Source organism: Mesoplodon bidens (genome assembly GCF_964165515.1).
Source record: "Mesoplodon bidens genome assembly, chromosome: 19".
Classification (NCBI taxonomy): Eukaryota; Metazoa; Chordata; class Mammalia; order Artiodactyla; family Ziphiidae; genus Mesoplodon; species Mesoplodon bidens.
The window spans coordinates 21,575,349-21,710,927 of NC_138179.1; the positions used below are offsets into that span (position 1 = coordinate 21,575,349).

A 135,579-nucleotide genomic window follows, 5' to 3' on the forward strand; every position below is an offset into this window, starting at 1 on the left:
AGGCCAAGAAGAGTTAGAGAATACTTTATAAAGAGGTGACATGTGAACTGGGTCTTAAAAATGAATAGAAGTTTGCTGGAAAGGCGGGCATGGAAAGAAAAGGAATTTTGAGGAATCTCTTGTGGTTGGAGCATAAATGTTGAGGACGGGGGACCTTGGGTGTCTAACCTATTATCACGTGGGCAGTGAGAACCAGTGTTTGGATGTAGGATTGGGGGCTAAAGTAGTTTGTGTATAATTCAAAGTATAACTTATGGTAGAGGGTTAGTCCAGAACATTCCAGGACAGCCCCTGGTCCAGTCTCAGTGCCCGGAAGCAGAGGGAGTCCTTAGAAGGTGGCCGGCTTGGTGAGCATGGACTTGGAGCAGAGGGAAGTGAAAAGCTTTGAGTGTTGTTCTCCTTAGGCCTCTCTCTAGTGACTCTTCCGGCTGCCACATTCAGGTCTGCTCCTGCTCTTTTGTGTTTCGTTCAAGGTGAGCAAACCCCCTCTTTGTGCTTCTCATCGGACACGATGCAGCTGATGGGGTTCCAGCTTTGTGAATTTAGTCACCACAGGCCTGTCTCCCTGAGATTTCATCAGGTCATCTTGATGAGTGTGGTGGATGTTCAGAACCTCTTAGCCATGCACCTGTAGATCATTTTGGTTTCTACCCTGCAGTGACTAATTAGATCCATTATGAGACGATTATTGGTTTGACTGTAAGGGAACAACCTTCTATCTCTTTTCAAGTTCTTTTTTTTTCTTTTTTTCAAGTTCTTCAAGGGCACTTCCCTGCAGTGGAGGGTCCTAAGGCAGTTTAGTTCAGTTTAACAAACAATTATTGAGAGCCATCGGGTCCAGGGTGATAGAGGAATGCTACCTGCCTGAGAGATGCTTATAATCTATGGGGAAGACAAACCCCAGTGGGTCATTTCATAGCATTATGAGATTTGCAGTGATGGAGGGATTATGGAAGCACAGACTGGGGCTTACCAGTCTGGCTAGTGAGGCTATGGAAAGGCTTCTTGGAAGAAGCAGTGCCTGAGCTGAGTCTTCAGATAGCAGTTTGTCTTGTGGGGAGGGCATCCCAAGGAGAGATACAAAGACCTCATGTACAAAGACCCCATGTACAAAGACCCCAAGTAGTGGAGCACATATGCTGGGTGATAGGGGGGCTGCTGGGGACTCAGCTACTGATGTGGAGGAAGAAAGGAAGATGGAAACGTCATAAAACTCTTTGTAAGCCATCCTGCTGAATTTGGAAATCATTCTGAGAACAAGAGGGTATGAAGATTAGATTTCCAAATTAGAAAGAGCACCCTGATCATAATATGGATGGGTAGGAGAGAAGGGCTGGTGACCCATGGAACGCTTGGATACATACTACAGAGGACAGGCCTGAGCTAGGGCAGTGGGCGTAGGGATGGAGAAGAGGGGCAAGATTCAAGAACTGTTTGTTCAGGAGGTAAAAATAGCCTGTACATGGGCTTCCCTGGCGGCGCAGTGGTTGAGAGTCCGCCTGCCGATGCAGGGGACACGGGTTCGTGCCCCGGTCCGGGAAGATCCCACATGCCACGGAGCGGCTGGACCCATTGGCCATGGCCGCTGAGCCTGCGTGTCCGGAGGCTATGCTCCGCAACGGGAGAGGCCACAACAGGCCCGCGTACTGCAAAAAAATAATAATAATAATAAAATAACCTGTACTTGGTGAGTGATTGGATAATAACAGCTGTCATATATTGAACACCTATTCCACCTATTCCATTAAGCAGGTTAATTAAATCCTTAATGGTTATATAGATGATAAGTGATAGAGCTGGAATTGCAAATTAGAGGTCTCTGACTCCAGGCCATGCTTGTTCCACTGCTTTATGACTGTGGGTAAGGAAGGGTAAGTGTTGGTTTCTGACCTGAGTTCCACTACCTTAGATGGGGACTAAAGGAAAAGGAAAGATTTTTGTGGAGAAGGGAGTTTGCTTTTAGACATGTTGGATTTGATTTATCAGGGAGATATCTACAGGGCGTTCAGTATGTTAATCTGAAGTCCAGAAAAAAGGTGAGGCCTGGAGGGTAGAGATTTGTTGTGAGTAAATAGTGAGAATCATGGCATAACATTTGGGTGTGATGAGAAGTGTGGATGTGCTAAAACCTTGGGGAGTGGCAGTGTTTAAGGAGCAGACCAAGGCACCCCTTCCCCTCTGGAGCCATAAGTTTGTTTTCTCTGTCTGTGAGTCTGTTTCTGTTTTGTAAATAAGTTCATGTGTATCATGTTTTAGATTCTACATGTAAGTGATGTCATATGATACTTGTCTTTGACTTCAATTAGCATCATAATCTCTAGGTTCATCCATGTTGCTGCAAATGGCATTATTTCGCTCTATTTTATAGCTGAGTGGTATTTTGTTGTATAGATGTACCACATCTTCTTTATCCATTCATCTGTCGATGGGCATTTAGGTTGCTTCCATGTCTTGGCTATGGTAAATAGTGCTGCTTCAAATCCTAGAGTTGAAGTAATTGTTTTTGCTGCAGTATAGTAGAATGGGCTGAGCATGTGTTTGGGATCGCAGGGGGCGGGTTTGACGTCTGCAGTCTCCTTGAGATTAAGGCCTTGGGCAGTCACTTTACACAGCCTCAGGTTTCTCACGTCTAAGAGATAGGAATTCACTCCTAGAAGGTTAGTGGTTAGGGTAAGAGAAACAAGGTACATTAGGTACGTTTGGTACTTGGCATGAAGTTGACACTCAGATAGAAGCTTTTATTAAATTCTTCTAAGGTCTTCCCTCTGGAAGTTCAGCGGACCAAAGCTTAACTAATTTTAAAGTTCTTGGTTTTCAGTGTGTGAAAAGATGCCAAAGGTTTCCTTGAACAGCCTTTAGCTCAGAGCAGAAATCTCTTCTCCAAGTTGTACCTGCTTCTGAGCCCGTCCTTCCCTCCCTTTCCTCCACTGAATTGGTCCCACTGAGTCCTGGCTCCACCTTGCCCAGGATTCTGGCCCTTGGCTCTGCCTCCATCTCTTGAGGCTCCAGGGTTCACTTCTGCTCCAGATTAGTTTCAACAACCTCTGCTCTAGCGCCCCCCTCTCCTGTTCTATCCTAAAATACCTGAACATGGAAGGGTTCAGGTTGACCCAGGCCCTTGAGAAGGAGGAGGTGACAAGGATGGGGGCAAAGAGCGCCTAACTTTAGGAGTATGTCTTGGGCAGAACACTTGGGCTGTCATGATGGGGGTGCCTTACAGGGAGGTTCTGGCCTTGATTTCAGCTTTGGGAAAGAAACAAGGCATTGAATTTTTCCCTCTTGAGACAACTTTTATTTCTTTTGCTGTTAAATTCTGTAGATGACAGTGACCTAGAATTCAACCCAGTAGGATATCCAGGGTTCAAGTCCTAGAGGTAGGTGACGTGTACGGAGCCCAGAGTTGACCACACACTAGTCTGAGCGCCCCCTCCCACTCAGTGACTGGAACGAGCTTTTGACTTGCGATACTTGACTTTGGCATTTCCATAGTCAGATATCACACACGCTGACCCCCATTTCCCTTGCTTCAGGCTAAACCTGCTTAGTTCTTTTGTAAGTAGTTTGGGGTTTTTTAAGGCCTTAGTACAGAGCTCCTCAGCCATGAAGTCTGGAAACTAGGAATCCTATTTAGTTGTTATTGGCCTTTCTTTGCTGCAGAAACGAATGTCTGTGACAGAGGGCGGCATCAAATACCCAGAGACCACCGAGGGAGGCCGCCCCAAGCTTGGGGGACTGATGGATCCGAGGCAGGGAGTGATTGAGAGGACTGGCCGCTGCCAAACCTGTGCAGGTGAGCGCTGGGGGCCGGCACAGGACCCTAGAGGGAGGGAGAGGCTTGTCCTTACTGAAAGCCAGGACTGGGGGTGGACACCTGGAGACCTGGTCTCTGAGGTGGGTGCTGGGAGGAAAGTGTTGTATGTGTGTTCCCCCAGGAAACATGACAGAGTGTCCTGGCCACTTTGGCCACATTGAGCTGGCCAAACCTGTGTTCCATGTCGGCTTCCTGGTCAAGACAATGAAAGTTTTGCGCTGCGTCTGCTTCTTCTGCTCCAAATTGCTTGTGGACTCTGTGAGTGGGAGATGGGCTCTGGCCTGGGGAAGGGGTTGCTGGGGGGTGGGCAGGGGAGCAGCCCCAACTGACCCCGCTCTGCTCTGTCCCCAGAACAACCCAAAGATCAAGGACATTTTGGCTAAGTCCAAGGGGCAGCCCAAGAAGCGGCTCACACACGTCTATGACCTCTGCAAGGGCAAAAACATCTGCGAGGGCGGGGAGGAGATGGACAACAAGTTCGGTGTGGAACAGCCTGAGGGCGATGAGGATTTGACCAAAGAAAAGGTACCGGGGCTGCCCAGACTCTTGGGAGGGGGTGAGGGCTGGTCCCAGAGGCCCCGAGGGAAGAAGATGGGGAGGCAGTGGAAGCAGCAGGAGCCCGAAGGTCACAGAAGAGCAGGAGGGGCTGGCCCGGCCAGGTGTTGGGGGAGAAGGCCCAACCTCTGGGCTCTGATGGTCCCACTGTCTCCTTGGAAGGGCCACGGCGGCTGTGGGCGGTACCAGCCCAGGATCCGGCGCTCCGGCCTGGAGCTGTACGCAGAGTGGAAGCACGTCAACGAGGACTCTCAGGAGAAGAAGATCCTGCTGAGTCCTGAGCGGGTGCACGAGATCTTCAAACGCATCTCAGATGAGGAATGCTTCGTCCTGGGCATGGAGCCTCGCTACGCCCGGCCCGAGTGGATGATTGTCACTGTGCTGCCCGTGCCCCCGCTCTCCGTGCGGCCTGCCGTTGTGATGCAGGGCTCCGCCCGCAACCAGGTCAGCGCCTTCAGGGCCCTGCCGCTCAGCTAGGCCAGGTGTCTGCGTGGAGGGAGGCCGGTGGTGGGGGCGAAGGCATGCGAGGGTGACGGACGGGTCACCTGGGCCTGAAGATACCCTGCCACTTGCTGGCTGTGTGAGCCCCTTAAGGAGGTTAGAGCTCACAAAGGTGCTTCTGGATCTGTGAACCGAGAGCCCAGAGCTGCCTCCCAGGGTGGTGTGAAGGGAGGGCGAGAGGCACCGCGTGCTGGCACACGCAGGCTGAGCGCTCAGGCTTGGCTGGATTGTGATGGTTCTGACTTCCTGCCTCAGGATGACCTGACACACAAACTGGCCGACATCGTGAAGATCAACAATCAGCTTCGGCGCAACGAGCAGAACGGCGCGGCCGCCCATGTCATCGCTGAGGACGTGAAGCTCCTCCAATTCCACGTGGCCACCATGGTGGACAACGAGCTGCCTGGCTTGCCTCGTGTGAGTGGACAGGCTCCCTGTGCCCTGCGCCTGGAGGAAGGGGGAGGGGGCCCGGGTGGGGGCCGGTGCTAACTGCTGGGGTGCCCCCCACCCTGCGTTTCCTCACAGGCTATGCAGAAGTCTGGGCGTCCCCTCAAGTCCCTGAAGCAGCGGTTGAAGGGCAAGGAAGGCCGTGTGCGCGGGAACCTGATGGGCAAGCGGGTGGACTTCTCGGCCCGCACTGTCATCACCCCCGACCCCAACCTCTCCATTGACCAGGTTGGCGTGCCTCGCTCCATTGCCGCCAACATGACCTTTGCGGAGATCGTCACCCCCTTCAACATTGACAGGTATGCTCAGTTCAGAAGCCCTGCCTGGAGGGGTTGGGGAGGGTGGGGGTAATGGGCTCGGAGCAAGAAGGAGAGAGTGTTGAAGTTTATTATTATCATTATGGTTTTTTTAACTTTATTTTTTTCTGCGTTGGGTCTTCATTGCTGCGTGCAGGCTTTCTCTAGTTGCGACGAGCAGGGGCTTCTCTTCGTTGCGGCGCACGGGCTTCTCATTGCGGTGGCTTCTCTTGTTGCGGGAACACGGGCTCTGGGTGTGCGGGCTTTCTCTAGTTGCAGCATGCGGGCTCAGTAGTTGCGGCACGCGGGCCCTAGACCACGCGGGCTTCATTAGTTGTGGCGCACGGGCTCTAGGGCACAGGGGCTCAGTAGTTGTGGCGCACGGGCCTAGTTGCTCTGCAGCATGTGGGATCTTCCCAGACCAGGGATCAAACCCGTGTCTCCTGCATTGGCAGGCGGATTCTTAACCACTGTACCACCAGGGAAGTCCCAAGTGTCGAAGTTTAGAAGTTTGGGTTCCCACTTGGGGCTTTGGGGTGAGGGTGGCAACAAGGGCTTTTTGGGAAGCATTTTGTTCATTGCATCCCTTTCCTTCCTAGACTTCAGGAACTAGTGCGCAGGGGGAACAGCCAGTACCCAGGGGCCAAGTACATCATCCGGGACAACGGTGATCGCATTGACCTGCGTTTCCACCCCAAACCCAGTGACCTTCACCTGCAGACTGGCTATAAGGCATGTGTAATAGGCCAGGGCCTCTCTTAGCTGAGCAGGAAGCTTTCTGGACTGGGGGCCAGCTGGAGTGGGCCGTCTGAGGCTGTCCTGTTCGTTAGAATCCAAGCTTAAAAGACTCCTGCTGTCCTAGGCAAGCTTGTAGCTGCCAGCCCCTGGCATTCAAGGTGGGGGTCATGTAAACCCACGGGCAGCAAGAGGGACACAGGGCAGAAAGAGATCCGGGGGGAACAGAGCAGAAGGCTTCATGTTCAGAGAGTCTCACGGTTTTCTTTGCCAGCTGAGTTTCCTGAGGTTTGGGGACTACGTCTTCGTTTTCTCTGATAGCCTGGAATCTAACCCAGGGCCTGGCCCAAAGCTGGTGGTTGATAAGCGTTTCAAGTGAAATAACACCACAGTGTCGTCTTTTTCAGAGCATCTTAGGTCCCCTATCACTTCATTCTTAGCATACCTTGTTCACTGAGGTTTTTCCCACACTTCACCTCCTTAGGTGGAACGGCACATGTGCGATGGGGATATTGTTATCTTCAACCGGCAGCCAACTTTGCACAAAATGTCCATGATGGGACATCGGGTTCGCATCCTGCCCTGGTCTACCTTTCGCTTGAATCTTAGGTCAGTCCGCCGGCTGGGGCTGGGCTAGGCTGCTCCCTGGGTCTCACTGTGGCATCTTTCCAACTCACTTCCCTCTTTGACTACAGTGTGACAACTCCATACAATGCCGATTTTGATGGGGATGAGATGAACTTGCACCTGCCACAGTCCCTGGAGACGCGGGCTGAGATCCAGGAGCTCGCCATGGTGCCACGCATGATTGTCACCCCCCAGAGCAATCGCCCAGTTATGGGCATTGTGCAGGACACGCTGACCGCAGTGCGGAAATTCACCAAGAGGGACGTTTTCCTGGAGCGGGTGTGTGGTCCCTGGCTGGGGGAAACCTGGCCTGGGTGGGCAGGGGCCCAGCACAGCAAGGATGGGGGGAGGAGCAGTGACCTATGCCCTGACTTGCTCTGCGCTGACCTGTATGTGAGACAGCAGAAGGAAAGGGAGTGAGCAAAGATCGAGGCCAAAAATGGTGTGTGGCTTTAGCTCCCCATTTAATTCCTCAAAATGTCATGTAATTTTAGGTACCATCTGGAAAGTAAAGGCAAAGAGTGAAATAAGACTTTGTTGAAGTTCTGTTTATCTATTTCTTTTTTACTTTCTCTTTATTTCCTAATTATTAAAAGTAATTTGTACTTACTGTTTAAAGAAAAAAACAATCCCAAAGTCTCACTATCACAGTTAAGTTTTTAGTAAAAGTTTGGAAAACACTTTTCTTGCCATCCCTTTGCCTTCAAAGTCTGGCTTTCCCCTTTGGGCAGTGAGGCCTCCCCTGGCATTCCCAAGAGGTGAGACCTCCAGTTCTGACTTCCTATCTTTCTTGCTCTTTTTCTCCAGGGGGAGGTGATGAACCTCCTGATGTTCCTGTCCACGTGGGACGGCAAGGTCCCACAGCCGGCCATCCTGAAGCCCCGGCCCCTGTGGACAGGGAAGCAGATCTTCTCCCTCATCATACCCGGCCACATCAACTGTATCCGCACCCACAGCACCCATCCCGACGATGAGGACAGTGGCCCTTACAAGCACATCTCTCCTGGGGACACCAAGGTAGGGCCTGGCTTCAGGTTGTGCGGGGAAGGGCTTTGGACATGGAAGCCACAGCAGGGGCTGTGAATGGTGCTCTTTGCAGGTGGTGGTGGAGAACGGGGAGCTGATCATGGGCATCCTTTGTAAGAAGTCTTTGGGCACGTCAGCTGGCTCCCTGGTCCACATCTCTTACCTAGAGATGGGTCATGACGTCACCCGCCTCTTCTACTCCAACATTCAGACTGTCATTAACAACTGGCTCCTCATTGAGGGTAAGCCTAGGGGCTCTACCAGGTCCTCTGTAAATCCTGTCCATCTCACTTCTTACTGCTCTTCTTCCATCCCTTTCTCTTCCCCCCCTTGGATTTGGTGTCCCTCCATCTATTCTCTTGGCTGTGATTCCATCCCGTGTTTCTTGGGAGTCCAAAGAAGGTGTTGCTGATGCTTCTCTTTTATTTCTAGGTCATACCATTGGCATTGGGGACTCCATTGCTGATTCTAAGACTTACCAAGACATTCAGAACACTATTAAGAAGGCCAAGCAGGATGTAATAGAGGTGAGAGGGAAGGCTGGGCAAAGACTGAATAAGAGGCTCTCAGTGGCTTTGAACTGAGGAGTGAAGGGGACATGGGGATTGCAGAGATGGGGACCAGAAGAGATCGACGTCTCCCTGAGAACGCAGCCTGCTTCTGTGCACCCAGGTCATCGAGAAGGCGCATAACAACGAGCTGGAGCCCACCCCGGGGAACACTCTGCGGCAGACCTTTGAGAACCAGGTGAACCGCATTCTCAACGACGCCCGAGACAAGACTGGCTCCTCTGCTCAGAAATCCCTGTCTGAATACAACAACTTTAAGTCAATGGTTGTGTCCGGGGCTAAAGGTTCCAAGATCAACATCTCCCAGGTGGGGAGCCTTGTCTTTCCAGAACTGGGGCCACACTGAAGGTGGGGAGGAGGAGGGAAGGGGTGTGCTGCTGGGGGAGTTGGGGGAAAAGTATGGGGAACTCTTATTCTCAAGGCAGAGGGAGTTGGATGCACCCCACCTTTCCTGTTCCCAGGTCATTGCTGTCGTCGGGCAGCAGAACGTGGAGGGCAAGCGGATCCCATTTGGGTTCAAGCACCGGACTCTGCCTCACTTCATCAAAGATGACTATGGGCCTGAGAGCCGTGGCTTTGTGGAGAACTCCTACCTGGCCGGCCTCACGCCCACCGAGTTCTTCTTCCATGCCATGGGGGGTCGTGAGGGGCTCATCGACACAGCGGTCAAGACTGCTGAGACTGGTGAGGACTTTGGATCCAGGGCCCTTCCACGGGCTGGTCCGCAGAGAGGACCGCAGGCAGAGAAGCCCCTGGAGAGTTTGAGCGGGGTTCTCAGGCTAAAGTCTTCTATCCCCAGAGAAGTAATTTTGACCTTTGTGGAAAGAATAGAGACTAAAGGTCAAGAGTTAGGCAAACACTCTTGTTCTGGTTGCCGTGCAGCATTCCATGACGCAGGGCTAGAGCCTCATGGTTTCTGCTCCTGACCTGTCACATGGACGGTGTTTCCTAGGGGTCTCTACTGGACCCTGGGTCCATCTGGTGGTGGGCATGGCTTTCATTGAGAGGCCTTGGGGATGAGAGGCTACTAGCTGGCTCTCCTGAGGACCAGAGTGGCCAGCAGGTCTTGTCCTGAGACAGGGAGGTTCCTCTTCTTGCTCTGGGTCCCTCAGTTGATTCCCTCCCCCTCAGGATACATCCAGCGGCGGCTGATCAAATCCATGGAGTCGGTGATGGTGAAGTATGATGCCACCGTGCGGAACTCCATCAATCAGGTGGTACAGCTGCGCTATGGCGAAGATGGCCTGGCGGGCGAGAGCGTTGAGTTCCAGAACCTGGCTACCCTCAAGCCTTCCAACAAGGCTTTCGAGAAGAAGTGAGAACCACCGGCAGGCGGGTGGTTCTTGCCCCTGGGCTCAGGGCCAGAGTTGTAGGGGTTCTCCTCCCCCCACATGGTGAGATCACCTGGACCGTGTCTTGCAGTGGACCTTATACCACCCCTTACCCACCCATCTGGCAGCAGCTGCAAGATGGGAGAGGACGGATGGAGACCAGAGTTGAGACCCACCCCCACTTTGTACAGAGGGGTGAGCGTAAGCTCAAGAGCCATTGCACATCCTTGGGTCTGGATCTTATGTTTCCCCACCCAGGATTCTTCACAGCCCTGTTCCTGTGGGCTGCAGACCTCAGGAGCCTCACACTGTTCCTTGATCAGGGCCCTCCTGCCCCTTGACTCCACCCCTGTCACCTGCAGGTTCCGCTTTGATTATACCAATGAGAGGGCCCTGCGGCGCACCCTGCAGGAGGACGTGGTGAAGGACGTGCTGAGCAACGCACACATTCAGAATGAGCTGGAGCGAGAATTTGAGCGGATGCGTGAGGACCGGGAGGTGCTCAGGGTCATCTTCCCAACTGGTGACAGCAAGGTGCGTGTGGGCAGGAAGGGCTGGGCTGGAGAAGTGCTGGCCCTGCATGGCTGGCCCTGACTTGGGGTCCTGCCTCCTTCCCTCCCACCTCAGGTTGTCCTCCCCTGTAACCTGCTGCGCATGATCTGGAACGCTCAGAAGATCTTCCACATCAACCCTCGCCTTCCCTCTGACCTGCACCCCATCAAGGTGGTAGATGGTGAGTACCTGCTTCAGGACCGCCAGGCCAGGCAGGCTCTGCTAGCAGCGTCCTGGTCTACAACCTCTTCATCCCTCGTTCGGCCCTTAGGTGTCAAGGAGCTGAGCAAGAAGCTGGTGATTGTGAATGGGGACGACCCACTGAGCCGGCAGGCCCAGGAGAATGCCACCCTGCTCTTCAACATCCACCTGCGGTCTACGCTGTGCTCCCGCCGCATGGCCGAGGAGTTTCGGCTCAGCGGAGAGGCCTTCGACTGGCTGCTCGGGGAGATCGAGTCCAAGTTCAACCAAGCCATTGTGAGTGTTGTACTCCTCACCCCAGCCTTGGTTCTCTCCTCTGATCTATTGATTTCTCTGGGCTCTGAGAACAGCCCACCTCTGCCCATAACTGCGTAATAATAGATCTCATTCATTGAGACACTGCTGTGAACCAAGTCCTGTGTTGGAGGCTTTATACCTTTATTCCTTTAGCAGTCCTAAGAAGACCCTAGTAAGGGAGGGGCTGTTAGTCCCATGTTGCAGAGACAAAAAGTGAACCTTGAAGAGGCAAACACATGAAAAGATGCTCAATATCAGTAGCCGTCAGGGGAATGTAGTTCAAAACCACGATGAGATACCACTTCATGCTCCCTAGGATGACTAGGAAAAAACAAGTGTTGGCGAGGATATAGAGAAATTGGAGCTCTCACACACTGCTGGTGGGAATGTTGCAACTGCTTTGGAAAACAGTCTGGCAGTTTCTCAAAAGTTTAAACATAGAGTTACCATATGACCCAGCAATTTCACTCCTAGGAATATGCCCAAGAGAATTGGAAGCTCACGTCCACACAAAAACCCATACACAGATGTTCAGAGCAGTATTCATAACAGCCAAGCAGTGGAAACAACCTAAATGTTCATCTGTTGATGAAGGATGAACAAGATAAGGGAATATTATGCTGTGGTAAAAAGTAATGAGCTGTCAAGCCATAAAAAGACAGTGATCAACTTTAAATAGTATTACTAAGTAAAGAAGCCAGTCTGAAAAGGCTACATACTGTATGATTCCAATTAAAAGATTAAATTTTAGGGACTTCCATGGCGGTCCAGTGGTTAAGACTTCGCACTTCCACTGCAGGGGGTGTGGGTTCGATCCCAGGTCAGGAGCTAAGATCCTACATGCCTTGTGGCCAAAAAACCAAAATGTAAAACAAAAGCAATATTGTAACAAATGCAATAAAGACTTTAAAAATGGTCCATGCCAAAAAAAAATCTTTAAAAAAAAATAGATTAAATTTTATGGTATGTGATTATATCTCAATTAAAATAATGCATGCGGGGGGACTTCACTGGTGGCTCAGTTGTTAAGAATCCGGCTGCCAACGCAGGGGTCACGGGTGCGAGCTCTGGTCCAGGAAGATCCCACATGGCACGGAGCAACTAAGCCCGTGCGCCACAACTACTGAAACCCGCGCACCTTGAGCCCGTGCTCCGCAACGAGAGAAGCCACCACAGTGAGAAGCCCGCGCACCGCAACGAAGAGTTGCCCCCGCTCGCTGCAACTAGAGAAAGCCCACGTGCAGCAACGAAGACCCAACACAGCCAAAAATAAATTAATTAATTAAAAAAAATTTATTTAAAAAAAAAGAATGCATTGGGGAGCTTCCCACTTAGAAGACTATTATCAAATGAATATTTACCCTGTGACTTTAGCACACAGCACTTTTAGAAATGTGGGGTTTAGATGACATAGTCCCTATTCCTGGGTGTGCAGCACATCGGGGGCTGAATGGCGGGTGTAAATTGAAATGCCATCTGAGGAAGGGGATGATCAAATAAGACTCTGATTTATTTAAGTCTCTTCCTTTTCCAAACGCCTCTGCCCAGCCCTGACATGTCTCACTCTCACTCACCAGTGGGGAGGGATTTGCTCTTCTGAGGCCAGCTCTTTTTACTCCCCAGGCCCATCCTGGGGAAATGGTGGGAGCTCTGGCTGCACAGTCCCTTGGAGAACCTGCCACCCAGATGACCCTGAACACCTTCCACTATGCTGGTGTGTCCGCCAAGAATGTGACACTGGGTGTGCCCCGACTTAAGGAGCTCATCAACATTTCCAAGAAGCCAAAGACCCCCTCACTTACTGTCTTCCTGCTGGGCCAGTCTGCTCGAGATGCTGAGAGAGCCAAGGTGCGGCTTAGGGTAACGGGCTTCCTGGCAGGAGGAGGAGGGGACTCCTTCCCTTAAGTAAAGGGTTTGGCAGTCCCTCTGCAGGTGGCTTGGAAGAGGCCTTTGGAGCCACCCAAATGCCTGTCATGAATCCCTCTTTTTCCTCAGGATATTCTGTGCCGCCTGGAACATACAACGTTGAGGAAGGTGACTGCCAACACGGCCATCTACTATGACCCCAACCCCCAGAGCACGGTGGTGGCAGAGGATCAGGAGTGGGTGAATGTCTACTATGAGATGCCCGACTTTGATGTGGCCCGAATCTCCCCCTGGCTTTTGCGGGTGGAGCTGGACCGGAAGCACATGACTGATCGGAAGCTGACCATGGAGCAGATTGCCGAGAAGATCAATGCTGGTGAGGCTGGGGGTCCTGCCTAGGCCCCTGCCCGCCCTGTCCTGTCCCTGTGCTCATCCCAGACAAGGCACCCACACCCACCACCTTCCACTCACTGGTTCTGCTCCTCCAGGGCACCCCTTCTCCAGGTCCCGTCTGCGCAGCTTTTTCCTTCTCATTGTTTCCCCTCCCTCTTTCTAGAAGGGTTCTGTGGGAAGGAGGGGAAAGCCGAAAGAGCCCATATGGGGAGAGCTGCGGACAAGCTGTGAGCAGAAGCAGTCCTGCAGCTGCAGCTGTTCTCATTTTCCCAGGTTTCGGTGATGACTTGAACTGCATCTTTAACGATGATAATGCAGAGAAGCTGGTGCTCCGTATCCGCATCATGAACAGTGATGAAAACAAGATGCAAGAGGTAAATGGGACCCAAGCAGAAATTTATACGTCAGACATAGAAAACCGTTAAATCTGGTTCCTGACCAAAGACATTAAAATGAAAGCAGCATTGAGTGCCAGTCACACCACCTAAAGTAGAGATGGGGGGAGGGCGGGTAGCAATGATCTGCAAAACTTTTGGCAGCAAAAGGTCTTTGAAATGTGAAGCAGCAGCCATATAGATAAAACAGGCGGTGTTGGGGAATTCTCTGGCCATCCACTGGTTAGGACTCCGCGCTTTCACTGCCTAGGGTGTAGGTTCAATCCCTGGTTGTGGAACTAAGATCCAGCAAGCTGTGGGGTGCAGCCAAAAAAAAAAGCACCAAAACAGGCGGTGTTGATTTGGGGGTGTCCCCATAGCCCGGTCACTTGGCTCTCCTCCCTGCGGCTCCTGTGTGAGGGCAGGTCGGACAGTAGGAATTGCTGTGTCCTAGGGAAAGTGGTGTGACAGCGGGTGAAACAAGACCCAGGAAAATGTTTGACCAGTGACTTCACTCCTGGGCATGGCTCCTAAAAAATTGTTCAGCAGATGTGGATACCTTAATAATAAAAACTCAGAACTTACTATTGAACTGGAGGAGAGTAGGTAAGATTGTGTGGATACACGTCCATTAGAGATCACACGTCAAGGCGTTAGTGGGCGGGCGAATGCTCGGTGAGTGCCAGGACGAGAGCAGAGGTGCTGTGCGCTTTGTTACAGCCCTTGAAGCACGCACACAGAGTGGGAATCATGTTAAGGTGGTGGAGTGTGGCTGCCTTTTCTGAGGTTTTTTTTTAAAATACCATCGTAAAAACACAATAGAAAGTAACCTCACTGGAACTGAAGAGGGCAGGTCTGGGCCACACCTGGCTCTCCAGGTCAGGCTGTGGTTTGGGGTGAGGGCGGGGAGAGACCGGAGGATCCTAGGAGGGCTGACTCGCTCTTGTTGCAGGAAGAAGAGGTGGTGGACAAGATGGATGACGACGTCTTCCTGCGCTGCATCGAGTCCAACATGCTGACAGATATGACCCTGCAGGGCATCGAGCAGATCAGCAAGGTCAGCCGTTCCCTCCCTGCAGCCCGTCCACCCCCGCTTCCCTCCCTCCCCACCCCCACCCGCCCAGCCTGAGCTCGCTCTGTCCCCCTGCAGGTGTACATGCACTTGCCGCAGACGGACAACAAGAAGAAGATCATCATCACAGAGGACGGGGAGTTCAAGGCCTTGCAGGAGTGGATCCTGGAGACGGATGGCGTGAGCCTCATGCGGGTGCTGAGCGAGAAGGACGTGGACCCTGTGCGCACCACGTCCAACGACATCGTGGAGATCTTCACGGTGAGCCCCTCAGAGCCTTCTTCCCAGAGCTCAGCCTTCTTCCTGGGTCCCTCTGGCTCAAGGCCCCCTCCCTAGGTCTCGGGCAGTGGTTGTGGTCATGCTCTCCCCTCAGGAGAGGGGTTGGTCGGGTGGTTTTATGCCTGAATCCACTTTTGCATCTGGGCTTCACTGACTCCTGACTGTCCCTCTGTGGATCTGGGTGGTGGTGGTGGCCGCAGGAGGAGAGCAGTTACTTGGTCTTGACCCTTCCCCACCCCCACCCCCGCAATCCCCATGCCAGGTGCTGGGCATAGAAGCCGTGCGGAAGGCCCTGGAGCGGGAGCTGTATCACGTCATCTCCTTCGATGGTTCCTACGTCAATTACCGGCACTTGGCTCTCCTGTGTGATACCATGACCTGTCGTGGCCACTTGATGGCCATCACCCGACACGGAGTCAACCGCCAGGATACCGGACCTCTCATGAAGTGCTCCTTTGAGGAAACGGTAATGGCAGAAGTTCTGAGCGGGTGGAAGGAGAGAGAGCAGGGAGGAGGGATTACTGTGGGAAGAGGGCATCCTCCGCTGTGTGTGATGGGCCTCGGTGCGGTTCCATGGTTGGGTGGGTGGCTGTAACAGTGGTGGGACATGGGGGGGCGGGGCCTGATGGCACGCCCCCTCTTCCGAGGTTTAGGTGGATGTGCTTATGGAAGCAGCCGCACATGGAGAGAGCGACCCCATGAAGGGGGTGTCTGAGAACATCATGCTGGGCCAGCTGGCTCCAGCCGGCACTGGCTGTTTTGACCTCCTGCTCGATGCAGAGAAGTGCAAGTATGGCATGGAGATCCCCACTAACATCCCCGGCTTGGGGGCTGCCGGACGTGAGTACAAGGGGCTACGAGGAGGAGGTGGGGCGGTGGGGAGGCTGCACGTGGGCGCGGCGGCCAGTCCCGGGGCTCTTCGTTGTGGGTCACCGTGTGCCTCTCTGCAGCCACTGGCATGTTCTTCGGCTCGGCCCCCAGTCCCATGGGAGGAATTTCTCCAGCCATGACACCCTGGAACCAGGGCGCAACCCCAGCCTACGGCGCCTGGTCCCCCAGTGTTGGTGAGTAGACAGCCCTCTGGGTGGTTCAGAGGGCGGGTGGGCTGGGCTCATGAGGGGTCCCCATGTGGAGACACTGGGGGCTCTGGGAGTGTGTTGGGCTCCAGCTCTGGTTTTAACTAACGTTTCTCTCATTTCGCAGGGAGCGGGATGACCCCGGGGGCAGCAGGCTTCTCTCCCAGTGCTGCTTCAGATGCCAGTGGCTTCAGCCCTGGTTACTCCCCAGCCTGGTCTCCCACGCCGGGTTCCCCGGGCTCCCCTGGCCCCTCAAGCCCGTATATCCCCTCACCAGGTGAGTTGTCCTTGTCTGTGAAGGCCAAGTTCATTTCCTCCTTGATCTTCCTTCTGGGTGAGTCTCTCCATCACTTAATGCCTTTCTGCTTCTCTCCCACAGGGGGTGCCATGTCTCCCAGCTACTCCCCGACGTCGCCTGCCTACGAGCCCCGCTCCCCTGGGGGCTACACGCCCCAGAGTCCCTCTTACTCCCCCACTTCACCCTCCTACTCCCCTACGTCTCCATCCTACTCTCCAACCAGCCCCAACTACAGCCCCACGTCACCCAGCTACTCCCCGACCTCGCCCAGCTACTCCCCGACCTCGCCCAGCTACTCCCCGACCTCACCCAGCTACTCCCCGACCTCGCCCAGCTACTCCCCGACCTCACCCAGCTACTCCCCGACCTCGCCCAGCTACTCCCCAACCTCACCCAGCTACTCGCCCACTTCCCCAAGCTACTCGCCCACATCACCCAGCTACTCGCCAACTTCACCCAGCTACTCGCCCACCTCACCCAGCTACTCGCCGACATCTCCAAGCTATTCGCCGACATCACCAAGCTACTCACCAACTTCCCCAAGTTACTCGCCCACCAGCCCTAACTATTCTCCAACCAGTCCCAATTACACCCCGACGTCACCCAGCTATAGCCCAACATCCCCCAGCTACTCACCTACTAGTCCCAACTACACACCAACGAGCCCCAACTACAGCCCAACCTCTCCAAGCTACTCTCCGACTTCACCTAGCTACTCCCCGACCTCACCAAGCTACTCGCCTTCAAGCCCACGATACACACCACAGTCTCCCACCTATACCCCGAGCTCACCCAGCTACAGCCCCAGCTCACCCAGCTACAGCCCGACTTCGCCGAAGTACACCCCAACCAGTCCTTCCTACAGCCCCAGCTCACCGGAGTACACCCCGACCTCTCCCAAGTACTCACCTACCAGCCCGAAATATTCGCCCACCTCCCCCAAGTACTCTCCGACCAGCCCCACCTACTCGCCCACCACTCCAAAATACTCGCCGACGTCTCCTACTTACTCACCAACCTCTCCGGTCTACACCCCAACCTCCCCCAAGTACTCACCCACCAGCCCCACCTACTCGCCCACATCCCCCAAGTACTCGCCCACCAGCCCCACCTACTCGCCCACCTCCCCCAAAGGCTCGACCTACTCGCCCACCTCCCCTGGCTACTCGCCCACCAGTCCCACCTATAGCCTCACCAGCCCAGCCATCAGTCCCGATGACAGTGATGAGGAGAACTGAGTGTGCGCAGTGCGCAGTGGCAGCCGGCTAGGCGAAGGGCGGCTTCGGGGTGTTGTGCAGTCCTCCCCTTCCCTGAGGGGCGCAGGCCCCGGTCCACCTCCCTTGTACATAGCTCCTTGTGACAAAGTTCCCTGTTGAGGTTCTGGTCCCATTTCTGCCGGGGCTTTTGTCTTGTTCTCCACTTGTGCCGTCTCAGAACCCACTCACCTGCAGTGGTGTTCTCCTTCTCGCTCTACCTACCCGAGGCCTGTCCCCAAATCCAGGATCCTCCTTGCCTATGGCTTGATTCGGGGGGTAAAGGGTATTTTAACTTTTTGGGGGTAGTTCCTGCTCTGGGTTAAATCTGATCCTCCAGAAGAACAAAGTGAAAGCTGCCTTTTGTTTGTTACTTTTTGAAGTTGAAATAAAGTTTACTAATTTTGACCAGAAGTGTGGCTGTTGAGTGCTTTATTAGGAGGCAGGAATACCCAGGCCCCTACTCCCTGCCTGGGCTGCTGTCCATTTGTCGTGTTTTAGCTGATCCCCGCTAATGGGGCAGGGGCAGGAAAACGAGCACAGACAGTTCATTCACCGAACAAACAGCTACTTTGTGCCAGGCTTTGCTCTGTCCCGGCTTTGTGGTTGAACAGATAGATACAGGCCTTGTCCTGCATTAAAGCAATATTGACATAACATCTTTTTTAACCGATTTTACTGATTATCATAATAAGTAATTTAGAAAAGTACAGAAAGGTGCAGTACAGAAGCAGAAAAATTATTGCCCTTAACACCACCACCAGGAGGCATGTTTTCTTTGGGTATTTTTCCTACCTGTTTCTCAAGTCACTTCTAATCAGTCTTTGTTTTGGCCTCAAACCAACAATGAGAAGATTATGGTTACTAGGATATGTTTTAAAGCTGAAGTTAAAGAACTTGGTGATAATTTGCTATTTTCAGTTGGCCATTTCATATTTTGTTCTATTCCTTTTTTTTTTTTTTTTTCATTTTGGCCATTTGGCTTGCAGGATCTCAGTTCCCTGACCAAGGATTGAACCCAGGCCCACGGCAATGAAAGCCCAGAATCCTAACCACTAGGCCACCAGGGAACTCCCTGAAATATTTCAAAGGATAGTTTAGAAAGTAACATGGGGACTTCCCTGGTCTTCCAGTGGGTAAGACTCTGTGCTCCCAATGCAGCGGGCCCAGGTTCAATCCCTGGTCAGGGAACTAGATCCTACAAGCATGCTGTGCAACTAAGAGTTTGCATGCTGCAACTAAGAAGCCTGCACGCCACAACTAAGAAGTCCGCATGCTGCAACTAAAAGATCCCGCATGCCACGTGCTGCAACTAAGACCCAGCATGGCCAAAATAAATAAATAAAAATAAATATGAAAAAAAAAGAAGAAACATGGCCAAGATCTATTAATTTATCACTAAGATTATAGGTGGTAGATACCATTTTGCAGTATTTAATCCAGATCTTAAATTGTTTTGAAAAAGATGACTTGTTTTTATAAAAGGGTGTTATAAAAGATCCAAACACGGTAGAAAAAAGAATAACATCTTCCCAATCCCCTGAATTACTGTTGGCAATTGGTGAACATAATTCCAGACAGCTCTTTCACCGTATAGAATGATAGAAGGTTAGATAGAAAGAAATGGCTTTTTTCTTTGTGATGAGAACTCAGGATTTACTCTTTTTGTTTTAAGGGCTTTTTTGGTTTTTTTTTTTAGTATTTATTCAGTTGCATTGGGTCTTAGTTGTGGCAGGCGGGCTCCTTAGTTGTGGTATGTGAACTCTTAGTTGCGGCATGCACGAGGGATCTAGTTCCCCGACCAGGGATCGAACTCGGGGTCCCCTGCATAAGGAGTGCTGAGTCTTAACCACTGTGCCACCAGGGAAGTCCCAGGATTTGCTTTTTCAACAACTTCCCAATATACTGTACAGCAGTGTTAACTATAGTCATCATGTTGTACATGACATCCCCAGTACTTATATTTATCTAACAACTGGAAGTTTGTACCTTTTGACAACCTTCATCTAATTCCTCCACCCCATGCCCCACCCCCATAACCACAAATCTGATTTCCTTTTGTATGAGTTTAGTTTGTGTTCTATTTGTTTTAGATTCCACATGTGAGATTATATAGTATTATTATTATAATTTTTTTGTCTGCACCATGCAGCATGAGGGATCCTAGTTCCCTGACCAGGGGGTCGAACCTGAGCCCCCCACAGTGGAAGCGTGGAGTCCCAGCAATTGGACCCCCAGGGAAGTCCCTGTATAATATTTCTTTTTTCTGTGTTTGACTTATTTCATTTAGCATAATGCCCTCAAGGTCCATCCATCTTGTCACAAATGGCAATTAGGGAAGTGAAATCTGCCAGGGTGAGGCAAGCACAGTGCTCTCTGCAAGCGCAAAATTTAAGGGGCAACAAAAAAAACACATAATCAAGATAAATAATATTATAATGCAATATTTTAAAACTCAAAATTAATGTAAAAGTCCATGATGAATGAAATAATAACAGTTTAAATTTAAAAAGGATCCAGATGAATGATTTTCCCCCGTTTGCCTCTGGCCCCGATGTGACTTGGCATGGCCCTGATCTTTGCAGGTGTAGTTCTGTGGTCTCACATCTCTTTCGAGGACTCACAAAGCCTTGTTTGCTTGTGTGTTTTACAACTTTAGATTGTGAGCTGCCCTTTTTCCTTGGAACTCTATCTGTGGGAGAACTTTGAGTCCTTGATCGAAGTGGCATACCTATAGAGAGAACGTGTATTTGCTTTCTCCTGGCGTGCGGCTGCACTAGCAACCTGGGAACCCTTTGCATTTTTAAAAAATTAATTAATTAATCTGGCTGCGTTGGGCCTTTGTTGCTGTGTGCGGGCTTTCTCTAGTTGCGGCGAGCGGGAGCTACTCTTTGTTGCAGTGCGCAGGCTTCTTTCTCATCGTGGTGGCTTCTCTTGTTGCAGAGCACAGGCTCTAGGCATGCGGGCTTCCGTAGTTGCAGCATGTAGGCTCTAGAGTGCAGGCTCAGTAGTTGTGGCACACGGACTTAGTTGCTCCGTGGCATGTGGGATCTTCCTCGACCAGGGCTCGAACCCGTGTTCCCTGAATTGGCAGGTGGATTCTTAACCACTGGGCAACCAGGGAAGTCCCCAGTTATGTACTCTTATCAATGTATTTAAATGGCTCATCTGTAGTCTTCTTACCACTGCTTCTCTGCTGTCATCTTTTTTATTCATCTGTCTGGAATGTTTTTCAGAAAAGGCTCATAATTACCTCATTATAGTCCCTTAATCTTTTATTTTGAGACTATCTTCCTGTAGCCTTCAAAATTGAAGCACACCTTGGCTGGATATTTCTTTCCCTCACAATTTTGTGGACATTGCTTGATTTTTGTATTGGTTAGGTTCTCCAGAGGAACAGAACCAGTAGAATGAATAAATATATACAAATAAATTTATATATATATATAAATTCATAAACAGGTAAATTCATATATATATATATATATATATTTATGTATATATACTATGAGGAATTGACTCAAGGCTCAAGAATTATGGAAGCTGAGAATTCCCATGATCTGCCATCTACAAGCTGGAGACCCAAGAAAACCAGTGGTGTAATTCAGTTTGAAGGCCTGAAAAGATTAGATGAGATGTCACAGCTCAATCAAGTGAGGCTGGAAAGAAAAGGGGTGAATTTCTCCTTCCTCCATCTTTTGTTCTATTCAGACCTTTGATGGATTGGATGATGCCATCGGCTTTACTGAGTCTACCAATTCAAATGCTAATCTCATCAAGGACACCTTTACAGACACACTCAGAAATAATATTTAATCTGGGCACCCTGTGACCTGTCAAGTTGACACATAAGTTTAACCATGACCAGTCCACCCCCTTTCAATTTGTACCCATATGCACCTCTTTAAACCGTACTTAATCTCCAAATAAAGACAATAACAAGATCATAATTCCATGATACAACTGTCATGTGTACAACTGAAAATACACTAACCCCTTCCCCAGAAGAAGAGGTGAAGTCCTTGAGTAGTGTTTAGTCTTCTTGATATGCCATAACTTAAATACTATGATGTAAAATTAACAATACTTAAATACTATGATATAAAGTCAATACATCTTATGTTACATGATAAGGGAATAAGAGAGGAAAGAAAACAAAGAGAGATACACATACACAAACATATTCATAAAACAGTGAGGAAATATTCATAACAGTTATAGTCCTCATTTCTGTAACTAGCCATGTGGTCATAGCTGGTATTTATAACTACATTCTTCTACTACCCATTCTGTATTCCCTTTGCCTTCAGCAAGCACCTCATCTGGTCATGGTTCTTCACTTGGTGGGGTGACCCAAACCTTCATTCTTGAAGGGGCTAGACCGTTACTAATTCTTCCTCTATTGGATTGTTGTCATTTTCCATCGACTTTAATTACAGGACATTGTAATACTAAGAGGTGCCCACACATATTCTTCCTTACCTCCATTGTGGATAGTAGTCCAATTTCTGCTTGGCAGTCAGGATCAATCACCCCAGCTAGCCAACACCATAACTCCATTCTTTGCCTGTTGAGTGAGAGGCATAAGATGCCCAAAGTGGCTGGGTGGCAGTCTTAACTTCCAGTTCAATGAAATCATTGTTGAGTCTCCTGGTGGAAGCATCCTTCCCTCTGGAACTAAGACCTCTAGGTCAGCAGAGCATAAAGTCATAGGAACAGGAAGCAAAAATGTTGCTGGTGAGTCGTTAGGGGTAATAGTGAGTGCTGCCACTCCCTTGATTCCTGGACCCATGAATCCTGGCTATCAGAGAATCAGCACCATATATCAAATGCTGATTCAGAGCAAGACAGCCTCCCAAAGAACCTTGCCCCAGCCCTGCAAGGTATTGCCACCTAGCTAGCACTGTAACTGAGTCTTCAGAAGGCCATTACATAGATCTTTCAAGCCAGTTGCTTCAGGGTGGTGTGGAATATGGCGAGACCAGTGAATTCCATGAGCATGGTCCTGTAGCCACACTTCTTTTGCTGTGAAGTGAGTTCTTTGATCAGAAGCAATGTGGTATGGACTACCATGACATGTGGATAAGTCCAGGGATGGTAGTTTTGGCAGAAGCATTGCATGCAGCATTGCATTTTGCCAAACATATCCAGAGGGTCTATTCCAGTAAGAGTAAAACACTGCCCCGCCCACTGTGGAAGCCATCCAGTGTCATCAACCTGACAGCATCTCTCTGTCACGGACACTTCAGGCACCATTGGATCTGCTGGATCCTGTGACCTGAAGGGCAGAGCAGCCTGCACAGCAGCCTGGACCTATTACACAGCCTTCTCTTGTTCTGGACCCCACTGAAAACTGCTTTTTGGGTCACTCAGTAAATGGGCCAAAGTAACGTATCCAAATGAGGACTATATTGCCTCTAGAAGCCAAAGAAGCCCTCTAGGCATTGTGCCTCTTTCTTTGGATGTGGGAGGGACCAGATACAATGACTTATTCTTCACCTTAGAAGGGATATCTCAACATACTCCACACCCCCTGGACCCCCAGAAGGCCCCTGAATTTTAGTTGGATTTATTCCCCACCCTACAACACACAAATGTCTTACCAATAAGTCTAGAGGAGCTGCTGCTTCTCACTCACTAGGTCCATAATGTCACTAGATCATAATGTCATCACTGGTATAGACCAGGGTGATAGCTTGTGGAAGGGAAAGGTGATCAAGATTCCTGCAAACTAAATTATGACATTGGGCTGGAGAGTTGATATATCCCGGAGGTAGGATAGTGAAGGTGTATTGCTGAACTGAAAGCAAACTGCCTCTGGTGAGTCTTATGGACAGAGATCGAGAGAAAGGCGTTTGCTAGGTCAATAGCTTCATACCAGGTACCAGTGGATGTGTTAATTTACTTAAGCAATGAAATTGCATCTGGTCCAGCAGCTGCAATAGGCATCATCACCTGATGGTGGAATAGAATAGAGAGCCCAGATACTGACCCATGCATATGTGGAATTATGATGTATTACAGCAATGGAATGGCAGATCAGTGGGGAGAGGAGGAACTATTCAATTAATGAGGGGAAAAAAAAGACTGACCAAATGTGCAAAAAAGATAAAAGTGGATTCCTATCTCATTCTCAGAAACCAATCCCTGATGAATTAAATGTTGAAAGAAAAAATTTAAACAGGTAGTGAAAATAGAGTAACATTTTTTCTGAGGTTGGACTAATGAAATTTTTGTTAAATAAGAACCCCCCCCCAAAAAAGTACTAATGCTAAAAAAATTGATACATTTGAAAAAATTAAAATTACAAACAGCTATTCATCAAAAGACATCATGAATTGGATGAAGGCAGTCAAAAGGTACAAACTTCCAGTTATAAGATAAACAAGGGGAATTCCCTGGCTGTCCAGTGGTTGGGACTCAGGGCTTTCACTTCCGTGGGCCAGGTTCAATCCCTGGTTGGGGAACTAGCATCCTGAAAGCCTCACGGTGAGGCAAAAAACACACAAACAAACAAACAAAACATGTTCATAGAAGCAGTGCTTATAATAGCAAAAACATGGAAACAACTCAAGTGTCTGAGTTCTCATCACGAGGACAAATAAGTTTTTTTCTGTTTCTTTAATTTTGTATCTATATGAGATGATGAATGTTCACCAGACTTTTTTGATAATCATTTCATGATGCATGTAAGTCAAATCATTTTGTTGTACACCTTAAACTTACACAGTGCTGGATGTCAATTATATCTCAATAAAACTGGACGAAAAAAAGACACATCATGAATAAAGTAAAAAGAAGTAAGTTGCAAAACTGGGAAAAGAGGTTTGTAACACATACGACTGACAGAGAATATATATTTTAAAAAATCTTCTAAAGATAAATAAGGAAAGAATAAACCACCAATATAAAAATGGGCAAAATACATGAACAGGGATTTGGGAGTCAAACAACAAACAATGAAGAGATGTTCAACTTTCTTTGTAACTAGGGAAATTCAAATCAAAATGATAGTTAACTACTACTTTATACTCAATTGACGGGCAGAAATTTAAAAGTCTGATAATACCAAGTGTTGAGAGGATATGGATCCATAGTATCCACATGGCTCAAGGGAGGGATTATACATTTGTGCAAATTGTTTGGAAAACAGTTCGATGTTATTTTGCAAAGTTGGACATGACGTTCCCCAGGACCTGCATTCCAATCCTAGCTCTGTGCTCAGAGAAACTTTCCCTCGGGCCCCAGGAGGCACGTAGAATCAGGTTCATAGAAGCAGTGTTTCTAATAGCAAAAACATGGAAACAACTCAAATGTCTAGAGGCAGGAGAATGAATATATCAATTGTGACACACAAAAGAGAAGTAGTTTGAACGCTAACATCATAGATGAATCTTAGCAATCTAATGTTAAATGAAGAATGTAATCTCAAAAGGTTACATGATTTTTTTTTATTGGCTTTTTAAAAAAAATTTATTTTTGGCTGCACTGGGTCTTCGTTGCTGCGCGCAGGCTTTCTCTAGTTGCAGCAAGCGGGGGCTACTCTTCGTTGCGGAGCGCGGGCTTCTCATTGAGGTGGTACTTCTCTTGTTGCGGAGCATGGGCTTCTCATTGAGGTGGTACTTCTCTTGTTGCGGAGCATGGGCTCTAGGCGTGCGGGCTTCAGTAGTCGTGACATGCAGGCTCAGTAGTTGTGGCTCGTGGGCTCTAGAACTCAGGCTCAGTAGTTGTGGTGCACGGGTTTACTTGCTCCACGGCATGTGAGATCTTCCCTGACCAGGGCTCGAACCCATGTCCCCTGCATTGGCAGGTGGATTCTTAACCACTGTGCCGCCAGGGAAGTCCCAATATCTTTTTTTTTTTTTTTTTTTTTGCGGTACGCAGGCCTCTCACTGTTGTGGCTTCTCCCATTGTGGAGCACAGGCTCCGGATTTGCAGGCTCAGCGGCCATGGCTCACGGGCCGAGCCACTCCACGGCACGTGGGATCTTCCCAGACCGGGGCACAAACCCGCGTCCCCTGCATCGGCAGGAGGACTCTCAACCACTGCGCCACCAGGGAAGCCCCCACTATCATTTTTATAATGTTAAAATTTAACTAAAATTAAGCAATATTTTAGCGCTACACTTATATGTGATTAAATCAGCATTAAAAAGTGAGGGACCAGGGCTCCCCTGGTGGCGCAGTGGTTGAGAGTCCGCCTGCCGATGCAGGGGACGTGAGTTCGTGCCCCGGTCCGGGAAGATCCCACGTGCTGCGGAGTGGCTGGGCCCGTGAGCCATGGCCGCTGAGCCTGTGCGTCCGGAGCCTGTGCTCCGCAACGGGAGAGGCCACAACAGTGAAAGGCCCGCATACAGCAAATAATAATAATAATAATAATAAATGGTGAACCACATGAAACACCATTGGAACTTGAGAAGCAGAGGGATGACTAATGGGAAAGCCATGCCCCTGCCAGCTTGGCCCCTGACAGGTTGCCACACCTGCCACCTCACACTGACAATTTCCACGTCACTCACAGACCCTCCAAGGTTTGTCAATTCTGAATTACTAACATAAACTGACCAGGCTCTATTACCACACAGGATAATCATAAACCCAGTGAAATGCCCTACATTTCCTATTACATTCGAGAACATGCTGTGAAGCCACCAAAAATTTAATTTTGTTTATTTTGTCTCAAAATTTCCAAAATTGCAACACCATACATGAATCCTAGTTGGAAGCAGAAAAAGAGAGTCTTTCAGGGTTCCAAGTGCCGGCTACAGTTTTAAATTTTCATCCCTGCCATATCTGAGTCTGGTTTCGATGCTTGCTTTGTCTCTTCAAACTGTTTTGAATTTTAGTATACCTTGTAAATTGTTGTTGAAAGCCAGAGAAGATGCACTGGGTAAAAGGAACTGTTATAAGTAGGCCTTCAGTGATGCGGCCTTGAGGTTTGCGGGAAGGGAAGCATTCTACAAGCCCTATGAGGAGGTCTCAATATTTTAGTGAGCCTGTGCACCTGGGCTGCAAACTTCACAGGTGTTTCTTAGCTTTTTCTTCCGTTGAAGTGGGAGGAGATCGTTAGAGGGGGCTGGGGTTGGGTATTTCCCTCCTCCCAGGTGGGTTAGGCTGTGGTAAAGTAGTTTCTCTTGAGAGCAGACCTTGTTAAGAGGAACAGAATGCTCTGGGTGAATTTCAAAATGGCTACTTTTCCCCTCCTCCTGCCAGAAGCAGAAGAAGATTTTCCTCTGATCTTCACTGTAAGGACCTGGTGGAACTCCTGGAGGTAAAACTCACAAAGAACAGACTACTCCCCCTAAGACTGAGCCCCCTGGAGTTTTTAACTCTCAGGTTTGTCCACACTGAGCCTCCAGCAATTCAAATGCTCGTTTGATTTTCCTACCCTGAGAGGGTTCTAGTGCAGGATTCTGTTCATGTGTTTCTGCTCTAGTAAGTTGTAATTCTTTGTATGTGCCTGCCTCTCCAATTTTGAGGGGAGGGGGGAAGCAGCGGTTTACCCTGTGACCCCAATTCTCTAATGGATCTAAGAAAAATTGTTGATTCAGTTTGGTCAGCTTTCTCCATCCTCCTTAGGATGGAGTGAAAACTTCCAAGCTCCTTACATGCCAGACAGGAAACTGAAAGTGTCTCTCTCTCTCTTTTTAAATAACAGCTTTATTGAGATATAATTAGTATACCACAAAATTCACTCTTTTAGATTGTAAAATTCAGTGGTTTATAGGATATTCACAAAGTTGTGCAATGCTCACCACTAATTTCAGAACATTTTCATCACTCCAAAAAGAAACCCCATTAGCAATTGCTCCCCATTCCTTCCTCTGCCCACCCCTAGACAACCACTACTTTCTGTCTCTATAGATTTGCCTATTCTTGGTATTTCATATAAATTGAATCAAAATATGTGGTGATTGGCTTCTTCTCTGTAGCATAATGTTTTCAAGTTTCATCCATATTGTAACACATATTAGTATTTCATTCATTTTTATGGTAGAATAATACTCCATTGTATGGCTATACCACATTTTATGTATCAGTTCATCAGTCAATGGACATTTTAGTTGTTTTCACTTTGGGGCTATAATGAATAATGCCAGATTTTTGTGTACAGATTTTTGTATGAACATGTTTTTGATTTTCTGGGATATATACCTGGGAGTGGAATTGTGGGGTCACGTGGAATTCTGTCTAACATTTTGAGGAACTATGCTTAGTGGTCATTTGTATATCTTCTTTAGAGAAATGTCTATTCAAATCCTTTGCCCATTTTTAAACTCGGTTGTCTTTTTATGGCTGGGTTGTAAGGATTCTTTATATATTCTGGATACAGTCTCATCAGATACATGATTTGCAAATCATGGGTTGTCTTTTCACTTTCTTGGTGGTATCCTTTGAAGGAAAAAAGTGTTTACTTTTGATGAAGTCCAATTTATCTAGTTTTTCTTTGACTTTTGTACTTTTGGTGTCATATCTCAGAAATCATTGCCTAATCCAAGGTCACAAAGATCTAGGCCTATGTTTTCTTTTTTGTTTGTTGATTGATTGATTGATTGATTGCGGTACGCGGGCCTCTCACTGTTGTGTCCTCTCCCGCTGCAGAGCACAGGCTCCGGAGGCGCAGGCTCAGTGGCCATGGCTCACGCACGGGCCCAGCCTCTCCGTGGCATGTGGGATCTTCCCGGACCAGGGCACAAACCCGTGTATGTGGGATCTTCCCGGACCAGGGCACAAACCCGTGTCCCCTGCATCGGCAGGCGGACTCTCAACCACTGCGCCACCAAGGAAGCCCTATTTATTTATTTTTTATTGTTAAGATGTTTTGGCTGCGTTGGGTCTTCGTTGCTGTGCACGGGCTTTTTCTAGTTGCGGCGAGCGGGGGCTACTCTTAGTTGTGGTGCACAGGCTTCTCATTGCGGTGGCTTCTCTTTTTGCAGAGCACGGACTCTAGGTGCAGGGTCTTCAGTAGTTGTGGCACACGGGCTTCAGTGGTTGTGACTCGCGGGCTCTAGAGTTCAGGCTCAGTCGTTGTGGAGCACGGGCTTAGTTCCTCCGCGGCATGTGGGATCTTCCTGGACCAGGGCTCGAACCAGCATCCCCTGCCTTGGCAGGCGGATTCTTAACCACTGTGCCACCAGGGAAGTCTTGTTTCTTCTACAAGTTTTATAGTTTCAGCTCATACATTTAGATATATGATCTATTTGGGGCTAACTTTTGTTACATGTGGCACTTCAGTTGTCTTAGCACCGTTTATTGAAAACAAATTTAATTGACTTGGCACCCTTATTAAAAATTGGTTGGCCATAAATGTAAGGTTTTACACCTTGCTAATTCTCACTCATTCTTAACATGTCAAATCACACTTACCTTCCTCAGTGGTGCCTTCCCTGACCATCTCCCCACTCTCTGTACCCAATTAGATAGGGCTTTTTTTTTTTTTGCTGTACGCGGGCCTCTCACTGTTGTGGCCTCTCCCGTTGCGGAGCACAGGCTCCGGACGTGCAGGCTCAGCGGCCATGGCTCACGGGCCTAGCTGCTCCGTGGCACGTGGGATCTTCGCGGACCGGGGCACGAACCTGTGTCCCCTGCATCGGTAGGCGGACTCTCAACCACTGCGCCACCAGGGAAGCCCTAGATAGGGCTTTTGTAATGTGATCCCCAAACCCCCATTCACAACCCTCTATATCTAATTATTTACCTACTTACTTGCTCCATGTCTGTCTCTGCAGATCCAAAATCCCTGAAGCCACTGTAGCATTTGAGCACCCTGTACCTGGTCCCTACAGGACTCCCTGCAGCCCCCTGTTTTTTTTTCTTTTTCTTTTTCTTTTTTTTGCAGGATCTTAGCTCCCCAATCAGGGATCGAACCCACGCCCTTGGCAGTGAAAGCTTGGAGTCCTAACCACTGGACTGCCAGGGAATTCCCCGCTGCAGCTCTTTTCAAGGAAGGTTTTCTCTGTGGTGTTGGTGTTGCCTGAAGAAATCCCTTTCTAGGGTGACCAGGTCATCTCTATTTGTCTGACACTGAAATTCTGAAGTCCTATGAAACACCTCAATCCCAGACAATCTGGATGGTTTGTCACCCGACTGTTAGTGCTCCAGGACAGGCTTGGGGTAGGGGTCGGGGCGCTTCTTCCCAGGCCTGAGTCCTGGTCACACTCCTCGACTCTCCCCAGAGTCGGTGAGCCTGACTCCTCCTTCATGTCTGTAGGAAGCAGAGTCTGTGCTCCACCAACCAGGGGGGTTTCCTGGTGCCCCTGCTGCCACTTCACTGCCACTTGTCAGGCTCCAAGCTCTGCAGGAGAAACGGGGTCAGGGAGGTAGAACTCCTTGCTCAGCGCCTCTGACAACTCTTGCTCTCTTGCGACAGCCTGGGCCAAGCCCAGAAGCAGAGGGTCGGCCAGGGGTCAGAGCTTATCACCGACCTCCGGGCTGATTCTACCAGAGTGTGCTGCCAGGTGATGCCGCAGCCCGCATGCAAGGAGGGTCTTTTCGAGAACTGCCCATGACTCTTGTTCTCAAACCTTTGTGAGGAGGTCAATTCTTTTTTTTATTTCTATTTTTTAATTAAAAAAAATTTTTTATTGAAGTATAGCTGATTTACCATGTATTAATTACTGCTGTACAGCAAAGTGATTCAGTTATATATGTATATGTACATATATATGTGTGTATATTCTTTTTTTATATTATCTTCCATTATGGTTTATCATAGGATATTGAATATAGTTCTCTGTGCTACACAGTAGGACTTTGTTGTTTATCTGTTCTATGTATAATACTTTGCATCTGCTAATCCCAACCTCCCACTTCATCCCTCCCCCAACCTCCTCCTCTTTGGCAACCACCAGTCTGCTCTCTATGTCCATGATTCTGTTTCTGTGTGTTTGTTTCACAGATGGGTTCATTTGCGTCATGTTTTAATTAATTTTTTATTTATTTATTTATTTTTGGCTGCGTTGGGTTTTCTTTGCTGTGCGCGGGCTTTCTCTGGTTGTGGCGAGCAGGTGCTACTCTTCATTGTGGTGTGTGGGCTTCTCACTGTGGTGGCTTCTCTTGTTGCAGAGCGTGGGCTCTATGGTGCACGGGATTCAGTAGTTGCAGCACATGGGCTCAGTAGTTGTGGCTCGCGGGCTCTAGAGAGCAGGCTCAGTAGTTGTGACGCACGGGCTTAGTTGCTCCACGGCATGTGGGATCTTCCTGGACCAGGGCTCGAACCTGTGTCCCCTGCATTAGCAGGCAGATTCTTAACCACTGTGCCACCAGGGAAGCCCCTGCATCATGTTTTAGGTTCCTCGTATAAGTGATATCATATGGTATTTGTCTTTCTCCCTCTGATTTATTATGATAATCTCTAGTTGCATCCATGTTGCTGCAAATGGCATTATTTCACTCTTTTTTATGGCTGAGTAATATTCCATTGTGTATATGTACCACATCTTCTTTATCCATTCATCTGTCGATGGACATTTAAGTTGTTTCCATGTCTTGGCTATTGTAAATAGTGCTGCTGTGAACATAAGGGTGCGTGTATATTTTTGAATTATAGTTTTCTCTGGATATATGCCCAGAAGTGGGACTGTTGGATCATACGGTAATTGTTTTTAGTTTTCTGAGGAAAATCCATACTGTTTTCCACAGCAGCAGCACCAACTTACATTCCCACCAGCAGTGTAAGAGGGTCCCTTTTCTCCACACCCTCTCCAGCAGGGGTACCCCCCCCCGCGCCCCGCCCCCCATTAGGAACCGGGCTGCACAGCAGGAGGTGAGCGGCAGGCGAATGAGCAAGCGAAGCTCCATCTGCCGCTTCCGCTTCCGATTGCTCTCATTACCGCCTGGCCCCGCCTCACCCCCCCCACCCCCGCCGCCCCCACCAACCACCGTCCATGGAGAATTGTCTTCCACGAAACCAGTCCCTGGTGCCAAAAATGTTGGCGATAGCTGCTCTCCAGCATTTGTTATTTGAAGGCTTTTTAATGATGGCCGTTCTGAGGTATGGCCATCATTAAAAAGGCATTCTGGTGTGAGGTGATACCTCATTGTAGTTTTGATTTGCATTTCTCTAATAATTAGCGATGCTGAGCATCTTTTCATATGCCTGTTGGCCTTCTGTATGTCTTCTTGGAGAAATGTCTATTTAGGTCTTCTACCCATTTTTGGATAGGGTTGTTCCTTTTTGTTGTTGTTGAGTTGTATGAGCTGTTTGTATATTTTGGAAATTAAGCCCTTGTGGGTCACATCATTTGCAAATATTTTCTCCCATTCGGTAGGTCATTTTTTCATTTTGTTTATGGTTTCCTTTGCTATGCAAAAACTTGTAAGTTTGATTAGGTCCTATTTGTTTATTTTTGTTTTTATTTCTATTGCTTTGGGAGACTGACCAGGAGGCCAATTCTTTACCCACCCTGCTAGGAGGATCTCAGGAGAAATTCCTCCAGGACTGATTTTTTTTTTTTTTTTTTTTTTTTGCGGTACACGGGCCTCTCACTGTTGTGGCCTCTCCCGTTGCAGAGCACAGGCTCCGGACGCGCAGGCTCAGCGGCCATGGCTCACGGGCCCAGCCGCTCCGCGGCATGTGGGATCTTCCCGGACCAGGGCACAAACCCGCGTCCCCTGCATCGGCAGGCGGACTCTCAACCACTGCGCCACCAGGGAAGCCCCAGGACTGATATTAATATCAAGAGCAGGAGGAGTTTTCCTGAGCAACTGGTTGGTTGTTAATCTCAGAGACTCCTAGAATCATGTTATTGACTAAGTCACCCTTCCTACATCAGCTGCTGGGATATTTAAAGCAGATTTGTGGTCCTCTCCCCCAACACAAAGCAATTGGGGCATTGTGGTACCCATTTTATACTTGTTCCTGGCGTGTGATGGCCCCACCTTGCTTCTTCATTCCTCTTTCGCCTTCTTTGCTTCATTGAGGTAAAATTACATCCAGTGAAATGCACACATCTTATGCAGACAACTGGATGAGTTTTGACAACTCAAATGTTGACACCCATGTACCAACACCCAAAGCAAGAGAAAGAGCATTTCAGTCACCCAGGAAGTCCCCTTGTATTCCTTTACTGTCAACTCCTCACCTTGAAACTGTCCTTTCCCCGCCTTTAGTGTAGTCTCTTATTGTTTTTCAAGTAGTCTTTTAAATATCTTAAATTCTCTCTTGGAATGAGAAAGGGGATGAATAATGAGGACATTAAAGTGGTGGAGAGGTCCCGGACCTGGCTCATTCCCTTACAAAGCTCACCTCCCACCTGGGAGAACGACACCCAAAGAGGAAGCTCACATCCCACCATCTGAGGCCTTCTGACCACGTGCCGGGTTCCTGGCCAGGCCCTCCTTCCCTCTGCATAACTGGAAGCCCCTTCTGTATCTCACTACCCAGCCTGGGGGTGCTTCCCAGGACACTTCCTCATGGGTGACTCTTGCCTTTGTTCATTGTCCCTTTCCATCTCTGATCATCATGGATCCTCCCCTTCCTTCAACCCAGCCCCAAACTTAGTCATCACAGTTTATCCTACAAACCATTTTTTCTACGTGCCCATCACTGCACCGGGTGAGGGGGACACAAAGACAGAGCCTAGATGGTTCTGGCCCTCTGGTAAGTAAGGGGCTTGCTTACCCACATGTGGAAAAGTCACCTTACAGTACAAGGCAGTATGTGACCTCAGAAAAGGAGAATCACCGTGAATTTACACGCATCAACCTCAGCGAGGCCCTCCATAGCAATCTAAGGTCCTCGAGTTTATTAAGCCATTCAAAAATATTTATTTTGGACTTCCCTGGTGGCGCAGTGGTTGAGAGTCCGCCTGCCGAGGCAGGGGACGCGGGTTTGTGCCCCGGTCCGGGAGGATCCCACATGCCACGGAGCGGCTGGGCCCGTGAGCCATGGCCGCTGAGCCTGTGCGTCCGGAGCCTGTGCTCCGCAACAGGAGAGGCCACAGCAGGGGGAGGCCCGCGTACCGCAAAAAAAAAAAAAAAAAAAAAAAAAAAATTTTATGTTTGCTGTATGCCAGGCACAGTTCTACACACTTGGGGCACATCAGTAATTAAAACTGTTGAGGCCCCCTGCCCTTGGGGAGCTTGCATTGCAATGGGAGAAAACACATAATAAATGTAAGAAATAAGTAAATCAAGTAGGATGTGAGAAAGTAATCACTGCTATGGCAAAAAGGAAAAGGGTAAGATGAGGGACCAGGAATTTGGGACCAGGGCCAGATGCAGGAATAAATGAGGTGGTCAGGGTGGGCCTCATTGAGCAGAAGAGATTTGAGCAAAGACATGAAAAGGGGAGGGAGGAGATCTAGTGGGTATCTAGGGAAACCTCTTCTAGGCCAGTGGTTCTCAGGCCAGTGGTGTTTCCTCCCTCTTACCCAGAGGACTTTTGCCAACATGTGGAGACATTTTTGTCGTCACAACTCTGTGTATGTGGAGGTGCTACTGGCATCTAGAAGGGAGAAGCTGTAAACAGCCTACAATGCACAGGACAGCTCCCACGACCAAAACTTAGCCAAAGAGTCCATAGTGCCAAGGCCAAGAAGCTGGTCCAGTAGTGGGAACAGCTGGTGCAAAGGACCTGTGGCAGAAGCATGCCTGGTGCTCATGGAACTCTGGGAACCTCTGTGGCTGGAGGGAGGAGACAGGAGCCAAGGTTGGAGGGGGCAGGGCCAGCTGATGCAGGGCAGGGAGGCGAGTGATGACGATGTGAGCAGTCACTGCAGGGTTTGAAATGGAGGAGTTCTGTCATCTCGCTGAAGGTTTCAGAGGCTCCGGCAGGCTGCTCTGCTGAGAACAGGCTGTGAGACCGAGAGCCAGAGACCAGCACAGTGGCCCTGAGAGCCAAGTTGGACTTTCTCCTCTTTCCTCCCCGTCCCCCATCCCTCCCCCTTTCACTCCCAGCTGAAGACCTCAGCCCTCAGAGAAAAAGCAGCAGCTGTGGATGAGACTCCCGCCCCTGCACCCCCTGCTCACCCTCCTTTCCCGGCACAGGGTACAGGCCAAGCCCCAGGCATGGGCCCAGGATTCCCCTCCGGTCCATTCCTTCAATGCGCAGGTGCACTCCGGTATCTCCCACGTGAGAAACCAACCAACCAGCCCCAGAGGCAGAACTGTCCTGCAAGGCAGGAGACTCTGGAAGGGGGTCACCATCGAGTGCCAGCCTTCTGAACCGTTGAGTCCCTTTGTTATGAAAGATCCTAGGGGTTCCCACCACCTCACAGTGTGAATTCTTCTTGCCATGAGCAGGCATTCCTTTTCCAGATAAAACGGAAGGGGAGAATTTAAAACATTAACAAAAATGATCACATCTATAAACACCCCCTCCCACTGGTCCTGGAGCCCTCGTTCAGCTACCATCCCCCACCCCATCCCTCTGCGGCCAAACCACATCTTCACCCACTGCAGTCTGGTTTCCGCCTCCCCAGCTCCACCAAAACTGCTCTAACCTCCATGTTGTTAAATCAACACAGCCGACCCCTCCCTGCTCCCTGACACTCCATCCTCCCCTCCTGCCCCTTTGGGGCTCCTCTTGCAGTCTTCTGGAGTTCTTCAGGGTTCAGCCAGCCTCGACTTCTCCTCTCCCCCTCCCCTTTCTCCCTGGGTGATCCCCTCCCACAGATTTCAATAGCATTTATTTAAAATATCATTTATACCCTCAGCCTGCCTCCAACCCGAAATACCCAAGCACTAGGCAGACTTCTCTGCTTGGACATTTCATGGGTACTTCAAACCTAACACGATCAGAATGGAATTCTTTGTCGCAGACCCGTTCCTCTCTGGAGGTCCCCATCTTGATGTATGGCACCCACATGCAGCCAGGTGCTTGAGCCATCCGAGCTGCCCTTGGGTCCTCCTCTCCTTCGGGACCATTTCCAAGTCACGTTGCTGTTCTCTTTTATGAGTATGTCTCAAGGCCATGCGCGTCTCTCCCTTTCCATGCCTCCTCCTCAGCGCTAACTGCCATCCTCTTTCTCCTGGAGTCCCCAGCCAGCTCCCTGCCTCTTGTCCCTCCCTCCAATCTTTGCCACGTGATCTTTCTAAAGCAAAATCTCCTCCCTCCATGGCCTGAACCTGGTATAATGGCTTCCCTCTGCCCTTCAGATCAACTCCCAAATGAGTCCAGCCTCCCAGCCGGCTGCTGCCCCTCCCACACCATGTTCCGCCAGGTCTTCCCCACTCCTGGGCCTTCATCTGCCTTCTAGGGATGCTCTTCCCCTCCCAGGAGATATATTATTTATGTTAAAATATATTTTATAGGTTTAAAAAAAATTTTAGGTGTTGTAAAATACACGTAACATATAATTCACTGTCTTAACCATTTTTAAGCATACAGTTCAGTAGTGTCAAGGACACTCACATTGTTGTACAACCATCACTGCCATCCATCTCCAGAACTCTATCCATCTTGCAAAACTGAAATTCTGTACTCCTTAAACAATAACTCCCCATTCCCCCTTCCTCCCAGCCCTCGGCAACCACCATGCTACTTTCTGTCTCTATGATTTTCACCATGCTAGGTATCTCATATAAGTAGAATGATATAGTACTTGTCTTTTTGTGACTGGTTTATTTCATTTAGTGTAATGTCTTCAAGGTGCATCCGTGTTGTAGCATGTGTTAGAATGTCTTTCCTTTTAAAGGCCAAGTAATATTGTATGGATATAGCACATTTTGTTTATATATTCTTCTATCCATGGACGTTTGGGTTGCTTCCGCCTTTTGGCTATTATGATTAATGCTGCTGTGAACATCAGTGTCGAAATATCACTTCAAGATTCTGCTTTCAATTCTTTTGGGTATATACCCAGAAGTGGAATTGCCAGATCATATGATAATTTTATTTTTATTATTTGAGGAATGGCTATGCTATTTTTGATAGTGACCGTACCATTGTACATTCCCACCAACAGCCGCACACAGAGTTCCAATTTCTCCACACTCTTCCCAACACCTGTTATTTTGTGGGCTTTTTAAATTTAATATTAGCCATCCTAACTGTTGTGGGGTGATATTTCATTGTGGTTTTGATTTGCATTTCCCTAATGACTAGAGGTGTTGAGCATCTTTTTATGTGCTGATTGGCCATTTTTAAAATCTTCTTTAGAGAAACGTCTATTCAAGTCCTTTGTCCATTTTTTAATCAAGTTTTTCTTTTGGAGGAGGTTGAAGGAGTTCTTTATAATGTATAACCCCTTATCAAATATGTGATTTGCAAATATTTCCTCCCACTCTGTGGGGTTGCCTCTTCACTCTGTTGATGTATCTTTTGATGCACAGAAGTTGAATTTTTGCTATAGTCCAGTTTACTTATTTTTAGTCTTGTTGCCTGCGCTTTTGGTATCATATCCAAGAAATCATTGCCAAATCCAAAGTCATGAAGCTTTTCCCCTACGTTTTCTTCTAAGAGTTTTAGAGTTGTAGTTGGAAATACTCATAAACTTCTCTCTCCCTGGTTAACTCCAACTCAAATTTGCCTGCGTAAATGACCCTTCCCCAGGAGGCCTTATCTAATCCCAGCTGCCTTCCTGCTGCCCTGTGACATCCTCTCATGGCCCACATAGTACAACTTCCCCTTCGTGGCCCTTTCCCCAGTGTAGCGAGATTTTTACTTGGTGGACATTCATCATCTTAAAGGCAGGAGCCTCTTGTTCTCACTTCAGGTCTAACACCCACCACAGCACTTGGTACCTAGTGGGCCTCCGTACATTTTTGTTGAATGAATGAATGAATGGCCAATGTTAAGTGAATGGGACAGAGGGTGAGCACGCAGGGAAGTTAAAGCTGGATGGCCAGAAAGAGGAGAGGTCTGATCCAGGAAGGCCAGGAAAAGATTGGAGAGGAGAGAAGTTCGGGAAGGCCTTCTAGCTGGAGGGAACAGCATATACTCAGAGGTGAGACTGAGCAAGGCCGCCAGACACGAGCAGGTGGCCAGACTGCCTGGAGCAGGGCCGTGTAGGCAGCTGTGGCCAAGGGGGCTGGGTGGGCCCGGCCTATACTGGGTACATGAGTCTGACCAGGAGAATGAGGGGAACCAGTGAGGAGATGGAACCACCCTGTGACATAATAAAATACTGTCTCTAGAAGATTCTTTGGCAACAGGGTGAACGATGGGTGTGAGGGGAGGGGATGCTGGAGATACAAAGGCCAGTATGGAAAATTCTACTGGTTGAGAACCACACTGTCTGAGACCCAAGATCATTGCTTAAGTGCTATGGTCTTTCCATCTTTTACTAAACTCTTTGCTAAGAATATCCTGGGCAGAAATAACTGGTTGCTGCTCAGCCTCCCGGTGTGATCCTGTTTCCCGCACGAGTCATGCACGTGAGTTTGGCCATATACACACCTCATCTTTGTGCTTGTCATCTGCCATGCCTGCACTGCACAGCCGGACACACAGCAGCCCCTGAGCTGACAGGTCAGGCGAATGAATGCTTCAATCAGGCATTTTCTTTGCTCCCTGAAAAATGGGGCCTGCCCCTCCATTTCAGTTTAGGGGAGAAGACCAATATGTTTTCTCAAAATAATGCCTGGTCAGACAGACTACAGAATATGTTCCTTGTATCCAACTACAATGTCCTCTTTGTATAATGAAAATTGCTTTGCACTCCTTGCATACAAGTGAGGGCTCAACAGCTATTTGATAGCAGTGAACAGAGAGCGGTACCTCAATAATTGTTAACTGATGAGCCCAAACATGACTTAAGTACATGCAAACAAACAAGCCTTAACCTCCACCAAAAGCCTAAGGACAAAGCTGCCACCAGCATGGGCATTTGGTGTCATTTGGCGGCCCGGGATCTGATCCTCCTGTCTGGGCAATTTCCTACCGTATGCACATTGCTAGGAGGTGGAGCCATCCACCCTCGTTAGAGACCCTAAAGCCAGAGGTTCACTTTCCCAGCATCCCTTGCATCTGATGGGCGTCACATGACCCAGGCTGAGCCAGGTAGACCACTGCCCCTTCAGACTCTGGTTTGAGGGCTAGAGAAACAAAGCAACAAGAAGCACATCCATCCCAGGGCCAGCAGCAGCCTCCAGCGTCCAGGGCCAGTGGTGCTGGAGGTCCTGGCTGTGCATGTGTCCTGCAGGGCCTGTGGCTGGCATACCCTCACCAGGCCAGATCTGCAGGGAGCTTTGGTCTGTGTCCACGCTGCGGCTCCCTTGACCTGGCTATCCAGGCTTCCTGGTGATTCTGGGAGCCTATGGCCTTCTGATAAACTGCTTTTCTGCTTATAAACACCAGGGATGGTTTTTATTGCTGAAAACACTAACAGCTCAGCCACAGACAAGAACTTGCTCGTCTGAGAGCCACGCATCAGCTCCAGGCCCAGGCTCTGCCCCAGGGACCCCTCCAGCAGAGCCTGAGCAGGACTCTGAAGCAGTGGGGTCAGAGGCTGTCCTAGCTCGAGGTGCCAGACCAGCAGCAGAAGCATAACTTTAAATGCAAATCCTCCTTCCCAGACCTACAGAATCAGAAATGCTGCTGGAGGATCTCCCTGGTGGTGCAGTGGTTAAGAATCCACCTGCCAATGCAGGGGACACACGTTCGAGCCCTGGTCCGGGAAGATCGATCCCACATGCCGCAGAGCAACTAAGCCCGTGCGCCACAACTACTGAGCCTGTACTCTAGAGCCCGCGCGCCACAACTACTGAAGCCCATGCACCTAGAGCCCGTGCTCCGCAACAAGAGAAGCCACCGCAATGAGAAGCCCACGCACCGAAACGAAAAGTAGCCCCTGCTCACCGCAGCTAGAGAAAGCCCACGCGCAGCAACGAAGACCCAACGCAGCCAAAAATAAATAAATTAATTTAAAAAAAAAAAGAAATGCTGCTGGAGGGGCCCAGCAAACCCTCTAGGTGGAGACACAGATGCACCCTAAAGTTTGCCGTAGAGCTTAAGGGAGGAGCCATGTGCAGCAGAAAAAGCAACAGACAGAAAGCAGAGACCAGGTTCTAGCCCTTGACAAGCTGGCTTTGTACTCATTTGCCTTACCTTTCTGAGTCTAGTTTTCTTTCATTGTTTCATCCATAAATTGGGGATCATGATATCACCACAGAGGTTTTTTGTGAGGATTAAATTAAGTAACACTGTACACATACAGTGCCAAGCATGGTGACGGTCCCACAGGAAATGGCAGCCATCACTGTTCAGACTGGTTGCAAGTAGTCCTCTTAGTGGACAGCTGTGCAAATTTGGGCTGGGCCCCTAGTGTCTCAGCCTCATTTTTTCCTCTGTAACATGCAGATAACAACCCTCACCTCCCATGCTTGTCTGGAGAATCAAGGAAGATAAACTATGAAAGCAATGTTTTGTCCAAACTAAAACATGAGACTATGAAAACACAAAGTAAAACACAAACGTTCAAGAATATTCCACCTAGATACCAACACTAGGTGAGGTAGGGCTCACTTGTGGGCTTCTCATCAGGCCTGGGCTCTGACTGTGGGCGGGGGCTGCATTAGGCAGAGGGGACCCAGCAGTGAGCTGGCAAATATGGTCTCTGCCCTCGAAACTGCCCATAATTGAACTTCCAACTCATTCAGACCAGAGTAGACTGCTGCTCATATTTCTACACTGAAACATTTATGTCAAGTTGTGTGTGTGTGTGTATATATATATATATATATACACACACACACACACACATATGTATATTTATACATATTCATACATGTATATAACTACAAAATTATCTCTCTTCTTATATTTATATCATATAAAACTTTATGTGTGTGTTAAATATGTGTGTGTATATGTAATCATATAGATTTGAATTAGATTTAAACTGAGGTAAGTTTTGAAAATGTGCATTTTAAAAATATGTTGATAGGGCTTCCCTGGTGGCGCAGTGGTTGAGAGTCCGCTTGCCGATGCAGGGGACACGGGTTCATGCCCCAGTCCAGGAAGATCCCACATGCCACGGAGCGACTGGGCCCACGAGCCATGGCCGCTGGGCCTGCGCATCCGGAGCCGGTGCTCCGCAACGGGAGAGGCCGCAACAGTGAGAGGCCCATGTACTGCAAAAAAAAAAAAAGAGTTGATAATTCCCTCCTCATTGTATTCATTTATTTAGACTAGATGAGACATGCAAATGGGAATAAGAGTATATGACACAAATTCTCTCTCACTGCAGACTCGCACATACCCAGTTCCCCTTCTGCAGGGGAAACCCTGGTACCAGTTTTGTGTGTCTCCTTCCAGAAACATAGGCTGTGCATATGCAAGTTATATGTGCATCTGTGTGTGTGTGTCTGTGTACATGTGTGTTTTACATCTTTGCTCTTTTAACTTAACAATATATAATAGAGCTTGTTCCTTAAATGGCTGCCTGTGTACATTAGGTTTTGTTCACGATTTTTTGGCCACAAGCAATCATACAATGACAAAATACACTGCTTTAAAGATGCCATGATATGGCCCCAACTCTCCACTCTAGCGGCATTCCCCACACCCAGGCCTGATTTCTTTTCAGCCCATTCTCCCACTTGAGACTCAAAGACTTGGGTGGTTCATCCAAGGCCTTACCAAAGGCCCTAAGCCAGTGGAGCCCAGAATCCAGGTTTCCCATTTCCCAACCCATCTCCAGCCAAGGGGTTAATGGCTGTTGGCAGACATGACGAGTGTATTTTTTTGATTGATTTGTGCATTTACATTTGCCTTCCCAAAAAGGTCTGAGGCGGCTGCCATTGAGGTATCGGACTTCTGTTTGTTGTTACTATTCTTGCCTGCTTGGAGAGAGGCCAGATGGTCTGAACCATCGCAGCCAAGCTAGAACTGAGTCAAGCTGCAGCACAGGGCCAAGGCTGAGGCAGGTGCCAAGGGCCAGGGGCCAAACTAGATTGATCACATTACCTGTCAGGTCAAGCACCAAGCACCATGCTGCCAACACAGCCAAGTCTGAGCTTCAGGCCACAGAGCCAGGCCAGGTAGGGGGGTCCAGTGCACACACCATCTGGGAGCCTGGCCCCCTCCCTGACATTCAGTACCATCTGGGTGGGGTCTTACTTTGAGGCAGATATGAAATGGATGGAGAGCTGAGGATAAAAGTAAAAACCTTGTAACCAGGAAACTCTGAAATAAAGAAGGTACAAAGTCAAAGCAGTAGATGACTGTCAGGCTAATGACTGCCCACCTAACCTTGGAAAGCTGATCCCTCTTCTCTACTCACCAAATCCTACCTGGTCTTCAAGGCCAGGTCCTCTTTCCTCTCCTCTGGGGAGTGAGTGATGGATCACGTGGGGAAAGAGGAGGTCACTGTGGAGACCCAAGTTTGAATTCTGGTACCTCCACTTCCTGGCAAAATCACTTATTCTTTCATTCAACAAATATTTATGGAGCGCCTACTATGTGTGAGGCATTAGCCGGGTTTGGGGAACAAAGACAAATAAATCACAGCCCGTGCACCCATGAAGCTGACAATAGAGGGTCACAGGAGCCAACATGATATCATGGTGGGAGGGTGTTGTGATCAGGTGAGCACAGGCAGCTGGAACACAGAGCGAGGCCCTAACCAGGCAGAGGATGTGCAGGGACCTGAAAAGTGCAGGCAGAATCCTTTGGGGCATTCCCTGGGTCCAACCAAGGAAAAGTAGCCATTTACTCAACAAATATATAAAGTGTCTACTGTGTGCCCGGCACCAAGCAAGGCACTGGAGATGCAATGATCCACAGCACAGACTCATGGAACTTCACACTCCAGTGAGGGGATAGACAGTAAATATAAATTGTGCTCAGTGCAATGATGGCAACACACAGCGTTGTGATCAAGAATAACATTGGGGTTGGGGAGGGGATACAAATGTGGGAGGGAGGATGAGGAAGAAACTTGCTGTGTTGGACCACACTTAAAGGTGTCATATGAATTTACTATATAATATTTATATGTCCTATCTGTGTCTGATAAAGGGTCTAGAAGCAGTGATACTTCTAGAAGTACTGAGTTTACCCTGTGTTTAGATCTTGGTTTCTAACAGACCTCTCTGTGACGGGAAACAGAACTCCTTGAAGAGCTCCCAGGGTTGGTACAGAGGAAGTACAAAGGGTGCCTGGAAGAGAGAGGGAAGAGAGAGGTGGGGAGGAGAAGAAGAAAGAGAAAGAGGAGGAGAAGGGGAAGAGGAAAAGGAGGAGGAAAACAAGAAGGAAGAGCTCAAAAACTGAAGAGGACACAGGAATCAAATGGAAAAATCTCCCACTGGATGAATCTGGAACAATATACATATTAAAATGGATAATGACTTAATAGATTATAATACATTATATAATGCATGATCAATGAACACATGGCTATCCTAAAAATAAAAACAAATAATAAGTGGAGAAGAAGGGAAATTACATTAGACTGTAATTAATAAATACAGAGGAAGAATTAGGCAATTCATGTCTTGAACCCAACATAGTAATAATTGATTCAGGCAAGAAACATTAAAGGATGTTAAAATCTTTAGGTAGACTTTTGTTGGAGAACAGGGTACTTACAGGGTCTCAAACGTCTTTCCACAGACTTTTTTTTTTTTTTTTGGCCATATGGCTTGCAGGATCTTAGTTCCCTGATCAGAGATCAAACCTGTGGTCCCTGCAGTATAAATGTGGAGTCCTAACCACTGGACTGCCAGGGAATTCCCTCCACAGACTACTTATTCATCACGAAGATGATAAAGGTAACTTTAGAGTGGAGAAGCCTAGCACAAGTGACCTTAACCAAGGGATCAAAGTTAACATCACCAGTAATGGGATGAATTATGTCCTGTGCCTCCTGATACGAGGCACCAAGAAGGACACACAGCATTTCTAGGCTTTCCTGTCAAAAATTTGCAACCTGATTTATTCATAAAACAAGAGCAACAACAAATAACCTAGGGGACATTATGTGATATTGTGATTTATGATAAGAAATATATATTTCATCTTTGTCCCCATTTCTGGCACAGAGCTCCTAAAACCCTTGGAATTTCCCAATTGATAAGAGCAATGGGAGTATCTTTTCTTTTAGTATTTGGTCTTTTGTCCTTGGTTTCTGAAATAATGCCAGGGCCATAAAAGTGAAAGGAATGTCTTGTGTCATAACAAGTGTCATAACAAATCCCCTTCAATCACACCTGAGTTTATGTTAATGGGGTGACTTTTGGAAAGCCCCTAAGGATGGGGGCTGGTTGTCAGGGGAGCCAACCATGTGATTAGAGGGTTGGAATCTTCAATCCCAAACTTCCAGGGAGGGGAGAAGGACTAGAGATTGAGTTCAATCACCAATGGCCAATGATTTAATCAATCGTGTCCATGTAACAAAGTCTCCATAAAACCCCAAAAGGACCACGTTTACAGAGTTTCTGGGTTGATGAACATGTGGAGGTGCTGGGAGGGTGGCACGCCCCTTCCCACATAGCTTGCCCTGTGCGTCTCTTCCATCTGGCTGTTCCTGAGTTGTATCCTTTTGTAATAAACTGGTAATCTAGTAAGTAAACTGTTTCTTTTATTTTTGGCTGCTGTGTGTGGCATGTGGGATCTTAGTTCCCTGACCATGGATCGAACCTGCGTCCCCTGCATTGGAAGCACAGAGTCTTAACCACTGGACCACCAGGGAAGTCCAGTAAACTGTTTTCTTGAGTTCTGTGAGCCTCTCTAGCAAATTAATCAAACCTAAGGAAGAAGTGGTGGGAACGACTGATTCATAGCTGGTTGGTTAGAAACACAGTTATCAACCTGGACTTTCCCTTGGTGTCTTGTATGCGGGGAAGGGACAGTCTTATAGGACTGAGGCCTTAACCTGCAGGATCTGACACTATTTCCAGGTAGATGGCCTGGAATTGAGTTAAATTGTAGGACACTCAGCTGGTGTCGCAGAAATGCTTGATGTGTGGAAAAACCACACATCTGGCATCAGAAGTGATATGGTATTGTAGAAGTATTGAGAATAGAGGAGACACACAACAGGAAGTGAGTTTTTCCTTTATACCTTCTCTAAAACAACTGGCCCAGACACAAAAATATCAATGTCTTGAAAGACAAAGAAAGGCCGAGAAACTGTTCGCAATTACAAGAAGTCCCCTACATATGAACAAGTTCCATTCCGAGAGTGCGTTCGTAAGTCCAATTTTTTGGTAAGTCCAACAAAGTTAACCTAGGTATACAACTAACACAATCAGCTATATAGTACTGTACTGTAATAGGTTTATAATACTTTTCACACAAATAATACATAAAAAACGAACACAAAAAATAAAGGAAACATTTTTAATCTTACAGTGCAGTACCTTGAAAAGTACAGTAGTACAGTATGACAGCTAACATACAGGGGCTGGCATCAGGTGAACAGGCAAGAAGAGTTACTGACTGGAGGAGGGAGAGGAGGTGGGAGATGGTAGAGCTGAAGGGTCGTCAGCAATAGGAGACGGAGGGCAAGCTGCAGTTTCACTCATGCCTGACGTTGAAGGCACAGCGTCTGGTTCCTTGCTGAAACCAGATGCATGTTCACACCTTTGAAAGTTCACAACTTGAAGATTCGTATGTAAGGGACTTACTGTAAAGGAGCCTACAAAGGCATAAGAGTGTGACCTGTGATCCTGGATTGGAAGACACAATTGCTATAATGGACATTATTGGGATAATTGGGGAAATTTAAATATAGATTGTATACTAGATAATGGTGTTGTATAGATATTAAGTATCTAGATTTGATATTTATATTATAGTTAGATAAGAGAAAAATCCTGTTCTTAGGAAATCCATGCTGAAGTATGTAGGGTAAAAGGTCATGATGTCTGCCACTTACTCTCACATATTTCAATAGTAATAATAATAAGAAGGAGAAAGTATATTCGTGTATATATATGTAAAATATATGTGAAGGGCTTCCCTGGTGGCGCAGTGGTTGAAAGTCCGCCTGCCGATGCAGGGGACGCGGGTTTGTGCCCCGGTCCGGGAAGATCCCACATGCTGCAGGGCGGCTGGGCCCGTGAGCCATGGCCGCTGAGCCTGTGCATCCGGAGCCTGTGCTCCACAACGGGAGAGGCCACAACAGTGAGAGGCCCACATACCGCAAAAAAAAAAATGTGTGTGTGTATATATATATATATATATATATATATATATATATATATATATATATGTGAAAAGAAAGACAAAGCAAATGTGGAAAAAAGTTGACTATTGGTGAATACAGGGGGAAGGTCTAAGGGTGTTCACTGTATTATACTTCAACTTTTCTGTAGGTTTAAAATTGTTCAAAATAAAATTTAAAATAAAAAGCTAAAAACATTTCCAGTTGAAAATACTTTGGGACTTCCCTGGTGGTGCAGTGGTTAAGAATCAGTCTGCCAATGCAGGGGACATGGGTTCGATCCCAGGTCCGGGAAGATCCCATGGGCCTTGGAGCAACTAAGCCTGTGTGCCACAACTACTGAGTCCACGTGCCACAACTACTGAAGCCCATGTGCCTAGAGCCCGTGATCCTCAACAAGAGAAGCCACTGCAATGAGAAGCCTGTACACCACAACGAAGGGTACCCCCCACATGCCACAACTAGAGAAAGCCTGTGTGCAGCAATGAAGACCTAACGCAGCCAAAAATAAATTAAAAATAAATAAATTTTAAAAAATAATAAAGAATAAAAAGCTAAAAACATTCCCAATTTAAAATACTTTGGACTGTATTCAGTGATCAAGTGTGAAATTTCTGTATCAACTCCATTTGTGATACCAAGTTTGGTAAAATAATGAATGAACCAATTTAAAGATAGTGCATTTATCTTCCTTAAAATGACTAATGAAGGAAATGAGAAGCCAGAGGGGTAGAGGCCAGGGAAAAAGGGTTTCAAAATGAGACTGAAAAACAATCAAAGATGTTGCAAAGAAGTAAGATGTGCGCTACGGTGTATCTGCTGGGTTGAGTAAAGGGGACTTTGGTGGAGCATCTGGTCGGCCGGGGAGTGGGAGGGAGGGCCAGGGAGTCATCAGTGAAGGGATGGTTGTGAAAGCCTGGGGAAGGATGGGGATGTGGAGTACGAGTAGAGGATTTCAGTTGTTTTATTAATCGATTGAGGGAATTCCCTGGCAGTCCAGTGGTTAGGACTCCACACTTCCACTGCAGGGACCACAGGTTCAGTCCTTGGATGGGGAACTAAGATCCTGCAAGCCTCAAGACGTTGACAAAAACAGGCAAAAAAAAAGTTGATTGAAGTTTTGAGCTTCCGAATTTTGACAAAAAGTGTGTGTGGTGGTGACTTTGGGAGGGTGGTGATAAACAGCTAGTCCTCTTCTAGGCTTGCTACCGACTCCAGTTGCCTGGGATTGTCCCAGGTTTAGCACTGAAAGTCCCTCATCCTGGGAACCTTCCCAGTTGGGATGGTTACTGTCCACTCCCAGGTTGCTCCCACCGACATTAACTGGTCACTGCCAGCCTGGGAGGTTACATTATATTTATTCATTCAACAAGCTTTTGCTAGTGGTGGAAATATGATGGCCAGCAAAGTAGACACAGCCCCGACCCTTATAGACCACGGGAAATTCCTTCTTTGCATTGAAGTGGTATTAATCAAACTGGGCCTCTTTTAAAAAAAATCTTATTTTCCCTCATTATAATGGTAGAAAAATTGAGAAGAAAAGTGTACAAAGGCAGAGAAAAAAAATCACACTGGCAGATTTCCTTTCAGTATTTTTCCTACACATTTCCCCAGTCACTTCCTATCAGTGTCCAAAAAAATGCAAGTTCATTTTAATTTTGGCCGCAAACCAAGAACAAAAAGGTTAAGTGCATTGAATTAATTTTTCAAGCCAAAGTTAAAGGCTCTGAGGATGATCTGCTGTCTCCAAGGGTCCAATCCCTGTTTTTTTCCACTAGCAGGTGTGATCACAGGCCTGGCAGAGGCGGGTAATGACTTTCCCTCCTCAGCAAGGCTTCCTGCTTTGCAATTTTTTTTCTTTTTACAAATTGAAATGCTGCATTCATTTGATAACGAATCAAGTAGAATAGAGGAGATTATGGTGAAAAACAACAGTGCCTCACCCCTTCCCATCCTGTTCCACCCAACAACCTCCTGTGACCTAGAGGCAACCCCATTTTTTTTTTATTGACATAAATGAAACAGCCAATTTTATTCAAATTCTCCAAAATTTATGCTCAATATGTTAATTGTTTCTAAAATGTTTCACCTTTGTATAATGGTTTTATTATTTCATCTTTCTTTTATAGTTTTTTCATTTTTTCTGTACAGTTCTTCAGTAGAAGCCAGAGTCCTGAGTTGCCCAGTTAGGAGCCTCTGACCTACTATTCTGATTAAGTTTCTTCTCAATATTCATGGCCAACATCTGGCTTCTAAATGAAAGGCTTTTGGTCTTTTCAATCACTTGCTGATAGGGTGAGACTACACTGTTACCCATAACCACATGACCTAATTTAGAATCAATCTTGGCATCCAGTCTTGAATTTCTAATCAAATTTACAATCCACCTTTCAGCTTCTTCTGGAGTCATGTTCAGTTTATCTGCCAACATGTTTATGCTGCTACATTGATGGATGCGACAAAATGTCCAAATACGAAGAGACAGGCATTTTCAATGAAATCCTCAAGACAAGCAACCAAGAAGAAATCATTCACTAGCACTGATTCACATTCCCTTAGCTTTTTCTGAGCCCCATCAAAGTCAAAGTTAACATATAAACATTCAACAGACTCTGTAATTGGGTTTTTATATGTGTAAGACTCCTGTTGAATAACTTTGACCAGATCTTTTAGCACCTGCCGGCGTTTTCAGACATCTTTGTTTGTTATGACTGCTGTGGTCAAATAGCGGAGAATATGTGGACACATTGTCTGAATTGTGTTAAGATACGGTGGCTGGTAAAGGAAGAGATCAATAATGTTATCACACCCTTTAGGGTGATTGCAGAAAACAGAGACCAATGAATGAGCCACATTCGCTGCTGAAGAGATTGAAGTGGAGAACTCACAGAATTATTATCTATGGTCTCTTTTAGTGGTGTATGGTCTTCCATGGCTGCATCCCAATTCTGCATTAAGATTTCAGAGGCCAGTTTTCCCCAGAGTGAACTCAAAGCATTTCTATCCGTTGCTGGAACCAACACTTAAAGAATTAAAGATGTTCTGCTACTCCAGAGTAATTTCCACATTCATACTGGAATTTTGCATATCTGTAGAGTGTATCTAAATATTTCTGCCTAAAACCATGCTTGTCTGCCAGGTAGTCAAACAGCATCTGACCATCCCTGGTTGACTGCATTTGAGGCAACCCCTTTTAATGGTTTCTGTTTTTATTTCTTTTGGAAGTTGTTTCCAAAAATCCTAGCTCAAATGCCAGTACTTTATTTCTTTATATATCAATTTTAGTGAATGTTGAGTTTCCAATATAAAACATGAGGCGTTTAACTCATTTACCCTCCCTCTCCCTCTCTTCTTCCCAATAATGACTATTTATATTATTTTTTTGGTTTTTATATTAATTATTTTGGTTCCATCTACTTTCCTCAGCGTCTCTAGCAAGAGATGCCAGCTTGTAACTCCTCTTTCTCTCCTCACTTCCACATGCAAACTTCTCTCAGTTTCACATTTATTGTACAAAGTCAAGATTTGGGGCATGTACAATTGTTCCTGCAGCCACAACAAGTCTTCTTGATTTTTCTATGTTGACTCCAAAGGTTAAGATCCAATGAACAGTATTGACATTATGAGGGCCTTGTGAATACTGGTCACACTCAAACAGTAGGCTGGAACCCCGTGCCCCCTGCAGTAGAAGCACGGGGTCTTAACCATTGGACCACCAGGGAAGTCCCAGGATTACACTTTCTATTCATTGCACTCAATCCCACAACCCAGGATAATGTTTCAAGCTTTAAGGTCATTGATTAATACTATGTCAATTAAATACCATCATGTCATATTATAACTTGCCTATCATTTAAACTATTATTTATTTTGGCTGTGCCGGGTCTTAGTTGCAGCACGCGGGATCTTCCTTGCGGCATGTGGATCTTTTATTTTACTTGTGCCATGCGGACTTCTCAGTTGGCCCACAGACTTCTTAGCTGGGGCATACGGACTCTTCGTTGCAGCATGCATGTGGGATCTAGTTCCCCAACCAGGGATCGAACCTGGGCCCCCTGCATTGGGAGTGTGAAGTCTTACCCACTGCACCACAAGGGAAGTCCCTTGCCTATTATTTAAATCAAGAATTTCTTCTTCAGTTTTGGAATTTTCCTAGAGATTCTGATGGCTTTTCTTTCTTCTTGTACTCCTTACCTATAGCATGTCTTTTTTTCCCCGAGTTATTGTTCATACCATTTATACAACTCAAGCCACATTTTTGCTTCCTCCTCCAGTTAGAACCCATTACTCCCTAAGTCATCATCCTTCATTCCCTGATCTTTGGGCTTAGATCCACTGTTTCCTGTATATTATTTTGTCTTCTTTCTGGTTTGCTACCACATTTTCTGGAATACATCCTCAATTTTCTACAAAAGTGTGTGTGGAAGCCAACTTTGTGTGTCAGAACAAGTCTTTATCTGTTTGACCAGATATAGAATTCTAGGTAGAAATTCTTTTCTCTCAAAATTGTGCAGGCATGTCTCCATTCAGTCTTCTAGGATTCAGTGGTATTGACGCAAAGTCTGTAGCCATTTTGATTCTTGTTCCTTTGGAGAGGAATAGTTTTTCTCTTTAGAAACTTTTAACATCTTCCCTTTATTCCTGACGTTCTGAAATTTCATGAGGAAGTATCTAGATATGGATAATTTTTCATTCGTCATCTTGAGCATACAATAAACCCTTTCAGAATGAAGACATGACTTTTTCTGGAAATTATCTCTTATTTTTTTCTAAGAGAGTTTCCTTCCCTCCAATTTATTCATTATTATTTTCTGGGGTTCCTAATAACTGTATGATCCTTCTGGATTGGTCCTCTGTGTTTGCTATCTTTTCTCCCTGATTCCATTTTTCCTCATTTTTAAAATAAATTTATTTATTTATATTTTTGGCTGCGTTGGGTCTTTGTTGCTATGTGCGGGCTTTCTCTAGTTGCGGCGAGCAGAGGCTACTCTTCATTGCGGTGCGTGGGCTTCTCATTGCAATGGCTTCTCTTAGTTGCAGAGCACGGGCTCTAGGTGCATGGGCTTCAGTAGTTGTGGCACACGGCATCAGTAGTTGTGGCTTACAGGCTCAGTAGTTGTGGTACACGGGCTTAGGTGCTCCAAGACACGCGGGATCTTCCCAGACCAGGGCTCAAACCCATGTCTCCTGCATTGGCAGGTGGATTCTCAACCACTGCGCCACCAGGGAAGTCCTCCATTTTTCCTCTTTTTATTCTATATTTTTAGAGATTTTTTTTCTTAACTCTATGTTGTAATCCTTCTATTCAACATTTATTTTTGCAACCACATTTTTAGTCTCTGCAAAATAATTTTTGTTCTCTGATTGTTCCTCTCTCACACAACATCCTGTTCTTGCTTTATGGATGTTTTGTCTTCTTGAATCTCCAAGTATATTAGATAGTTCTCTTTGTACTATGAATTATCTCTGTTTTCTCCAGTGTCAGTTTTTTTGTTTGTTTATTTTGGTCTTTCTTTGCATGCTACTGGTTCTCCCATATGCATGTAGATCCTTGGTAATATTTAATAAAGAACTACCTAGGTATCCTGGATTTCCTCTGCTGGTATATAAATTATACTCTTTCTCCTCTAGGTTTTTCCCTGGTGGAACTTTGGCCTAGAAATTCTTTGTGCATCAAGATAGGACATATCAACTGAAAGCCTTCAACTGGGGTAGGGAAGGTTGATGGTCAACTGTCAGGCAGTGGGCCACCCCAAATGCTAGAATGAGAAACACTTATTCTGAACCTCCAACATTCATACCAGAAGCATTAACTTCCCTCAGACAATTGATTTCATTTCTTTGGAGACAAGATGTCTGACATTTTGTCTGAGGGAAAATGCCTTCTGGTGAGGAAGGGAAGTAGAGTTATAACTGATGCTGGTGGCCTGTCTTCCAGGCCTTCAATCAATTCTGGGTTTTCAGTCCCCCTTCTCCCACTTTCCTTTGCCTGTTGGCCAAGAACGTGGCTTCTCCTTGGCAGCCTAAGCAGCCAGCCTTGGCTGGACACCCCCTCCATCTTGGCTCTCTTTCCTTTTGATAACTGTCTACTTTGATTTCAGTGGGATCTGAGGGGAGATTGGTGATGAGGAGTATGCCTGACCTGGGATCAGAAATCCTGTTTTATTTCCTAATTGTTCCACACGTCCAATACCCAGACTGACAGAGGCCCATGGTAATGGCTCACTCATCAAGCTCAGTGAAAATCAAAGAACTATTTAATGAATATCAGGGTCATCTCTAAACACAAGGCTCGCATGTTCATCTCAGGGCTCTGACCTCAGAGCTGAGGAGAGAGTGGGTAAACTGAGGAAGGAAACCGAATTACTTCAAGAAAACACAAGCATTGCCTTTATGTGGGTCAGGCTTTTCCAGCTGGAGGTCTCTCTGGTCACCTGAAGGAAGGGGGCTTGTGCAGGAACAGATCCCCGTGGCTGACAAAACCAAGACCTTCCTCAGCTCGAGGCCTGGTGGGAAGAGCCAGCCACCCTCAGGAGTGCACACAAATTCCTCAGATTTTCTTCAGTTCCTCACCTTGGCTCAGACAATGGTGTCTGGTACCAATTTGCATCTTGCTATTCTTTCCTTGACTTTTTCCAACTCTTGCCCAATAACCTCAGATAATCCCTTTTCACTCTGTCATCCCTTTCTTCATCTCATTTGTATGCACCCAGAAAACCCTAATCACACCTATTAAGCACAGAATAATGACAGAGAAAACCTTGCTTCAAGGGAAAAAGGAAAGTCACAAGTTTGAAGTAAAATTAAATTTAAATCAGTGTCATTAAGTGATATAAATCCTGAAAATGACCAGAATTCCTTCTGGGCTTTCCACCAAAGCCTCCTGGGCTTCTTCCTTCTCCCTGTATTAAATGTGAACCACTAGAATCCCCAATAAAGATCTGTCCATTCCTTCATTCATTAAATATTTATTGAGTGCTCCCTGTTTGCCTGATTCTTCGCTAGTCACCAAGTATAAACAGAGAAGAAGACATATGTCGTCCCTGTCCCCTTGGGGCTTTCAGTTCAATCAACCAACAAATGTTTATTAAGCATCTATTATGTAGGTTGAGAACTGAAACCAGGGATACTCATTCAGCTTAACATTGATTAAAAAAAATTTTTTTTTGTATTATTTATTTTTGGCTGCGTTGCGTCTTTGTTGCTGCACGCAGGCTTTCTCTAGTTGTGGCGAGCGGGCTTCTCATTGCGATGGCTTCTCTTTGTTGCAGAGCATGGGCTCCAGGCACACGGGCTTCAGTAGCTGTAGCACATGGGCTTAGTAGTTGTGTCTCGCGGGCTCTAGAGCGCAGGCTCAGTAGTTGTGGTGCACGGGCTTAGTTGCTCCGTGGCATGTGGGATCTTCCCAGACTAGGGCTCGAACCCGTGTCCCCTGCATTGTCAGGCAGATTCTTAACCACTGCGCCACCAGGAAAGTCCCAACACTGATTTTTTTTTTTTTTGGCTGCGTTGGGTCTTCGTTGCTGCGCATGGGCTTTCTCTAGTTGCAGCGAGCGGGGGCTATTCTTCGTTGTGGTGCTCGGGCTTCTCATTGAGATCACTTCTCTTGTTGCGGAGCACGGGTTCTAGGTGTGCAGGCTTCAGTAGTTGTGGCTCACGGGCTCTAGAGCACAGGCTTAGTAGTTGTGGTGCACGGGCTTAGTTGCTCCGTGGCATGTGGGATCTCCCTGGGCCAGGACTCGAACCCATGTCCCCTGCATTGGCAGGTGGATTCTTAACCAGTGCGCTACCAGGGAAGTCCCTTAACATTGATATTAACATGACTATTCCACTGCCTTCATTGGCATAACATTTTTCCAAGAGACTTGCCCGGAAAGATGAATGTTGCAAATTAACTTTATTGCTTATTTATTGCTGACAGTTTGCACCCTAAGACTGTTTGAACCCCTCACCTCAAAATCCTCATTATTCTGTGTTCATTCTAAACTATCACGCCATGACCCTTCCCCAACCCTAATCAACCCCCGCTCCTACCCCATCATGGAAAGACTCTCTCCCTTTAAATGAGATTTCAGAGTCTCAATAAATGTCATGGCCTTACTCATCTCCCTGTGAAGTGTTGTCAGACTGTCAAGGGGTAAGCAATAAACCTGGCTTTATCTTGTCAATAAAGAGATATCTTTATCTTGTCAAAAAGATATCATCAGGGCTTCCCTGGTGGTGCAGTGGTTGAGAGTCCTCCTGCCTATGCAGGGGACATGGGTTTGGGAAGATCCCACGTGCCGCGGAGCGGCTGGGCCCGTGAGCCATGGCTGCTGAGCCTGCACGTCCGGAGCCTGTGCTCTGCAATGGGAGAGGCCACAACAGTGAGAGGCCCGCGTACCACGCAAAAAAAAAATAGATATCACGAGGTTGCTCTCGTGATATCTGGGGAGCCAGCATTTGACAAGGTGCTGGGAGCACAGTAGTGACTGATGTCCTCATAGAGTTTACATTCTAGAGATAGACGATAAGCAGATAAACCAGGAAATATGTAATTTGTATTTTACAATGTAGTTGGAGAGATAAGTAGCCAAACAGATCATTACAAATTACAAACAGATCATTACAAAATAACTAAGAAGGAAATAAAGAATAGAGAACGGGGGAAGTTGGGAACCTAATTTTAAAAAATGATCTAGAAAACTCTCTTTGAAGTGACTTGAACCAGGGGTGAGGGTGGTCTGAGCGTTCCAAGTAAGGGGAATAACTGGTGTTGAGACCCTGAAGCAGGAAGGTGGTTCAGAAAGGTTCCATAACGGAAAAGAAACCAAGTCAGGAGGGCAGCGGGGGAGTGGGCAGGACTGGGCAGAGGGGGAAGGAAGAAGGGTCTCCACATCCTTACCTTGTTCAGAACCACTGCTTTACCTTGTTGTTTAACTATGACTTTTGCAACAGAATTTTTTTCTAATACAGTACTTTTCTTTGCAAATATGCAGAGGTGAACACTGCATAGTTTAAATGAACTTTGGAGGGTCTTACCGTTTACAAAAGTGTATTCATGACAAAAAGGGTCCAGCTTTTATGAAATTCAACTGAGTAAATTTGAAGGTCTAGTTGGCTTTATTCAACATTCACGAATCGGGCAGCATCTCATTTAACATGCAGAAAGGCCTCTGAGGAGTTGAACCAAATGGATCTTTTATAGGGACAAGGCATTTATTAGCAAAAGAAAAGAAAGGATTGTTTCAGGCAAGGTCCCCTTGCCTTTGGGGCCAGGAAGTCTTTTGGAGACTACCTCACTAGAGTGGATCAGGAAATTCCAGACTGATTGGTTGAAAACTCAACTCCTGGGAGAGGCTGTAACTGCAATTAGGTTAGGTATTACGTTTTGGTTTTGCAACGTGGCTTAGCGCCACGTTAAATTTAAAGAGTTCTTGTAGCTCCAGTTGAGCTCAGGTTAGCCCTATTATTTGTTTAAGTGGCTTCTGTGTTTCTAGAGAAGTGCATTTGGGGAACACACTTGGCGGGGTTGGGGGGGCGATGTTTCTGGCACACAGGTCTAGAAGCTTGCTCTCCCCAGCTGCTTGACCCCAGGCTTTAAATCAACTACCAATTGATTTGCTAAAAGAAGTGAAAACCCAACCCGCGCTAATGGATGCCCTCAGGCTCTTTCCGTCCCTTGCAGGAAAGAATTGTCTTTCGTGCCGCTGCTAAAATCCAAATGCGCCGTGGCCTCTGACCGTGTTGACTGAGGGATTGCCTAGTTACCTTGGTCTGGCGGCCTAAATTAGCAGTCTCGCTTGGGCAGGACTAGACCTGCAGGAGCTGCAGTGCTGTCGCCCTGGCCACCCGTACACAGCCCGAGTGGAGTTTCTGCTCCTTTCAGTCCTCGCTCCCTCTCTCCCGCCGGCTGGCCGCGTGGAGGGCGCTCAGCCGCACACCCCATCTCGCCCACTGCACACTCACACAAACACTGCCCCGCTTTTCCACGCCCGGGCGGTGCGTGCCCCCCGGCAGGGACTCGCTCTGTGGTCTGCACGCGGAGCGGCGCGCGCCCCGCTCCGTGCACTGCTCTCGGCCGGGCTCGGAGTTTAATCTCACACACACACAGTGTCCGGCTTCCTGTCCTCATCACCCCCCCCCCACCTCCCGCCCCGTTTCCCTGGCCCCTCCCTCTCTCCAGCCCGATCCGCCCGCCGGCTCCCCCTCCCCCGATCCCTCGGGTCCCGGGATGGGGGGGCGGTGAGGCAGGCACAGCCCCCCGCCCCCATGGCCGCCCGTCGGAGCCAGAGGCGGAGGGGGCGCCGGGGGGAGCCGGGCACCGCCCTGCTGGTCCCGCTCGTGCTGGGCCTGGGCCTGGCGCTGGCCTGCCTTGGCCTCCTGCTGGCCGTGGTCAGCCTGGGGAGCCGGGCATCGCTGTCTGCCCAGGTGAGGCCCGCCTGCACACCCCTCCCTGGGCAGATCAGGAGCGGACTCTGCTGAGCAGCTGATGGGGCCGGGTGGGCCGAGGGCAGGGGGCCAGGAAGATGGGTGGAGGGTGAGATGTCAGGTGGAGAAGGACAGGGTGACGCTGCCTCCTTCCCAGCAGGAGCCTTCCCAGGGGGAGCTGGTGGCAGAGGAGGACCCCGACCCGCTGGTGAGTGGGGGTGGGTGCTGGCCTCGGGCTGCTGGGCATGGGAAGTGTGTGCCGGGTGAGGATGCAGGATGTGCCCTGGTTGTGCCAGCCGTGTGCGGGGGGGTGTGCACCAGCCGCGCCGTGGGGCATGGGTACGTGAGAGAGAGGGTGACAACTGTGTGTGAGAGGTTTGTGCTGCGCTTGTGTCAGCCGAGTATGAAGTGTTTAGTGGCCGTGGTGGAAGTGGGAGCGTGTGGGAGTCTGCGTGGGAGAGGGATGCTGGCTGTGTGTGTGGTGCGTGTACCCACTGTGCATGCTGACTGGGTGTGGGCGTGTGTGCAATGTACCAATGGCTGGTTGGGCGGAGCAGAATAGGGGGATGTGGCTGGTTGTGGGAAGAGGGGCGAGGGCTGCGGCCTGACCCTGGAACTTGCCTCCTCATGGCCCTGGCCACTCTTGGCTGAGAGGCTTGATCCCTCCCTAAGACTTCTGTGCCTCTTGCTGGCTGGGGCCTCTCGTGACGGCCCCCGTCGGTCTCAGTTTATGTCTCTGGGAGTCCCTGGCAAGATCCTGGTTTAGCCCTGCCCTTAATGTCCCTAGGACCTGAATCCCCAGACAGAGGAGCGCCAGGATACCCTGCCTTTCCTGAAACTGGTTCGGCCTCGCAGGAGTGGTGAGCAGCCCTTTATCCCAACCTCAGGAATAATAATAGCGGCTGGTCTGTGGTGGCTTCTGGACTCGTTATTGCTTTTGTTCATCATAACAGCCCCGTGAAGCAGGCAGAGCAAAACCCATTATCCTCATTTACGGATAGAGAAACTGAGGCCCTGCGAGTAGAGGGAGGGGGTTCAGAGTCATGGAAACTCGAACCTAGAATTCTGACACTCCCTCTGAAGCTCCTTCCATGGCATAGACCTGCTTCTCACTTCAGACCCTACCCCAGACGTGAAAGCGGGATGGCCAGGAATTAGGAGAACCCCTGGGGTCCTGCTGAAGATGAGGTGGGGGAGTCAGAGGCCTGAACCCCAAGAAGCAAAGAGACTGATGACTGGGGTGACCGTGCGACCACGTATCCAGGTTTGCGGGGCGCTGTCCTGGCTTACACCTGTTGGCTCAGAGCGATGATTAATTACACCCCTATTGCTCTCAGAAGCATCCCAGTTTGGATGATAAATTAGCAGCGGCTCTACCTATGGAGGAAGATAAGGCCTGAGGTTCTGAGGCCAGGAGTCTAGACGAGAATAAGGATGCCAGAGTTTTGAGGGGGATGGGGCTGAGAGAGCAGCTCCTGGCCCCTCTAGACGAGGGGACTGCTTTGCCCATCTGTCTTTCTTTGATTCTCAGCACCTAAAGGCCGGAAACCACGGGCGCGCAGAGCGATTGCAGCCCACTATGAAGGTGGGTGACCTTGAGCCACCATGCCCAGGGAGAAGGGGTGGCAGAGGGGCAGGGCAGGGCTCACCAACCCTTTCCTGTGTCTTACAGTTCACCCACAACCGGGACAGGACGGAGCGCAGGCGGGTGAGACCCCATCCCCACCTCTGAGCTCTTCCCTGACCTCCATAGCACTGACCTTCTAGACAAGGGCCCCCCCAAAACCTTGACTTCCCACCCTCATCCCCGCCTTCAGCCTCAGAACCCCAGAAGCCAGTTCAGGAAAGTGCTTAGGGCTCGCTTCTCTAGGCTCCCGAACCTGAACTTTCTCCGTGACTCAGACATAGGACCCTGGGGGAGGCCCCTTCCCCTCCCAGAGCACAGGCAGATTCCCCCGACCAAACCACCAGCCCAGCTTCTCCTTTAGCCCTCGCTTGTCTCCAAGAAACATCTTTGATTTTTTTTTTCCTCTTCTTTGCCCTCCATATTCCAAGAGTCTTCTTGCTCTGATCAGTTTTCTCCAAATGTTTCCAGTCTCTGCTCTTCTTTTCCATCCCTACCCCACTCCCCACCTCAGCGCCATGACCTCGGAACCTCAAACTCATTCTCCAGTCCCTTCCCTATTCTAGACTTTCCCCGCGCCTACTCTGTCCCACCTGTGTTGCTAAGCTAAGCCCCCCCTGAAGCCCGCCTTCCATTATCCTGTTGCTTTTCTGCTTGGATTGCAGCCTCTCCCTGGTCTGCTCTCAACCTCTTTTCCTGGCACACCTTTATGCCTTCTCCACACTTGCTGGGCTGACACCCCCTCCCCATCAGCGTGCCTCGTCTGGACTTTGCACATCCTGTTCTCTCACCTGGAATGCTCTTCCATGTGAGAGGTCAGGAGGCAAGACATGAGAGTGGCTTAGTCTAGGTGTCTGGCAGCAGAGATGGAGAGACGTAGATGGATTCAGTGTGTGGCTTGAAGATAGGGTTTGCTGTGGGGATGAGAAGGATAAGGGAGAGGGGGGAATCAGAAATGACTTCTAGATTTTTAACTTGGGCATCTTTGAGAATAATGGTGCCATTTATTAAAATGGGGGTTAACCAGGGAGGAAATAGGTTGCGAGGTGTGTAAATTAATAATCGAATTTGAGATCTAATAATAACTAAGTGGCTACATAATAATAAACAAGTGAGTTTCACAAATAGATGGCTGCACACGGTAGAGTACACATCCTGGGCAGGATGTGTAGGGTCAGGAGTCATCACCAGATGGGGGTATTTAAAGCTATAGGTCTGGATGAGATACCCAGGGGAAAGACGGGCTCCATAAGCGAAGCCCTGAGGTTCTTGGACCTTTACAAGTGAAGCAGAGGAGGAGAACCCAGCAGAGACTGAGAAGCAGCCAGAGGGAGGGGAAGAAACCCAGGGAGGGTGGTGTCCTGGAGTCTCGGAGGGGACACAGTTTTAAGAAGGAGGATGTGGCTGTGTTGAATGCAGATGACCAGTCACATGAGATGAGAACAGACAAATGACCGCTGGGTTTGGTAACATTAAAAGTCAACTGGTGACCTTGACAAGGGCGGTGTCAGTGGTGTGGTTAGGATGGAAGCCAGCACGGATTAGGTTAAGAGAAAATGGGAACTAGGAATCGGAGACAGTGACAACCCTTTCCAGAAGTTTCTCTGTGACAGGAGCAGAGAAATGGGCCAGGAGGTAGAGGAGGATGTGAATCAAGGAAAAGTTTGGTCCTTTTAGTGATAAACAATACTGCATGAGTCTTAGCTAATACTTATTCAGTGTTTAATCTCATCTAATCCTCCAAACAGTCCTGAAAGGAAGATAATCCAATCATCTCCATTTTACAGATAGAGGTGATGTAACTTGTCCGGGTCATGATGATTCTAAGAGGTGGAGCCAGGATTTGAACCCAGCTAGTGTGTGCTTGTGTTCCAGACATTGTATGAAAGGCAACTGCTGGTGCGTGGGTGGGGGAACCTGCAGGGCAACATCAAGAAGGTGGGAGGGGGTGGGTTCCAGAAGGAAGAGAGGGACACATCATGCCATCACCATAAGAGGCTCAATGGCAACCATTAGAACAGGTTGGTTTGTGGTTTCGGTGGCAGGACGTGGGGGAGCCCTTACCTGATGACTTCTAGGTCCTCTGGAGAACGAGGGAGACAGGGGCAGGAGAGATGGTGCTAAAGCAAGTGTAGTGGGGGAAAGAAAGACGACTGCCATGCAGTAAGGAATGAGTTGTGACTGTGAAACTGAGTGACACCACGGTCCCAGACACACCATGCCCTTAGCCACAACCAGCTCAAACTGGTTCCCTAGCCAGGAATGCCCTCTCTCCTTCTCTCCCCCTACTCTTCCTGCCCCAGGCCGACGACCTTCCTCCCTTCTATGGACCATTTATTTCAGCGGTTACCCAGACATTCATTCATTCGTTGACTCAACACACACGCCCTGAGATCCCACTGTTTGTAAGGACCCGGCTAGGTGCCCACAGTGAATAATACCCAGACCTATTTACAAGGAATTGCTGTCCAGGAGAAGAGACAAGCATATAAATTTGTAAATTACAATGTGATACGACAAGAACAGTAAAGAAAGTAGCCAGAGGCTCATGGTGGCACAGAGGAAGACCACTTTACAATGGAGTACGGGACTCCTTCCCCAGGAAGGTGTGGGCCTTGAAGTGTGAGTGTGAGATGCACAGGGGGCAGGGGCCACTTGTGCAAAAGCCCCAAGTCTGCCAAGAGTATGATGAGCCTGGGGGACCGGAGCAGCTCGATGTGGCTGAGGAGACAGAACTAGAAGAGCAACATGGGGTGAGGCCAGAGAAGAATATGGAGCCAGGTCACAAATGGAATCTGGAAGTTATCCTGAGGTCAAAACAAGAGAGACAGGCTCGCATCTGCATTTTAGAAACGTCACTCTGTGGCTCTGTGTCGCGTAGCGAGTAAACTGGACCAGGCAAGACTGGAAACAGGGAGTCCAAAGAGGAAGCAGGCTGGGAAGAGTCCCAGTGAGAAGTGGCAGGGGCCAGACCAGGGAGGGAGACAGCGCTATTTAGGTGCAGAATTGCTGGAAACTGGTGATCAGTGAATGAAACTGGTAAAGGAAAGAGTGGCTTGGGTGCCTGGTTAAGAGGTAGAACCAGGAACCCAGTGTGGAATGCAGACAGTCAAGCAAGTTTGGGATGGGGGAGGACCAGGCTCAGTTTTCATCTAGGTGAGTTTGAGGTGCCAGGGGCTATTCTGATGGCAGGCAGGTAGCAGTGTCAGGAGGGGCAGGAAAGGGCAGGGCTGGAGACTCAGGTTGGAGTCTGCAAAATAAAGGCCAAGGGAACCCCTAGGTGGGGATGAAAATGCCCTGCGAGCATTATGTTCTCCTTGAGAAAGCAACAAGGACAGCGCTCTGGGGCAGGCAGAGGGTGGGGCTGCTGGGGAAGGAAGCTGGCCAGGCTACTGAGATGAAGCCAGTGAAGCCCTGGAGAGTGGCCCATGGACCCAAATGAGAGAGCTGTTGCCATGGCCGCCTCCTTCCCTCTATCTTCCCATCAGCGTGTGCTTGGTGCCCACTCAGGGCAGGCCCAGCTCCAGGGTCTGGGGTGCAGTAACAAGACCAATACCTCTGCCCCCTGGGGGAGTCAGACCCCAAACTATCACAGAAGGAAATAAAATGATTTCCCTCCTTGGTGACTGCTGTGAGAGAAACGGGGTGGGTGGAGGAGAGATTATCGGAGACGAGCAATTTCAGGCTGGGAGGACTGGGGAGGTCTCTCAGAGAGACCAGTCTGACAGAAGGGGCCAGGCAGGGGAGGAATCCTGTGGGGAGGGAAGAGCAGTAAAAGCCCTGTGGAAACAATGAGCTTGGTGCGCAGCAGGAACAGAAAGTGGGCTGGAGTGGCTAGAGTCTTGTGACTTGGAGGAATGTGTGAGATTAGATGCGAGAGGTAAACAGGGGCAGCCCATAGAGGACCTGGGAAGCCACTTGAGACGCTGCTCTGTCATTTGATTATTTATCTTCTTTACAATTTGCAATTACCCTCACTCTAGACTTTTTTTTGTTTTTGGTAACAGCTTTATTGAGATATAATTCACATTCTATATAATTCGTCTGTTTAAAGTGTACAATTAAGTTTTTAGTATATTCACAGAGTTGTGAGATCATCACTACGGTAATTTTAGAGAGTTTTCATTACCTCGAAAAGAAACCCTATACCCTTTACCCACCACCCTATTTTCGTGATCCCCCCAGCTCTAAGCAACCACGAATCTACTTTCTATCTCTATATATTTGCTTACTTGGACATTTCATAGAAATCATATAATACGTGATCCTTTCTGACTGGCTTCTTTCACTTAGCAGAATGTTTTCAAGGTTCCTTCATATTGTAGTGTGTATTAGTATTCCATTTCTTTTTTCCGCCCCCCCCCCTTGGCCCCAGCACGTGGCTTGTGGGATCTTAGTTCCCCAGCCAAGGATCGAACCCACAACCCCTGAAGTGGAAGTGCAGAGTCTTAACCACTGGACTGCCAGGGAAGTCCCATTACTGCATTTCTTTTTATGGCTGAATCATATCTCACCGTATGGACTTAACACAATTTTCCTTATCCATTCGTCAATGGATGGACATTTGGGTACCATTTTATTATTTTTAATTTTTTTTTCTTTTTTCCCCTCTTTTTAGCTTTTTTTTTCATATTTTCCTTTTCTCTTATTTTTAATTTTAATAATCCAAGTAACGTATGATTCAAGTAATGCATCGATACATTCTCCAACTAGAAGAGCAAACAATACAGACACAAACTATAAAAGCCCCCACGCTTCTTCAATCCTCCTCTTCTCCCCAGAAGTGGCTGGTGACAACTTGCCCTGTTTGCTTCTGGTCATATATGTTGGGTTTCTTCACCGAACTTCCTATTACACTCCCAGCTCCCTAGGCCCTGGAGCCTCCCTTGCCCTGGGCCCTCTAGATATCTTCTGGGTAAGGTAGGCCCAAAGGTTTATAAACTCAGTGGCTGGGGAGTGTGAGAAAGTTCTATAAAGGGATTTCCCCCTGTCTCTGAACATCCACATTCAGGTGTGGACGGGACGGTGAGTGGCTGGGAAGAGGCCAAAATCAACAGCTCCAACCCACTGCGCTATGACCGCCAGAGCGGGCAATTTATGGTCACCCGGGCTGGGCTGTACTACCTGTACTGTCAGGTAAGCCCCACCTGGCTCCACGGGTAGAGCAGGAACTGAGGGAGAAGGACTGGGCTTAAGGGGCGGGGGCAAGTTAAAGGTGGGGAGGAGGAGCTTGGGGTCTGGGCTGGACAGGAGCCCAGGGCAAGCAGAGGCCTGGACTCCGCCCCCCGCCCCCCTCCCCCACCCCCCAGGTGCACTTTGATGAGGGGAAGGCTGTCTACCTGAAGCTGGACCTGCTGGTGGATGACACGCTGGCCCTGCGCTGCCTGGAGGAGTTCTCGGCCACAGCGGCCAGTTCCCTCGGGCCCCAGCTCCGTCTCTGCCAGGTGTCCGGGCTGTTGCCCCTGCGGCCAGGGTCCTCCCTGCGGATCCGCACCCTCCCCTGGGCCCATCTCAAGGCTGCCCCCTTCCTCACCTACTTTGGACTCTTCCAAGTTCACTGAGGGGGCCCTGGTCTCCCGATGGTTTGCCAAGGCCGCTGGCTCCCCACGGCAGCTCTCTGAGCACCCCAGTCCCCTCTGCCCACCCTGAGCGGCCCCTCCCCCAGATCTGCCTCTCCCTCTGTAGGCTGCCAGGGCACGCTCAAGAGATGTCCATGCCACAGAAATAGTCCCCTCATCTCTGACAGCTCCCCCGCACCTCCAGCTCCACCTCACGAGCTCCCAAACCCCCATTTATCTCCTGACTCCCTACCCTGGCCGCAGCCCCCCAGGACACAGTGTTTACTGTACTCTGGGTGACGATGGGTCCTGAATACCCCTCCTCAGGCACTGAGAGGGGCTGGATGCCAGAGAGACTGGGACTAGGCCAGGAGTTCCCGAATGTGAGGGGTAAGAGACCAAGACATGATAATTCCTCCCCTGATAATTCCCTGTGGATTTTTAAAACAGATATTATTTTTATTATTATTGTGACAAAATGTTGATAAGTGGATATTAAAGAGAATAAGTCATGGTCGCTCTCTTTATTGGGCCTTAGGGGACATCCTCGGGGTAGCTGAGGGCCATGCGAAGGGGGTCTGGGAATTGGGGGGTGGGGGGCAGGACGCCCGGGATTCCAGGGCGATGTCCAGGCTTGGGAGTGGGGACCTACATGCCTCTAACCCCCAAGCATGAGCAGAGAGTCGAAAGGCAAACTGCCAGGAAAAAAAATCAATCCTCTGCCCAAGGTCCAGCAGAAGCAGCCTCATTTACCTATAGGAGGCGGGCTTCCTCCTGCGGGGAATCCCTGGGCTGGGAGGAACAGCAGCCCTTCCTCCTGGCAGCCTCGGAGACTTCAGCAGGTGCTGGCACAAGCCCTGGCTGGGACGCGGGGTGGGAGCAGGCCCAGCATGGGGGCTCAGGGGCAGGAAGCGGGACGCCAGGGCCCGGGAACACGGTCACCTGCGTCCTTGGGGCCAGGGAGGAATCCTACAGTGGCAGGGTGCATGGGCTGTCTCTTTCTCTCTTTGTCCAGAGCCTTATGTAAGAGCTTTTCTTGGGAAACAGGAAGTCCTGCCTGCCAAGTTCAGCACACAGGGAGTAGTGCAGGCCTTATTCCAACACACCCGGCCTGGCCTTAACCCCAGAACTCAGCCAGTTTCTTGCTTCCGCGACCCTGGTTCTCCTCCCTGCTGACGCCCTCCCCTTCTTTCCCACCTTTGGTCTCTCTCAGCAAACTGCCCCAGAGATCTCGCCTGTGCCCGGGCCAGAGGGTCTTCCACTCTCACCCCTTGACCCTCAATGCTGCCCAGCTCGTCCCTCCATCCCAGCTCCTGGCACCATGCCCCATAGCCAGCCAACCTTCCCTCCCCCACTTCTGGGGCCGCCCTGGGGTTCCTGCGCTCTGGCCGCTCCTCCTGGGTGTCACTGGCAGCCCTGTCCTTCTTAGAGAGACTGACACCAAATTCTCCTGAGGCTGGAGGAGGGTGAGGGGTCTCAGGACAACACTGGCCCCGCAGCGGGGTGCCAGGAGCACCAACAGTGCCCCGAGCTTGCTTTCTGCCTCCCTCCTTTTTATTCTCAAGTTCCTTTTTATTTCTCCCTTGCGTAACGCCCTTCTTCCCTTCTGCACCACTGCCTGCACCCCGACCCTCCCCGTCACCTCCTTGCTACCCCACTCCTGAGGCTACAGCTGTTGGCAGGGTCCCCAGCTCATGCCGACCTCATCTCCTTCTTTACTAGCCCCCAAAGGGCCCCCGGGAGACATGGGGGGCCCAGTCCGAGAGCCGGCACTCTCAGTTGCCCTCTGGTTGAGTTGGGGGGCGGCTCTGGGGGCTGTGGCTTGTGCCATGGTTCTGCTGACCCAACAAACAGAGCTGCAGACCTTAAGGAGAGAGGTGAGCCGGCTGCAGAGGACCGGAGGGCCCTCCGAGAAGGGGGAAGGGTATCTGTGGCTGAGCCCCCGGGAGCAGGTGAGTGAGGGGAGAAGGGTGTCTGGGAGAGAAGGATGGGTGGCAGGGTGGTCTCCAGGCCTCTTGGTTCCAGCCGCCTGGTCTGCAAAGTTTTCAGTGGGTGCAAGAGAGGGTCCCAGGTTTGGAGGTCAAGGGAGCAACCATTCCAGGAAAGGAAATTGTTAAAGATTAATGCTTCTCGTACCTAACAGATCCTGGAGGACAGCCAGCACCAAGACTCAGGTTGCTGGGGAAAGGTGCAGGAGAGATGTGAGGCATTCGCGGGGCGGGGGAGGCCTGGGGGAAAGGCTTCCTGGGACCCTTGCATCTTAGCCTAACCCTGACCCTCTTTCCATGGGCAGAGCTCTGATGGCGTGGAAGCCGGGGAGAATGGGGAGAGATCCCGGAGGAGGAGAGCAGTGCTCACCAAAAAACAGAAGAGTGAGGCCCCCGGGGTGCAGCAGGGGTGGGAGGTGATCAAGCAGCACGGGGATTTGGAGACTGAGACCCTGAGCCAGGGGTGAGGGTGGAGGGCTGACAACAGGGCAACGGGGGCAGGTGGGCGCCGCTGAGATTTCCTCCTTCTCTCCCCAGAGAAGCGCTCAGTCCTTCATCTTGTTCCCGTTAACATCACCTCCAAGGGTGAGCACTATTTTCAATAATGGCTTTTGAGGAGAGGCAGAGTCTAGGCACTGTGGGGCTGGCACGTGGGCCCAAGAGAACGTTAGAGGACGAAGTGTCTGAGTGTGCACAGACATCCTGACTGCCACACTCCTGGCCTCCAGAGGACTCTGATGTGACAGAGGTGATGTGGCAGCCAGCTCTCTGGCGTGGGAGAGGCCTGGAGGCCCAAGGATACGCCATTCGAGTCTGGGATGCGGGAATTTATCTGCTGTACAGCCAGGTAACCCCAAACACCCCCTGAGCCTCACCGGAGGGCCTGGAGGCCTGTTCTCCCAAAGCCTTATGCCCCAGCACTGAGGGTTCCCAACTCCGATGCATACCCAACTTAGAGGGCCCTTCTTCATTCCTCGGCTCCCTTGTCAGGGCTCCTGAGGCCGCCCAGACCTGAGCCACACTATCCCGTTTTCTTCATCTCCTCCCTTCCCTGCCAGGTCTTGTTTCATGATGTGACTTTCACCATGGGTCAGGTGGTATCCCGCGAGGGCCAGGGAAGGCAGGAGACTCTATTCCGATGTATACGAAGCATGCCCTCCAACCCCGACTGGGCCTACAATAGCTGTTACAGCGCAGGTGAGAGCCTGAGAGGTGGCTGAGCAGTGGAGGGTGGATGCGAGGAGAGCAGGGGATCTCTGACCTGGGGCACTGGTGGTGGGGGGCTACAGCAGGGGGTTGGAAGAAGCGTGGGTGTAGAGGCAGAGCTGAGGAGTGAAGGACAGAATACCTTGGTCCTTACAGGAGGCAGAAACAAGGTTGAGCTGGAGGAGGGTGAAACGTCAGAGTATCTTTATGGCCGTGCTTCACTGAGCATCTCTTTTCTCCTTTTTCTCAGGTGTCTTCCATTTACACCAGGGGGATACCCTGAGTGTCATAATCCCCCGGGCAAGGGCGAAACTTAGCCTCTCTCCACATGGAACCTTCCTGGGGCTTGTGAAACTGTGATTGTGTTGTAAAAGGTGGTTCTGAGCTTGGAAGACCAGGGTGGGTTCATTTTGGAGACAGCCAAGAGCTGACTAGACAAAGGACAGGGAACAGTCAGGAACAGAGGCCTCTTCTGGGTTTGACTGGAATCCCAGGTTTGACAGCTCATGACTCTCCCTTCCTCCCTTCTCTCCCCACCCCCACCCCCACCCCCAGGACTTTGAATTCATGGATATTAAAGAGGTAGTAGAATATCTTGCTCTTAGTCTCCATCCAGCCCCAAATTCTTGAGGGAGTTGGGTGGGGGTGGGAAATGCCCGGCATTGTCTAGACTTGTTCTGGGTCCCACTGGAATGCTTCCAGAACAGCACCACCATCTAGCGGCAATCTGAGACAATGATCCTGCCTATTGGCAGATGGCCCTGAATCCTTCTGCCACTCAGGAAAACTCCTGGTTCTTTACACCACACCTCTCTCTAGGTATCCTCTGCCTCTCCACTCCACAAGAAGCCTCATCTTCACTCTCCTTTCTCCATCTATTGGGGCCCAGTTTCCATCACTGTCTCCAGAGGTGTAATTATTATGCGCCCGTCTGCAGAAGGTGCCCAACGATGACGGTGCCCTTGCAGCCACATCATTACTCTTCGGGTGCCAACTTTTGCCTTTCACGCTCTCCACTGCCCTGTCGCGGCAGGCCACTCTAAGCCTCTCTGGACTGGGAGGGGAGCCGGGGAGCCTCGGATAAATCGTACGCCCTAGTCCTGATCCTGTCTCACTCCTCTGATCTCTCCTTTCTGCGCAAGCCCTGCCTAAAGTTAAAAAATAAAAGTGAATAAATGGAACCTCGGATCCATTTCCCCTGCTGCTGTGCCTCAGCTCCGTCCCCGTACCAGGATCTCCCGGCCCTCCCGGCCCTCCACCGAAGCGCCTCACTGGACCGAGGCGTCTCACTGGACCGAGGAGTCAGGGTCCCCAGCGCAAGCCCGGCGGCGCGTGGAACGCAGGGCTACGCAGCGCGGGGGCGGAGGGCGGGAGAGCGTCACGGAAAACGCAGGCGCAAAAGAGCAAGTGGAGGCGCCGCCCCGCACGGCTCGGGTTAAGCGGGTCTGCGCAGGCGTGGGGATCATGGGCGGGACGGTCCCGTGGCGTCTGCGCTCTCGCGCAGGCGGGACTAGGCGCGTGGTGGCCGCGGCGGCGCTGTTCGCCGGCTGTGACGTAATAATTGTGCGCCACCACCGCCGGTGGGCCTGGGGCTCGCGGGAGGGGAAGGAGGAGGACGAGGAGGAGGGGGAGGTGGTGGAGGTGGAGGCTGAAGCAGAGCGAGAGGCGGTTGCGGCGGGGCGGCTCGGCGGGGCGGCGCGCGGCCCAGAAGCACTGGAATCCTGAATTGAGACGGCTACGCCTGAAGACAGCAGGAGTGGCGGGGCAGCCGCCGTCGCCGGAGAGATGAGCCGGGAAGCCTGAGGCCGGAGACGCCCGCCCTCGGGCCTGTCCGCCCGGCTTCCCCGCTCCCGGTGAGGACGCCCCCTCCCCTCCCCCCAGCTCTGCCACGGCCTCTCCCATTCCTGGACCCCATTCCTACCTAACCGGGGCCCAGGAGGCCCTCGAAGGGGCTTTTTAAGGCCCTTGCACGCCGAGCCGCCCGAGCCTGTAGGATCCTACCGGTGCTGGGACGCATTCTGGTCCCCGGGACGGAGCAGGAGAGGGGGCTGGGCCAACCTAGCTCGGCTCAGTTCAGTCCCAGCGCGCCTTGATTCGGCTGCCTAAGCGCCGCTTCGGTTCTGTTTCAGTTTCCTTTAAAATCATTCCCTTTCCATTAGATTTTACCACCTGAACCATATTCCTGGTATCCCCATTCCTTCCTGAGACTACCTGAGCATGCCTACACACCCCACTCATTCCACGGTGATGGAGAACTCTCTTCCCACTCTAGATCACGGTTTTCCTGCGGAAATTGTGTTCTCCTCAGGTGTCTTTGTACCATGTCAGGATTCCCGTACTGAGTCTTCTCCGTTATTAGGCTCTCAGCTAGGACATCCCTGGCGGTATTAAAATAGAGAAGTGGAGCCTGAAAATACTAGGTTTGATCTGGGGATCTGAGAAATAAGAGCCTCGAGGCCTGCCGCTTGGCCCTTCTTCCTTGCCTCTGTCTGGGCAAGAGAGAGATGATGGCACAGACTCTGAAGGGCACCTTGTGGACCATATTAACTAGGAAGATATGAAGTTAGGAGTTCTGAAGCTTTTTCTCTTTTCCTTAGTTTATTTGCATTTGATTGCAGAAGAGGCGTGCTGAGGAAGAGAGGCAGAATCCGGGGTGTAGGATGTTTGGATTCTGATGCTCTAACCTTTGTTTTACAGGTTACTGGAAGATGAAAGAGACTATACAAGGGACCGGGTCTTGGGGGCCTGAGCCTCCTGGACCCGGCATAGCCCCAGCTTATTCAAGTCCCAGGCGGGAGCGTCTTCGTTGGCCCCCACCCCCCAAACCCCGACTCAAATCAGGTGGAGGGTTTGGGCCAGATCCTGGGTCAGGGACCACAGTGCCAACCAGACGCCTTCCTGTCCCTCGGCCCTCTTTTGATGCCTCAGCTAGTGAAGAGGAGGAAGAAGAAGAGGACGACGAGGATGAAGATGAGGAAGAGGAAGTGGCAGCTTGGAGGCTGCCCCCCAGGTGGGGTCAGCTGGGAGCCTCCCAGCGGCCTCGCCCTCCCCGCCCTGCTCATCGGAAAACGTGTTCACAGCGCCGTCGCAGAGCTATGAGAGCCTTCCGGATGCTGCTCTACTCAAAAAGCACCTCGCTGACATTCCACTGGAAGCTTTGGGGGCGCCACCGGGGCCGGCGGCGGAGCCTTGCACACCCCAAGAACCATCTTTCACCCCAGGAAGGGGGTGTGACACCACAGGTGCCATCCCCCTGCTGTCGTTTTGACTCCCCCCGGGGACCACCTCCCCCCCGGCTGGGTCTGCTAGGTGCTCTCATGGCTGAAGATGGGGTGAGAGGGTCTCCACCAGTGCCCTCTGGGCCCCCCCTGGAGGAAGATGGATTAAGGTGGACTCCAAAGTCTCCTCTGGACCCTGACTCGGGTAAGGTGGGAATGGGGCAGAGGAGGGCATGGGGAGAGCTAAGATCCTGGGAGACCGGGAGCCTCTTGCTGTGGTGAGAACTGCGTCTAAGGAAAGTAGGAAGGCAGAGAGCGGGAGGGTCCAGAACAGCAGTGAAATGTCTTCAGCCCCACTTTGAGCAGGAACTAAGTCTGGGAAGAGAGTCAAGGCCGGGATACAGGATCCATAAGTAGGTGTCCTGTGCATAGATGAGAAAGGGAGTCTTGGTTTAGAAAAGTTAGTCATGTCCGCTTGAAGTCCCTCTTCGTGTGGCCTCTCAGGATAAGTGCCCCTGCGTGTACATTTCTAGAGAGTGCCGTTCTTATAGTGGTGGGATGGGATCTCTCTGAGTAGTGGAGTACATCACCTGGACAGTTGTGTGTGACATTCTCACTCAGAGTATTTCTCTTTCGGAGAACCCCACTAAACAACTTCAGGCTTTCTTTTTATTTATGTATTTATTTATCTATGTTTTAAAAATGTTTGTTTATTTATTTTGGTTGTGCCGGGTCTGAGTTGCGGCAGGTTTTTTATTTCTTTATTAATTATTTGAGTATTTATCGAGCCTTTGCTGTATGCCAGGTACTATGCTAGGTGCTAGGCATATAGTGGTGAGAAATATTTCTGAAATTTACATCTCTCTGAATTCCTAGTATTTCTTGCTTTCCTCCTGTTCATGAGTACAGGCATACCTCATTTTATTGCGCTTTGCTTTATTGCAATGCAAAGACATTGCATTTTTTACAAATTGAAGGTTTGTGGCAACACCGAGTAGAGCAAGTCTGTCAGCGCCATTTTTCCAACAGTATTTGCTCAATTCATGCTTGTATCACGTTTTGATAATTCTTGCAATATTTCAAAGTCTCCACCCACGAAAAGATTACAACTCACTGAAGGCTCAGATGATAGTTAGCATTTTTTAGCAGTAAAGTTTTTTTTTAATATTTTTATTTTATTGGCATATAATTGATTTACAGTATATTAGTTTCAGGGGTACAGCAAAGTGATTCAGTTATACATATACATATATTCATTCTTTTTTTAGATTCTTTTCTCATATAGGTTATCACAGAATATTGAGTAGAGTTTCCTGTGCTCTATAGTATATCCATGTTGATTATCTCTATTATGTATAATAGTGTGTGTATGTTCATCCCAAGCTCCTGATATATCCGTCCCCCCACACCGTTTCCCCTTTGGTAACCATAAAGTTTGTTTTTGATATCTGTAAGTCTGTTTCTGTTTTGTAAGTAAGTTCATTTTACCTTTTTTTTAAAATTACGTTCCACATATGAGTGATATCGATATTTGTCTTTGTCTGACTTACTTCACTTCGTATGATAATCTTTAGGTCCATCCTTGTTGCTGCAAATGGCATTATTTCATTCTTTTTTATGGCTGAGTAATATTCCATTGTGTATATATACCACATCTTCTTTACCCATTCCTCTGTTGATGGACGTTTAGGTCGCTTCAATGTCTTGGCTATTGTAAATAGTGCTGCCGTGAACATTGGGGTGCATGTATCTTTTCGGATTATGGTTTTCTCTGGTTATATGCCCAGGAGTGGGATTGCTGGGTCATATGGTAGTTCTGGTTTTAGTTAAGGAACCTCCATACTGTTCTTCATAGTGGTTGTACCAATTTCCATTCCCACCAGCAGTGTAGGAGGGTTCCCTTTTCTCCATCTCCAGCATTTATTGTTTGTAGACTTTTTGATGGTGCACATTCTGACTGATGTGAGGTGATACCTCATTGTCGTTTTGATTTTCATTTCTCTGATAGTGATGTTGAGCATCTTTTCATGTGTAACAAAGTATTTTTAAATTAAGGTACGTACATTTTTTTTTAGACATAATGCTGTTGCACACTTAATAGATTATAGTAAACATAAGTTTTACATGCACCGGGAAACCGAAAAGTTTGTGTGACTCGCTTTATTACGTTATTCGCTTTATTGTAGTGGTCTGGAAGTGAATCCGCAATATCTCTGCGGTATGCCTGTAGTTAACTTGTCCTCTCTGTCTTTTATAATCTCTTGGACATAATTATCTCATGCTTTAGGGTTTTCATCCTTTAGAGTTTATATTGGTAGATTTCCTTCCAATTCATCCTTTTTGTGGTCTTATAATTTGTGTGCATCATTTAATCTTCCCATTGGCCTTTGATCTGAGCCAGTTTCTTGCCTCCGTTCTGTTTCCCCTGCCCTGCAGGCCTCCTCTCTTGTACTCTGCCCAACGGCTTTGGGGGACCACCTGGGCCAGAAGGGGAGCGAAGTCTGGCACCCCCTGATGCCAGCATCCTCATCAGCAATGTGTGCAGCATCGGGGACCATGTGGCCCAGGAGCTTTTTCAGGGCTCAGATTTGGGCACTGCAGAAGAGGCTGAGCGGCCTGGGGAGAAAGCTGGCCAGCACAGCCCCCTGCGGGAGGAGCATGTCACCTGTGTGCAGAGTAAGGAACCCTAGAGGATCTAGTCTTTTCCCCACAGCTGACTCCTAGATCAGAGTCTGGAGGCCTTACCTCACTTCTCTCTCTCTCCTCCACTCAGGCATCTTGGATGAATTCCTTCAAACTTACGGCAGCCTCATCCCCCTCAGCACTGATGAGGTAGTGGAGAAACTGGAGGACATTTTCCAGCAGGAGTTCTCTACACCTTCCAGGTGAGGCAGGAAAGAGATGCTCTTTGGAAGAGGGCTGGGACTGGGGAGATGGGGTGAGAATGCTGCTGCCTTTTCTCCCATAGGGATGTAGTCGGGGAGGAGGAGGGAGCTAGAACTGAGGGGAGGAATCTGCAGGCAAGGTGCCAGGCCCCTGTGAGCCAACCAGGAGGGGCTTTACGTGGGACCCTGAAATACCACGTGTACCTAAGTATTCATGTGCCTCTTACTGGGGAGTAAGCCTTTAGCAAGTCCTCAAAAGGACCCATGACCGAAAAAAAGAAAAAAAAAAAAAGGTTAGTTTTAGATTCTTATTCTAGGCAGTAGAAGGTACTTCTGTGTGCCCTAGCCCCCTCGTCTCTTGTGTGACTCCACCCTTGGCCTACCCAGGAAGGGCCTGGTGCTGCAGCTGATCCAGTCATACCAGCGGATGCCAGGCAATGCCATGGTGAGGGGCTTCCGAGTTGCCTATAAGCGGCATGTGCTGACCATGGACGACCTGGGGACCTTATATGGACAGAACTGGCTCAATGACCAGGTAAGGAGGCGTGCAAAAACAGGCCCAAGAGGGGATTCAGGGAGCAGGGTGTCTGGGGCCCTCTGCATGGGGGAGCCCTGTACGTATGCCACACCCTCCATGGCAAGTGGCCTCCCATCTTCTCCCCAGGTGATGAACATGTATGGAGACCTCGTCATGGACACGGTCCCTGAAAAGGTAGGCCTAACCAGATACTTCAGTCCCTGGAAGAACTTCCACAGTTTTAAGCAGCTTTTTCAGTCCCTTTCATCTCTTCCATTTTACGTAAAGAGGGTCTTTCTCCCTGGGGAGAGGCAGTAGAAGGTAATTTGTTCAATTCAAATTTGTAATCTTGGTCCTGAACTTAACAATTCTAGTCCTTTCCTCCAGTCTGTAGTGTTTTTCCCTGATGGCTAACCCCACAGATTGGGGTGGGAAGCTATAAGATGAGGTTAAAAATAGTTTGTGTTTTTACCCTCAGTGAGTTGGACTAGAGTTTGTTGAAACCAGTCCTCAGAGCCATAATGAAATGGAGTGGGCTGGGGAGAGGACACGTAGCAGGAGGGCCTGAGGTCTTTTAATTCCATCCAGCTCTTTTGTATCATTGGCACAGGTGCATTTCTTCAACAGTTTCTTCTATGATAAACTCCGTACCAAGGGTTATGATGGGGTGAAAAGGTGGACCAAAAATGTGAGTTACGAATTCACATCTACTTGTGTAACACCTTGCTTGCCTCTAATGAAGAGTTCTGTTTCCTGTGAGCCCTTTCCTCAACCCTGTTCGTTCAAACTTTCAAGTATTTATTAAATGTCTTCTGTGTGCCAGGTGCTGTTCTGGGCACTAAGGATACAGTATTAAATAAAGAAAACTTCTCGCCTTTATGGGGTGAGAGTAAATATGCAAGCTGAATTTCAGCTAGTGATAAGTGCTGTGAACAAATTAAAACAGTAATGCGGTAGCATGGGGGTGGGTACTTTAGATTGGGTGGTCTGGGAAGGCCTCTGTTAGCTGAGACTTGAATGACAAGGAGCTAACCCTGTGCAGATCTGGGGCAAGGGTGTTCTAAGCAAGGGGGACAGCAAGTACATGGGACACAAAGTGAGAAAGAACGTTTGAGGGTCAGAGGGCCTGTGTGGTTGGAGCAGAGTGAGCAAAGGGAAAACGATAGAAAATTTGGTCAGAGAGTAGATAATGTGAGGCATGGAGGGTAGATTTTTTTTTTTTAATAAATAAATTTATTTATTTTTGGCTGCGTTGGGTCTTCGTTGCTGTGTGCGGGCTTTCTCTAGTTGTGGCGAGCGGGGGCTGCTCTTCATTGCAGTGCACGGGCTTCTCATTGCGGTGGCTTCTCTTGTTGCGGAACACGGGCTCTAGGTGCGCGGGCTTCAGTAGTTGTGGCGCACGGGCTTAGTTGCTCCGCAGCATGTGGGATCTTTCCGGACCAGGGATCAAACCCGCGTCTCCTGCATTGGCAGGTGGATTCTTAACCACTGCGCCACCAGGGAAGTCCCGAAGGAGGGTAGATCTTATTCTTTGTGTTCTGAGAAGCCATTGAAGAGTTTTAAGCAGGGTGGGAAGTGCCTCACGTTTTAAACTCCTGTTTCAATGATAGATTGAAAGAGGGAAGAGTGGAAGCAGGCAGGCTAAATGGAGTAGCCGAGAAGTCCAGATGAGAAACTTGGACCAGAGTGGTAAAGGTAGAAATAGAAGTAGTTTTATCTAGGATAACTTTTGCCAGTAGAACCAATAGGACTTTCTGATGGATTGGACATGAGAAATGAAGAAAAGATAAGATTCAAGGGATGATGCTTAGGTTTTTGGCCTAAGTTCCTGGGTAAAATAATGAAGGGGAAGGGGAGCCGGCTTGGCGTTGGTGGGGAGTTCTTTTCCCCTGTCCAGGTAGTTTACCTGCCCTCTGATTCAAAGGCCATGAAATTTCTATAGTGAGGTAGGGCCGTTGACTCCAGCATTTCTTAATTCCTGTCTCCAGGTTCAAGAGCTTTACACCCGCAGGGACCTGGCAGGCCCTCTTCTGGTAGAGGCAGGGTGACCTGCAGTGGAAAGAACTTGGCTTTCTATATGCCGGTGTTTAAATCCCACCTCTGCCATTTCTTACTTCTGTGACCTTGAGCAAGTGACTTTACTTTTCCAAGCCACAGTTTCCTGATGCGAACTTTCTCAGAGGATTGTTGTGAGCGTTAACTGATTGAGCATCTGTTAGGTGCCATGCATTGTTCTTAGCGTATCATGGATATTAATTAGTTTAATCTGTATAACAAACAGGTGAGGGTAGGTACTGTTATTTTCACCCTCTTACAGAAAAGGGAACTGAGGTACAGAGAGTTATTAAGTAGCTTGCCTGTGGTCATATGCTAGTAAATGGAAGAGCTGGGTTTGAACCCTGAAAGTCTGGCTCCAGGATCCTGAGCCTGGGTTCTTAGCTACTAAGCACTTGTACCTTTAATGTGTGAAAAGTACCTGTCCCTGTCCTGGGCTCTCGAGTGTTTGTTCTGCACCACCTCCTCTGTCCTGCCTTCTTCCTTAAGCCCAAGAATCCAGACATCCAGATGCTGAGCCTTGCCTCACAGTCCAGGGGCTGAGTATTGAGTTCTCCCACTTGGCTCCTTGCCTGCTCCTCCTTTAGAATCCTCCTGGCAATAGGCAAGATTCCTGTGCTGTCTTTCCTGACCTCCAGCACTGCTTCCTTAGGTGGACATCTTCAATAAAGAGCTATTGCTAATCCCCATCCACCTGGAGGTGCATTGGTCCCTCATCTCTGTTGACGTGAGGCGGCGCACCATCACCTATTTTGATTCGCAGCGCACCCTGAACCGCCGCTGCCCTAAGGTTTGAGAGGGAACGGGAAAGATGGGCAGGAGGATGTGGGGAGGAGATCCAGTGGCAAGGCATTTCAGGCAGAAGGGTGGGTTTGGAGGCTCTGAGGAGCAACCTGGGCTTGGTGCCTGTGACCACCACAACTTGGATTCAGTTGGGAAATGTAGGGACATCACTTCCTCCTTTTCTCCATCTACATAGCATATTGCCAAGTACCTACAGGCAGAGGCAGTGAAGAAAGACCGGCTGGATTTCCACCAGGGCTGGAAAGGTTACTTCAAAATGGTCAGTTTCTAGAGGAGGGTTTATGGGGGGTGGGTTTTGGGGGCATGGTAGGAGGCAGAAGTTGAAGCCATACGTGTAGGGTCTCCCCCAGGAGAAGGGCTTACCTTCTTTTTATTCTCTAGAATGTGGCCAGGCAGAATAATGACAGTGACTGCGGCGCCTTTGTGTTGCAGGTAAGCAGATACCAGTTGGGTTCAAGAGTTGGGAGGGAGGCGGGAAGCTGTTCTGCCTTTCTCATTTGGCTCACAGCCACTTAGGGAGCGAGAGTAAGCTTCTGTGTTAGAATGCAGAGACCCTGATTTCATTGTCCTCTCTTGGTTTCTCCATACCGCATTGGGACTGGGTGTGTGGTCCTTGGTCTCTGGCCCTGATATAGCTGCCTCCTGATCCCCTAACGCAAAGTATTTTCTCTGTTAACACTAGGTATTTTATGTACCAAATAGGAACACTGGCTTTAGAGTCAGACTTCTTTTGAGCCCCAGTCTATAGGACCTTGGCTTCCTTTGTGAAATGGGAATGTTCTCGGAAAGATCCAGTGAGATGTGTATCATACAAAATATGTAGCACAGGCCCTGATTTGGGGGGGATGCTCAGTAGATGGTTCTCATGGCCTGCTTTGTTAACACCAGTATTGCAAGCACCTGGCCCTGTCTCAGCCATTCAGCTTCACTCAGCAGGACATGCCCAAACTTCGTCGGCAGATCTACAAGGAGCTGTGTCACTGCAAACTCACTGTGTGAGCCTCGTATTCCAGGCCTCAAGCCCATTCATTAATGGGCAGGGGGACATGGGAGACCCTTCCTTCCCAAGAAACTCCAGTTCCCTTTGTCTCTCTAGCCTCTTCCCACCCAATTCCCTTTGGATTTTCATATTTAAATGTTTTAATTGATTTCTGTATTTTTTTTTCTTTGAGAGAATATTTGTTGATTTCTGATGTTCAGGGGTTGGCCATGGAAAATCCCCTTTTTCCTTCTGTCTACAGGGGAGTATGGCCTTGTGGCCTAGGTGGGGCAGTCATCTCCCTTCCATGTGCAGGGCGGGGGGGGCAGCAAAATCTGTGCTGGGGTGGTGGGCGGGCAACGGGATTACTGCCTGCCAGATCTTCAAACTTTTTTTTATATATATATATATAAATACCATGGTCCTTCTCTGGTCAATAAAGGATCCTTTGGAGATACATAGTGGTGGTCTTCCTTAAGGGGCCTCAAACTAGTGGATATGCTCTCCGGTTTTCCTCCAGTCAATGCTGTTAGCTACCCTTTCACGGGTCTTGAGACTTACGTGGGGGCCAGCTTTCCATCTCAAGACCATGTCTTCAACCAAAAGAATCCCCCAGCAGGGGGAGCCAGGGCTGGAAGGAGGGAGAGTAGGTAAGCCTCAAAAATATGGGAGCTTGAGAGGTGCTGAAGTTGGGAAAACAGCATACTTAAAGGAGCCCACCAAGATTCATGACAGCAACCCCAAATGCTCTTAAGCTCGTTACGTCAGTTCCTTCATCCTTTCTCCCTCCAGCCCGGGGGTATGGCCCTTGATTCCATGATCCCTGTACATTCGGAGTTGGTGTCCGATTTATCTTTGCTGCAGGAGAGAACGAAATTAAATGTGGGTCCAGTGGAGACCTGGAGCAGAGGTAGAAGGAAGTGCTGGTCCCGGGAGCCCGGAAGTCCCTGGAGGCTGAAACCTCGCCCCCCCTTGCGTGATAGGGTTTGCTAGGCCACATGACCAGGGCACTCTCGCCTCCGCACGTGTAGGGGTGCAGGGCACCAAGATGGCTTCCAGGCCTCGAGGCCTGAGTCCTGTATGTCACTTCCGTACCGGCAAGAAAGGCGGGCCCTTTAGCCAATGAGGCCGCGGGGCGGGCCTTCACCTTGGTAGGCACTCAAGCTATCCAATGGTGGCTGCGTGCCAGAGCGCCGACGAATGAACGTCACGCCGGGTTGCTGAGCGCCGGCAGGCGGAGCCGAGGAGGCCAAGCCAATGCGATGGCTGGGGCGGGGCTGGGCTCTCTATAAGTTGTCGATAGGCGGGCACTCCGCCCTAGTATCTAAGGATCATGTCTGCGAGTCAGGATTCCCGGTAAGAAAGACATTTGCAAGAGATTGTGGCTACTTACGTTGCTGTCCCTTACGAGGACCCCACCGGAGGAAGCTGAGGTCCATCGCCCTAGGCCCTCCCCCCCCCAGGGTTGTGGGCGACCAAGCCGGGAGCACCCTTGGGGGGGGGTGAGGGGCGGGTCCACGGCCGACGTTGCCTCCAGGGCCTAGGTAGAGGCCGAGGACGGCCCAGGTTTCGGGGCGAGGTGCGCGAGGTGCGCTACGAGGGCTCGACCGACGAGGTGCGCGAAGCCCCGGCGTTGAGTCGGGCGGCGAGGTCGCAACCTGGCGTGGGAAAGAGAGGTAGAGGCGACCGTGCGTGGCCCGGAGCCGCCGGTCCGGTTGCCTCACTGCCGGAGGGAGGGCTCGCGCGATCGGGATTCCGGAGGATTCTGACGGTACCACTCGCCGAAGGCGGGGGTGCCTGCGTCCTCAAATCCAGTCGCTGAGTCGCGTGGAGCTATGGGTCGGGGGAGAAGAAGCCGGCCGTTCTGTGTGCTGGTTTTCTTGACGGCCAGGACCGACCCTAACCCCGAGGAGCGGCCGCGTGAGGCACGAGGAGCCCACCCGGCGCCGGGCGGGCGGGTCCATTTTGCCGCACAAGCCGGGCAATGGGCAAACTGCGGATGGTCAGGTCCACTTTCCTTCGGGGGTGAGCGGCCTGAGGTATGGGAGGGCGACGCCATTTCGCGACGGGGCGGGCGGGATGTGGTTTGTTCCGGGGTGGGGTGGGGACGCCGCCGAGTGGTCGAGGGAGCAAGCACATGGCGTCCCGAGGTGTTCCCCTCCCCCAGTCCGCTTCGCTTCTAAGTGTTGTGCAATCTCCCCCTTTGCTAGCTCGGCTGGGGCTCATTGTGCGCGAGGCCGCCACCGCCCGCGGCCTCCCACATCCGGGCACTGCGAGGGGGGGAGATGGGCTCGAGGGAGTGGGGGAGGGCGCGGGCTGTATGACGTGGGGGGGAAGGGGATGTCCTACCCTGGCATCTGGGGAGGGGAGGGCGGGACTTCCGGCGCGCAGGGGCCACGGTGGGAGGTGCACGCGTTTGGGCTTGGAGCGTCAGGCTCAGGACACGTGCGCCCGGAGGCAGGCACCACCTCCGCGCCCCTTCAGCGGAGGTCGGTTCCTTCCAGCCTCTGGGTCTTCTAGGAACGTTACTCTATCATGTCGGGGTCGGCTTGACTTGAGCCGCTCCCGAGATGGGGCCTGACTCAGTTGTAAAATAACTATTCTGTTTTTTGGGAACACGTGGGGCTTGGATTAGGGAGTGAAGGCTGATGGCATCATGCAAAGTTGGTTTGCTGGTAGGAAGAGGCTGGCTGTCAGGATTTCTACATACTGTATTTTTAAACCGACAGATCTAGAGACAATGGCCCCGATGGGATGGAGCCCGAAGGCGTCATCGAGGTGAGGTTGGACCCCTCCCACCATTATCCTTTAACTCTGGGAAAGGCAGTGCCACTAGCATTGTTCTTTGGCTTTTGAAGTGGTGGTTTAGTGAATACACCAGTGATTGAAACCCAGGATTCAACTGTACTACGTAACATAAAACTCCCAGGTAGTTAGACGTGACACCTTAACTCCCTTGCAGAAATTTGTTTAAAGTTTTTAAAGTGTGTTTAAAACATGTCACTCAGATTCTGTTCTCCTTTCTACAACATCTGGGTTCACTGTTTACAAGTGGGCTGGCCCCTTGGGGGGGGTTTCCCAGGTCATGTAGAACCATCAACCATCTGGCTTCCATGGGGAGAAGAGAGGTTGTGGGCTCTGAAGCTGTGGTGCAGGCACAAGGTCCTGTTCACTCCAATGCTAGAGCACAGCCCTATTTCTCCTACTTTAATTTCTTTGTTTTCTACAGAGTAACTGGAATGAGATTGTTGACAGCTTTGATGACATGAACCTTTCGGAGTCACTCCTCCGTGGCATCTACGCCTATGGTTTTGAGAAGCCCTCTGCCATCCAGCAGCGAGCCATTCTTCCTTGTATCAAGGGTAAGACCCTTCTGCCCCAGAACAAGTTCTGGACTGTCCCTGGCCTGGGTAGAGTGGCGCCTGGTTGGTGGTGCCTGTCTCATATCAGCCAGGGACAAAGTAACTCCTTGTTTATCCCAGCTTGGCTTTTGGTTTGTGTCCATGTCTGGTTCATGCCCTGGAAACATGGATTGCTGGTTTAATTTCAACAAGGTAGTGTTTTAACCAGATCATGCTGGCTTTTTACAGCTGTATTTTTAGCCCAATTTTGTGCAGTACTAAATGACTGAAACCTGGCCTGATTTTCCTGATCTGTTCTTGTTTGGATACTATGTTGTCATGTAGAGTTTGAAGCACTTATTGCTGGGCACATATCTCTATTGGTTGCTTACTGGTCTCATTCAGCAGGGCTGTTGAATGTCCCGTGAGTCCAAAGAATGCTTTCTACCATATCAAATTTCTCTCCTAATTTGTGTTTAGGTTATGATGTGATCGCTCAAGCCCAATCTGGGACTGGGAAAACGGCCACTTTTGCCATATCAATTTTGCAGCAGATTGAATTGGATCTAAAGGCCACCCAGGCCTTGGTCCTGGCACCCACTAGAGAGTTGGCTCAGCAGGTGAGTTTACCTTTCTTCCCCTGAAGGACTTACTTAGAAGTGATTAACATAAACCAGAAATCAGAAGTTATGTGCCCCAACTCCTACCACTTTTGGAAGAACTGAAGTATGGGGAAAAGAGATGATATAAAGTCAGTTGATGACTTTTATGTCTCAAGACTTAGTAGCTTAATTGTAAGCCTTTTCCTCACCAAACACGGTAAGCATCCCTTACTCCACCCATTTCCTGAGTCAGACGAGGAAGGCTGCTGGGTGGAGCCTGGCTGGCTGGGCAAGTTTGGCTGTTTTATGAACAAAACCCCCTGGCAATGGGCAAAGAGACACCTGATTGGTGGTGGTGCTCTTGTATCAGTCAGGGGCAAAGCAGATGTCTAGTCCTTTCTTCATCGTAGCTTGATGCCTGGGTTGGTGGCCAGAGCTGTTTCATGGCTGGGGCACATAAAATGTTGGGCTATTTTCCTGGGTCTTGGAGGGGGAAAAGATCAGAAACACTTGTCTCATAAGTTGATTACTGAGTTTAGGGGAATGTATTCTTACAGTGTTCTACGGAGGTATCGTGGTCATTCTGTGCCTAACTTCTGAACAAAGGCAGTGAGTGTAAGCAAGTTACAGTAGGAGGGCCCTTAACGTTTAGAACATGCTTTAAGAGTGAACATGCTATCCAACGTAGGCAGGAGTACAACAGTACATAGATGTCATTCCACACATAAAACTAATTGCTGTGACCCATCAAATAAATGGGTCACACAGCTGACTTCCAGAAAGCTGTGAGGTCTAATTGGTTAAGAAGCCATGTTGAAGTTATTTCAGGGGGCCATTATTGTGAATCAGTGTGTACATTCAGGAGCCAGACTGGGTTCAAATTCTGAGACTGCCACTTAGCAGTCTAATCTTAGATTTTTTAACCTACCTGTTTCTTGCTTAAGAAGTGAGTTTAGGGGGTTTCCCTGGTGGCGCAGTGGTTGAGAGTCTGCCTGCCGATGCAGGGGACACGGGTTTGTGCCCCCGTCCGGGAAGATCCCACATGCTGCGGAGCGGCTGGGCCCGTGAGCCATGGCCGCTGAGCCTGCGCGTCCGGAGCCTGTGCTCCACAACAGGCGAGGCCACGACAGTGAGAGGCTCGTGTACCGCAAAAAAAAAAAAAAAAAAAAAAAGGAGCCTAATAGTGTTTGTCTCAGAGCTGGAAAGAATAAAATACATAGCACTTAAAATGGTGCCTGGCAGTTGTAGCTAATATACAAGCACTTATGTTTTTCTGGTTCAGATACAGAAGGTAGTTATGGCCTTAGGAGATTACATGGGTGCCTCGTGCCACGCCTGCATTGGGGGTACCAATGTGCGTGCTGAGGTGCAGAAGCTGCAGATGGAAGCTCCCCATATCATCGTGGGTACCCCAGGCCGTGTGTTCGACATGCTTAACCGGAGATACTTGTGTGAGTGTACAATTTTCTAGCCCTCTGGGTCACTTCCTTATACATGCCTTTCCAGTTTCTTAACGTGGCCACGATTTGATTCCCAATGATATCCTCTGAGAGTTGCTCTGTGATGAACCCCATGCGTGTCATCTGAGCCTGGCTTCCCTGTCATCGCAGCCCATGTAGTGTTCTACTTCCCAGGGCTATTGTCTGGCCTGGCAAGGGGGTCCCAGGCAGAGGATCAGTCTTTGTCTTCTGAGAGCAGACCGCCTGTCCCTGTTTTTTTTATCGGGAAAGTTAGGTGTAGTTCACACTTCCCTAGTAACTACCTGTTGGCGTTTTTCTTTCTGCAGCTCCCAAATACATCAAGATGTTTGTACTGGATGAAGCTGATGAAATGTTAAGCCGTGGGTTCAAGGACCAGATCTATGACATATTCCAAAAGCTCAATAGCAACACCCAGGTGAGGAGGACATTGGGGTCTTGCTTGCATGGGTGACAGTTGCTTTGTATAGGTTGTGGTGTGCTTGGGGTGATGATGGAGCATTATCAAGTGCCAAAAGAGGGACTTCCCTGGCAGTCCAGTGGTTAAGACCCGGCACTTCCAAGGCAGGGGGTATGGATTCGACCCCTGCTCAGGGAACTAAGATCCTACATGCCACGTGTTGTGGCCAAAAAGTTAAAAAAAAAAAAAAAAATCTGGGATGATCTCCAGATACCTAAAAAAACCCAAAAGTGCCAGGGGAACCATGGAGTTCTGGAGTTTCCCCTACCCTGAGACTACTCTTTTTTTCCATTAGGTGGTTTTGCTGTCAGCTACAATGCCTTCCGATGTGCTTGAGGTGACCAAGAAGTTCATGAGGGACCCAATTAGAATTCTTGTCAAGAAAGAAGAGTTGACGCTGGAGGGTATCCGCCAATTCTACATCAATGTGGAACGAGAGGTGGGGCCCAGTGCAGGAGGCGGGCCTGGTGGTAAGTTGTTGGGTATAGCCCCTGACTGATCTCCTCCCCCCACCCCACCAGGAGTGGAAGCTGGACACACTGTGTGACTTGTATGAAACCCTGACCATCACACAGGCAGTCATCTTCATCAACACCCGAAGGAAGGTGGACTGGCTCACTGAGAAGATGCATGCCCGAGACTTCACCGTCTCTGCCATGGTGAGGTTTCTCCACCTTGTTTACCAGCAGAGTCACATGTCAGGGTCCTACTCACAGTTCTCAGAACCAACGCACCTACTTGTTACACCGTTCTGTTTCCTGTTCTAGCACGGAGATATGGACCAAAAAGAACGAGACGTTATCATGAGGGAGTTCCGCTCTGGCTCTAGCAGAGTATTGATCACCACTGACCTGCTGGTAAGTAGAAGGGCATCTGGACAAGAGGGGAAGGAAGATGGGAGAATCCAAGGTGATTCCCTCTTCCAAGGGGCCTTCTAGTGCCCCTCTTCAGGAAAGTAGCAACTTGGAAGAAAATCTGGCACGCCTCAGGTTTCTGGGGAGAGGGGATGTTTGTTTCCCTGCCTGCCTTTGGCTGCCTACATGTATGCTTAAGTCTCTTCTGGATAGACTTACGGTGTCCTCTCATTCACACACTGAAGCTGCCTTCTTTCTGGACATAGGCCAGAGGCATCGATGTGCAGCAGGTTTCCTTAGTCATCAACTATGACCTCCCCACCAACAGGGAAAACTACATCCACAGGTAAATGCAGATCTGGACTGTTAACCAGCCCGACCCCCTCCTGCCCAGTCCTCCCTGCACGGAAGCGTCTGATTTTTTCCATTTCCCTTATCCTCACTTATTCTAAGGTGTCCTTGTTTTCCAGAATCGGTCGAGGTGGCCGTTTCGGCCGTAAGGGTGTGGCTATTAACATGGTGACAGAAGAAGACAAGAGGACCCTTCGAGACATTGAGACCTTCTACAACACCTCCATTGAGGAGATGCCCCTCAATGTTGCTGACCTCATCTGAGGGGCTGTTCTGCTACCTAGCCCCCCAGCCAGGGCTCAGTCCTTGGGGGGCGCTGAGGAGCAGCAGGAGGGGGGAGGGAAGGGAGTCAAGGGATGGACATCTTGTCATTTTTTTCTTTTTTTTTTTCTTTGAATAAATGTCACTTTTTGAGGCAAAAGAAGGAACCGTGAACATTTTAGACACCCTTTTCTTTGGGGTAGGCGCCGTCTCTTCTCCCCAAAACACTAATCCATTTCCCTAACCTAGTCACCTCCAAACCCCAGAGGCTCTCCCCACCCCACCTGAATTCCTCTGAAAATGATTCAGTCCACCTCATTTGCTGGACCAAATCTGGAGGGAGAACCCCCCGTGTTAGGTGGCCCAGGGGGTTGTCCCCAGGTCGGGGGAGTAGGGGAGAGAAAATGGTAGCCATTTTTACATTGTTTTGTATAGTATTTATTGATTCAGGAAACAAAGACAAAATTCTGAATAAAATGACTTGGAAACTGCCTGCCTTGGCTCGTCATTTCTTCCCTCCCCTTCCCTCCCATCTGCTATTGGGTACAGACAGCCCTACTCCCTTCTGTTGAGCTTTTTTGTTGACTGGAAAATGGTCGTGTTAACTGGATACTATGACCTTTCTGGAAGGGGCTGGGCAAAGACCATCATAAGTACCTCACGTGTCTCAACAAAGCGGAAGCAACAGCGCTTCCCTGGTGGTGCAGTGGTTGAGAGTCCGCCTGCCGATGCAGGGGGCACGGGTTCGTGCCCCGGTCCAGGAAGATCCCACGTGCCGCGGAGCAGCTGGGCCTGCATGTCCGGAGCCTGTGCTCCGCAACGGGAGAGGCCACAGCAGTGAGGCCCGCGTACCAAAAAAACAAAAAAAAGAAGCAACAGAGGCAAGGGAGTGGAAATGTTTCAAGTTTTACATCCTATTGAACTCTGACAGGGAGGGGCTGCTGGCTCCATAATCACTTGTCACAACCACTAAGCATGTTTTGCTCAGGCAGACAAATGAATCCCCAAGGATCCACTTACCCAAAACTCCATCTCACTATCCACATGACACATGTTGCTGACAGCCCCTACCTACTTCGGTGACACCAGGGCCAATCATCTAACTCAATGACAAAATTTTAATGACTAAGAGATTGGTGGCTGGGGCTGAGGTGCCTGAGTCAGGCGGGGGGGGGGGGGGGGGGTTGGGTTACCTCAGTTACAGGAAGTCAAAGATTTATTTCCTCTTTTCCCAAATGAACGAAGGCAGAGGGTATAGGGTTGATTGAGCAGGCAGCTGGTACCGACACAGAACCAAGCTGGGCTCTGGGTGGAGGCTGTTCTGTCATGAGGTTGGCTGTGCTCTTCTCTGGGGCCTTGCTGGGTCTACTAGCAGGTAAGGAGAAAGGGGACCGAAGGGGAGGGGGCCCCTGGGAAGGAGCCTGCCCCTGGGGTGCTAACCAGTCTTTCCTCTGAAAGCCCAGGGGACAGGGAATGACTGTCCTCATAAAAAATCGGCCACTCTGCTGCCATCCTTCACGGTGACACCTACAGCTACAGAAAGCACAACAAGCCCTGGAACAACCAGCCACAGAACGACCACGAGCCACAGAACGACCACGAGCCACAAAACGACCACGAGCCACAAAACGACCACTTACACAGCTACCACCACTCATAAAACTACCACCACAGGCACCACCAGCCACGAGTCTTCAACAGCCACTCACCATCCTGCTACCACCACCAGTCACGGAAATGCCACCGTTCATCCAACAAGCAACAGCACTGCCACCAGCCCAGGACCCTCCACCAGATCCCCCCGCCCAGGACCACCTCCACCCTCTCCAAGTCCTAGCCCAGGCTCCAAGGAGGCGATAGGAGACTACACTTGGACTAACGGTTCCCAGCCCTGCATCCGGCTCCAAGCCCAGATTCAGATTCGAGTTCTGTACCCAACCCAGGGTGGAGGAGAGGTAAAGCTAAAAAACAGTAGAGGACATAAGGGGAAGGGGATGAGGCCTTCTGCTACGGTTCAGAGGGGAAGGAGGAAGAGTAAAGAAGTAGACGAATACAGGGTGAAGACAAAGGGAACAGGAACCTTGGATGGCACAGCTGTGTAGTCTTGTGACCCTCTCTCGTCTTTTAACTTCTGCAGGCCTGGGGAATCTCTGTTCTGAACCCCAACAAAACCAAGGCCCAAGGGGGCTGTGAGGGTGCTCATCCCCACTTGCTCCTCTCATTTCCCTATGGACAGCTCAGCTTTGGATTCAAGCAGGTACTTAACCCTCCTCCCTCACTCTCACCCTCCAAGCGCCCTACCCCTACCAACTTCTTGCCGCACTCCTTACTCTGTGTACCTGGATGCCACTCTCCCCTGCTGCTCTGAGTCTTCCTGGTCACCTCCCCAGGAGCCACTGCAGAGAACCGTCTACCTGAACCATATGACTGTGGAGTACAACGTATCCTTTCCCCAGGCAGCGCGTGAGTAACCTTCCCTTTCTCATCACTTGCACTAGATGTCTGGGCTCCTGAAGGGACCTAGGCTGGGGGCATGGTGGGGATGTCGCTATGGAGCTGACCCTTCCTCGTTCTTTCAGAGTGGACATTCTCTGTTCAGAATTCATCCCTTCGAGATCTCCAAACCCCTCTGGGCCAGAGCTTCAGTTGCAGAAACGCAAGCGTCATTCTTTCACCAGCTTTCCACATTGACCTGCTCTCCCTGAAGCTACAAGCTGCTCAGCTGCCCCCCACAGGCGCCTTTGGACCAAGTAAGACCTATTCCTTCCCTCCTAGAATTTCCCCACTGCACTGAAAGCCCTCCCCCCCAGGCCTATAATCTCCCTTCCTGCACCCCCAAATTTCCTCCCCCTCTCAAGTTTGTCAGAGCTAGGGTAACTGTCCTCCCCTCCTCTAGAAGACTCTGCCCAGGCTCCCCTTTTTGGTGCTCTGAGTCCTCTAGGTGAGCCCGCCCCTCACCAATCTACTTCCCAACATCACACATTCCCTCCTTCCACCTTTAGCCCAACCACCACCGTTGTGATGCCTACTTGCCCTATCTTTCCGCCAGGTTTCTCTTGCCCCAGTGACCGATCCAACTTGCTGCCTCTCATCATTGGCCTGATCTTACTCGGCCTCCTCATCCTGGTGCTTGTTACCTTCTGCGTCGTCCGGAGACGCCCACCCACTTACCAGCCCCTTTGAGCATTTGTCCCAAGAGCCAGGGCACCAGGAGGTGCCCTCATTTCTCACCACTCAACTGACTCAGAGACAAAGTTATCTTCCTTCCCTGTCTTGATGAACAAAAGTAGAGATAATGCAATCGGGAGGGATGAGGAGAGAGATGTTTATTAAATATGACTGATTCCCCCTCCCCCATATCCAGTGGGAGCATAGTAAAACTTGATCAAATCTCTATCCTTGGTTTTCCTTGTCCTTCCTGCCAGGATTAAAAGCCACGAGTTTCTTGTCACACACCTTTCTGTACCTTCCATGGTTGAGTCCTGGGGAGCCAGGAACAGCTGGTGAGGAGGGATGAAAATGTCACTGTGTGGCCCAATGCCCTCACGGGTTCATCCTTCGAAGCCTGACACGGCTGGTGTCGAATCGGCCTCACCTCCCTTCCTCCTCTTCTTCTGGGGCCCCTGGCTGCTCCAGTTCCCTCTCTCCTCCAATCCAGGGGAGCCACCCATCCCAGCAGCCTTCTTCCCAACCTTCATATTACAGTTACAGGCGAAGCAGGCAGCAAGAGCCGTGAGTGTGGGTGGGAAGGTCACAGCCCCGCCCTGCCCTGTTTCAAATGCCCTGCCCTACCCACTGTGCCCAGGCCTAGCGAACAGCCTGGATTAAACTCTCCCCGCACCTGGGATGCTCCTATCTCACCTGCAAAGGGTTTTCATCAACCACGGGAGCAATGCGTACTCTGAACTCCACATACGATCACCCTCTATGCTCCTGGGAACAACATGCCTCCAGCCTGGGCGACCCGCGGAGCCAACCCTGAAGTCCCTGGTGGTGGCGCACCTAGTGGTGGTGGATGGCACCCCCCGAGGCAGCCTGAATCCAGATTCTTCAAAGGACCTCCCCGACCAAGAAGTGCCAGACCCTTTACAGTCAGCTATGAGCATCCCCGGGGCCAGAATGGGACCCTTCCAGTTGTAGGAGCCGTGTAAGGCTACAGAAAGCAGCCGCCAGGACCTGCAGACCCAGCCCTTTGAGGGCAGCACGTGGCAGGGACCCAACAACCACACCACCGCCTCGCCGACACCCCGTTATGACCTCGCTGACTGTGGTGCGGCAGTCCCCGAAGGGTGTGGTACTCCCAACAGGCGCCCAGCCACCAGAGCGTGATGGCCAGGCCCATCTCCACCGAGATGGCCGAGAGCTGGTGTCCCGGAGCTGGGGGGCAGAGGGCATCGCTCCCGCCGCCTAATCCAAGATGCCCTTTCCCAAGGCTAGCTACTGGGCACCCTCCGCCTGGCCCAAGCCCTGGCTCAGCACGCGGTCGCAGGAGGCCGAGGAGAGGGCCTTGGCCTAGAGGTGGCGCCCTCGGGCCAGTGGGGTGAGAGGGAACCCCAGGGCCCTCGTTTCACAGGGGCGGCCAGGGCTGGGCCCGCAAGGGGGTTAAGGGCGTTGCCGTCCTCCGAAACTGGGCTCACCTTCCCCACCTCCCCCTCCTCTGCTTCACTGTCCCGGCCCAGCAGTTGCTGGCGCACCCATCTGCGAAGGCCTGGGCGAACCTGAGGAGGAAGAAGCATGGGCTCGGCGCCTAAGGAGGGATGCCTGGCTCAGACTATCCGCCTCCCGTCGGTGCCGTGTCCTCTGGAGACGCCGAGAGCACAGGAGAGAGAACGCTACAGAGCCCCCGCCCAACGCCATTTTGCAGACTCACGCTCCTTCTCTCTCAACTTCGTACAATGTAAAGTCAGCTGGAAGAAAACAAGATGGCGCCGAGCCGGAGGAGCGGAGAAAGGCTGGAGGATAAATCTTGTTGCCGAAGCGGAAGCGTAAACAAAGGCGCGAATGATGGAACTGCGCAGGCGTACAGCTTTGGCACGCTTTAAAATTCGAGCAGCAGGGTGGGCGCGTCCAAAAACGTGGTCTCCGGGCGAGACCTATTTTACGCGAACGAAGGTGGGATGGAGTAAGGCCGGAGCAGCCCTGCTTAATCGCGAGAAGACGGGAGGCGGAGTGCCCGGAGCGCGCGTGCGCAACGTAAGTCAATGGCGGTTTGAGGGGCTGGCGGAAGCTAGCTTTTCAATATGGCGACCGAGGTAGACGGGCTGCTCAAACGAGTGCTGGTGCCGATTCTTTTACCTGAGAAATGCTACGACCAAATTTTCATCCAGTGGGACCTGCTTCACGGTGAGTTTTATTCGGTATCCGGTCAAAGTTGTGCTTCAGAGCCCTCCGGCCGTAAGTGGGGCGTGAGTGCGGGCTAAGTGACAGCTGCCACGGCGCGCGGGGCGGAAGTCGCTTCTGAGAAGGGCGGATATGTCTTGGGCTCCGTAGAGGGAGGACTCCATATTTGAGCGAGAGGGGGGAGTCGCCAGGTGGCAGTAGTTCTTTGCTTTAGCGACGATGAAAGACGAAAAGACTCAAATTTTACAAAACAAAGTTTAAAATCTGATTAGATCGTTCCGACCTTTAATAGATCTCTATACCTTCAGAAGCAAGGTTACACTTGATTCAAAGCTTCTCATGAATCCAGGCCTTCTGCGGCGCCCCCAAGAATCCTGCCATCCCAATGGCTTTCCTTCCAGCCTCCACGTTTGCTCATGGTCGAATTTTGGAATTAACTTGTCTGCCTTCCTCCTTCTATCTACGAGGCGACGCCAGAGCAAAACCTGCTTCTGACATCAGACCTTTAGGGAAGCTTTCGCGGTCTGCCCCCGTCAGTTCTTGGTACCCCAGCTGTGCTCCCGGGACAATGTTTTAGCCGCGTTCATGACCCACGAGAATCTGACTACTACTGGGCCAGGCACCTTGGGGATAGGGCTTCAAGGCTAGAGACGATGTCGGTGGCTAGAGCATAAAAGCAAGCCCTGGAAGGGTCAAGTCCCTGAGTAGGGGCCAGAGACAGTGTTCAGGAATGAGTGATACAGAGGAAACCTATCCTTGGAGAAAGAAGACATGTGAAGTGGATTGCCTAGTGGCTCAGAGGCGGGGAATAAAGGATCAGAGGACTCTTGGGCATTGCTCAGCTCTACACAGGGAAGCAAGGGAGAGGTTTGTAAGTCAGATCAAGGAGTTTAGATGTGATGGCAGGGAGTGGAAGGTTGGGTCAGAGGAAAGGAATGGTAAAAGCCGTTTTGGAAAGTCACCTTGTCTGAACGTGATATGATTTGGAGTAGGAAGAACTAGGCCTTTTTCACATGCCTCCAGACCACCCAAGGCTTCCGTTGTGTGGGTATGTCAAGGTCTTAAGGAGCACTTCAAGCCTTTAGGCCTGAGCTGCCTCCTGGAACCCCTGGCTTGGGTTCCGTGTCATCTCTGCTTACCTCTTTTTCTCTTCTTAGTTCCCTGCCTCAAGATTCTCCTCAGCAAAGGCCTGGGGCTGGGCATTGTGGCTGGCTCACTTCTGGGTATGTTTCTTATCTTCCCTTCCTGTTGTTGAGAGGTGGGTGGAGTGCTAAGATGCCATGAACTGGATGGGTCCCTTAACCAGAAGCGGGGATAACATGCCTCCCAGTCTGCTCTGTAGCTGTCATGCTGCGCTCCCAAGGGATGTCAGCCCCTCAGCCCTGCCCTTTTCATCCTCTTTCTCCAGTAAAACTACCCCAAGTGTTTAAAATCCTGGGAGCCAAGAGCGCGGAAGGGTTGAGTTTCCAGTCAGTAATGCTAGAGCTAATGGCGTTGACTGGGACCATGGTCTACAGCATCACCAACAACTTCCCCTTCAGGTGAGGGGCCCCGCCCTTTATCTCCAAGGGTAAGTGCTCACAACTCCAGTAAGGATTAGGGTGAGGGAGGTAGAAGGGCAGGAAAGCTTAAGCCCTTCTGGAACTCTAGCCATCATCTATGGTGATGAGAGGAGGTGAGAATCCCAAGAATGCCCAGTTTCCTATCCTGGGTCAAGCGGGTGGGGGCTGCCGGGAGGCAGGAGGTAAGGAACCAGCAGGGCTGTGGAGGACAGGGAATAATCAGAATTGGGTCCCCAAGATGGATGGGCTATGGAGGCTTTCCCTGCCTCTTTCCAGGCCCACGTTTCTTCCCCCCAACTCTTGACTCTGCAGCTCTTGGGGTGAAGCTCTGTTCCTGATGCTCCAGACAGTCACCGTTGCCTTCCTGATCCTGCACTACAGAGGACAGACTGTGAAAGGTGCTGAGGATTGAGCCGGGAGCTGGCTGCAGCTGTTGGGAGCCCTGCTGGGAACGCAGGCTTGGGAAAACGGAAAGACTCGGAGGTTGATGAGGACTCCTTATCTCCCTGTCTCCCAGGTGTTGCCTTCCTAGTGTGCTCCGCCCTGGTCCTGCTGGTGCTGCTTTCACCACTGACGCCCCAGGCTGTAGTCACCCTGCTCCAGGCCTCCAACATGCCTGCTGTGGTGGTGGGAAGGGTGGGTGCTGGGAACAAGGGAGAGGATGTTGGGAAGGGGGACTGGGTGAGGAGCAGAGGGGAAACCCAAAGTTTGGGGGTGTTGGACTGAGGGGAGTGCAGAAATGTTATGGGAACATTGGACAAGTTCAGATGACAAAGGGTCTCAACTCCTCCCCAGCTGCTCCAGGCAGCCACCAACTACCGCAATGGGCACACAGGCCAGCTCTCAGCCATCACAGTCTTTCTGCTCTTTGGGGGCTCCCTGGCCCGAATCTTCACCTCCATTCAGGTGAGTGCACCTCCTCCCTTCTAGAGGGCACCATAACCTCACCTTACTTCTCTCTCTCCCCGTGGACTTGAAGCTGCTCCCTCTCTGGAGCCCTTTTTGGCTATGCTGAAGAGTAACCCTAGCTGTGTCTCTCACCCAGGAAACTGGAGACCCCCTCATGGCTGGAACCTTTGTAGTCTCTTCCCTCTGCAATGGCCTCATCGCTGCCCAGCTCCTCTTCTACTGGAATGCAAAGGCTCCCCACAAGAAGAAGAAGGAGCAGTAGGGTTGAGCTGGCTCCTGGAGTACATTCCATGTTTCTATTCATCCACCCAACCTTGGGATCCTTACCATCTGAACCAGTCTGCTGGTGTGACTTTTAATCATTCCCTGTTCTTCTGCAATTGCAGCTTTAGTGGAAATGCTTGGTTGACCCAGATCCTTAGAAACCGATAGGGGAAGAGATTTACAGGCTGACATTTAATCATTTAGCTGAGATTCTTTCTTTAGCAGAAGTTTCCAGCTACTTACCTATTCTGGGCAGAACTCTTATCCTGTCCCCCCCATTTCCCCACTTCCCTCTGACCCTAGAGGACAGAGGCTGGACAGTGGAAGGGAATAGGTGCTTGCGGATTCCTCCCTCCCGCGCCCTGGCTCAGACTGTCTCCTGGACCCCAGTGCTTGGTGGGGGAAGGGGGAAGGGGGACAGAAGAATGACTGACTCAGGCAGGGCCCCGGGGTGGGGTGTGGAGGTTCCTGCCCTGGCAGGTCCAGGCGGAAGGGAGTGGAGACTGCTGGTTCCTGCTGCAGTAAAGGCGAACAGAGATGGTACAATAAAGACTCAGAGACATGGTGTAATCGTACAAAACTGTGTTCAGCCTACAAAAAAAAAAAAAAAACGGTCTTGTTTTGTTCCCACTGGCTTTCAGGGCTTTGGGGGGTACTGCCCACCTCCTCTGAACTGTGGTCCAACACAGTTCTAGAACAGGGTTTGCAGCCTGGGAATGGTGGTGGTGGTGGTGGTGGTGGTAGTGGGGTGTTTCTGGGTAGAAAAGGAGGATGGAAACCTCTCTGGGAGGTCCATGTCCATGAGGGTTAGAGGTGGGTTAGGGGCATGGGGGCCCCTGGGAGGGGAGGGTTGTACAGAGTGGGAGAGCCTGGGGGTGGGTAAGGGCTGTAAGGGGGGAACAGCTCCCCCTGGAGCCTTGGGTTACTCTGAGGGAGAGAGCACGGCGAGGGGGCTTCCGGTTTACAGTGGGAAGAGCTGCAAAGAGAAACACCGGGGTTAGAAGGCACTTGGTCCCCTGGGTTGGAGGTGCCGAGCAGGGTCCCCAGCTCGCATGTGGGGGTGGTTCTGAGCAGCTCTGCGCAGACATGTATAACTTGTCACCCACCTACCCATCCCTGGCTCCCTGGGTCCTGCCGGTAGGGAACCGGACCCCAGGACGGCTTAGAGCAGCGCCGCCGCAGCCGTGTTGGGGCACGCTCAAGAGCGAGCTTGCGTGCTGCGCGCCTGTTTTCCTCTTTTGGGGCGGCAGGCCAGGAAGGGGTAGAGCTGGGCTTGGCCTGTCCTTGCCCCGGGGGCTGGGAGAGGAAGCTGGGTCACACGAGGGCCAGAATCGGGGGTGGGAAACGGGAAATTCTGGTAACTTAGAACACGGTCATATCCAGGGCGCTGTGGTCTGCTCCTGCGGTGCCACCACCAACAGACTGTGATGGAAACGTCCTCTAGGAAGACCCTGGCTCCCCGGAACTCTCCCACCCTTCACGGGGCGCCCCCCAAACTTCTCCGGGTGTGTCCCCTTGGGTGGGCTCGGGGCCCCTGCCAGCCAGGCCCTCTGGTATCCGCCCCCACCCAGGCTGCAGGAGGGGGGCACGTCCTCACCCCGCTCCCCGGGCACTCACCCGTAACCGCCAGGCAGGTAGGCTGTCGAGTAGTTGGGGGGCTGGTACCCAAAGCCTCTGCTCCCCTGGGTGGTCGTGTACCCGGGCCCCCAGACCGGCCCGCCGCCAGCCACGCCGCCGCTTCCCTGGCCGAAGTGGGGCGACCCGACGCCCGCGCTCTTGGTCTTGCGCCGGGGCCGGTACTTGTAGTCGGGGTAGTCGCGCAGGTGCCGGGCCCGGAGCCGCTTAGCCTCTTCCACGAAGGGCCGCTTCTCGTCCTCGCCCAGCAGCTTCCACTGCGCGCCCAGGCGCTTGGAGATCTCAGAGTTGTGCATCTTCGGGTTCTGCTGCGCCATCTGGCGGCGCTGGGCGGAGCTCCACACCATGAACGCGTTCATGGGCCGTTTCACCTTCTCCAAGGGAAGCCCCCCGGAGACCACTGGGCTCCCGGCGCCCTCCCGCTCCTGGGAGCCCGAGGACGAGGAGCTAGGGGCCGTGGGAGTGGGAGGTTCCAGGCTCCAGGCCTGTGAGGAGCCGGGTAGCGCCATCAGGGGTGAAGGGAAGCCTTAAGAGGGCGTCCTACACGCCCTCCCCTCCAAAGTGAAACGTTGATCCCCAAACTCGGTATCCTTAAAATGGAAGTGGCTTCCTAGTCCGGAGTCGTTACAGAGAGACTCGTGTTCTTAAAAGGTATATATATCGTCCCCAAGTTCAGAGTCCTTATAATGGAGCCCCTGCCACCAACCAATCCGGCACGTTTGGGGAGTCGAGCGCAAAATCCGCTGTCCGGTACCCAGTCCTGGATAGGCTGTGCTCTTTCCTTGTGGCCGCGAGGTCCCCGACCCAGCCTCGCTCCCCCTACTACCTGCCGGCCACCGGCCCGGGCCTCGGTGAAGGCGGTAAACCTTCGCGCTCTAGGGTCCCACAGCTGCCAGGAGACACAGCCCGGATGCCACAGCCCTCTCTCACCTGGCCTCAGCGTCTGTGGCTGCCGGGTGCGCCAGGCCCGGGAACTGCTTTTAACGACTGACTCCTCCCTACTCCCTCCCAGCCGACCGCGCCTCCTGAAGGGCGCCAACCTCCCCCTCCCTTAGGCCAACCAGGTGTCCTGTTCTTCCCAGCCCCCAACACTCGCCCCCCAGGGGACCACGCCCCCTCCCCACCCAAGACCCAAGTCAGGCCTCCCAGCCCCAGTGGCTCTTAACAGCTACCCCTCCCTTCTTAAGTACTGGCAGTTTAAAGTCAATGCCTTTGCACAACAGGGATCAGGCCATCTGGTGATCAAAAGCCCTCAGGCTCACAGTTGTGCTGGGAGGGAGGTGAGGACACCCAACCCCCCAATCCAAACCCAAACCCTTTTCTGGTGCCTCCTGCTCTTCAAACCCCTGACCTGGCCCGGGGCAAAAAAGTCTGGCAGTCAGCAGGTAGGCAGGCCATTTTTGTTTCCTGAGGTGCTTGGGCGGTGATTCAACCCCTTTCCAGGTGAGAAAATTTAAACCCTCCCCACTATAGCCCTCAAACCTAGGTTTCTCCACTGCATGTTTTATTTCTAATCCTCAGAGTTGGGAGGCAGGGAGCAAGGAAGCCCAGGACGACCCCTAAGGCTGAGAGGTCAGTGATGTGGATGCTGGAGAAAAAGCCTGGATCCAGGGCAGAGAACCAGCAAGACTGAGGGCTGGACACCTAGGTCCCAGAGGCTGTCTTGAGGGAACCCTGCTCCCCACTCTGCCCAAGGCCCAGCCCAAGCCCCAGGCCTCAGGTAATAGGATTAAGCAGCCTGCCTTGGCTCTCAGCTCTTAGCAGGAACAGCTCCAGCTTTGCGCAGCCCTACCTAGCCCACTGTGACTCAGGGTACAGGAGTGGCCCAGCTCCCTCTACCAGCAAACCTGGGGGAAGGGAGAGGCAGCAAGGCACAAGCCACTCTCCTCTGGACCAGGAGGGTACCTGGGCCTGGAGAATTTAGGAATGTCAGAAATTCCCAGAAGTAGACCATCTTTGGAATGCCAGAGAAGCTAGGTGTGGAGATACAGGAAACAAGGGTCAAGGCAGGTCAGTCCTACACAAACAGATGGACCAAACTGGGCATAAGGAAGGTGCAGGAACCAGAGGGCCATTTGGATTTTTTTATTCTCTTTTTAAATACTGTACAGTGAAAAATAAATACGCCTTCTCATCCACCAGACAAGGTTGGTCCCCCCTCCCCTGGGGGACCTTGTCACCCCCCTTCATACACACCCCTGGTTCTACTCCAAAACCTTCCCCATGCCTCCCACCCACTTATACCCTTACTATCCCCGTCTTCCACAGTGATGAGGCCCCAGAAATGGGGGGTACAGGACGGGAGGAGGGATAGCAGGGGAGCCCCCCTGAACTGTCCAATCTGGGTGGGTCAAGGAGCACCCCGCACCAACAGGCGGAGAATGGGGGTGTTCAGAGAGAGATTGGGGCATTAGAGGATAAAGGCACATCCAGTCTGATGGGGAAGGAGAGAGGCTCCCCTCACCCTGGGGGTAGGGTGGACAAGAGGGAGGGGGGTATGACCCTGTTACACACCCCTCCACTAGCTCCTGGAGGCTGGGGGGGGGACCCAAGCTGCTGTGCCACCCCCCGCCCCCCTAGATAAGAGCAGCTCCAGCGCAGGTCAGTTGGGCCTGTGAGGGCCATGGTGTTGGGCAGCAAGCGAGATGGAGAAGGGAGGGGTGCGGGCTGGAGGGTTTATGAAACCCCATTCACCAAACTACCCAACTCCAGGGGGGCAGAGAGCTCCCCATTCTCTGAGGGGCCCTTAGGAAGCTTGCTGACAGAGTCACCCTGAGGGGGGAGTGGGAAAGAAAATGGAGAGGAAGGAAAGAAAAAGGTCAGTAGAAATTCAGGTAATGCCATTCCCTACCATCTAAATGCTCCAGGCATCTCCAGGGTGGTCCCCTGTAGTCACTTTTACTGGGATCCAGAAAATATGAACCAAATTCTCTTCTATTCAAACTTTTCACTATTCTAAATGCAGTCTAAACTCCATCAGACATGCCTTCTCTGCAATTTAATGAGAGATTTCTTTGGGAGTTTTCTTGTGCCCCCTACCCCAGAACAACAAAAAAGGAGGTGGGGTAAACTATATCTTGCTTGCCTACCTTCTGTCCTGAAAGAGAATCCTCTGAAGGTTTAGTGCGTTCCAGGGGTGGCCGCTGGCGGCTCTGAGACTTTGCTCGGGAGATATAGTCAGCCACAGTCACTGGGGAAGGCAGAGGACCAAAAGTTTCAGAAGGAACCCAGGTACCCAGCCCCTAGACACCCACTGAACCCCAACCCCTAGCTTTCACAGGATAAGAGGCATCCTGTTCTCTGAGGAAGTCTGCTTATATCCTGTGTGAGCTGACCTGGCTGACGGTCCCCACTGATCGACCCATCAGTCCGGTTACCACGGTTACGGCGGCGGCGGCTCCGGTTACGACGCTGGGGTCTTGACTCATCTTCTGTGGGGCAGGGGAAAATGAGAGTTGTGCATCAATCTCCCATCCCTCAATTCTTGCCCAGTTCTGATTTTTCAGATCCAGGTATACCCCTTACCCAGGCCATTCTCTGTCATGCTGGGCCCGTCAGATTCCAGGCCTCCATCCATGACAGTCCTGTCTTCATCAGTGCGACGGCGGCGGGAGCGGCGGCGCCTGGCACTTGCTGGGGGGGGTTCCCCAGGCTCTGAATCAACTGGGGGCTCTGGTTCGGATGTGTCCAGTAGGCTATAGGGATTACTGTCTGGGTCCTTCAGCACTGGTTAGAGGAAAAAGAGGAGTTGGGAGTGAGGTGTCCATCATCTTTCCTTTTGGCCCACATTCGTGAACCTAGCTGTCTGCTTCCGGTACCTGAGCTAATTGACGAAGAGTTGTATCTTGAGGTGGGCCGGGGGGCAGGTGGGGGTCCCCTACCCCGGCCCCCAGTCGGCCGCCTCCGACTTTCTTCCCCCCGGGTCGGGGGATCCCGGTCACCAGGCCCAGCTCGGTTGGGCTCTTCCCTCTTCTCTGACTCGGTCTCAGAAGCTGTGGATAGGTCTGAGATGGGGCCTGAAGAACACAGTAGGGTTCAAACAGGGTCACTCACCCTACCCCAAGATCCATCCCAGCCCCCAGGCTGGAAGACTCTCCCTCTCACTCCTAAGTCCCCCAGCCAACCACTTCTTCATCTTCTCCATCACCCTTTCCTCAAACTTCCACCCAGACTTCTGCCTCCCACACACCACACCACTGCTCGCCTCCCTCTCACCACAGGCAGGACCGCCTGGCCTCCGGCCCCGGCCCCGGCCCCCATAGCTGCCCCCATAGGTTCGTGTGGTGTGGAGGGAGGAGGAGGAGCTCTCATCGGTGGTGTAGCCGGCCTTGTCACTGCCACCGCTGCCCCGCCCACTCCCAGGAGGGCGAAAGCCCAGCCCAATCTGCCGAAGCTGTTCATCAATTTGCAACCTCTCCAAGCGAAGCTGCTCCACCTCCTGGTTGGGGAGAAGATGGAGAAAAACAAGGAAGGAGGAATAAGTATAAGATCAATGAACAGTCTCTTTTTCCTGCTTCTCTGCCCTAACTGTCCCTATGGATCTGAACTCTCAGAAATGCAAGAAGGCTTAAAACAGGGAAAATTCTGGTTTCCAACTCCACAGCCCCAATTTTCCACCTAATGGTTTCTATTCTACTCAGAGACACAAACTGGGAACCACCACTTTTAACTTTATCCACCAGTATCCTTAGTCCCCTTGTACACGTGGATCTCTCCCCTCCCAGGCTTCTGGCTTGGATACCTGCAGGTAGGAGAGGTGATATTCCAGCAGAGCCTGAGCATTGCTGATATTCTCTCGGGTGCCAACAAATATGAAGGGAACCATTCCCTGGAGAGCAGAGGAAAGGACAGATGGATTAGAAAGAGACTCAAATGAAGTATTAAGTCCACCCTGTCTCCTACAGAAGCCCACCCAAATGGGATCTTTCTGGGCTCTACATCTACTAGGAAAACCCAAAGTTCCCATGCCCCAACCCCCAGAAATCCCATCTCTCAAGGGAATGGCATGGAGAATAATCCCATCTACTTCTGGCAACCAATCTCTAGGTGTCAGCTGCCCCATACCTCCTCCCTGGGGTTCTTCTTGTCATTATCACCTTCTACTCGAACCCTCACCACACCAGATTTATCCACAATCTCCTGGATCACTTTCCCGTTCTTTCCAATCACTTTGCCTAAATGGGTAAAGGAGGAATTAGGCCTTTTTTTTTTTTTTCCAAAGGAAAGAAAAAAAAAAAAAAAGGAAAGAAAGAAGAGGAAAAACAGACAAGATAAACAGTCTTCCAGCTGCTATATAAAGATTCTGTTTAATGATTCTCTTGCTTCTAAGCTTCTGGTGTGTTTTCACAGGACAAAATATCACAATCCTTAGAAATCTGTTCTCCCATTTTTGTCACTCCTACTGCAGACTGTTTGCTCTGTCCTTGTGAAACTGTAAGTTCACAGGGAGGTGCCAAGCCAGAATCACTTTAGAGCATCTCACATCTGGTCCCCAACTGTATTCTCTTATACACATACACATCCCCAACTCACCAACCAGGTTCCTGGGCACTTGCACGGAGTCCTCAGAAAACTCAAGGTAGCTCCGGGCCTGTCGGCACGCCTCGGGAGTCTAAGAGAAGAGGAGTGGGGAGTCATTAATAAAACAGAACACCTGGATCTCAAACAGTGATCTTCCTGCCACTCTCTGTCTTTGGGAAAATGTGCTGCCACCGAAGTCAGGGAGGGAGGTCAACACGACAGGTTTCCTTTCTATTTCACACTCTCTTCTCTCTATCCCCTAAGGGACCTACACAACAGGTATCTTTTGCTGACCTCCCCATAGATGCGGAAAGTGCAGGTCTCTTCACCCAATTCGATGGCAGTCACCCCAGGTACTTTTCGGGCCTGCTGGATGTTGGCACCATGAGTCCCAATTGCTAGTCCCATCAGGTCCTCCCGCACTGTGAACTCCTCTTGGAAAGCTGCCGCCAGCTGCTTACTTGTCTGAGAAAAAAAAAAAAAAGGCACTGGACCACTGGACTATAGGAATCATGGAGAAATCTCAGAACACCTGTCCCAGATACCTGATGCTTTGCATAACTTAAGTGAGAAAAGACTGTATGAAAGAAAGCCAGAACTACCTGGGAGTCCACTGACCACCAGGACCTGTGAAGAATTCAGGAACGTTTCATTCCTCTCCTACCTGCCCAATACCAATGGCTTGGTGGGGAGGGGAGGTAATGATGGCGGAATCTGGGCTGAGATCCATCAAAGATCCGGATTTGGCTCTAACACTATCTGGTTCTGTGATCCCAAACAAAACATACTCTCTGGGCCTCTGTTCTGTCGTCTGCTAAATGATTACACCTGACCTACCCAACTCCCAGACTCACAAGAGGATTAAATAAAGTTGGTATGAAAGAAAGGACTTTTCACAAGGTAAATGCAAGTGTAAGGAACTATTTACCTTAACCAAACCAATATCAACTCCCAAAATAAAACATGAGAAGTTGAACAGAAAAGCAACAGGTTGAGAAAAGCATAAAAAGAGGCTACGGTACACCGTGCTACCACTTCACTTCTCAGCCAGTCCTTGGAGGGGTACCTGAGTACAGGGGCAGGAAAAGGGAAAGGTTCTGGCAGTGCCCTGAGGAGCACCCCTGGAGAAGTAAAGACTACCACGGTCCAGAATTTGCACAGGCTCCCGAAAAGATCAGTTCGCTTGATAAAAAGGAAACAGATGTTCAAATACACACATACACGTGCGTACAAGCACGTGTATATATACCATCCTCATTTAGGATGGTATAATTCCTAAGGGAATCTGAGCATCATACGATGTCAGAACACAAACAGACCTTGTCGAAACACGCACATTCAACTACCTCATTGTCACAGCTAAAGAAGAAGCAGCTCATTGAAATCAAATTATTTGACAAAGCAAGACTTAGGATAGATTCCAAGTCCAGTGGTCTTTCCAGTGTACAAATGGTTCCCAAACATATCCCACAAAGCAGTCTGGTTCTCAGAGGTAATTTGGGGGCGGCCAGTGGAGGTAAGAGCCACGCCCTCTTGCACTTTTAGACAGACCTGTTCTGATTGAACTGTTTTATGCATTGTGCTTTCAAGTAAAATTTCACGTGATCAAAGGGTCCCATAGCTTAAAAAAAAAAAGAAAAAAAGCTTGTACTAAAACATGATGGAGCTCTGCCATCTGGAGGAGTCTGAGGTAAAATAGCAGACCCAGGTTTAATGGCCCAGAAAGACCGTAATGTCTGTTCACAAGAGCATGGGTGGAGGATGGGGTGGGAGGGGAGAAGGACAATACCAATCAGCAGTATAAAGTGAAGCCAAAACTTACCTCGAGGTGCTTGGTAGCTTCTTCATTGCGGGACATGAGTAGCAGTTTGGTGCGCAGGCTTCGGAAATGCATATCACCCAGCAGGGATGCTCGCTTCACAGGGGCTTCTGTGGTTGACTGCAAAGAAACCAATGGAAAAGTCATTAAAACTGACTGACTACATTTTAGAGGAGATCCAGGAACTGGGAATCAGGATGCCTGAGTCTCTGGAAAAGGGTGGGAGTTAAGAAACAAAGTTGAGGAACAGGAAAAATCATTGTCAGTCTCACAAGGGCCTACTAACTGGGTGCTTAAGGGAAGTGATTTTAAGTAGCAAGTGCAGGTGAGAATCATACTGTCTGTTTTTGAGAGTCCAAATATGCAAGGAAGGGTACCCAGCCCAGACTGAAATATGATGGTCAGGTTGAAAAAAAAAATTAAGGTCATACATGAGAAAGACTAAGGAAAGGTAAGGCTAACCTGGGTCCACAGAGGTCAGGAGCAATAAAGTCCTCTCTGACAAATAAATATAAGCACATTTTAGCTCTTCTCTTCTTGCAAAGGAGTTAAAAGGGGAAAAGGGCTTAGGTGAAATTCAGGCAGAATAAACTCACCAGAATGAAGAGCTCACTATCTGTGATGTTGAGAAAGATGCAGTTTGCTCCCAATGCTTTCTTGAACTCTTTATGGACGTTTTCATTGGAGCAGCTGCAGAGAAAGAGACCAGTGCTCAGGGGGCAGAGTGTAGAGTACAGTTGAAGGGGAGAGAGAGAGGGACTGAGAAGAATAAGGACTGCAGTAAAAGAACAGGGATGAGGAAACAGAGGAACTGGGAGCAAAAGGGACTCTAGAGGGCCTAGGGAACACAGAACACTGAAACTGGGAGCGGGGCCTGGAACAAACAAGGGCAGAGATGAGGACCATAAAGAGGGCCCCCGACTCCCGACATCCCAAACACTCACGCCTCTCTCAGATCCTCAGGCACAGCCATGGTAACCTTGAAGAAGCTGCCTTTGGTTGCAAGGGGATTGGGATTAACTGGCCGAAGCCGTTCCAGGGTGACAATCTCATTGTAAGTGGCATCACAGGCAGCATATTCAATGACATAGAACTGGCAGAAGGAAAGAAAGGAGAAGCTGTGGATGACCTGAGTTTCTATCTCCCACCTTTCTCTAACTAAAATATGTGTTTCAGCAGTTCTCCAAAGGCCTTGACAATCACTCACATCTCCCTTCATCATCCGCACCCGGGCCAGCCACCAGCCACAAGGTTCTTGCTCATTGGCTCGAGAATAAACCTGAAGAGAAGTTGAAAATAAAAGAGATATTGAGGACCATCCAAAAACATCAAGAATGGAATGAGCATTAAGACACTTGGGAGGCATCCTAAATTAAGATAAAGGAATCTAGAGGAAGGAGCTGCTAATTAAAATCAGAGTACACTGGATTTTAGATGCTGTTATCATAAATCGAAGAAAAGTGAATCCCCTGAAAACAGGAAGCTCCCTGAGAGCTTGACTGATCACAGCAATGATGGACAGAAAACTGCTGCATTTCACTCTTCCACAGGCTGCCTAGCTAGATGGAGGAAGGAGCGTGAACCAACCAGTGAGGAGCCTAGGGTACTGGTATCAGGGTAAGGGAGATACAGAATCCTGGGAAAAGGGACATTTAGAAAAGGTGGACTCCAAGGCCCTTACCTCCACTTCATCCCCTTCTGTGATCTCCTTATTATAGTCAGCTGGAGGTGGTAGCCGGACATCCCCAAAAGGAATTTGTCTCTCACTCTGCCAGCTGCAAGGGAAAACAGTGATATGAAAGCTATTCAGGCTGGTGTGGTTGCCCGTTTCTTCAGGAAGAGGTTACTTCCTCCACTGGGCATTTTCTACCTTCCCTGGTGATTAGAAGCTAAACTCCAGGCCCTGCTCCATAGTGGTGCTTTCCATCTCTTGCTAGAATCTAAATATGGAGTCAAATGACCCCCACTCTCACCATTTCCTCTCCTGGGATCCATATAAGTTGCCCACCCAAACCCTTGGCTCTCCCCAACCTATTATATATGCCACATGGGACTCAGCCGCCCCCTCTTCTCCACTCTCCTGCTAGGACCTAGTATGCTGGATTCTCTATTCCCAAGGTCTTACTTGTTTTCAAAGAAGATGGTGACAGAGTCTTCATGGACATCCTTCACAAAGCCCTAGAATGGATTTTAGAACAAAGTAAAAAAAAAAAAAAAAAAAAGACAATCAACCACCACCTCAGCCATCAAGGGAACAGACAGTTTTAGAGGGCCTTAAACTAGTTTTTTTGTTTGCTTTGCTTTTTTTTTTTTTGCCCACGCCTTGTGGCTTGCGGGATCTCAGTTCCCCAACCAAGGACTGAACCCGGGGCCACAGCAGTGAAAGGCAAGAGGCCTAACCACTGGGCCACCAAAAAACTCCTTTTTTTTTTTTTTTCTTTTTTTAAACTAGAGTTTTAGATGGGGACACAAGCAATCTAAAAACAGGGCTAGAAAAAGCTGTATTGGTGAAGGAATACGAATGTTGAGGCAGCAAGAAAGGAAACAACACTGGCAGGGAAAGAAATGTTGCAAAATCCAGAAATAAGATGAGACAGAAATTAAGTAGAAGGGAGAAACATCACCTGCATCAGAACAGCTGGGAAACTAGTGGTCTCCTATGGCTCCCACAGAGGCCTCCCTATCTGTCTGCCTCATGCAGTGCTGAGCAGCTTGCCAGAGTTCAATTAAAATACCAACAACATTCAGCAAAGCTAAGAATATCCCATGAGACAGTGTGAGGTTGTCCTGGAACACCTAGAGGACATCAGGATCTGCCAAGAGAGAAAGGGTCTAGCTCCTACACAGCAAGAGGCCTGAGCGAACTTGGTGCCTTGATGCCTGGGTCGTAAGAAAATAATCAGAACACTGGAGAAATTCGAAACAAACACAATTTACAGAAGGAAAAATTAGGATTTAAAAGATGTAAGGGAGCTTCCCTGGTGGCGCAGTAGTTGAGAGTCCGCCTGCCGATGCAGGGGACACGGGTTCGTGCCCTGGTCCGGGAACATCCCACATGCCGCGGAAAGGCTGGGCCCGTGAGCCATGGCCGCTGAGCCTGCGCATCCGGAGCCTGTGCTCCGCAACGGGAGAGGCCGCAACAGTGAGAGGCCCGCGTACCGCAAAAATAAATAAATAAATAAATAAATAAAATAAAAGATGTGAGGGAATTCCCTGATGGCCCAGTGGTTAGGACTTTCACTGCCGTGGGCCAGGGTTCAACCCCTGGTCAGGAACTACGATCCTGCAATCCTGCAAGCTGAGCGGTGTGGCCCAATAAATAAATAAAAGATGTGAGATTTCTAAATGCTAGACTAGGACACTGCTAAGAATTTGAAAAGAGTAATAAAATTTGTATAAGACCCCAAACTTGAGATGAAGACAAGGGAGAGGAACAGGGATGACTGAATAGCTGGAATCGCTGGTCTACCTCATATTTTCTGTCTTTTTTTGGCCAAGGCAGTGGAAGCTCTGAGCCCTAACCACTGGACAGCCAGGGAATTCCCCACCTCCTATTTTCTATGTCTTTCCTGAGGAAGCCAAAGCTATGCGTTCAATCCTGTGCTCCCAATTTTCCTACCTTCTCTCCTGTTTTTCACATACTCAAAATTAGGGATTGCTAATTTTGATAAAGTCCAATTCTTCAACTTGTTCTGTAGCTGAGCTTTTGGTTTTATATCTAAGAAATCTTTACCTAATGTCCTTGTCTAGAGTTTTATAGTTTTTATTTTACATTTAGGTCAATGATCCATTTTGAGTTAAATTCTGTATATGGTGCCAGATACAATCAAACTTCACTTTTTTTTTTTTTTTTTTGCCGTACGCGGGCCTCTCACTGCTGTGGCCTCTCCCGTTGCGGAGCACAGGCTCCGGACGCGCAGGCTCAGCGGCCATGGCTCACGGGCCCAGCCTCTCCGCAGCATGTGGGATCTTCCCGGACCGGGGCACGAATCCGTGTCCCCTGCATCGGCAGGCGGACTCTCAACCACTGCGCCACCAGGGAAGCCCCAAACTTCATTTTTAACCTATGAATGTGCAGTTCTTTGAGCACAATGTGTTGAAAGACTATCCTTTCTCTACTGAATTGCCTTTTCGCTTCTGTCAAAAATCAGAAAATGCAAACTAATGCATAATGACAAAAGGCATTGGTGGTTGGTGGAAGACTTTTGGGATTGATAGAAATTGTGGCGATGGTTTGTTTTATATATATGTCAAAACTTAACAAATTGTATGCTTTAAATAGGTGTACTTCATTGTATGTCAATTATGCCTCATTAGATTTTTTTTTTAAATTAGGGGTTTCCAAAAGCTAATATATGAAGAACTATTCCTGAGCTTTGCAGGTAGGAACAAAATATGAGCTTAGGAGAGAAAACACCAAAAATGTACACTTGTGTCACTCCCACCTCAGAAAACTGATCAATCATAAACACTTAATACACTGTTTTTTCCTTAAATCTAAACCTAAAATTTCTCTCTTGATACCAGCCATCTTTCTCTTCTTTCGGGAAAGGATCTTGTTATGGAGTCTTACTACTCAGAGCCTTACTTCTGCTCAAGGCGTTAGTCCTCCTGGTACTGCCTAGCCTCTGACTTACCCATGCTTTAGCCTTCTCTGCCACTCCCTTCTTCAGTAATATTTTTTCCACTCTTCATTCAGCTCCATCAATACCCGTTCCTACTCTTCTCCACTCACATCTTCTATTTGCCCAAATCCCTCTCTTCCCTTTTGGGTTCTTCCCTTAGCTCTTTTCTTGTTTTCTTTTTCTTCTTTTTTCCTTAGCTCCTTTTTAAGTGTCCTCCTCTTTTCTTCCTTTATAAGGATTTCTCTAAACATTTCATCTAGCCTCTTCAGCTGACTTTATCCAATTATTTATCCAAAATGTCTACCTCTAAGCTTTAGAAACAGTTTATCAAGAGAGAGTTAGCTATTTTCAAAACACTTCAGGGATGAGATAAAACATAGTGGAAGAGAATCACTTGCCTGCCTCTTTTGTGAAGAGTTCCCCACTCCTAGATACACTCATTCACAAAGGATATGTCTAAAGCTCTAATCCAATTCTCCTCCAACATGTCAGGGTTGGCCCTCAGGCAGAGGTAGCAACATTATCCTGGTTTTTCCAGCTACCATGATCCCAAGGCAGAAATGCAAAGCTCAGAATGGAGTTTTCCCTCACATAACTCAGCAGTTCAACTAAACGTCACTCATTCTTATACTTCTAGGGTCTTTTTCCTTCAAAGATTCTCCAAAACAAGCTTTCTCCTCAACTTCATATTCCAAGTCAGTCTCTGCTCCTTAATTCCACCCACGTTACCCCAGTTTTTTTTCCTCCAAAAATACCAGTGGTATAAAGTGAGCTCCTAGCTCTGCTCAGTCCATGCTCATTGAGAAGATAAGCAGAGGAGGGCAAGAGCAGTTGAGTGAATCTCTAGAAGGCTACCTAGATCCAAAGGATAACTCAATTCAATTCAATGGCCAGGGCATATGGAGCTTTGGCTTATAGAGCCTAGGACTGGACAGAGGAAGTGAGAGCCCTAGGTTCCTAAGTACTTCACTTCCCTCAAATTATAAGATACAAAATTAGGTCCCACCTTCAACCTATCTTCTAGTCCTGGGTTCTCAAAATAAAGGAGGGAGTACTAGAAGAAAATCAGGAAGGGTCTGGATAAAAATCACGTGTTGAAGGTGAGGATGCCATATTCCTTAACAAAGGAATTGGAATTGGGATATCCAGGTAAGGTCTGGAAAGTTGGATGACTGTGCCCTGGAAGGTGAACAGATATTTCATTTGGGAGAGCACCGCTTAAAGAACAAAACACATTAAGTTCTGACAGAAAAGGAAGAGCTGATGGGATAGCTAAAAGATAACTTAGATCCCAGATCTGACACTTGCAGTTCTATCCTGAAAGAAGATCAACAACACTAGGACCCAATTCTGAGAGCGATGAAAGGAACCTTCCCAAATTTATAGTTCTAGAAGCAATGTAAACACTCCTTGAACCACACTGAAGTTTGCTGAGTCATGAATATTAAATCAGCAGCAAGGACAGATTGGGTAAGTATCTATATGGCACTAAACGTTGAAGAAAGAGTAGTCTGAATTTAAGGATTTACTGTTGTTTTCAACTGAGGCATGGGGCAGAAAATGCTAAAGTGGCCAGGACACAAAATCCACATTACCTGGCTTTCAGCTCAAGTCCAAACTCTATTCTCTGATTCAAAGCATCCTAGCCCCAATTCCCTCAATCAAGTCTATCACTGCCATAGCCCACAGAAGAAAGATCCAGAGACACATTTTCTGTTGGACACTTATATGTGGAAAGGGAAACATGTCCCTTCCGAGCAGTCTCACACAGTTAATTTGAACTGGATACCAATCTTTCCCAGCTGTGTCGGACTCCCATGCTTCCTAGAACAAAAGCAAACATCATATCTTGATCTCAGGCTCAGTTTAAGAATCACTTTTCTTAGGGATGGGAAGGACCCAGATGAAGGACAAGATACTGTGGGAAATGAGGCTAAAATCTTATGAGGAAGGGTATTTCAAAAAAGGTAATGCAAGTTTGGGGGAAAAGGATATAAGAGACAAATGCACTCTATCAGTATCAGAAAGGAATTAAGAGACTTTGCCAAAGAAAACAGAAATGCTATGGAGGCAGGCTAGAAGAAAAAGTCCCATGAGTTAGGAAAGTATGCAGAAAAAAATGACAGAAGGGATCAGCTGGGAGCTTCCTTCTTCCATCTTAGCTGGGTAATGGAATAGGTAGTTTCTGGGGATTACACAGAAATATTAGGAAAAAAAGCTAAAGACTTATATTGAGAGGTTAAGTTAAGATACATGTGGGTACTCACAGGCACTGAAGAATATAAAGAAATCTGGTGAGGGAAGTAAGGCAGAAATGAATAGGCATTTAGAATGGGTCAAAAATGACTACACTGAACTTATCAATCGAAGTTGGGGCAGAAACCTACTCCAAGGGCAAATATGAGACCCTTTCCAGTTATAGCAAGATATGACTTCACAGGGAAGGAGTTCGAGAAAGTCATTTCCAAGGGCATGAAGGTGGAGAGGTCTATTATGGGAGGAAAGGCTTGAGGGGAAGTGAAGGAAAGGGGGTTCTTCTCCTCACAAGTAATGTTATGATAAGATAACTCTGCTCTTGCTCCTCAGGGTAAAATGAGAGAAGACAGGAATCAGGAAAGTCTCTGAGACAATTCCAGGCATAAAGTCCAAAGAGGTTCAAAATAACAACAGTCACATAAAGAAAAATTCCTGAGAGGCAAGAGGGGTCTCCCTCTGGCTTAATCTAAATGGGAAAAAAATGTCCTAAAAAATAAGATTTAGAACAGATTTAAAAGGTGGTAATAAAAGGAGTTCTAAAAAGCCCAATCCTGGGCAACGAGGGAGCTGAAGTAAACAAGGATCTTTTAAAGATAGTCTCCTTCTCCTTTAAAAAAAGGCTAGTGGATTCCCAAACTGGGCGAGTTGGCCAAGAAGTCTTCTAGAAGTGGAAATCCTTAAGAAGAAGATAAACAGAGGGAATCCTTGTGAGATCCCCTTTTAGAGATCAGGGATATGAAGCTTACACTCCTCAAGATGAAGAAACTGTATGAATGATCTAAATGTATGAGGTCAAAGTGAGATGACAAATACAAAACCATCCCTGGGTAGAACAGTAAACCAGCTAGTCTTGGAATAAAGGGGTGGGGCGAGAGACTTGAGAAAAGATGCCACCTTATGGCTATGAGGCAACTAGACTGGTACAGCCCAGAGTTCCTGAGGTCAAAGCTACTAAATGTCATAAACAGATTCTGACCGTTTCTCCTTGGGGTGGGAATAGAAATATAAGATGAAAGTGGGGTGAGTCTTCCAGAGCCAGTAAGCAGAGGCCTCTCCGAGGAAGATGAAAAGATCTAATATGGGACGGCCTTCCCAAGGGGGTAATAGGGGAGAATAAAGAGAATTCTCCATGTGCTTGGACTGTGGGGAAGACGTGATTCAGATCCAAGGTAGGTCTTCTATTAGAGACAGGAAAAATCAACGAGACGCTGGGTAAATGGGGTCTCTTCTGGGGGGTTGCGGGGGAGCTGAACCAAGTACAATAATGCCCTGATGCTCAATCCCTGAGATGCAGGTAAAAGCAGGTGTAATAGAGGGGCCAAAAATAAGAGGAAGGGGTTAACTTATAGAGGTCTCCCCCAAGGAGGGCCGCGGGTGGGAGCGTGGGTCTAAGGTTCTAAGGGTCAGGGCTTAGCTCCAGGATGTCGATCCCACCCCACTCTTCCCTGCTCTGGCTGGAGGGAGGGGGCTGAAGACCGCGTCCCCGGCCGGCGCGCCGCCTCACCTTGTAGAAGGCCCCGTTGGAGCCGCGCACCTCGACCGGCAGTCCCGGCTCCACATCCCCCCCAGAGGCCAGGCCGCCCATGGCGCCGCCACCGCCTCCGACTCCCCCGGCGGCGGCTGCAGCAGCGCTCTGAGTACGGGCCGGGCCAGGTCCCCGGCGTCTCCCCGGAGGAGGAGCCGGAGGGGGAGCCGCGGGGGGCGGGAGCCGGGCCGGCCCCACGGCGGCCCTGCCACAGCCAACGAGCAGGGGGCCGGGGCCGGGCCGCTCCCCGTCCGCCGCCGCCGCCTTGGTCTCCGCCACCGTGAGAGAAACGGCCGCCGCCGCCGCTGCCTTCGTCACCTCAGCTTCCGCCCGCCGCTGCCCCCGCTGCTGCCTCAGTCCCGGGACCCGCTGCTGCCGCTGCCGCTCCACGGCCTCCACCTCCCCCTGCCGCCGCCGCCTACTGCGCAGGCGCACCGGGCACCCGCCCGCCGCGCGCGGGCCCCGAGGGCCAAGGCGCAGGCGTCAAGGCTGGCGACCCAGCTCGCGCCAGCCAGCGCATCAGGGCTTCCACACTCCTCTTCACTCTCTCACGCCCCCTCCTGGTCGCTTACTTGCGCTTGCGCAGAACCAGGCTGGTTCTTTTCCTCGCCACCCCATCTCTCCACGGCCCCTGTCTCTTCCTTTTCCCACTCCACAACACTGAGAGCTAACCAATCATGGGGAGGGAGGGACGGAGCTCGCTCAATCGGATTGGACTTCTGATGTTCCTGGTCAGACCACACCCACTTCACCACGGTGCGCTCCACCAGGCTTGTACAAGTTAGGGATGGGCATGCGCCTGAATGATTGCTTGGTCACTTTCCCCACCTTTGTCTTTCTTGGTGCGCACGCTCCGAAGGAAAAAAAAAAAAAGGAGTTGTCGAAAGGCAAAAAAAAAAAAAAAAAAAAAAAAAAGGCCTGGTGCGCATGCGCTGGGCTTTACAGTCCACAAGGCGTACTGGACTCGAGCCTCTGTATCTCTGCACGATGCGGTTTAAGAGTCACGTTCTTGCCTTGAGAAGATTCTGATCATGCGTACAAAGAGAGGTTAAAGAAAGATTTCAAGGCAATACAGAAAGGCAAATGCAACTTAGCACAAGATTTGATATCTAAATGAGGAGAAAATTCAAAAGAGGAAAAATTGTTACGGAGAAAGGATAGTAGAGGGGAAACTTAGGATTCATAAACTAAGATAAGAAATTTCGGTGGAAGTGAATAAAATAGCCAAGAAATTAGGATCATGTGTTGTGCAGTAATCATTTAGCAAATATTTATTTAGCCCTCACTGTGTTCCATCCACTGTGGTAGGTGGTAAGGGTACAAAGACAAGATGTGGTCCCCAAAACAAGGATTTTATAATATGTTGGGGAAGGAGCAGACAAACACATTTAAGCAAGTAAGTGCATGGAGTTAATTTGAACATGAGATAAAGATAAGGACTAAGTTTTGAGGGAATCCCAAGGAGACAAACAATGGTCAGTTGTTCTTCAGAGTGATAGGGAAAGACTACTGCAGGGGAGGTGATGCAAATTGAGATTTGAGGGGTAAATAGGCATTTGCTAGAGGAAAAGTGCAGTAAGAGTATTCTTGAGAGAACAAGGACTACAATGGTGCAGAGGAGAAGAAAGAACATGTCCTTTGGGGAACCACAACTAGTTCAAATAGCGTTTGGCTTGAAGTAGGGAAGCTAGACTGTGAAGGACTTGTAAATCAGGTTAAGGAAAATGGTCTTCACTTTATCAATACTGGAGAGGCACTGAAAGATTTAAAGCAGTAGTATAATGTAATAAGTTTATGTTTTACAACTGTGGGGAATAGATTAAAGAGAAAGGGCATTCCAGAAGGCAGTGAGAGCTGTGAGGAGCTGTTGCAGGTGAGAAAGATGCTGAGGACAGCCTTGGATTAGGGCTGTGGGCAACAGAGGTACAAGTTGATTTGAGCCTGTTAAATTTGCAATAGAATCAACAAGGATTGGTGATAAGGATGGGGTGGAGTCAGTGAAGAAGTGGGAGGAACACAGATTTCTACCTTGGATTGCTGAGTGCGTGGTGATGCCAGTCATGGAAGAGAGAGCATATGAGAAAAAGTTTGGAGGAGAAGTTGATGAGTTCAATGAGTTTGATTTTGCTCTTCGAGTTTGAGGGTCCACCATCCAGGTGGTCATGTTCCCTTGTCTTCGACAAACTTCTCTTTCAGATCCCAATTTAAATATAATTTCATTAGCCTTCCATTATGCCCACACTGGTTTAGGTCCCCTGCCTCACACTGCCAAAGCATCCTATACTCCTTTGTGGCACACATCATGGTTGTAATTTTAATCATTTATCCAGCATCTGTCTTCTGCCATTACACTATAAGTAAGCCCTATGAGATCAGAGACTGGGTTCCAGGTCTGTTTGTCCCAGCATTGTATACCCGGTACTTAGCACAGTTCCTGGCATGGCAAATATTAACTGAAGGAACCAATGTCCTGTAGGTCAATGGACACACAAGTGTGTGGCCCAGGAGGCATCTGGGCTAGAGAGGTGAATGTGAGAATTATCAGCGTATTAGACATAGTTAAAGCTATAAGAGAAAATTAGATGTCTAAAGAAAAGTGACTTAGAAATGGATTGGGTCCATGATAAAACTCTCAACTACAACAGTATTTAAGGGGCTGGCAGGGAATTCCCTGGTGGTCCAGTGGTTAGAACTCCATGCTTCCACTGCAGGGTACCGGTTGGATCCCTGGTTGGGGAACTAAGATCCCACATGCCGTGCAGTGTGTCCAAAAATTAAACAAAGAAACAAATAAATAAATAAAGGGCTTGCAGAAGAAGAGGTGCCTTCAAGAGTGCCTGAGAAGGAACATCAGTAACGAGGGTAGCAGAAATAATAAAAGGGACTAGACTATCCGCAGTGATTCTGATAAGGAGTAGGGAGGGAGAATTAGAGAAATTAAGTGGGACAGATTATCAGGAGTGCTGGTTGTCAGACTAAAAAGTTTGGGTTTGGACCCTTAAGCAACAGGAGTGGCTGGATTTTGTCTTGGAAATGGCACCATCATCAATTTCCAAGCCTCTGGCAGCAACAGTCCTCTCAGATTTGACTTTTGCGCTTTTTCATCTGCTCTAGTCATTGTTCATTCAGGCCAAGGATGAGAGTGGGAAAAGGGGGAACAGCATTTCAGATGGGGAAATGGCATGTACAGAAGGCCCAAAGGGGAGACTACAGTGCATTTGAGGTACTGGAAAGAGTCTAACATGGTCAGAACTGACTTGCTGGGGAAAAAGGCTGGAATAATGTTTCAGATAATGGAGGTTTTGGCCAGAGCCTGGAGGGATTAGCCAGAAGTTTGGACTTTGTGCTGACAGCAGTGGGAGCTGTGACTGGATTTTCAGCCACCTTGCCTTTAGGTGAAATTGCCTGTAGGTGAAATTATTCTAGCTGGACTATACAGAATGTGTCAACAGAATGCCCCAGCTTGCCTTAGGACTTCTTTTTTTTTTTTTTTTTGGTAGCACCTCATGGCATGTGGGATCTTAGTTCCTGGACCAGGGATCGAACCCATGCACCATGCAGTGGAAGCATGGAGTCTTAACCACTGGACCACCAGGATAGTCCTGCCTTAGGTCATCTAAATACACAGAGAGATTGAGAGAGGAAGTTAGAAAGATGGATAGATTGATGGATGGCTAGATAGATACTGAAAATGGAGATTAAATGAAAGTTTACAGATTGAATGTTGAGACTTGCCCCAGACTCCCTCTTCACCCAGCTCTGAGATTACCTACAACAAGGCTTACACCCTCCAGGCAGGAGTTTGGAAGCATCTTCTCTAGGAAATCTAACCAGACAAGGAAAAAGACCTAATGGTACTGACATCAGGGGTTCAAGGAAATGGCCTCATGGCTCACCCTATAGTAAAGTTCACGGTCCACATGCCTCCCTACATCCCATACAGATACACTCACAGTTTCCAATCAGTACCTTAGTGTCCCAATCTTAAATATGAGCAGACAACTGAGGATTACCAGACATTTGAGGAAAGCCTTTAAAATGAAAGGCAGAGGCCAAAACAAAGAAAGAAAGAAAAATTTAGAAGAAATACAAACAGGTGGCGCAGTGGTTGAGAGTCCGCCTGCCGATGCAGGGGATGCGGGTTCGTGCCCCGGTCCGGGAAGATCCCACATGCCACGGAGTGGCTAGGCCCGTGAGCCATGGCCGCTGAGCCTGCGCGTCCGGAGCCTGTGCTCCGCAATGGGAGAGGCCACAACAGTGAGAGGCCCGCGTACCGCAAAAAAAAGAACAAAAAAAAAAACCTATGATGAATATTCTCAGGTAAGAAAAGAACATATATCCATGAAACAAAAACAGAATGTTTTTAAAATGCAGAGAATAAAAGAGAGTTCTTAGAAATTAAAAACATGAGAGCAAAAATAAAAATTCAGTAGAAGGAGTTATGTAATGTACAACATGATAAATATAATTAACATTGTTGTACGTTATATATGAAAGTTGTTAAGTTCTCATCACAAAAAAATTTTTATTTCTTTAATTTTGTAACTATATGAGATGATAGATGTTCACTAAACTTATTGTGATAGTCACTTCATGATGTATGTAAATCAAATCATTATGCTGCACACCTTAAACTTATACGGTGCTATTATGTCAATTATATCTCATTAAAACTGGAAGAAAAATAAATAAGTAAAATCAATTAGGGGATTTAAAAAATTTCAGTAGAAGGGTTGGAAAATAGAAATTAAAGAAATCTCCCAGAAAGTAGAGCCAGAAAATGGAGATGGGGAAAAAGGAAGAAAAAAAAATTTTTTTTAGTTATAGGATTAGTCCATGGGATTCAACATTTGAATAACAACAAAAGTTCCAGAAAGAGATCACAGAGATAATGGAGGGAGAAAATCATCCAAAAATAAAAAATAAAAATTTTAAATGTTTCCATAACTGAAGAACATGAGTTTCCAGATTGCAAAGACCCACTGAGAAAACACTAAGACATTTCCATGGAAGATTTCAGAATGCTAGGATAAAGAGACGATCCTAAAAGCTGTGGTTGGGGAAAGAGGGAAGGAAAATAAAAATAAGCTTCATACATGGGATTCAGAATAAGAAAAATTTCAGGTTTCTGAACAGCAATACAGCAAACTTTCAGCTTCTGAAGCTTGAAGACAATGGAGAAATGCCTTCAAAATTCTTAGGGTAAATTATTTCCAATCTAATATTTGATACCCATTCACACTGTGAATTAAGTACAAGAGTAGAACAGACATTTTCAGACTTGAAAGGTTCCAACAAATTTACCTCCCAGGCATCCTTTCTCAAGAAGCTCCATCAAAATAAACCGAGAAATGTGAGTACATAAGTTCTGGGAAACAGGCTGTCAAGAGGGGCAAAGGTCCCTAAGATGGATGTGAAAGGGGACTCCAACAGTGCAGCCTAAAGATCAGACTGTGTGCTGGAGCAGGTCTAAGGGCTCCGTGAGAAAGTTCTTCAAAATGAAATAGATCAAATTCCTTACGTGTTTGTATATTCTTAAGAAGAGATTAACATAACTAAGGGAGAATTGGGGGATAAATTAGAGTACACAGAAAACTAAGCAAACGAATAAAGGAGACAAGGCAAGTATTAATTTCAGGGAAAACAAAAATGATGCAAGAAAGAAGGGCATCCCTGGTGGCACAGTGGTTGGGAATCTGCCTGCCAATGCAGGGGACACGGATTCGAGCCCTGGTCTGGGAAGATCCCACATGCCACGGAGCAACTGGGCCCGTAAGCCACAATTACTGAGCCTGCGCATCTGGAGCCTGTGCTCCGCAACAAGAGAGGCCTTGATGGTGAGAGGCCTGCGCACCGCGATGAAGAGTGGCCCCCGCTTGCCGCAACTAGAGAAAGCCCTCGCACAGAAATGAAGACCCAACGCAGCCAAAAATAAATAAATAAATAAATAAATAAATAAATTTTTAAAAAAGAAAGAAAGAAAAACACCTATAACAATCCACATGGCTCAACTGTGAAGTGCATTTGCATAATCATAACACGTAAACACGAAACACAGATCCATCCAGAGTTATGATATAATATTGGAAGGATGGGAGGATGGGAAGTAGGGATGGGGTGAAAGAGGGGTTGGAAAAGAGGGTTAGCAGTGGGAGGTCAATACCAGTGCTCGAAACAGAAACATCAAGAAGTAGCAATATCTGGACTTCCCTGGTGGCGTAGTGGTCAAGAATCTGCCTGCCAATGCTAGGGGACACGGGTTCGAACCCTGGTCCGGGAAGATCCCACATCCTCAGAGCAACTAAGCCCGTGTGCCACAACTACTGAAGCCCACGCGCCTAGAGCCCGTGCTCCGCAACAAGAGAAGCCACTGCGATGAGAAGCCTGCGCACCGCAACGAAGAGTAGCTTCCACTCGCCGCAACTAGAGAAAGTCCGTATGCAGCAACGAAGACCCAATGCGGCCAAAAAAAAAAAAAAAGTAGCAATATCTGTATGCCATTTTGAATTTGAAATATGAAGGTGAATACACCCACCCCCATAACAATACAATTTAAAAATTCAATTGAAAGTGATTGACTCTGAAGAGTTAGGGGAATTGGGAGACTACTGTTTTCTTATATAGGTCTTGTAGAGATATTTGACACTTTAAATAGTATACTGTATATCTATGATTAAAAATAAAATAACCTCGTGGAAGGGGGTAGTTACAGAAGGAGGCTGGGAGATCAGTTAGGAGGTTATAGCAATTTTCAAAGAGAGGTGATAGTGGAAGTGGGGTTAGGGATGTGGACAGATTTGAGAGATAGTTTAAGGTTTCTCTATTCTTTCTTTAAAAATCCCTCCCCCTAAATGCCCTCCCCTCTGTTCTCCCTGGAATGGCCAGAACCCAGGTGATTTTCACTCCATACTAGTCAGCCCCAGCACTCAATAGAATCACCCTACAGGAGGTTAATGAAGTGATGAGTAGGTGGGAGACCATGGGGTGGCTGCAGAATGGATTGATGCTGGGGTGCAAAGACACCCTATGAAAACTGGTAAGATCTGGGTCAGGGTGAGCGAATAACAAAAAAACAAGTGTAAACTCCGAAAAGCAAAGACAAAACAGGACGGGGGCAAGATACATTTTGGAAATATTAAGTTTCCTAGTTCATACTCTTATTTATTTATTTTTGGCTGTGTTGGGTCTTCGTTTCTGTGCGAGGGCTTTCTCTAGTTGCGGTGCGCGGGCCTCACACTGCCGAGGATAGACCTCTCCCATTGCGGAGCACAGGCTCCACACGTGCATAGTGCATAGACCTCTCCTCCGCGGTATGTGGGATCTTCCCAGACCAGGGCTTGAACCCGTGTCCTCTGCATTGGCAGGCAGATTCTTAACCACTGCGCCACCAGGGAAGTCCCTCTAGTTCATACTCTTTTCTTCTGCATTAGCATTTAAAGTTTTATTTATTCATTTTTCTGAAATACTACATGGGTGAGGCACAAAATTCAGAAGATCCAAAGTGATATGGGGAAAAGTCCCCTTCCTTCCGTTACCTGGACACCTAGTTCCTCTCCCTGGAAGCAACCACTCTCTGCTTGTTTGTGTGTCCTTCCAGAAATAATTCATTCTGAGTTAAGTTTAAAAAGTGCCATCAAAAGATAACTTGTTCATGTTTAAAAGATATTCATCCCTGCCAGATTAGATGAGCCAAGGGCATGAAACTGGATTCTTCTGGCTCCCATCTGTGGAAGGGGCTGACAAGCTTCACTATTTCTCAATCAAGTTTGTCCTAAAGGCCCATCTGTTGTAAACTCGTTTTAAGGGCCCAAAATTGGCACCACTCTGGAAGAATCTGGGCCTTTGAAGTGTTGTTTGGCTGAATTGTATTTTTTTTTTTTGAATTTTAAGATGGATCTTCAACTCTCTAGACTCCATTGATCCTGTTGTTTACAATTTACACATTTATGTTACCTGCTTGTCTACTTTCAGTGTCTAAATTATGACCATTTAACCAATGGTTCCTCCACAAAAGGAATAATATGTCATCACTGAAAGTGATGATGTGTTTAATAACTTAGGCAGATGTTTCTGATTTATTGTTAAATGAAAAAACAGGCTGCAAAAGAGTTGATCCCATAAATCCCCACACACTTAACTAATTATATGTATATATGTACATTGAAAAAATCTAAAGAATCAATACCAAAGGGTTAAGAGTAGAGATGTAAGTAAGGCTATGGATTTTATTTTAATATGTCCCTTCAAACTTCTCTACAACAAACCTGCATTACTTGTATAATAAAATATTATGAAAGTAGGAAATGAACCTGTTTCCCTTCTTGTCTCCATGGGTCCTAAAGGTTTGTTTTGGTTCTGCTGAACTGAAAATAAAGGCTTTGTGACTTTTGAAAAAGAAAAAGCACTCGCTAGCTGAGCGGATTTTTTAAAAAGTTGGGGCCAGTGGTCCTTCCCAGTGTCCCTAAAATGTCGCCACCAGGTGGCAGCCTGCTCCATCTGTTGAGTCGGTGGGCCTGCCTCAGTCTCGGATTCCACACAGCCCAGTCCAGACACTGGAGGCCTTTGTCTGGGTCCCAAACCTGACCAACAAGCCTGATATATATGCTAGAGGCCAGAGCCAATACTCTGGTCCATTGTGGGTGAAAGTCATCTTAGGCCCACTTTTATCCCCAGGAGCAACATCCACTGACCAGAAAACACTGAGGAAGGGTCGTAATAGCTGAAGCTTGTCACATCCTCAATTCCTCCACCCAACACCACATCAACACATGGGAATTCTCATTTATTTTTCACCCTTAACAAGGAGGTGGGAAGGTTTGCCTCTTCCTCACCTCTGTTCTTTCCATCTGGGAATATTCACTTCCAACCCTCCTTCCCTTCCTTCAGGGAAGACTTGGTCAGTGGAGACAGTCTCTGAGGACTGCTTGAGCTGGTGGGGATGAAGAAGCTGAAATAGAGATCCCCAAGGGATGGCGTCACTTTCCTGCCAACTCCCTCATCGCCTCTCCTTCAAAGCGAAAGCAGTGCCAACCTTCAGCTTCCGTCAAATCTTGGGCTCCTAGGGCCTTATACAAGTCCATAGCCCCCTTGTTCCAGTCTAGGACTGCCAGGCGGAGCTGGGAGCAGCCCTTATCCAGGGCCACCTGTGGGAGAAGACACCACTCACTTTCCTGGGTCAAAAAGGAAAAGATTTTCTCGCCCTCCATTCAACCCAGGTGCCTCCCATACAGCTTTGCTTTGCCAGGGCCCAGCTTGTAGCCCCATCCCTCTCCTCACCTCAGCCACTTTTCTGATTATTTTGGAGCCAATCCCCTGACCTGATGTGGGGAGAAAAAGGCAAAAAGAGGGATTGTCTGAGTTGAAGGGGATCAGAAAAGACCATAGGCTAGGATTAAGAGGCAAGGGATGGTGGTCCAGTCTATGGGTTGCTTTTCTCCCATCCCGGCCTCTGCCCAGTACCCCGATACTCTGGCTTCACGTAGATGTCTTCCAGATAAATGTTTCGTCCCTTCCATGTGCTGTAGATGAAGTAGTATAGCCCATAGCCCACCACACAGGGCCCTGAGAGAGAAAAAAAGAAGGGTCAGGCCGCTGGGCACCTGGGGAAGAGACCTTTGAGGCTGACTGGAGAGGGCACCTCTGAGATCAGGGTGCTCTTACCCTGTGGCTCGCCGGGGGCAGGAAGAATCTCTGCTACCAAACAGTGATAGAAAGGATTCTCTCCAAAGCCATCTGCTCTCAGGGCTGCAGAGATCAGAGTTGTGACAAAGAGATAGAGAAAGAAGGGCTGGGTGTGTGCCCAGTCTGGAGTTACTGCCTGGGAGCCCATCCGTCACTTCCACCCCAGCCTCCGTCACTTCCACCCCAGCGTCCGTCAGGACTCAGGTGTTGGGCCCGTACCTTCTTCACTGATCTTCACCTGGTCTGAGAGTTTCTCGTACTCAGCGAGTTCCTACAGCGTGCGGACAGAGGCTAGATTAAGGCAGGAGGGCCTCCCTGCTCCCTAAGCAGGAGCCCTGGGCGCGCTCCTCCCTCTGCTCCCACCTCCTCCTTCCCGTCCCCACTCCAGCTGCGCCGCTCTGACCCCCTCTGGGACCCCGGTTTCCGGCCCGCAGCCCTCACCCGAATCAGCCTCAGGATATTTCCACAGTCTCCCTCCTTGGCTTCTCGGATCAGCACGGAAGCCATCCCGATCTCCACCGTCTGGAACCGAAGTCCAGGATCCCCACTTCCGTTCTGCAGGACCGGGCGAAGAGCAACGGGGACCCTTTAAGGGGCCTCCAAATTCGGATCCCGGAAAGCCGGGGGAGTGGTGGGGAGCGAGGTGGTGGGGGCGCCACGGGCTGGGAAGCAGAAGCCCGATTCCGGCTGCGGCTGCCGCGGGGCGGAGAGAGTGGTGGGACTAACGGTCCTCACGGCCTGGTAGCCCCTAATTTCGGGCCCCTCCAGCGCGCACCTGCCAGCCAATCAGCTTGCAGAGCAGGAATGTCCCCGCCCCCCGCGCCCCCCACCCCACCCCCAGCTCTGCCCCTATGGCCGGGTCTCTTGACTGCACTCCCCGCAGGGGTCAAGGCTGGACTGCCGAGGCTTCCTCGTTGTTGTTATCTGGGTGTTCCAGCCTCCGTTGGAGAAACCCCACGGCTCAAAAGATACCTCCTTCTTTCACTGAAGTGTGCAGTGATACCTGCTCTACCCTTCACCCCAACTCACCCATTCCAGCCCATCCAGACTCAGACTCAGGGTGAGCCCCAAGACCTCCAGCTCTACTGGCTCAAAGTGTTACTCCTCTTGGGGGCATTTGTATTTTAAGGTGGGTCAGGGAGAGGGTGATGAATTTCTACTGGTAAATGGTTAGGCCTTGTAGTCCACGGCTAAGAGACGATAATGGGGGAGAGGGACCAGGACTCTTAGTATCCACTGAATCACACTCAGAGACAATACCTCCCTATGCCGCAAGCCTCAGAAGCCTGGGAAAATACTAAGGGAGGAGCTCAGAGCAGATACCAGGCACTGTGCCTGTATCATCTCGATTCATCCTCATTCACAGTAACTCGGGAAAGTAAGTATTTTTCACATTTTGCAGACAAGGACACTAAAGCACACAGGTAGGGTGACTTGCCCACAGTCCCCCAGCTAGCATTTGGGATTCCATGTCTCAGCTCTAGGCCTTATGGAGGATGCTACTTGGGGATCCGGGCATGTCTGTTTCTAGATCTCATGTTTGTCCTCAAGGCAGCCTCCGTAGGTGGGCAGAAGGCTTGGAGGACCCAGGTCAGGCTCTAGAAGGAGAGGGGAAGTGAGGTGTCCTCTCCCAGCTCAGAAACTTTCTCAGCAGTGGGGGAGGGTAGTGGAGGAACTCTGTCCCTCACTCCATTTGTCCTCAGAGGGGCCGTAGGGTCAGTGGCCCTGTCTCCTGCCTCCCTTCTTCCCCCGGGGCAACCTTTAACCCTCCACCAACCATGTGTGACGCTGCCTGCCCCCACGCATTCTCCTCAGAGTTGTCTGAGACGCAGAGAGGACCGCGACTCATTATGGAGAGCGGAGGTCCACCGGCCACACGGCATGGGCTGCCGCTGCTGCTGCTACTGCTGCTTCCCAGCCATGAAGGACGGGCCGTGAGACATACTCTCCCCAGACAGGTGCAGGAGCAGGACAGGGTGCTAAGCCCTGTGTGTGTTTAAGTGAGCTACACTTTAGCTCTGCTCTCTTCCTTTCTTTCCTCCTCTGGCCTTGTAGCAGTGCTTCTCCCTCCTGTCTGTCTCTGGCACGTCTTATTTCAGCCTGTTTATTTTTCTCTCTGGCAGAGGACTCAGGACCGGCCTGCTCTGCACCTCAGCAATGGCCCTGGACAAGAACCTGTAACCATCATGACCTTTAACCTCACCAAGATCATAAAGTATGGGGTTGACCTAATTCTTTGACCTAGTCCCCTCTCTCCATCAGCTCCTCTCTTGTTTGTTTGTTTTTTTTTTTTTTTTGCTTTATTTAATTGAAGTATATTTGATTTACAATGTTGTGTTAGTTTCTGGGGTACAGCAAAGTCATTGAATTTTATATATATATGTATTTATGATACATATTATATATATATTCTTTTTCAGGTTCTTTTGCATTATGGTTTATTACAAGATATTGAATATAGTTTCCTGTGCTATACAGTAGGACCTTGTTGCTTATCTTTTTTTTTTCCAAAAATATTCTTTATTGAGGTCATTGCTCCTAAAACAGAAGCAAAAAGCAGAGCTCAAACTTGGTAGTAAGAAGTGATTAAAAAAAAAAAAGATGATAAAATATAAGCTGGCGCATTTCAAGGAATAAGCAACAGAAGTTGCTTATCTATTTTATATATAGTAGTTTGTATCTGTTAATCCAAACTCCCAATGTATCCCTCCCCACCTTCCCCTTTGGTAGCCATGAGTTTGTTTTTTAGGTCTGTGAGTCTGTTTCTGTTTTGCAAATAAGTTCATTTGTATCCATTTTTAAATTCCACTTGTAAGTGATAGCATATGGTATTTTGTCTTTGTCTGATTACTTCACTTAGTATGATAATCTCTAGGTCCATCCATGTTGCTGCAAATGGCATTGTTTCATTCTTAAATATTTATTTATTTGGCTGTGCCGGGTCTTAGTTACAGCATGTGGGATCTAGTTCCCTGACCAGGGATCGAACCCAGGCCCCCTGCACTGGGAGCTTGGAGTCTTAACCACTGGACCACCAAGGAAGTCCTTGTTTCATTCTTTTTCATGGCGGAGTAATATTCCATTGCATATATGTACCACATCTTCTTTATCTAGTCATCTATTGGTGGACCTTTAGGTTGCTTCCATGTCTTAGCTATTATAAACAGTGCACCAGCCCCGCTCTTTTCCCTGTCTCCCTGTCCTTCTCTCTCCCTGAACTCCACTTCCCTCAACCTCACATCTATGCTCAAAGAGCACACCCCATACACAGTCTTTCCTTCTTTCCTTCCAGAACCATCTCCTCCTTTGAGTTTCGGACCTGGGATCCAGAGGCAGTGATTTTTTATGGTGATACCAACCCAGAGGATGACTGGTTTGTGCTAGGACTTTGGGATGGCAGGCCTGAGATCCAGCTTCATAATCACTGGGCCCAACTTACAGTGGGCGCTGGACCCCGGCTGGACAATGGGAGGTGGCACCAGGTAATCCAGATCTGGTCCTGAGGGAGGGGTGTCTTGAGCTGGTGTGAGGAAGGGAATGGAACCAAGTTATTGGGCATCCCTTTACCATTGTCATCTCATTGAATCCACACAAAAGCCCCATGAAATTGCTTTTTTTTTTTTGGCCACACCGCTTGGCATGCGGGATCTTAGTTCCCTGACCAGGGATCAAACCTGTGCCCCCCACAGTGGAAGTGCAGAGTCTTTTTTTTTTTAATATAATTTTTTTTTTTTTGGCTGCATTGGGTCTTTGTTGCGGTGCGCGGGCTTCTCATTGCGGTGGCTTCTCTTGTTGCGGAGCACGGGTTCTAGGCGTGCGGGCCTCAGTAGTTGTGGCACATGGGCTCAGTAGCTGTGGCTCATGGGCTCCAGAGCACAGGCTCAGTAGTTGTGGCACACGAGCTTAGTTTCTCCGAGACATGTGGGATCTTCCTGGACCAGGGATCGAACCCGTGTCTTCTAGCATTGACAGGCAGATTCTGAACCACTGCACCACCAGGGAAGTCCCAGAATCGCAGAGTCTTAACCACTAGACCGCCAGGGAAGTCCCAGAAGTTGCTGTTCTTGTCCCCATTTTTTCAGAAGGGAGTTCTGAGGCTTGGTTAGTATGTAAGTGACAAGTCCAGAGTGAGCTGGGGATGCCAGCTGACTCTTCAAGTACGTGTTCTTTCTGCCATACTAGACTGCCTCTGGTAGGTTCAAGTCTTTTTTCGTAGATGGTTGTACAGCAGTTAGTTGTGATTTTGGCGTCTTCATGAGAGGAGGTGAGCTCAAGTCCTTCTACTCTGCCATCTTCAGTATGGCATTTTCTAGACTGCCTCTGAAGAAAGTGGTAGAGGCAGGCCCCAGGAACCTCTGATTCTTCTTCTCTTTTTCTTCTTGCAGATGGAAGTTAAGATCCATGTGGATTCTGTGATGCTGGGGCTGGATGAGGAGGAGGTGCTGCATCTGAGACAGGTCTCTGGGCCACTGGTGAACAAACCCCAGCCCACCATGAGGATTGCTCTGGGGGTGCTGCTCTTCCCTGCCTCTAAACTTGGTTGCCGGTAACTGCGTCACAGGAGCAGGAACCATGACCAAAGCTCATAAAGCATTGCTGGCTGGGTGGCCATGGGGGTCTAAGTCCACACTTCAAGGAGGGGGTATGGGGTGAGAGCTGCATGGGGGAGGCCAAATGCTTGCGTCTTGGAGGGGAATAAACAGGGTGGGAGTCTGGGACTGGGGCTCAGATATCCTGATTCCAGCATCCCCTGCATCTTCCCTTCCCCCCACGGGCTCCAGCTGGTCCCTGACCTGGATGGCTGCCTGCGCCGGGATGACTGGCCGGACCAGCAGGCCCAGACCTCAGCATCTGTCCCCACTAGTCTCAGAAGCTGTGTTGTAGAGTCTCAACCTGGGATATTCTTCCCGCCAGGGACTGGTGCAGAATTCAGTCTCCAAGGTAAAGGTTATTTCCCCCTCCATGGCCAGCTCTGTGTCCATTTCCCTCCAGCACTAGCCCTTTCCCTCCATGAATCCCCAGCCTTCAGACCTCAGGAGGATCATTTCTCCCCCCAGACATTCCCCGGCCTCATGTAGAGCCCTGGGCCTTCTCCGTGGACCTGGGACTCCAGCTAGCAGCAGGCTCAGGCCACCTCCTTGCCCTTGGGACCCCAGAAAACCCTTTTTGGCTCAGCCTCCACCTCCGAGATCAAGTAAGAGGGGGATGCTGCCTGTATTCAGTGGAGCCTGGGAGCAGTGGGAGAAAGGGGACTCTAAAATGTCAACATTACGAAAAAATAAAGAAATAAAAATAAGATAAAATGTCAATATTACGATGGTTTAAGGGTTGGGGTGGGCGGGCAGAGACACCTATTAAAGCTGCCCACAGCAAACAGTGACTTCTGTTAGATTATATATTTACCTGGGGAGGGTGTGGTTTTATAGAAGGCCAAGCCAGGAGAGTTAAGGCAGGATGGAGGTGGTGGGAATGGCCAGTAGATAGACTGCATGGCTAAGAGACGGAATCAAGGCAGCCAGGGGTGGAGCCACACGGAACAGATGCAGTTCATTCTTTCCTCCGCAACTTATGTCCCTTCCCACACACTCTGCAGAAAGTGGTGCTGTCTTCTGTGTCAGGGCCGGGGCTGGATCTGCCCCTCGTCTTGGGGATCACTCTTCAGCTGAAGCTGACTGTGTCCAGGGCGGTTTTGAGCCAGGGGACAAAGAAGGAGATGCTTGCTCTGCCTCCCATGGACCCTGGCTCCCTCCTCAACCTCTGGGCCCAGACACAGGGGCGTCTCTTCCTGGGGGCTTTGCCAGGTAACAAAGTGATGTTGACATTTCTCAGCACACCATGGGAAACAGCTAAGGGGAGGGGAAGAGGTGGGAAGGGATGCATTTTTAGAGGAAGGAAATCTCTGCGAGGGAAGAGGAGAAGGCCACAAGAAGAGAGAGGATAAGGGGACAGTGGGAGGAAGTGCTTTAAAAAATTTAGGTTAGAGGACTGGAAAAGTGGGGAGGAGCTTCTGGACCCCGGCCACCCTAATGCCCCCTCCATACTACCTCGCTCTAGGAGAGGCCTCTTCTGCCTCCTTTTGCTTGGATGGCCTTTGGGCACAAGGCCAGAGGCTGGACATGGACCGGGCCCTGAGCAGAAGCCAGGACATCTGGACTCACAGCTGCCCCCAGAGCCCAGGCAATGGCACTGACACTACCCGTTAAATCCCCACCTAAGAACCTCCTTTGAATGTCACTCATTCATTTATTTAACAAATATTTACTGTGCATCTGCAATGTACCAGGCACTGTGCTGAGCATCGGGTTGCACTGATGAGCAAAACTTACCCTGCTTCGGGACTTCCCTAGTGCCAGTGGTTAAGACTCCGAGCTCCCGGGCTTCCCTGGTGGCGCAGTGGTTGAGAGTCTGCCTGCCGATGCAGGGGACACGGGTTCTTGCCCCGGTCCGGGAAGATCCCACATGCTGCGGAGCGGCTGGGCCCGTGAGCCATGGCCGCTGAGCCTGCGTCATCCGCAGCCTGTGCTCTGCAACGGGAGAGGCCCGCGTATCGAAAAAGAAAAAAAAAAAAAGACTCCGAGCTCCCAATGCAGGGGCCCTGGATTCGATCCCTGGTCGGGGAACTGAGATCCTGCATGCCGCACATTGTGGCCAAACAAAACAAAACAAAAAACTAACCCTGCTTCCTGCCCTCTCGGTGCTTGTGGTCCCCTGGGGGAGGCAGGCATCCATCAAAGACTAACAAGTGAGTGGATAATTGGAAACTCTGATATGCGCCATAAGGGAGCAGTCAGGGTACTGAGAAAGCTTGAAGGCCAGTGGCCTTGACCTAGGCTGGGGATCAAGGAGGGCTTCCTGAGGAAGTGGTGACTTCTTAGGCTGAGATCCCAGCAACAGCACCCACAGACACACACACCCCAGATGCGAGTCACTTCCTGGGAGCCAGCAGCCCACCTCCTTCCCCAGCAGCTGCTGCCTTGGGGCTTTAGCTTTGTTCCTCTGGGGCTGGTCCCCAGAAATCAGGAGGGAAGGGAAGAGATGGGATTTTGTTGTCCTTTAGACAGGCCACTGCTATCCAAGAAAGGAGCAGCAGGGGGCGTGAGTGGGTCATAGAGAGATGGAGGCCTTTGGGAAAAGGGGTGGAGGCAGCAGGGAGAAAGAAAAGGGGGGGAGGGCAGAGGGAGAAGGCTGCCTCTATCTCTCCCAGTCTCGACCCACTAACCGCATTCCCAGACGAATTTGTCTTTACTCCATTAAACAGGAACTGGTTTGTGCTGGTCCCAGCTGGAAAGAACAGACAGAGTCAGGAATATCTCTGCCCTCAAAGAATATATGGTGACTCAGCCTCCAGACCTCTGGAGAATCCTGGTGCCCCATCTCCTCCCTGGGGTACCCTCCTGCCTCAGCCCCAGCTCCCTGGAAAACTTCATGCCCATCCCCCATCTCCAGACCCCATGGGGATCCCAGTGTCCCAGCTTCCTAGGTTACGAGGATCTTCCTACCAGTAACCCAGGCAACAGGGTGAGTCACTCATTGGACCTGCTGTCCCCCTTCTACAAGGATTAGCCAGGACCTAAGTGACCCCAGAGAGTCTCTGGGTTGGAAGACACATCCTAGGCCCCTCCTTGGACCCCCACAATCTCAAGTTTGCAAGTCTATGGCTGCCTCCTTCCCGTCAGAGTGTTTTGCAGGAGAGTCCTCAGCATGTCCAGAGAGCCCAAATTCAACTCTGGTCCCCTGGGCAATGTTCAGGGTCAGCCTGGGCCACTTGAATAAGTTCATTCAACTGATATTTACTGAGCACCTACTGTGTGCCAGGCACTGTTCTAGACACTGAGAATGCATTGATGAAAAGGATAGACACAATCCCTGTGCTTATGAAGTTCACAGTATAAGAGAGGAGACAGCCAGATAGTCCATAAACAAAAATAAATAAGCAAGGTCATTTCAGATAGTGGTTGTCTCTATAAAGGGAATAAAATCCTGTAGTAGAATCAAGGGTGGTAGGGGAGGGGCAGCATTAGCTGGGTGATCAGGGAAGGCCTCTCTGAGGCAGTGTCACTTGAGCAGAGACCTGAATAGAAACCTGAAAAGAAACCAGTCCTATGGGGGTCTCGGGTATGAGCAAGCCAGTGGGGAGAGAGGCTCAAGGGCTTGAACACACCTGGTCCCCACCAAGGGGGTTGTTCTGAGTGGCAACTTCCTGGCCTTGTGTCCCTGAGGAATCTCCCAAGGGCTAGCTTTTTTCTCCTCCCTCTACCCCATCCTGTCCAGGACACTGTGCTCCCAACCTCTCTTTCTCCAGCCTGCCCTAGATTCCAAGATTCCTGATTACCATCCAGAGCTGTCTACACTCTTTCATTAAGACTGACTCTGCTTTTACACAGACTCTGCCAGGCTCCCACCAAGGGCACCGACAATGCCAGCCCCGTGTCCGCTGCCTCTCCCACACCCCTAAAAACCATTCTGGAGCTTGACAGCATATGCTGTAGTCTCCAAGCCTGGTCTACTCACTCACTCCACCCTGTGTGTTACCTTTCTCTTCCCTTCCCTCCTTCCTTCTCTCTCTCTCTCTCTCTCTCTCTCTCTCTCTCCCTCCCTCTTTCTTTCTATCAACTAACATTTATTGGACCCTGACAGTATGCCAAGCACTGTGTTAGGTACTCCATAGGGACTCCAGACATGAATAAGACTTGGTCCTGGCCCTGGAGAACAGGGGTCTGGGGAGAGAGATAGATATGTAAAATGATTTAATAGGGATCTCTTAGGAAGTGCCAGGAACTTGAACAAATGACTAAACCTCTTTACCTTTCAGTTTCCCCATCTACAAAATGGGCAAGTCACCTTACTCAGGGTTGCCAGGAGGGTTTGGTGGAATCATGTAAGTCAGATGTGTAGCACAGTGCTTGGCATATAGAAAGTGCTCCCTGTATGAGAGATGTTGCTCTTGTTTATATCATTAGCCTCCTGCATAGTTCTTGAAATATAAGTCTGAGCCTGCCGGGTATGGAAGATAAGGAAGGGTGTGTGATGTGGCTGAACTGGGGGCAGGCTGAGATGGAATGAGGGAAGACTGGGAAGGCTCCTTGGGCCACGGGGTGAGAGGCCTTGTATGTCCTGCTGAGGAGTTGGGGCTTGATCTAGTCAGCACAGGAACATCTGTGTTTCTTTTCTTTTTTTTCTTTTTATTATTATTATTTTTTTTTGCGGTACGCGGGCCTCCCACTGTTGTGGCCTCTCCCGTTACGGAGTACAGGCTCTGGACGCGCGGGCCCAGCGGCCATGGCTCACAGGTCCAGCCGCTCCGCGGCACGTGGGATCCTCCCGGGCCGGGGCACGAACCCGTGTCCCCTGCATCGGCAGGCGGACTCCCAACCACTGTGCCACCAGGGAAGCCCTCTTTTTTTTAAATTGTGGTAAAATACACATAACATAAAATTTACCATCTTAACCAATTTTTTGAGAAATTTACAATTTAATCAAGATATATTGAATACATGGATGAAATGAAAAGCCAACAGATAAAAAACATTTATATATTAGTTCCAGGTGGCATGGTTTAAAGTCAGGCTAAGTCTTTAACGGTTACAGAATACAAATATATACCTTCATAATATCACACATACCTTCACCACATAAAACAAAGACACTCTAGGCCATTACACAGACCATGATAAATTGCAAGAAAGGAGAGGTGTTATAATAGTAAATTCAAGCCAGTCAGTTTTCCTCAGTCTTTTACCATCTTAACCTTTTTTATTTTTTATATTTTTGCGGTACGCGGGCCTCTCACTGTTGTGGTCTCTCCCGTCGCGGAGCACAGGCTCCAGACGCGCAGGCTCCAGACGCGCAGGCTCAGTGACCATGGCCCACGGGGCCAGCCGCTCCGCGGCATATAGGATCTTCCCAGAACGGGGCAAGAACCCGTGTCCCCTGCATCGGCAGGCAGACTCTCAACCACTGCGCCACCAGGGAAGCCCTTCATCTTAACCATTTTTAAGTGTCCAGTTCAGTGTCATTAAGCTTCACGATGTTGTGCAACTATCACCACCATCCATCTCCAGAACTCTTCATCTTGTAAAACTGAAAGTCTGTACCCATTAAATAATAACCCGCTACATTTCCTCCCACTGCCCCCCCCACCCCGCCATATCTGTGTTTTGGAGCTCTCTTCTTTCCTTGTTCTTGTCTCTACAAAGACCCATCTTGCTGGGAACCCAAACAGCTGAGTCCCTGGGATTTGGTTGGTAGGGGGAAGGGAATCATTGGGCACAGACCTAAGACAGGCTCTGGGTATGGGAGAGGGGGTGTGGGAGCTCTTATTCCCTTCCTCTTTTCTGGAGATGCTGGAGGGAGGGCTGTGTTCCGGAAAGAGGTTGGAGGTTTGTAATGGCTCTTTGCCCCCTCACTCCTGCCTCAGCTTGTTTCCCTGTGAACATCAATGCTGCACGGAGTAGAGTGTTCTTTCCTCCCTACCCCCAGCCCTCCTCATGCTGACCCTCACCTTTAGGAGAAGGCATGGAAAGGAGCAACACTATCTCAGCCTTACCCCAGAACTGCCCTAAATGTACAGAAGACATTCATTCTTTCTTTTCCAAGTGAGCCTGGGGTACAGGGCAGAGACTGAACCAACAGTCTGGAGGCCATCTGCAGGCCTGTGTTTGCCAGGCTGTGTGTGTTGACGGTAAGATCCAGGCCTCATCTCTACAGATTGAGAATGGCCCATTTCCGTGCTCCTTAACTGATGAAGGAAAAGGCAAGTTGCTTCCCTGAGGTTTCTCGTAGAAGGAGCCATTCCATGTTTAAGCCCAATTCAGCAACCAGGCATTATCTTCGGTAGCTCTGTGGGTTGCTTGGGTATGGAGGATATATAGAAAGCCTTGCTCTGAAAGAGCTTACAATCTAGCTGAAAAGATAAAATACAAGAGTTTTCAGCGCAGTTGCTCAAGACAAAAACCTAGGCACTAGCCATGGTCATCATTCTACTTCCTAAATAGATTCTGAACCCATCCTCTTGTCTCCATCTGCAAAGCTGCTGCCCTGGTCCAGGCCATCCATATCTCCCACCCAGACTGCTGCAAAGCCCCGTTACCTGGTCTCCTCGCTTCCCATGGTCCACCCTCACACGGCAGCCGCGGTGATTTTCATTAAATTTAATCATGTCGATCCCTTGCTTAAAACCGTAGAATTAAGACTTCCCTGGCGGTCCAGTGGTTAAGACTCTGTGCTTCTACTGCAGGGGACATGGGTTCGATGCCTGGTCGGGAAACTAAGATCTCATGTGCTGCACAGTGTGGCCAAACAAACAAATAAACAACAACAAAAAACCCACAGAAAAATTCAAATTGTTTCTGTGATGGTTGGATTAAAATCCAAACTACTCCCTTTGGCATACAAGGACCTGCATGATTTGGCCTCTGCCTACCTCTCAGATCTCTTGCTGTACGAATCTTGCTGTCCCTCCTTCAAGCCCAGCCTTTGCACTCACCCTTCCCTCCACCTGGAAAGCTCTTCCCTTACATGTCCCTATGGCTCCTTTGGGTTACTTGGGGCAATTAAAAATTATCTCCTCAGTAAGGCCATCCATGCCCATGCAGGCACTCCAGCACATCACCCTGTTTTATTTTTTTCTGCATAATGTTAACATTATTTGTTTGTTTTTATTGTTTATTGGAATGGGAGTCCCATGAGCACAAGGACCAAAATAGTGCCTGGCTCTAAGCAAATGCTCATTAGGTACACATTGAATGAATGAATGGGAGTCGGGGCTGGACTCTGAAGGGTGGGCAGTCTTCCAGGATGCAGAAATGAAATGGACAAAGGTGTAAAGTCAAGAGTAAGCACAGCCTGTCCCAGGAGTGGCGGGCTCAGCTCCAGCAGAGGACTAGTTGGGGCCTAATGGCAAAGGAGGTTGGGGATACAGACTGGGTCTAGATATGGAGTACCCTGAAGGTTAGACTGAAGAATCAGGACTGCATCCTGCAGGGTCACAGGAAGCCACCGAAGAACTTTGAGCTGAGGGGTGGCCTAATTAAAACTGTATTTTGAGAAAATTAATCCAGAGTCTGCTGCAGAAGGAACTGAAGTAAGACCAGCTGCATAATTTGTGGGACCCAGTGCAATATGAAAATGTGGAATTCCTTGTTCAAAAAGCAGTAAAAGGGCTTCCCTGGTGGCGCAGTGGTTGAGAGTCCGCCTGCCAATGCGGAGGACACGGGTTCGTGCCCCGGTCTGGGAAGATCCCACATGCCGTGGAGCGGCTGGGCCCGTGAGCCGTGGCCGCTGAGCCTGCGCGTCCGGAGCCTGTGCTCCGCAATGGGAGAGGCCACAACAGTGAGAGGCCCGTGTACCGAAAAAAAAAAAAAAAGCAGGAAAAAAAGTGTCGTTGGGGTGTTAAAATATAAAATATTTTCCTTTCTTCCATGGTTCTTCTCTCGACTTTTCATGATATTTTAAATTTATTTAATGTTATTCTAGATAAAGAAAATAACATTTGGGGGACTTCCCTGGTAGTCTAGTGGTTAAGAATCTGCCTTCGAATGCTGCGGACTCAGGTTCGATCCCTGATCAGGGAACTAAGACCCACGTGCCGCAGGGCAACTAGGCCCATGCGCCGCAACTACTGAGCCTGCGTGCTCTGGAGCCCGCGCGCCACAACCAGAGAGCCTGCGCACCACAACTAAGAACCAACGCAGCCAAAATAAATAAATATTTTTTAAAAAGAAAATAACATTAAAAAAAACAAATTTATTTATTTATTTTTGGCTACGTTGGGTCTTCATTGCTGCACACGGGCTTTCTCTCTAGTTGCGGCGAGCAGGGGCTACTCTTCGTTGCGGTACGTGGGCTTCTTGTTGTGGTGGTTTCTCTTGTTGCGGAGCACGGGCTCTAGGCAGGTGGGCTTCAGTAGTTGTGGCACACGGGCCCTAGAGTGCAGGCTCAGTAGTTGTGAGCACGGGCTTAGTTGCTCTGAGACATGTGGGATCTTCCCGGACCAGGGCTCGATCCTGTGTCCCGTGCGTTGGCAGGCGGATTCTTAACCACTGCACCACCAAGGAAGTCCCAGATAATAATTCTTAACAGGAGGTCGTTGGAGGCCCATGTACCTCCCTACTAGACTGTGGGTCTCTGGAGCCCTGTGAGAACCACGACTTTACCTCCCCAGCGCTGGGTTGCACAAGGTCTCTAGTAGGTGCTCAATAAATGTTTGTTGACCCAAATGGGCAAATGAGAAGGGGAGTTCAGACATGGGGGTGGGAGGAGGCAGAACACCTAAGCAGATGGGGCTCCAGGGCTGGGGTCTCAGGGCAGTATTGGGGGCTGGGAATGTGGTGTTGGAAGGGCTTTTTTGTCCCCCTAATATTTACTTGGTCGCATCAGGTCTTAGTTGTAGCAGGCTGGCTCCTTAGTTGCGGCATGCACGTGGGATCTAGTTCCCTCACCGGGGATGGAACCAGGGCCCCCAGCATTGGGAGCACAGTGTCTTAACCACTGCGCCACCAGTGAAGTCCCTGGAAGGGTTTCATGAGGGATGTGGTGGGAAGGCAGGGAAGACCCCAGGCTTGGGGAGAACCAGGTGGTGGGAGAAGCGGCAGTGGGACTGGAGAAGGAGGGGGATTGGTAGCAGTTCCCATAAGGGGAATTTCCCTCCTGTGGTGGCCTCTATTGATCTCTTTGAGGATTGTTCTAGCTTCCAGCCTGGCTGGTGTAGTACCTCAGCTGGTCTCTTCGATCTGTTTTTCTTGATCTCTGGCTCCTTCTCTATTCGTCTCACATTCTGCCCCGTCTCCTGGATCTTAGTCTCTTTCTAACTCCCTGCCTGAGATGGGGCCCCCACCTCAGCATATATCTGCTTTCCTCTCTGTCTTCTGTGTCTCTCGGGGGTTATCTTTCCCTCTACTCCGCCCGGACACGCCCTCTATCCTCTCCACTCACCCAGATCTAGTCCAGTACCTGGGGTGTGGGTAAGGGAGAGACCTCTATGTCCTGAAGAGGCGTCAGGGGGGCGGGCCCAATCCCTTTCTCCAAATTTGCATATGCATGAAGTCGCCCAGGCCAGCAGCGAGGAGGCGGGGCCTCTGGGGGGGTGGAAAGGGGGCGGGCACCCCCGGAGCCGCGGAGTATATAGACTGCGCGCCGCGGCTGCCGGCCCCGCACTGCTGAAGAGCGGAGCCTCCGCCCGGGGGACCCCTATCCCTGCCTGTCCCCCACAACTGCGCGTCCCCACCCCACCCCACCCCCGCGGCCGAGCCACCGCTGGTGTGGCGGTCTCCGGTCGGCAGAAGAGCCTTGAACGGTCACCCGACCCCCCTCCACAGCCTCTTTGCATCTCGGATTTCGGGGCGGCCCCCTCCCCCACCTCTCCCTGCCTCTTTGCACCCCGATTTTTTTATGCGCTTCTCTCGGGTTTTGCAGCCGTCTATTTTTGCATCCCTTTTCGTTTTGCTTCTGGGAGGTTTGGAAGGTGAAGCTGCGTTCTCACCCTTTCCCCTTTTTATCCTCCCCTGCTCGGACAACCCCCCTTTTCATTGCGGGGGGGGGCTAGGTTCTGTGCATCCTACGCCGCGCAGCCAGCACCCCGCAACGTGTGGCCCTGCGCCCCGGAATTTGCAGCAGCTGCATATCTGAGGGGGGTCTCCCTCGCCCCCGCTGCCTTTGCTTCCCGCGCGTTCTGGTGCGTGAGGGGGCTTCACGCGCCGCACCCCGGCTTCTCCGTAGCCCCCCGCCCCGCGCGGGACTCGCCCCCCGCCGTCAAGATGGTCATTCAGAAAGAGAAGAAGAGCTGCGGGCAGGTGGTTGAGGAGTGGAAGGAGTTCGTGTGGAACCCGAGGACGCACCAGTTCATGGGCCGCACCGGGACCAGCTGGGGTATGCGGGGCCGGCCGCGCGAGGGGTTGGGGGTCCTCCGGGCGACGCCCCGGGGACACGAGGTCCCGCCGGCGCAGCCCCAGCTCCCTTCCCGGGTCCCCGACGTCCGGCCCCCCTGCCGGGCTCTGGGCTGGGAGGGCGCCGAATCGCCGGTCTAATCTCCCTGGCTGGCCGCTGCGGAGGCGGAGAAAGTAGGTCACTGCCGCCTTCCCGCCCCCCGCGGAGCCCCCTCGCTCGGGGGGTCGCGGGCTCTGAGCGCGTGTCCGCGCCGCGGCGCTCGCGCTCGCTGTCGGGGGCCGGTCAGCCCCGCACAGTCGCCCGCCTTCCCCAGAAGAGAGACCCTTCCCTCCCTCTGACTCTAACTAGCTAGCCAGCCCCGTCTATTTTTAGCTCGAGCCCACCCCTTGGACCCTGGGAACGTTCATGAGCGGGCGGGCCTTGGAGAGGTGGGGAGTGTGTTGGAGGGGGTTCTTCACAGCGGAAGTTGTCTGTGTCCTACTACCGGGTGTTTTGGAGCCTTCTGTGACTGCTTGGCGGGCGGGGGGCTGTTGCGCCGGGGTGACATTGGGAGGTTTTCGGGGCTGGGTGTTCGGCTCAGATGTCGCAGGCGGAGGGAGTGGTCACTAGTGGTGAGACATGTACATCATCTGGCCCAGTGTGTCTGTGGGCTTGCGGGGCTTGGCTCCTTCCCCACCCATACCTTGGCGCCACTGGGGAGGCGTGGAGGGAGTTGCGTCTGGTTGAGGGTCCCGTGCTGGGCATAGGGGCCAGTGAGGGGTGGAATTCTTCCGAAAGGGAGAATCGAGGGATGTCGAAGCACAGGAGACATTGTGTGACACAGCTTACAGTTCATCCACACTAATTGAACGCGGTCCCCATTAGCCCAGCCACTTGGGGCACTTGAGGTGGGTCCGATGCAGTCCTTGCTGCAGGAAATTTGAAGTCCACTCCCTGGGACTGGAGGGATCCACGAGTGCTTGGGAGAATCTGAGAAGGCTTCTTGAGTGAAGTGTCTTCTGAGATGGAAGGACTGGGGGTCTGGGGTGGTGGAAACAGCAGGTACTCACACTAGGCTGAGGAGTGACGTGTCACATCCACCAAGGACCAGCTCTATGCCTGAAAGGCTATTGGAGGTCTACGTTTACTCCTGCCTCTGCCCTGGGTGCTGTGTATGAATTGGGGGGTAGGTGACTGTTGAAGGTTCTGGACAGCTGTCTCTGAGAGACTTTGTAGCTTGGCAGGAGCCTCATTCAAGGTTTGGCTTTTGTGGGGCTCTGAGAGAGAGACTTTGCTATTTGAGTGTGGGCATCCACGCCCTGAGGGATGGGGTAAGAGTTTGGCTGTGAATTGGGGCCAATGCCAGCTTGAAAGTCATTG

The 135,579-nt window shown here is 49.8% G+C and overlaps 12 protein-coding genes and 1 pseudogene across 20 annotated transcripts in view; 9 read left to right on the forward strand and 4 right to left on the reverse strand.

The window, feature by feature from the left end:
* Positions 1-17,973, forward strand: part of POLR2A (RNA polymerase II subunit A) — a 20,775-nt gene extending 2,802 nt beyond the window's left edge. Inside the window, exons 2-29 of the mRNA XM_081219260.1 lie at positions 3,658-3,790; positions 3,933-4,069; positions 4,163-4,336; positions 4,529-4,810; positions 5,123-5,284; positions 5,393-5,613; positions 6,210-6,342; positions 6,830-6,954; positions 7,041-7,251; positions 7,780-7,989; positions 8,072-8,240; positions 8,431-8,525; positions 8,671-8,874; positions 9,029-9,251; positions 9,699-9,882; positions 10,261-10,432; positions 10,526-10,631; positions 10,722-10,927; positions 12,572-12,796; positions 12,944-13,190; positions 13,481-13,581; positions 14,534-14,638; positions 14,732-14,914; positions 15,195-15,398; positions 15,586-15,772; positions 15,883-15,996; positions 16,136-16,285; positions 16,388-17,973. Of these exons, the coding sequence (XP_081075386.1) occupies positions 3,658-3,790; positions 3,933-4,069; positions 4,163-4,336; positions 4,529-4,810; positions 5,123-5,284; positions 5,393-5,613; positions 6,210-6,342; positions 6,830-6,954; positions 7,041-7,251; positions 7,780-7,989; positions 8,072-8,240; positions 8,431-8,525; positions 8,671-8,874; positions 9,029-9,251; positions 9,699-9,882; positions 10,261-10,432; positions 10,526-10,631; positions 10,722-10,927; positions 12,572-12,796; positions 12,944-13,190; positions 13,481-13,581; positions 14,534-14,638; positions 14,732-14,914; positions 15,195-15,398; positions 15,586-15,772; positions 15,883-15,996; positions 16,136-16,285; positions 16,388-17,544 (5,820 nt within the window). The 3' untranslated portion in view covers positions 17,545-17,973. The remainder of the gene's footprint in view (positions 1-3,657; positions 3,791-3,932; positions 4,070-4,162; positions 4,337-4,528; positions 4,811-5,122; positions 5,285-5,392; positions 5,614-6,209; positions 6,343-6,829; positions 6,955-7,040; positions 7,252-7,779; positions 7,990-8,071; positions 8,241-8,430; positions 8,526-8,670; positions 8,875-9,028; positions 9,252-9,698; positions 9,883-10,260; positions 10,433-10,525; positions 10,632-10,721; positions 10,928-12,571; positions 12,797-12,943; positions 13,191-13,480; positions 13,582-14,533; positions 14,639-14,731; positions 14,915-15,194; positions 15,399-15,585; positions 15,773-15,882; positions 15,997-16,135; positions 16,286-16,387) is intronic.
* Positions 17,974-47,616: 29,643 nt separating this feature from the next.
* Positions 47,617-48,788, reverse strand: LOC308607211 (eukaryotic translation initiation factor 3 subunit E-like; annotated as a pseudogene). Its single transcript has one exon. The product of its transcript is annotated as a eukaryotic translation initiation factor 3 subunit E-like (transcript).
* A 6,956-nt stretch (positions 48,789-55,744) lies between these two features.
* LOC308607961 (tumor necrosis factor ligand superfamily member 12) lies at positions 55,745-63,714 on the forward strand. 3 transcript variants are annotated; one of them, XM_081220450.1, is made up of 8 exons: positions 55,745-56,020; positions 56,178-56,228; positions 56,808-56,880; positions 57,552-57,605; positions 57,693-57,728; positions 62,656-62,780; positions 62,954-63,088; positions 63,530-63,714. In XM_081220450.1, the coding sequence occupies exons 1-8, from the start codon at positions 55,862-55,864 to the stop codon at positions 63,566-63,568; spliced, it is 672 nt and encodes a 223-aa protein (XP_081076576.1). In that variant the 5' UTR covers positions 55,745-55,861; the 3' UTR covers positions 63,569-63,714. The 3 variants fall into 3 exon arrangements, with proteins under 3 accessions (XP_081076576.1, XP_081076574.1, XP_081076575.1); XM_081220448.1 differs by having other exon boundaries at positions 62,954-63,714; XM_081220449.1 differs by having other exon boundaries at positions 55,746-56,020; positions 56,181-56,228; positions 62,954-63,714.
* TNFSF13 (TNF superfamily member 13) lies at positions 63,469-66,991 on the forward strand. Of its 3 annotated transcripts, XM_081220447.1 has the most exons (8): positions 63,469-63,592; positions 64,416-65,154; positions 65,346-65,390; positions 65,496-65,574; positions 65,728-65,775; positions 65,919-66,037; positions 66,249-66,387; positions 66,647-66,991. In XM_081220447.1, the coding sequence occupies exons 2-8, from the start codon at positions 64,897-64,899 to the stop codon at positions 66,754-66,756; spliced, it is 798 nt and encodes a 265-aa protein (XP_081076573.1). In that variant the 5' UTR covers positions 63,469-63,592; positions 64,416-64,896; the 3' UTR covers positions 66,757-66,991. The 3 variants fall into 3 exon arrangements, with proteins under 3 accessions (XP_081076573.1, XP_081076571.1, XP_081076572.1); XM_081220445.1 differs by lacking the exon at positions 65,346-65,390; XM_081220446.1 differs by lacking the exons at positions 63,469-63,592; positions 65,346-65,390 and having other exon boundaries at positions 64,925-65,154.
* Positions 66,992-68,010: 1,019 nt separating this feature from the next.
* Positions 68,011-77,311, forward strand: SENP3 (SUMO specific peptidase 3). The gene is made up of 11 exons (XM_081218242.1): positions 68,011-68,249; positions 69,094-69,819; positions 72,051-72,290; positions 72,388-72,499; positions 72,887-73,034; positions 73,164-73,211; positions 73,627-73,704; positions 75,724-75,861; positions 76,051-76,134; positions 76,257-76,307; positions 76,764-77,311. Exons 2-11 carry the CDS (start codon positions 69,105-69,107, stop codon positions 76,872-76,874), a joined length of 1,725 nt encoding a protein of 574 aa, XP_081074368.1. The 5' UTR covers positions 68,011-68,249; positions 69,094-69,104; the 3' UTR covers positions 76,875-77,311.
* Positions 77,312-78,674: 1,363 nt separating this feature from the next.
* On the forward strand, positions 78,675-84,694 carry EIF4A1 (eukaryotic translation initiation factor 4A1). Its single transcript, XM_081218313.1, is given in 12 exon segments — positions 78,675-78,803; positions 78,805-78,893; positions 79,584-79,632; positions 80,084-80,216; positions 80,676-80,815; positions 82,080-82,248; positions 82,584-82,693; positions 83,031-83,174; positions 83,257-83,394; positions 83,503-83,592; positions 83,856-83,935; positions 84,060-84,694. Coding segments are annotated over 12 exon segments (1,401 nt in total). The 5' UTR covers positions 78,675-78,689; the 3' UTR covers positions 84,205-84,694.
* Positions 84,695-85,406: 712 nt separating this feature from the next.
* On the forward strand, positions 85,407-87,597 carry CD68 (CD68 molecule). Its single transcript, XM_081218314.1, has 6 exons — positions 85,407-85,576; positions 85,660-86,156; positions 86,339-86,458; positions 86,592-86,664; positions 86,781-86,951; positions 87,251-87,597. Exons 1-6 carry the CDS (start codon positions 85,528-85,530, stop codon positions 87,382-87,384), a joined length of 1,044 nt encoding a protein of 347 aa, XP_081074440.1. The 5' UTR covers positions 85,407-85,527; the 3' UTR covers positions 87,385-87,597.
* A 1,820-nt stretch (positions 87,598-89,417) lies between these two features.
* Positions 89,418-92,841, forward strand: MPDU1 (mannose-P-dolichol utilization defect 1). 2 transcript variants are annotated; one of them, XM_081218315.1, is made up of 7 exons: positions 89,418-89,544; positions 90,699-90,764; positions 90,950-91,082; positions 91,416-91,501; positions 91,621-91,739; positions 91,899-92,009; positions 92,149-92,841. In XM_081218315.1, exons 1-7 carry the CDS (start codon positions 89,442-89,444, stop codon positions 92,272-92,274), a joined length of 744 nt encoding a protein of 247 aa, XP_081074441.1. In that variant the 5' UTR covers positions 89,418-89,441; the 3' UTR covers positions 92,275-92,841. The 2 variants fall into 2 exon arrangements, with proteins under 2 accessions (XP_081074441.1, XP_081074442.1); XM_081218316.1 differs by lacking the exons at positions 89,418-89,544; positions 90,699-90,764 and having other exon boundaries at positions 90,998-91,082; positions 91,380-91,501.
* Positions 92,842-92,872: 31 nt separating this feature from the next.
* SOX15 (SRY-box transcription factor 15) lies at positions 92,873-94,875 on the reverse strand. Its single transcript, XM_081218317.1, has 2 exons — positions 93,894-94,875; positions 92,873-93,252 (listed from the first exon to the last, which is right to left on the reverse strand). The coding sequence occupies exons 1-2, from the start codon at positions 94,418-94,420 to the stop codon at positions 93,084-93,086; spliced, it is 696 nt and encodes a 231-aa protein (XP_081074443.1). The 5' UTR covers positions 94,421-94,875; the 3' UTR covers positions 92,873-93,083.
* A 1,106-nt stretch (positions 94,876-95,981) lies between these two features.
* FXR2 (FMR1 autosomal homolog 2) lies at positions 95,982-110,071 on the reverse strand. The gene is made up of 17 exons (XM_081218004.1): positions 109,636-110,071; positions 103,376-103,428; positions 102,932-103,025; positions 102,458-102,529; positions 102,195-102,343; positions 101,847-101,940; positions 101,254-101,370; positions 99,726-99,896; positions 99,444-99,522; positions 98,976-99,085; positions 98,653-98,739; positions 98,127-98,349; positions 97,730-97,927; positions 97,437-97,637; positions 97,247-97,342; positions 97,001-97,101; positions 95,982-96,683 (listed from the first exon to the last, which is right to left on the reverse strand). Exons 1-17 carry the CDS (start codon positions 109,714-109,716, stop codon positions 96,588-96,590), a joined length of 2,022 nt encoding a protein of 673 aa, XP_081074130.1. The 5' UTR covers positions 109,717-110,071; the 3' UTR covers positions 95,982-96,587.
* Positions 110,072-118,063: 7,992 nt separating this feature from the next.
* On the reverse strand, positions 118,064-119,938 carry SAT2 (spermidine/spermine N1-acetyltransferase family member 2). Of its 3 annotated transcripts, XM_081217942.1 has the most exons (7): positions 119,779-119,938; positions 119,557-119,608; positions 119,317-119,400; positions 119,116-119,217; positions 118,933-118,973; positions 118,688-118,799; positions 118,064-118,603 (listed from the first exon to the last, which is right to left on the reverse strand). In XM_081217942.1, exons 1-7 carry the CDS (start codon positions 119,842-119,844, stop codon positions 118,554-118,556), a joined length of 507 nt encoding a protein of 168 aa, XP_081074068.1. In that variant the 5' UTR covers positions 119,845-119,938; the 3' UTR covers positions 118,064-118,553. The 3 variants fall into 3 exon arrangements, with proteins under 3 accessions (XP_081074068.1, XP_081074067.1, XP_081074069.1); XM_081217941.1 differs by having other exon boundaries at positions 118,064-118,799; XM_081217943.1 differs by lacking the exon at positions 119,317-119,400 and having other exon boundaries at positions 118,064-118,799.
* A 150-nt stretch (positions 119,939-120,088) lies between these two features.
* Positions 120,089-125,646, forward strand: SHBG (sex hormone binding globulin). The gene is given in 10 exon segments (XM_081217940.1): positions 120,089-120,466; positions 121,153-121,295; positions 121,461-121,552; positions 122,630-122,819; positions 123,723-123,873; positions 123,876-123,883; positions 124,119-124,278; positions 124,395-124,531; positions 124,931-125,138; positions 125,392-125,646. Coding segments are annotated over 9 exon segments (1,203 nt in total). The 5' UTR covers positions 120,089-120,466; positions 121,153-121,187; the 3' UTR covers positions 125,541-125,646.
* Positions 125,647-133,527: 7,881 nt separating this feature from the next.
* The window catches only part of ATP1B2 (ATPase Na+/K+ transporting subunit beta 2), a 6,724-nt gene continuing 4,672 nt past the window's right edge, over positions 133,528-135,579 (forward strand). Inside the window, exon 1 of the mRNA XM_081219183.1 lies at positions 133,528-134,202. Within this exon, the coding sequence (XP_081075309.1) occupies positions 134,091-134,202 (112 nt within the window). The 5' untranslated portion in view covers positions 133,528-134,090. The remainder of the gene's footprint in view (positions 134,203-135,579) is intronic.

Coding starts and splice junctions, on each gene's coding strand:
- LOC308607961 (XM_081220448.1), top strand. CDS start 55,862: ATGGCCGCCCGTCGGAGCCAGAGGCGGAGGGGGCGCCGGGGGGAGCCG. Junction 56,229..56,807: donor AGGAGGACCCCGACCCGCTG/GTGAGTGGGGGT, acceptor TAATGTCCCTAG/GACCTGAATCCCCAGACAGA. Junction 56,881..57,551: donor GGTTCGGCCTCGCAGGAGTG/GTGAGCAGCCCT, acceptor TTTGATTCTCAG/CACCTAAAGGCCGGAAACCA.
- TNFSF13 (XM_081220447.1), top strand. CDS start 64,897: ATGCCGACCTCATCTCCTTCTTTACTAGCCCCCAAAGGGCCCCCGGGA. Junction 65,575..65,727: donor GCTCACCAAAAAACAGAAGA/GTGAGGCCCCCG, acceptor TTCTCTCCCCAG/AGAAGCGCTCAGTCCTTCAT. Junction 66,038..66,248: donor TTTATCTGCTGTACAGCCAG/GTAACCCCAAAC, acceptor CTTCCCTGCCAG/GTCTTGTTTCATGATGTGAC.
- SENP3 (XM_081218242.1), top strand. CDS start 69,105: ATGAAAGAGACTATACAAGGGACCGGGTCTTGGGGGCCTGAGCCTCCT. Junction 72,500..72,886: donor GAGTTCTCTACACCTTCCAG/GTGAGGCAGGAA, acceptor TGGCCTACCCAG/GAAGGGCCTGGTGCTGCAGC. Junction 76,135..76,256: donor GGAAAGGTTACTTCAAAATG/GTCAGTTTCTAG, acceptor TTTATTCTCTAG/AATGTGGCCAGGCAGAATAA.
- CD68 (XM_081218314.1), top strand. CDS start 85,528: ATGAGGTTGGCTGTGCTCTTCTCTGGGGCCTTGCTGGGTCTACTAGCA. Junction 85,577..85,659: donor CTTGCTGGGTCTACTAGCAG/GTAAGGAGAAAG, acceptor TTCCTCTGAAAG/CCCAGGGGACAGGGAATGAC. Junction 86,459..86,591: donor TCAGCTTTGGATTCAAGCAG/GTACTTAACCCT, acceptor TCACCTCCCCAG/GAGCCACTGCAGAGAACCGT.
- MPDU1 (XM_081218315.1), top strand. CDS start 89,442: ATGGCGACCGAGGTAGACGGGCTGCTCAAACGAGTGCTGGTGCCGATT. Junction 89,545..90,698: donor CCAGTGGGACCTGCTTCACG/GTGAGTTTTATT, acceptor TTCTCTTCTTAG/TTCCCTGCCTCAAGATTCTC. Junction 91,083..91,415: donor ACCAACAACTTCCCCTTCAG/GTGAGGGGCCCC, acceptor TTGACTCTGCAG/CTCTTGGGGTGAAGCTCTGT.
- SOX15 (XM_081218317.1), bottom strand. CDS start 94,420: ATGGCGCTACCCGGCTCCTCACAGGCCTGGAGCCTGGAACCTCCCACT. Junction 93,253..93,893: donor TACCTGCCTGGCGGTTACGG/GTGAGTGCCCGG, acceptor TTCTCTTTGCAG/CTCTTCCCACTGTAAACCGG.
- FXR2 (XM_081218004.1), bottom strand. CDS start 109,716: ATGGGCGGCCTGGCCTCTGGGGGGGATGTGGAGCCGGGACTGCCGGTC. Junction 103,026..103,375: donor ACCATCTTCTTTGAAAACAA/GTAAGACCTTGG, acceptor TTTCCCTTGCAG/CTGGCAGAGTGAGAGACAAA. Junction 98,740..98,975: donor AGAAGAACCCCAGGGAGGAG/GTATGGGGCAGC, acceptor TCTGCTCTCCAG/GGAATGGTTCCCTTCATATT.
- SAT2 (XM_081217941.1), bottom strand. CDS start 119,844: ATGGCTTCCGTGCTGATCCGAGAAGCCAAGGAGGGAGACTGTGGAAAT. Junction 118,974..119,115: donor CGTGAAGCCAGAGTATCGGG/GTACTGGGCAGA, acceptor TCCCCACATCAG/GTCAGGGGATTGGCTCCAAA. Junction 118,800..118,932: donor TAATCAGAAAAGTGGCTGAG/GTGAGGAGAGGG, acceptor CTTCTCCCACAG/GTGGCCCTGGATAAGGGCTG.